General features: G+C 33.5%; 7 protein-coding genes and 3 pseudogenes across 9 annotated transcripts in view; 6 read left to right on the top strand and 4 right to left on the bottom strand.

The window, feature by feature from the left end:
- The window catches only part of LOC145576410 (uncharacterized), a 5505-nt gene extending 4829 nt beyond the window's left edge, over positions 1-676 (top strand). The window contains exons 9-11 of the mRNA XM_081634178.1: positions 1-82; positions 326-435; positions 550-676. The exon at positions 1-82 is cut by the window's left edge and continues 87 nt beyond it. Coding sequence (XP_081490304.1) covers positions 1-82; positions 326-435; positions 550-645 — 288 coding nt within the window. The 3' untranslated portion in view covers positions 646-676. The remainder of the gene's footprint in view (positions 83-325; positions 436-549) is intronic.
- Positions 677-5315: 4639 nt separating this feature from the next.
- Positions 5316-11157, top strand: LOC145574648 (UTP--glucose-1-phosphate uridylyltransferase-like). The gene is made up of 21 exons (XM_081632486.1): positions 5316-5492; positions 5609-5656; positions 5787-5878; positions 6011-6101; positions 6895-6955; positions 7036-7113; positions 7199-7249; positions 7356-7429; positions 7587-7659; positions 7787-7844; positions 8041-8087; positions 8164-8229; positions 8881-8913; positions 9100-9152; positions 9230-9305; positions 9383-9439; positions 9527-9610; positions 9699-9797; positions 9878-9982; positions 10639-10710; positions 10791-11157. Exons 1-21 carry the CDS (start codon positions 5407-5409, stop codon positions 10815-10817), a joined length of 1431 nt encoding a protein of 476 aa, XP_081488612.1. The 5' UTR covers positions 5316-5406; the 3' UTR covers positions 10818-11157.
- Positions 11158-42847: 31690 nt separating this feature from the next.
- On the bottom strand, positions 42848-45972 carry LOC145576411 (NAC domain-containing protein 54-like). The gene is made up of 3 exons (XM_081634180.1): positions 45591-45972; positions 43836-44113; positions 42848-43306 (listed from the first exon to the last, which is right to left on the bottom strand). Exons 1-3 carry the CDS (start codon positions 45745-45747, stop codon positions 43016-43018), a joined length of 726 nt encoding a protein of 241 aa, XP_081490306.1. The 5' UTR covers positions 45748-45972; the 3' UTR covers positions 42848-43015.
- Positions 45973-48083: 2111 nt separating this feature from the next.
- LOC145576412 (autophagy protein 5-like) lies at positions 48084-58120 on the bottom strand. Its single transcript, XM_081634181.1, has 8 exons — positions 57909-58120; positions 55696-55820; positions 54574-54640; positions 53917-54006; positions 52759-52846; positions 51190-51330; positions 49436-49567; positions 48084-48682 (listed from the first exon to the last, which is right to left on the bottom strand). The coding sequence occupies exons 1-8, from the start codon at positions 58020-58022 to the stop codon at positions 48357-48359; spliced, it is 1083 nt and encodes a 360-aa protein (XP_081490307.1). The 5' UTR covers positions 58023-58120; the 3' UTR covers positions 48084-48356.
- Positions 58121-75506: 17386 nt separating this feature from the next.
- LOC145574649 (eukaryotic translation initiation factor 3 subunit B-like) lies at positions 75507-80434 on the top strand. The gene is made up of 11 exons (XM_081632487.1): positions 75507-75733; positions 75830-76067; positions 76162-76308; positions 76996-77124; positions 77302-77430; positions 77519-77602; positions 77705-77829; positions 77911-78103; positions 78250-78782; positions 78903-79011; positions 79789-80434. Exons 1-11 carry the CDS (start codon positions 75627-75629, stop codon positions 80116-80118), a joined length of 2124 nt encoding a protein of 707 aa, XP_081488613.1. The 5' UTR covers positions 75507-75626; the 3' UTR covers positions 80119-80434.
- Positions 80435-121297: 40863 nt separating this feature from the next.
- On the top strand, positions 121298-122934 carry LOC145576413 (putative pentatricopeptide repeat-containing protein At1g03510 pseudogene; annotated as a pseudogene).
- An 832-nt stretch (positions 122935-123766) lies between these two features.
- LOC145576414 (protein ALTERED XYLOGLUCAN 9 pseudogene) lies at positions 123767-125741 on the top strand (annotated as a pseudogene).
- Positions 125742-130147: 4406 nt separating this feature from the next.
- LOC145574651 (uncharacterized) lies at positions 130148-132601 on the bottom strand. Of its 2 annotated transcripts, none has more exons than XM_081632488.1 (3): positions 132455-132601; positions 131258-131602; positions 130148-130516 (listed from the first exon to the last, which is right to left on the bottom strand). In XM_081632488.1, exons 2-3 carry the CDS (start codon positions 131474-131476, stop codon positions 130403-130405), a joined length of 333 nt encoding a protein of 110 aa, XP_081488614.1. In that variant the 5' UTR covers positions 131477-131602; positions 132455-132601; the 3' UTR covers positions 130148-130402. The 2 variants fall into 2 exon arrangements, with proteins under 2 accessions (XP_081488614.1, XP_081488615.1); XM_081632489.1 differs by having other exon boundaries at positions 131258-131554; positions 132455-132592.
- On the bottom strand, positions 132454-137342 carry LOC145574650 (uncharacterized; annotated as a pseudogene). Its single transcript, XR_014098118.1, has 8 exons — positions 137229-137342; positions 136578-136943; positions 136305-136391; positions 135714-135792; positions 135563-135622; positions 135073-135174; positions 134876-134947; positions 132454-134071 (listed from the first exon to the last, which is right to left on the bottom strand). The product of XR_014098118.1 is annotated as an uncharacterized LOC145574650 (transcript).
- Positions 137343-138053: 711 nt separating this feature from the next.
- LOC145576415 (expansin-A13-like) lies at positions 138054-143343 on the top strand. Its single transcript, XM_081634182.1, has 2 exons — positions 138054-138581; positions 142795-143343. Exons 1-2 carry the CDS (start codon positions 138097-138099, stop codon positions 143099-143101), a joined length of 792 nt encoding a protein of 263 aa, XP_081490308.1. The 5' UTR covers positions 138054-138096; the 3' UTR covers positions 143102-143343.
- The last annotated feature ends 836 nt before the right edge of the window (positions 143344-144179 follow it).

A 144179-nucleotide genomic window follows, 5' to 3' on the forward strand; every position in this document is an offset into this window, starting at 1 on the left:
GATAAATCTTGCTTTGCTTTCTTAACAAATGAGAGCGTTTGGAGATATGACAAGAGAATGCAAATGAATACCACTTCACTTGGTGAGCATGCATCACAATACATAATCTTCCTCAACCTTTAATCTTTACTACTACTTATTATAAAATAGAGTTGATCATGACTTAGGCCGTACTTTTGTGTCAAAGTTGTTAAAGATATGGTAAATCAAAATACTATCCGTTTCCTTCTATTTTTGTTTTCGTCGTAAATTTCAAATTAGTTAGTGGCTATATATGTATCAAAATTAATCTCTTGACATTCGTATTTTGTTTATTATTCTCAAGATTGGTACGACGGCGCTGTGTCTCAACCACAGCTAGTATTGGCGGACTTGATGGAAGCAATCTTTCCTACAGGAAACTACACAAGTACTTATTTTAGAAACCTTGCTAAGGTAATTTTTCTTGTAGTTAATTTTTCCTCTTTGTTTGAAATTAAAACAAAAATCTTAGTAATATTAACAATTATATTAATTATTTGAGTAATTTTCTTATTTGTAATTATACAGGGAGAGCAGATTATTGACATCACAACTTATGAGAAATGTAATAGTGATAGTGCTTTGGAACCAACAATCATACTTTGTAATAGTAAAATTTACTAGTATTATTGATATTACTATTATCAAGTTAAACTATGTTAAAGACTAAATAAAATATAATTTATTTCTGTAAAGTTTTAAGTATGAATTCAATTTTGATCCTGCCTAATATATGTCTCTTGTAATCTTGTTGCTTTAATCAGAGGCTTTAGTGCTTTACTATAGCCTATGCGTTTTAAACTTTTAAAACTTTACGGGATAATTTATCAAGAATAAGCCAACTTTTGCTCGGTTAGCTTAAAATAAGCCAATTTTTCGATTGACTCAGAATAAGTCGACTTTTATAATATATTTTCTCAAAATGAGTCAAAACCTGTTAGCTTATAAAGTAACCGGTTGTTAAGATGAACAACGATACGTGTCAATATGTGGTTGATTCTTTTATAAAAAATTAATTAAGATTATTTTTTGATTAATTATTAAAAGTAAAACTTTTTTTTTTAATTTACAATTAAATAATAAAATAAATAAATAAAAAAAAATCTCAGCCACCCACTGCCAGAGGCCGACGACTACCTCTCCCCAGGCGCTGGAGACCCCACCCCCTCCATTTCCCCATTCAGCCATTCCCCCTTCCCGTTCATCCCCCTCCCTGAATCCCTAATCACTCCTTCCTCCCCAATTCGACAACCCTAGTAGTCCCTATTCCCGTCATACCCTTCCCCTTCTCACCGTTTCGCAACCCTATCCGTCTGGTTCAGTCAAATTTCTCAGGTTTGTGGGCAGTCAAGTGGGTTTTGGGGGTTGTTATAGGGTAGGGATAAGGGTTTCAACGGTGGTGGATCTGGGGCTCACCATCCACAGTGAGGGTTTTCGAAACGGTTTTGGTGAGGTTTTCGTGTCAAGGCAGGGAAGCGACAATGGGGAAAAGGGAGGGGTAGGGTCGCCGATCTTCCTAGGTTATGAAGGAAACCCTAATACACGTGTCAGTCATGTATAGGGCAGCCGATCTTCCTAGGTTATGAAACCCTAGGAGCATGATCTCCCATTTTCCTATAAATACCCCATCATTTCATGATAGAGAGGGAGAACACACAATTCCCAAAGGCACAATGCCCAAAATATGCTCTCACTTCTCTCTACTTTCTCTCTCTAAAATTCCGTTTTCCGGTCACTAACTTGATCGTCGGAGGCGGATCTCCGGTAAACCGGAGATTCGTTGTTTTGCAAGTGTTCAAGCCGTACGAGTGTTGCATCCCAGATCTGTCTCCCGCGGGAATCCATAACCCCCTTTCGGTTTATCCAAAAAATCCTCGAAACAAATCTTATTTTCGTAATTAAATAAATTATGAAAATTATTTATTATAAGTTTACTTCGTTCTTCAGTTATTATAGTGAAAAATAAACATTAGCTTAAAAAGTTCAAAATATATTTTGGGTTACATACATAAAGTACTAAAATAGCTATAGGTTTTATGTATGATCGAGCAAATAAAAATAAATGAGATTAATTTTTTTATGGGAGATTATTGTTAAATATATATGTATGAAATTAAATATTAGATTTTCAAGTTAATGAATATGATTAACTCTTATTAAAATATTATTTTAGACATAAGATGTATTATTGTAGTAGTAGTTTCATTAAAACCTTTGAGTTTTAATATATATAAAGTAGATTAGATTAGTTGTTTATGGCACAAGACCTAAGCTAGTTTGTGATAATGACAAAACAAAATCGTTTTCACTTAAATCATTATCATCATTCTCTTACAAAAACATCATCCTCTTTTGTAACCTACAATTTAAGACCACCAAAATTGTAAGTAGCTTATTCCATACAAAAGTTCAATAGATAAAAACTTTATTTCATTTAAGAAAAAAATCTAACGTGAGAAAAACTCCCTCTATTTTTTTAAGTGCCACAATTTTCAAAAGCGACCATTTTATTTAAGTGCTCCATCTCTAAATTTAGAAGCCTCACTCACATTATATACTACATTATTTCTCTTTTTTTTTCGACTTCACTATTATTTTATAATATTTCTCTCTTTCGCATTACACTTAATGGTCCCCCATTTATATTTCTTAAATTTTCTTATTCAAAACCATATACAGTGGCGGATCCAGAATTTTTAATCAGGGGTAGCGCAATAGCGCATAATTGTTTAAGAATAGTTAGGATTAAATTAAAATCGAACTTTATTTTAGGGATTCAATTCATATTATAAAAATCCCCCAAAAACGATTAGCAAAATAACAAACTAAGTGATTTTTTTGATGCAATGCAATGTGTTAGTACATTGTTGTGCTCCTTATTAATTGTCAATTTGATTTTGGACATGCAATTCGTTAAACAAACAATTGTTGTAGGGAACGCAACTCATACATTTGACAGAGAACTTATTCAAAAAATTAAACAATACTAAGTTATATTATACATATCAAAATAATTACAATTAAAAAAAACTATATAATAGTATGAAGTACCAAGTTATTTTATTTTATTTTAATTAATACTAGTATTTTGTACTCCAATTCATATCTAAATTATCATTATGGTTAATAAATACTCCATACTCCGTAAATAATTTGTAAAATCGAAAAAAAAATCTTTATTATTAAGAGTAATGGAGAAATTTAAATTACTTTTAATCATATTAATGTTTTTCTAATATCTTGTACGTAGTAAAAAAATAAAGTGTAGGGGGTAATTTGATTTGGAACAAAGAGCAATGGTTAAAATACTTAAAAAGAAAAAACTCAATGAAAAAAAAGAATTTGGGATTCGAACCCCTGATGGCCGCACAACACAAAGTTTCACAAATTCCCCTTTTATCACTGAAACAAAGCTTGGCATTTAAAATATATGCAGTGTTAAATTTTTTATCTCAAAAATTGAGGGGTGCAAATCCAAGGTCCCGTTTGGTTTAATATAAAACCATTTTCGATGGAAAATTAGTTCTCATAAAAAAATATATCTTCAAGGAAAAGCACAATTGGAAATTAGTTTTCCTTTGTTTGGTTGCATACAAGAAAAATTCAAGAAAAATAAAAAAAATTGAAGTGGAAATGTAAGGATGAATGAGAAGGAAGTAAAAAAAAAAGGAGGTATGAAGGAGAGAGGAAAATGTGGCTTCCCTTGTTTTGTGAAGAAAAATGTATTCTATCATTAAAGATGAATTTTCCACCCCTTCACAAACCAAACAGAGGAAAATGAAAAGAAAAAAAAGGGAAAAATTGTCATTAATAATACAACCTTTGGCCCGTTTTTTTTAAATAATACAACCTTTGAATTATACCTGAATATTACAAACTTTAGGGGGTCTCAACTTTAAACAAGACAAAAACGGAAGCAACCTGATAAATAGGTTACCAATGCCACGTGTCGGTATATGATTGGCTTAAATAAATTTTTTATTTTTTTTCTTTTTCTCTCTCCTCCACTCAACCCCACCACTGCTCCACCCAACCCCATCACCACTGCACAACTCCGATCCCCATCCCCACCACTTAAACCTGCCCCTCCCTTTCCCGACCAACGTTGTCAACCCTCAGTCCTCCTCCACCAGTCCGAAACTCTCCACCGCACCATAATAGGCCCAATTCACGACCACCGTTGCCAACTCCCACCACCAAAAAACACCCACACTTCCCGAATCCTACCCTTTCGAACCAAAGAAGCCCCGAATCCTCACCTTCTAGACCACAACAGCCCCGATTCTTCCTTTTCCTGACCACGATAGCCTTGATTCCTCCCTTCCCGACCACCGATTCCTCTCCCTTTGTCCATTATCGAAACCCCTTCAAATTCTGCAAAATCCACAATCAATTGGGCGGGGAAGGTAATTTTAGCAGTTGCCAGTTGGGTGGGGATTGGGGAAGGGTAGAGTTGGGGTGATCGGAGGTTCAGGCCGTCGGGGATGTGCGTGAAGGTAGGCTTGGGGGTGGGGGAGGTGGGTGACCACTATGGCTGACGGGGGGAGGGAGTTGGGAAGGATTTTTTTTTTTTTTTTTTTTTTGTTTTGTTTTAAATAAATTGTTTATTTAAAAAATTAAAATTTAATATTTAGACAATTACACAATGACACATGTTATAGGTAACCGGTTTAAGAGGTTACAAGTTTTTGGTCTTGTTTAAAGTTAAGACCCCCCAAATTGTAATATTCGGGTATAATCCAAAGGTTGTATTATTTAAAAAAAACAGGGAAAAGGTTGTATTATTAATGACAATTTTTCCTTTAAAATGAAAAATTCATTTTCAATGAAAACATTTTACATCAAACCAAACAGGACCCAAGTCCAGCATTGTGAATTTGTAACCATATATAATTATTCGTAAAATTTTACTCTTTTTTATGAAACTACATGCACATCACACAATAAGACACTTAAATCAACGAAGAGAGTAGGCGCCAATTATTTTCTCCCCAAAATTAACTCGCACACCGGAATAAGACACTTAAATCAACGAAGAGAGTAGGCGCCAATTATTTTCTCCCCAAAATTAACTCGCACACCGGAATTATATTCGCCTGTATATTCTCTTTTCTTCTAGATATCTACCATATTTTCCCTTTTCATTCAAAAAAATTAAATTCAAAAATTAAAAAATGAAAAATAAATATCTGAAAATTACATAGTTTTGCGCACAAAAATCAGGTTCGGACAAAAAAAGCGCATTTGTCGGATCATTAATTTCATTTTAAAGCCTTCCTCCTCTCCCACCTCATCACCACTCTCCACTCTTTTCTCACTCTTCCTTCTCTCTTTCTCTCTTTCTCTCTCCTCTTTCTGTTTATCGAAGCTTCGTCACCTCCATTAATGGCGTCCGCTGCAACTCTCAGCTCTGTTGAAGCTCAGAAACTCGAGAACCTTCGTTCTGCTGTCTCTGGTCTCAACCAAATCAGGTTTCTCTCTCTTCGATTTCTTAATTTCGCATAATTTGATTAATTCTCGCTTCAATGTTATGTGATTTGGATCTAAGATCTTGATGTTTTTTGATGATTATGATTAATGATTGCAGTGAGAATGAGAAATCTGGATTCATCAGCCTTGTAGCTCGTTACCTAAGGTACGCAATTTTTTTCCAAAAATATGAAAATAAATTCGTGAATTACTGAATTATCTTCTAGATTTGGTTGATTTCGTTTTCGTGAGATTTGATAGTGTGAATTTATGCATGTAATTGGAAAATTTTGTAGTGGAGAAGCTCAGCATGTTGATTGGAGCAAAATCAAGACTCCTACTGATGACATTGTTGTTCCATACGACACCGTATCACCGCCACCTGAAGGTGAATACAATTTGATTGAAATTCTCTTGTTTTTGACGTTTTTATGTCAATCATTCAATGAAATGTGATCTGGATTTTATTATTTGTTGATTAATTTTTTTTATTTATTTTAAATTTTTGGATGAAATGTAGATGAGGCTAAAACTAAGGAGCTTTTGGACAAACTTGTGGTGTTGAAGCTCAATGGCGGTCTCGGAACAACCATGGGTTGTACTGGTCCTAAGTATGTTGTTTTAACGTAGATCATGAAATTTTGATTTTGCTACAATTTAGTTACATTTTGTGTTTTGATCGTTGATTATGATTTACTACGTAAAATTTTAAGATCTGATGCATTTACTTCGTTGGTTGGATCGTATGATTGAAGTGATTTTGTTTGTAGATTTCATGTGTGTTGTTATGTGTGATAAGCAAAGAATACATGATCTAAGTTTGATGTGATGGAAAAGTATCGATATCTTGTACATATTCAATATTAGAGAAGTATGATTTTCAAATAAGCTAGGAAGTTGATCCATAATTGATTATATTTTTACATATTGTAACAGCCAATCAACTTCTGATGTGAAATGTGATCATGATGCATTAACAATCTATATTATCTGACCCGATCTAAAGCTAACTTTAAGACTGATAGCACATTTGTTTTCACTAATATGGTAGTAAAGGAGGTCTGTTTTAAGGAAAAATGGACCAACTACGCAAAAATGTTCTTGATTACAAGATCCATAGCAAGCGTCAAATTTACAATATTAGATCTTGCGTGGCTGGAAGATTGATTTTCAAATTTACTATCATTTGGATCCAATCTTATTTATTGATGATGTTTTCTTCAGTTTATCAAACCACCTCTTTTTCTTAGTAAATGTTTGTATTTCAGAATTTGTAGAAGGAGGATACATTTGCTGGTATTGCTAGTAGATAATTCTGTCTCGGCCAGTAAATGTGGTCTTGAGCTTCTTAATGTGTGAGCATAACTTTGAATACTAAATTTTGTTTTCTTTTATGCGGTACAGGTCTGTCATTGAAGTCCGTAATGGCCTGACCTTCCTTGACCTTATAGTTAAGCAAATTGAGGTACTGCATTCTCTTTTCTTTGATATTTCTGTATATTATGATTCTTGTTGGCCTCTTACCCTCTTTTGGATGATACACAGAGCCTTAACAGCAAGTATGGATCCAAAGTGCCTTTGGTTCTGATGAACTCATTCAACACACATGATGATACACTTAAGGTACAGTACCCTTTTTTAGTGTTCTGTGCTGTTAGTCTTTATCTTGTGGAGTGTCTTTTCATGACTTTAAACTCATTGCATACAGATTGTTGAAAAATACACCAATTCAAATGTTGAGATTCACACATTTAATCAGGTTTGTTACTCTAGCCGAGTTAATGCCTCTTGCTTTAGGTACCACAGTGTGGTGATGTGTTTCCTTTCATCATATCTTTACTCACTGGATTTGACTTACAATTCAGAGTCAATACCCTCGTCTGGTTGTTGAAGATTTCTCGCCATTGCCATGCAAAGGTCAAACCGGCAAGGATGGATGGTATTATTCTACACTGACATTGGCCTCAAATATTTGCATGTTGTGTTTGTTGAATGTAGATGCATATATCTCATCTCTTATATGTTCTGTATTTGGTATAAATTTTGATCTGATGGAATATATATGTACTTCTTTTGATCATCTTGTGCTTATGAAGGTATCCTCCTGGTCATGGTGATGTGTTCCCATCCTTGATGAACAGTGGGAAACTTGACCTGTTTTTGTCACAGGTAAACATAACCTGCCATGTCACTTGAGCAGTTGTATACCTCTTTGACTCAGTGAAGTAATGATTTTTTTTAGGACATACTTGATACTATGACTTATCTGTATCATGATTTTCACTTGATCAAACAGGGCAAGGAGTACATCTTTGTTGCCAACTCTGACAATCTGGGGGCTATTGTGGATTTGAGTATCCTACTTCTGTCTTTTATTTATTTATTTATTTATTTTACAAAGGCTTCCAATAGACTCTATCTTATATGTTATGCGGATTAAGATGTGATTAATTCAGTAATTACTTTCTTTTAGACTTAATTCACATTTTATATTGCAATAGTTTCATCATTGTATTCCACACAATTGGTCCTCCTTAATTCACTACACAGAGATCTTAAATCACTTGGTCCAAAATAAGAACGAATACTGCATGGAGGTAAGCAGCCTAATCTTTGGAAGTTGCTTATGCCATTTCCTGCTTCCATATGTCTTATTTTTCTATCTTCATGTAGGTTACCCCCAAAACTTTGGCTGATGTTAAAGGTGGTACTCTTATTTCCTATGAAGGAAAGGTCCAGGTATGTGTTATGAAGCATTCATGGCTATCATGATTTTTAAATTGTAGCTCAACTTTGTAATTTTTCTATCCTGTACTGGAGATTTATAAGGTGGAAAGAATTAATATTTATCCACAATATTTTGGACTTGGATTTTAGAGTGCAAATTCCCGCATGTCTAATTGAATGCAATCTGATTGCTTATGCCTAAGTCTAAATCTAACGTACTTCAAACTGAATCAGAGTATTACATATGTCCAAAGATTAGGCCCTTTGTATGTAATTTGTTGGCATATCTGATGACTTGTACTCTACTACTTCTATTATGATATTGATGTTAATTTCTCAAGGGAATCTGGGGGCACCATTATTAAATTTTATGAAAGAGTAATTTAACTTTTGAACTTTGAAATTGAATCCTGATGTTGGAAATAGACCACGTTTGCTCAAATTAGAATCAGTAAAAAGCTCCCATCAATTGAATGTAAGTGTAGAGCTTAACCACATGTTAACTTGTGCATTTATTTTAACCAAGAGAAGCTTATTGGTATTTGGTGTACCCAATATCACGTTCTTGTCAAACCCTATGAAACGTGTTGTTTTACCATTGTGCTGGTCTTGTGCTATTTAACATGGTGCTGATAAAGGAAATTTGTCTATCTTGTGATGCAGCTTCTAGAAATTGCACAGGTTCCTGATGAACATGTGAGTTATGTTCATTCTTCTTTTCTTTTATTACATGTATTTACCATAAGAAAACTATATTTCTTTTGCCCGTAATGTCCTCCTTTACATGTCATATGTTACTTGTTTTGGTATCCGATGAAAAAGCTCTTTATACAATGTTGATGAGTTGAATTAATCACATGTGATTGTTCTTCTTCAAATCAGGTCAATGAATTCAAGTCGATTGAGAAGTTCAAAATTTTCAACACCAACAACCTGTAAGTTATATTGTTTACAAAGAGTTCAAACCATTGATGAATAGCGGAGTTACCTCATGGTGTAATTTGATTTTCAGGTGGGTTAATTTGTATGCAGTCAAAAGGCTTGTAGAAGCTGATGCACTTAAGATGGAAATTATTCCAAACCCCAAGGTATTCCACTAATTTTGAGGTTACAGAAGTTATTAAACCTATCATGGAGCCTTCGGCTAATTTGATCTTGTTTACAGGAAGTTGATGGAGTTAAGGTTCTTCAATTGGAAACAGCTGCTGGTGCTGCAATTAAGGTACTTATTTTCATTTAATTATCCAATTTAAAAGTGTCAGTACTAGAATGGTGATCTTAATATTAACTCTTCTTTTTTGTGTAACAGTTCTTCGATAATGCTATTGGTATGAATGTGCCTCGTTCACGATTCCTTCCAGTGAAGGCAACTTCAGATTTGCTCCTTGTCCAGGTATTTGACTGCAACAAGAAGTCAGAAGTGTTCCTGTTTTGTATTTTTATAGATGACATTTTTATTAACAGTATTTGGTTTACTGCAGTCGGATCTGTACACTGTTGTTGATGGCTTTGTGATAAGAAACCCAGCTAGAAACAACCCTGCTAACCCCACTATTGAGTTGGGCCCTGAGTTCAAAAAGGTTTTGTCTCGCTTTCGTGAAGTTCTTTGATTATTTATGGTGTTAGGTTCTTAGCTATTATTAAATGTTCTTATGAGCAGGTCAGCAACTTCTTAAGCCGGTTTAAGTCGATCCCCAGTATCATTGAGCTAGATAGCTTGAAGGTGGTAGGAGATGTGTGGTTTGGCGCTGGAATTGCTCTCAAGGTACTAAGATTCTTTCTTTTTTTATTTTTTTTTGGCTCTTTTGATAGTATATCCGAAACCCCATCCCTAGATTTTTGTTATGAGATTTTAGAAAGATAGCAAGAAGGGAAAGTCTCAAAGTTGTTCTCACTACATGTTAAATTGGTGTCTTGAGTTCTGGTAATTGTGCCTTGTGTTTATGAATGCTATATATGGGGCATGAGATGATTATGAACAATCCTGTGTGTCCAATCCAGTTGAGCTGATGTGCAATTTGGATGTTGCCTGATTGATTGCAATTTCCACTTGCAAAATATGTCACTTAACCAATATGCAGTTGTTTTTGGTGTTTTTTTTTTTTTTTTTTTTTTTGAGGCCATGTTTTTGGTGATATTTGAGTAATCACACAAATACTTTTCTAAGCAAATGTCAGGTTTTCTTTCAGTTTCAGCATCGATGTTCATAATTCAGATCAGCTGCTCTTTTCTGATAGTTTTTCTGCTTTCCAAAATCAAAACACAATGTTCATTCTCATAATCTCATCTATATATGAACTAAGTGTTTAATTTTTACATTATAAATAACCATCATGTGATGCATGAACGCAATTTTGCTGATATTTTCGACTTCCCTTACATTATTCTGTACTTAAGCTAAACCTGATTATACTGCAACAGGGAAAAGTGACCATCAGTGCCAAGTCTGGAGCAAAGCTGGAAATTCCAGATGGTGCAGTAATTGCCGACAAGGTTAGCACTTGGCACCGATAGTTAACTTATTGATAGATTACTCTGAGTGTTTATTTACAATAGCTTCCCTCCTTCCTCAGGAAATCAATGGTGCTGAGGATCTTTAAAGCATTGAGGATCGTTGGATGCGAAACATGATCACCTGACTGATCTGGTCTGTGTAGTAATTTCATGGTTTTGATATACGAGAAAACAGATTATAGAATTTTGAGTTTTGGAGATATAATTTTGTTGAATAATTTTTTAGCAAAACTGGTTCCAGAGCTTAAGAAGTTTGAATAATGTCTAGCTGTTTTTTTTTATGTTGGTGGCCTGTCTTTGTATGCCCATTTCGGGCATTTCCCTATACAGGGTGTTTTTTGGTAACTTCCTATACTGCTATAGTTCTCTGTTGGAAGCTTTTTATCATCTTTGCTGTAAATGCATCACTGCTTAAGTAGCTCTACACTTCTGGTTTGTTTAAGACTATTAAGGTCCCAGAATGCATCTTTTAAGCGCGTAATCAACCTCTGAAAAGCTGCAGAAATTCTGAAATTGTAACAATTTTAACTAGAATGAGTAGTATTATCCTTGAAAACAGTCACAATAAGCAATTGCTGGAAAATGATATCATCTAACTCAAACGTCAAAATCTAATGAATTTTTAAGATTTAAATCTTAATTTGTGAAGGTATATTATTTTATGCAAACTTAAAATGTCCAATATTATAAAAAAAAAAAAAAAAAAAATACATGTTAAAGTTTAAATCTAGATGAAAAAAAAATAAAAAAATAAAAAAAATTATAGACACTAAATTTTTTTTGTTCCTATTCCATGAGATCATTACTTGTTTTTTTCCCATGTATTCTTATTTGGATTTCATTTTTTTTATAAGGAGAAGTAATAATATCATTAAATAATAGTTATACACTTATACGACATCTACAATAATAAAATCACTAATTTAGAGAAAATAACATAACGTTTACAATCAAAATCATAATTAATTTGCATATTTAGCATAGCTCATACTCCACCGTTTCAAGCTTGATGCGAGCAATTTTTTATTGCCTAATTTTGTTTCCTAAGTTAATTAATTAAAAATTAATTATCAACATGTTGTTTGCACTTTTGCAGTTGTATAAATAAAAAATTACTGTAAAATTTTCAAACACTATTTTAATCATCAACATGTTATTTGCAAGGCATATACTACCTTCGGATTTTTTTTAGTCGCAACTAAAAAAAATCGGAGGTAATAATATCAATCAATCTAAATATATAATTATGCAGCATGCGATCCACGAGCAAATTAATAAACAAATAAAAACCTGATGATTGCTTTATTTCCGCACCAAATTCATCTCGACAAAAAATGATCATTCCCTCTTTTTAAATTCCTATGCTCCCGCCTCATCACCACTTTCCACCTTTCTCACTCTTCCTTCTTCCTCTATCTCTGTCATTTGAAGCTTCGTAACCTCCATTAATGGCGTCAACTGTTACACTCAACTCCATTGAAGCTCAGAAATTCGAGAACCTTCCTTCTGCTATCTCCGGCCTCAACCAAATCAGGTTTCTCTCCCTTCAAATTCCTTTTTAATTGCTCTTGATTTATTTATTTATTGGGATGATTATGATTCATAATTGCAGTGAGAATGAGAAATCAGAATTCATCAACCTTGTAGCTCGATACCTTAGGTACGGCAATTAATCCTTAGTAAAAAAATAATAATAATAATCGTGAATTATACTCTGAGTTTGATTAATTACGTTGTCGCGCGAGTTGATAGTTTTAATTTCGGAGAATAATTGGAAATTTTTGAAGTGGAGAAGCTGAGCAGGTTGACTGGAGCAAAATCAAGACTCCTACTGATGATATTGTTGTTCCGTATGACACTCTTATCACCGTTTTCGAAAGGTAGATACAGATTAATTTAAGTTGTATTGATTTCGAGACGTTTAATTGTGTGGATCAATCAATGAAATTGTGGTTGAATTGATTTGTAGATGAGGCAAAGACTAAGGAGCTTTTAGATAAACTTGTAGTGTTGAAGTTCAATGGAGGTCTAGCAACTACCATGGGTTGTGTAGGGGTCCAGCCCACTTTTGAGCATAAGTTTTATAAACTTGTGCTACTTTATTTTGGAAGAAGCCCAAAATTTTGTCTCATGTGTGTAGTCCATGTTGGACTTTATTTAGTGGCTTCCTTTGGAACCTTTACAAGGGTTTTTTTGGGTATTTTAAAGTCAACCAAAAGAGGTGTCTGGTACAGCAAGTGATACACAAGAAAATCAAAAAAAAAAAAAAAAAAAAAAAAGGAAAAGGAGAGGCAAGGGTTCAAAGAGTGCTTCAGGTTCGGTTTTTCAGGGACAGCTTTCAGAAAATTGTCTGTTGCCAGAGATTCAACCGTTGGATCGTGCTGAAATTTTGACACCTTGTTGAGGACACATAGGGCCTCTATTTGAACGGCTGGATCGTTGATTGAAGCTCTGGTTCGTCCAGAATTGCTGCTGGACAGAAACCTACGTTTTGGTGATATTACTCACTTTTGCTCTTCTTCTTGTTAATCTCTTATGGTATGATGTTCTTTGGTGGGTTGTAATTGTTGTGAACATAATTAAGTTCATTTTGCCCTCAATTTTATCATAATAAGAGAAGAAAGGGTGGATTCCTCACGTCCCGTGGTTTTTACTCTTCACATTAAAGGGGTTTTCCATGTAAAAATTATGTGCGTTATTTGCTTTACATTTCTGTTTTATTGCTGCCAATTTGCTGTCCATATGGTTATATGCTTGGTGAACTATTTTCTTGACTATTTGTGGTGAATTGGGATTGTTGATCTTGGTTGATAGTCTTTGAGTAGATCCTAGTGGGTGTTGTGTGTACTACTCGGGTCCTAAAGTTGGTATCAGAGCCGGAATTTAATTTGACACAGTATGGAGTCGATTAGTGGTAGTTCGATGGTTAAATTGACATCAACTAATTTTCAATTTGGAGACCTATGATGAAAGATTTGTTATATTGTAAAGACTTACATAAACCAATAGAAACAACCACAAAGACAAATGGTAGCATTGTTAAACCAACAAAACCTGAAAAGATGGATGATAATGATTGGGTAAAGTTGAAAAGGAAGACTTTAGGGACTATTAGACAATGGATTGATATTATCATATTCAACCATGTGTCACAGGAGTCCGACCCGTATGATTTGTGAACTTGAAGGTCTTTATGAAAGGAAGACCGCACATAACAAAGCTTCATTGATTAAGAAACTTGTTAATTTGAAATTGAAGGGTGGAAATACAATTCATCATTTTCTGACCATCTTAATGACTTTTAGGATATTATTAACAAGTTGACTACTATGAAGATTATTCTTGATGATGAATTGCAGGCTTTGTTCTTATTGAGTTCTTTGCCAGTTGGGAAACTTTGATTGTGACTATTAGTAACTCTACTCCGAAAGGAGTGATATCATTGGATGTGATCAAAGAGAGCATGTTCAATGAAGAAATCAGAAGAAAGGAGATGGGAGTTGATAATTCACAAGCTCTTGTTATTGAAAACAGAGGAAGAGGCAAGAGTAGGGGTCCCAAAGGCCATGATAACTCAAGGAGTAGGTCCAAATCCAGTGATGGAAGAAATGTGACTACATACAAATACTACAAGAAGCCTGGTCATATAAAGAAGTCTTATTTCTGTTTGAAAAAGGAACAGAGAAAGAGTGATGATAAAGTCACTTTGATTTGTGCAACCAGTGAGTACTTCTAAGAGTGATGATAAGGTCACTTTGATTTGTGCAACCAGTGAGTGTCATCATGTTGACAGTTCAGACATAGAGTGTCTTGTATTGTGTTCCCAGGAGAGAGTACTTCATGAACTACAAGTCTGGTGACTTTGGTAGTGTGAAGATGGGAAATCAAAGCTCAGCAAGCATTGTTGGGTTAGGTGATATTCGCGGGAAGACAAGTGTTGGGTGCGTGCTTACATTGAAGAATGTGCGCCATATTCCATATCTGTGCCTTAATTTGTTGTCTGCTAATGTTCTTGATTTAGAGGGCTTCCGACATACTTTTGGTGATGGTAAGTGGAAGTTGTCTAAGGGTTCGATGACAGTTGCTCAAGGCGAGTTGTGTTGCTCTTTGTATAAGACATACTTGACTGTATGTTCTGGTGAGTTGAATGCAGTTGAAGAGAAGAATTTTTCTAATCTGTGGCATCGAAGATTGGAACATATGAGTGACAAGAGATTGAAACTTTTAACAGATAAATCATTGATTCCTGTTGATAAAACTATTTCTCTTGACCCTTGTGATCATTGTTTGGCAGGAAAGTAGCATAGAGCTTCCTTTTCTAGGAAGTCTACTAGAAAGCAAACCAAGTTGGAGTTAGTACACTCCGATGTTTGTGGTTCCATTGAAGTTGAATCTCTTGGTGGCAATAGATATTTGTCACTTTCATTGATGATGCTATTCGAAGAACTTGGGTGTATATGTTGAAGACAAAAAGCCTAGTGTTCGAGGTCTTCCAGAATTTTCATGCCATGGTAGAAAGGGAGACAGAAAGAAAGCTTAAGTGTCTTCGAACTGATAATGGTGATGAGTATACTTCGAAAGAGTTCAAGTATTATTGCTCACAACATGGCATTAGACATGAGAAGACAGAGCCCGGTACACCTCAACACAATGGAGTTGTAGAAAGGATGAACATAACCATTGTGGAGAAAGTGAGATGTATGCTTAGAATGTCTGATCTTCCTAAGACATTCTAGGCTGAAGCAGTTCAATGTGCCGTATATTTGATCAACCGTTCTCCATCAATTCCTCTTGGACTTGACATTCATGATAGAGCATGGAAGGGGTGTGATCCTTCATATTCACATCTGAGAGTATTTGGATGCAAGACATTTATGCATGTTCCAAAAGATCATAAATCGAAGCTTGATTCCAAGACTAACCCATGTGTTTTTGTCGGCTATGGTGATGAAGAGTATGGTTTCAAACTATATGATCCTGAAAAGAAGAAGGTTGTGAGAAGCAGAGATGTAGTATTCTTTGAGCATGAGAAGGGTGCAGATCTTCTTAGTACAACGTATACTTCTAATTCAAAATTGTCTTTTGATACTACTGATGATGTCTCTTCTCGTATACCTCTTGTAAATCAATCAGCAGATGAGAATGTTGTGAAGAATCATGAAGATGTTGGTAAGGTACAACCTGATGGTGATGTACCAGTTCATGATGATGATGGTGTTGATCTTGATAAGTCTTCATCAGATAAGGAAGAAGTTCATGATGAAGAGATTCATGAGCAGGGAGAGCAACCTACCCCTCAAATTGAGGATACACAGGTTCGAAGGTCAACTAGAGAGCACAAACCTTCAACAAAGTATCCAAGCTCAGAGTTCATTCTACTCACTGAGAATGGAGAGCCAGAAAACTATCAAGAAGTGTTGTGTCTTGAAGAAAGATTTGTGGCTTGATGCAATGAAGGAAGGAATGGAATCCTTACAGAAGAATGAAACTTATGAGTTGGTGAAACCTCCCAAGAGCAAGAAAGTCTTGAAAAACAGGTGGGTTTTTAAGAACAAGAAAGATGGTGAGAATATAGTGAAGCGCATGCCAGACTAGTGGTAAAGGAATGCAACCAGAAAAAGGGCATTGGCTTTGATGAGATCTTCTCTCATGTTGTCAAAATGACTTCTATCAAAACTGTGCTAGGATTAGCTGCAAGTCTTGATCTTGAGTTGGAGCAGCTTGATGTTAAAAGAAGGATGATGAAGTTACCATCAGGGAAATTTCTGAAATACACACAAGGGTCAGCTGAAGTTTGTTTATAACCATTGCTTGTCACAAACGAATCGAATTTCTTGTACCATTTCCTTGGTGCCTGTTTAAGCTCATAAAGACTTTTTTCAGTTTGCAAACAAACTTTTCTTTCCCTTTCTCTTCAAATCCTTCAGGTTGTTCCATGTAAATTTCTTCATGCAAGTCACCATGAAAAAGGCAGTTTTAACATCAAGCTGCTCCAACTCAAGATCAAGACTTACAGCTGATTCTAACACAGTTCCGTTAGAAGTCATTATGACAGCAGGAGAGAAGATCTCATCAAAGTCAATGCTCTTTTTCTGGTTGCATCCCTTTACCACTAGTCTGGCTTTGCGCTTCACTATCTTCTCACCATATTTCTTGTTCTTGAAAACCCACCTGTTTTTCAAGACTTTCTTACCCTTGGGAGGCTTCACCAACTCATAAGTTTCATTCTTCTGTAAGGACTACATTTCTTCCTTCATTGCATTAAGCCACAGATCTTTCTCTTAAAGAGACAACACTTCTTGATAGTTTTTTGGCTCTCCATCCTCGGTGAGTAGAATGAACTCTAAGCTTGGATACTTTGTTGAAGGTTTACGCTCTCTGGTAACCTGTGTATCCTCAAGTTGAGGGGTAGGTTGCTCCCCCTGCTCATGAATCTCTTCATCATGAACTTCTTCCTCATATGATGAAGACTCATCAAGATTAGCACTATCATCATCATGAACTTCTTCCTCATATGATGAAGACTCATCAAGATCAACACTATCATCATCATGAACACCATCATCATCATGAACTAGTACATCACCATCAGGTTGTACCTTACCAACATCTTCATGATTCTCCTCAACATTCTCATCTGCTGGCTGATTCACAGGAGGTATATGAGAAGAGACATCATCAGTAGTATCAAAAGACAATTTTGAAGTAGAAGTATACCTTGTACTCAGAAGATCTGCACCCTTCTCATGCTCAAAGAATACTACATCTCTGCTTCTCAGAACCTTCTTCTTTTCAGGATCATATAGTCTGGAACCATACTCTTCATCACCATAGCCGACAAAAACACATGGGTTAGTCTTGGAATCAAGCTTCAATCTCTTATCTTTCGGTACATGCATAAATGCCTTGCATCCAAAGACTCTCAGATGTGAATATGAAAGATCACACCCCTTCCATGCTCTATCAGGAATGTCAAGTCCAAGAGAAACTGATGGAGAACGGTTGATCAAATACACGGCACACTGAACTGCTTCAGCGTAGAATGTCTTAGGAAGATCAGACATTCTAAGCATACATCTCACTTTCTCAACAATGGTTATGTTCATCCTTTCTACAACTCCATTGTGTTATGGTGTACCGGGCTCTGTCTTCTCATGTCTAATGCCATGCTGTGAGCAATAATAATTGAAATATTTCGAAGTATACACACTACCATTATCAATTGGAAGACGCTTTAGCTTTCTTTCTGTCTCCCTTTCTACCATGGCATGAAATTTCTGGAAGACCTCGAACACTTGGCTTTTTGTCTTCAACATATACACCCAAGTTCTTCGAATAGCATCATCAATGAAAGTGACAAATATCTATTGCCACCAAGAGATTCAACTTCAATGGGACCACAAACATCGGAGTGTACTAACTCCAACTTGGCTTGCTTTCTAGTAGACTTCCTAGAAAAGGAATCTTTATGCTGCTTTCCTGTCAAACAATGATCACAAGGGTCAAGAGAAACAGTTTTATCAACAGGAATCAATGATTTACCTGTTAAAAGTTTCAATCCCTTGTCACTCATATGTCTCAATCTTTGATGCCACAAGTTAGGAGAATTCTTCTCTTCAACTGCATTCAACTCACCAGAACATACAGTCAAGTATGTCTTATACAAAGAGCAACACAACTCACCTCGAGCAACTGTCATCGAACCCTTAGACAACTTCCACTTACCATCACCAGAAGTATGTCGGAAGCCCTCTAAATCAAGAACATTATCAGACAACAAATTAAGGCGTAGATCTAGAATATGGCGCACATTCTTCAATGTAAACACGCACCGAACACTTGTCTTCACACGAATATCACCTAACCCAACAATGCTTGCTGAGGTCTGATTTCCCATCTTCACACTACCAAAGTCACCAGACTTGTAGTTCATGAATTACTCCCTCTTGGGAACACAATGGTATGAAGCCCCTGTATCTACAAGCCACTCCGTGTCTGAACTGTCAACATGATGACCCTCACTGGTTGCACAAATCAAAGTGACCTCATCATCACTCTTAGAAGTTGTTGTTGCAATGTTTTTATCATCTCCCTCTTTCTGTGAATCATTCTTCTTTCTCTGTTCCTTTTTCAAACGGAAACAATACTTCATGATATGATCAGGCTTCTTGCAGTAGTTGCATGTAGTCACATTTCTTCCATCACTGGATTTGGACCTACTCCTTGAGTTATCATGGCCTTTGGGACCCCTACTCTTGCCTCTTCCTCTGTTCTCAATAACAAGAGCTTGTGAATTATCAACTCTCATCTCCTTTCTTCTGATTTCTTCATTGAACATGCTCCCTTTGATCACATCTAATGATATCTCACCTTTCAGAGTAGAGTTACTAATAGTCACAATCAAAGTTTCCCAACTGGCAAAGAACTCAATAAGAACAAAGCCTGCAATTCATCATCAAGAACAATCTTCATAGTAGTCAACTTGTTAATAATATCCTAAAAGTCATTAAGATGCTCAGAAAATGATGAATTGTATTTCCAACCTTCAATTTCAAATTAACAAGTTTCTTAATCAATGAAGCTTGGTTATGTACGGTCTTCCTTTCATAAAGACCTTCAAGTTTCTTCTACAAATCATATGGGTCGGACTCCTGTGACACATGTTTCAATATGCTAATATCAATCCATTGTCTAATAGTCCCTAAAGTCTTCTTTTTCAACTTTACCCAATCATTATCATCCATCTTTTCAGGTTTTGTTGGTTTAACAATGCTACCATTTGTCTTTGTGGTTGTTTCTATTGGTTCATGTAAGTCTTTACAATATAAGAAATCTTCCATCATAGGTCTCCAAATTGAATAATTAGTTGATGTCAATTTAACCATCGAACTACCACTAGTCGACTCTATACTGTGACAAATTAAATTCCGGCTCTGATACCGACTGTAGGACCCGAGTAGTGCAGGTTGTACTGGTCCTCCTATACATGATGCCCTCCTATACATGTCAAAGTAACTCATGTTTCTGGTCGAGAAGCTCATTTTAAAATGTTGATGACTGTAAATGCTTACATAAGATTCTTCCTTTACAAATCAGGTCAATGATTTCAAGTCGATTGAGAAGTTCAAAATTTCAACACCAACAACTTGTAAGTACGGAGTGATAATTTGGAAATTTGTTATAGGTCCTTTCTATAAGCTATTCTTGCTTTCAGTAAGTCGATGGAGTTCAGGTTCTTCAACTAGAAACAGCTACTGGTGCTGCAATTAAGGTACTAATTTTGCATTAAAGATCTTATTTGTGTGTATCAGTACCAGGAGAGTACATGTTAAAACAACCGCTTCTGTTTTTGCAACAGTTCTTTGGTAATGCTATTGGTATAAATGTGCCTCGCTCGATCATTATTTCTTCTAGTGAAGGCAACTTCAGATTTGCTCCTTGTCCAGGTTACTTAACCTACGATTAGAAATGTTACTAATTTGTATTCTAATAGATGACATGTTTTACAATGTTAGTTGGTTTACTGCAGTTGGATCTGTACACTGTTGTTAATGGCTTTGTGATAAAGAACCGGGCTAGAATCAACCCTGCTAACCCCACTTCAGGAAAGTTCTTTGATTTTTGATGGTTTTAGGTTCTTAGTTAAAATTAAATGTTCGTATGAGTAGGTTAGCAACTTCTTGAGCCAATTTAAGTTTAAACATGTATCATTGAGCTAGATTGATTTAAGGTGACAGGAGATGTATGGTTTGGTGCTGAAATTGCTCTCAAGGTACTAACCTTTTTTTTCGGATCTGTTGATACTTGCTAGTTTATTCAAATTAAATTGCTCTTAAGACACCTCATCCCCAGATTTTCATTGCTAGATTTTTGATGAAAAACATTAAGGAAAGTTGAAAGTTGTCTATCAGACTTTGCCTCTCTGGATCTCTATTGCCACCCTTCGGTGTAATAAGCTCCAGTAATTGTGCCATTTGCTTATGAATACTATACATTGGAAATGAGATGATTATGAACTATCTTGTGTGTCCAATCTAGTTGACTGATGTGCAATTTGTCTGCTGTCTGATCAAAAACAACTTCCATTTGCAAAATACTTCATATGTCATTAGCCTATTTGCAATTTTTATTTTGAGCAATCACATATTTCTTACTTAATTTAAGCAAATGTAGGGTTTTTTATGTATTGAAACACATCCACCTTATATTGGAACAGGGAAAAGTGACCAACAGAGCCAAGTCTGGAGTGAAACTGGAAATTCCAAATGGTGCAGTAATCGCAGAGAAGGTTAGCAATTTAGCACTCAACACCGATACATACATTATTGATTGATAATTCTCGAGTGTTTATTTAAAAGAGCTGCCTTCCTTTCTGCAGGAAATCAATGGAACTGAGGGATCTTTAAAGTGTTGAGTATCATTGGACCGAAACATACATGATCATCTGACTGCTCTGTCCTGTATAGCAATTTCATGGCTCAGATATAGGAATGAGGGAAAAGTTAATTGAATTTTAAGTTTTGGAGATGTATAGTTTGTTGAACAATTCTTTAGCAAAACTGACATCAAAACTTAAGGAGTTTGATTTATACACATTTGTTTTTCTGTTGGTGACAGGTGACACATCTTTTTCTTTGTCTCCTAAAGGGTAAGGCACCAAAACTTAAGGAGTTTACATAATTTAATACTTCATATATGCTTTTCTAGATACATAATATGAACCCATTGTATGAATTAATGACAACTTGGATACAAAGCACAGAATTTTAATTCAATGAAGTCTTGAATTAGAACCACAAAACCCCTATGAATCATCAAAGATAATCTGATACGCGCATTTTCATAAACTACTCTGAATCATTGAAGATAACTCCCCTTTGAATTTATGTGTGTACATGGTTACAACTATAAACCAATCGGTAATATATAGAGTAGCTTACAAAATTTATATGTTGATCATCCGACCTCTACCTCTTTATTGTGGCGTGGTACGAGCATTTCAACCCACATGTAAGAGTTATTCTCGTCTTAAAATAGAATATGAATTTTAAGTAAGTTTTTGTCCTTGGCCCCTATGGGCTGTCTTCAAAACAGGGGTGAGCAAGGATCAAGTATCCAATCCAAACTTTGGGATATCTAAATAAATTTTCAGATATCAGACCAATATCCAAAAGTTTTCAAATCGGATATATCGGGTATCTGATATCCTAAAGAATTTTAAATTTTTGAATATTTTTTTAGAAATTGTGAAATAATATCCAATTTTTGGAATTTTGGATTGGATATATCCGAAATCATGATATTTTGATGGAATATCTCTTATCCGAAATCATGACATTTGAATTGGATATTCGTTATTCGAAATATTTCGGATGTCGAATATCCAAAAATACTGATATCTTAATAGTTATCCAATATCCAAAATTTTCAATTTGGATATCCAATCCAAAATTTGTATCAAATCGAATATCCTAAAATATAGAATCAAATGCGGATGGAATCTTTGGATATTTGGATTGGATATCTCTTATCCAAAATCATGATATTTAGATTAGATATTCGTTATCCGAAATATTTTGGATATTTTTCGGACATCAACTGATACCTTAATAGGTATCCAATATCCGAAATTTCCAATCCAAAAAAGTATTGAATCAAATATTTAAAATTATCGAATCGGATGCGGATTGAATCTTCAAATATTTGGATCATTCGATAGTTTTGCTCAACCCTATCTTCAACCTGGCATTTTTGTGTTTTAAATAAAGGGAAAAATACATCTTATGTAAACAAATTTATACCAAATATTAAAGTAACAACCGCTGACATCATTCTATTCTAAAATTAGACACATGTCATGTTTTCATTAAAAAAATTTCCTCCAAAACTATAAATGATGTCATCATTTTTTTTAAAACAAATGATGTCATCATTTTGTGATTTTATTTTATTTTTTAAAATTCTGGCCAATTACATTATTATTATTATGATTAGGCTATTTTGTTTTTTACCACCTCACAAAAACACGAAAATCTCTTTTACCACCTCCCAAAAAAAGTATTTTACTTTACCACCTCATAAAAAACACGAATATAGGTTTTACCACCACTTAACTGATTCCGTTTAAGAATTCGTTAAGTGGGCCCATAAAGCCACGTGTCGTGCTATTATTGGCCAAAAAAAGAAAAAAATAAAAAAAAAAGAAAAAAAAATTAAAAAACTCTAAAGCTACCCAGCCACCGCCACAGCGCCACCACCACGCCACCACCTAACCCACAACTACCCCCCGAACCTACCACTGGCGGCGCAACTCCACCCCCTCCCTCTTCCAACCCACCTGAACGCCCCCTTCCATCTCCCGCAACCGCAATCGACCCAAAAACCACCAACCCACAACCCTCAATGACCACGAATCCCCCCAAAATAGCCACGATTTCGGCCACAAATGGCCGAAATCGGCCGGTTAAGGCCACTCAGCCTTAAAACCGGCCGATTTCGGCCATTTGTGGCCGAAATCGTGACCGTATTAGGGAAGGAGGGTTTTGGGTTTGGTGGTTTTTGGGGGTGTTACGGTTGCGGGAAAGGGAGGGGGAGGGTTTAGGTGGGTTGGGGCTGGTGGTGCGACGCAGGTGGTGGTTTCGGGGAGTGCTGTGGTGAGTTGGGGGGGAAGGCGGCGGTGGCGCGGGGGTGGTGCCGCGGTGGTGGCCGGAGTAGTTTTAGGTTTTTTTTTGTTTTTTTTTTTAATTTCTCTTTTTTTTTTAACAAATAAAATGCTGACACGTGTTACTGTGGGCCACACTTAACGGAATTTTTGGATGGAAACCGTTAAGTGGTGGTAAAACCTATATTCGTGTTTTTTATGAGGTGGTAAAGTAAAATACTTTTTTTGGGAGGTGGTAAAAGAGATTTTCGTGTTTTTGTGAGGTGGTAAAAAACAAAATTTCCTTATGATTATTATAAAATAAAGTCTGAAAAATGGTTTATTCTATTTAACAATAATAATTTAATTTTTCTTCCTTGGATACTCTTTTATCATTCAACTAAATGAAACTCGTGCGATGCATGATTTGTTAGTATTTTTTTAAAAAAATATTTTTCATATTTATGTGATTAAAATTGTTATTATATTAGTTTTAAAATATTAGATAAAATTCCTAATCTCAAAAGATAATATTTTGTATTAAATTAATTTAAACTTTAAAATCTTATTCGTCAATTTTGCTTACATGGCATTTGAATTATTTAATTGTAAAAGAAATTAATAATATCTTATTTAATTGGTTACAACTTAAATTTATAATCCTACATGGCGAGCTAAGAAAATTAAATCCTACGTGGTTCTCTAAAAACTCGGGGAAATATATATATATATATATATATATATATATATATATATATATATATATATATATATATATATATATATATATATATATATATATTATTTATTTAACATTTGATGTTTTATTTGTTTTGGGAATATTTTTATCTGATCAAATTGTGCATCACACGAGACTAATCTAGTAAAAATATAAAGCAAGCCCCCATTTCCTTTCAATGTGACAAATGTATGTAATTTGTGGGACATAAATGAATTCTTTTCAATGTGACAAATAATTGTTGTACACAATCTATATCTATATTATCATTAAAACTCAAAAGCATATGAGTGTCGCCATGTGTGTCTTTTTAATTTCAATTTACCACATCATTTTTCTTCAACTTATAAACTTGTCACATAAGCGATTATATGTTAATGATGTATCAAGTAATAATAAATAAATTTAAAAAAAAAAAGTATTTTGTCCCAATTCAAAATTTGTAACCGGCATTATTTATAATGGTTTTAATTACTGGTCTTATTTAAGAATTGAATAATTATATTATACTATTATTGAATAGCTTGAATTGGAACAGTTTGTAAAGATTGTAACCGATAATCAATTGTCAATCAGTTGGAATTCTACAACTGAATAATGAATGGGCGAGTAATTAATGAGTAATTAGTCAATAAATTCATCCCTATAAATAATTAAACGCAAAGTATAATTGCTGGAAATGACTCACTGACCCTCTTGGAAAAAGTTTTTTGGGTTCGTTTTTCATATTTCTTATTTGTCTATACAACCTTATTTGGCCTTGATATGCAATAGGTGAATTTTATCGTATTCATGTTTTTATACATATATATATATCAATGCAAATAAATTTTAGCTTATATTGGCCTGGTTTTACACTTCTTTTACAAACATCTTGGCTTTAATAATTGTGTGATAATATATATGAATTAGCTATGGAGTATATTTTGTAGGAGTTTATAGGTACTATAAAGTGGAAATCATGAATCATATTCATAAAGCACCTAATCCCAAGATTGCATGCATAACACACAAGACACATAATCATACCTTTGAAGCGTGAATTCCACGAAGCTATTCAACTGGCAAATTAGGGAGAGAATAGAGCCCCAAGCGTTGCTCCTCTACTTAGTCCACGACTTCGAACGAGCCGTCCACCAATACTAGATTAGTCGAGTGATTGAGGAAAACCGCGATTACCACCTTTAATGTACTGACCGACCACCACAAACCACCACCACCATGAACCACCTTGAGAGGCGCCGAGGGAGGAGAGAGAGCCGTGATAGAGAGAGGAGTTTGAGAGGGCTTAATCTCGTGTTTACTAATTAGGGTTTTGATCAAACTGATCACTGAAATTGCAATGCTGTAGACACCCATTTGTGTCTCCCCAAAACCAAACCCAGTGATGAATGCCTTGCACGTTGTGTTATTATCGAATTAGGTGAAAGTGGTTCGAAAGTCAAGTGTTGTGGTTTAGTTTTAATTAAATTCTTTTCTCTCTGTTTTTGAAAATGACCTTATTTATTTGAAAACGTCCAATTCAGTTTATTTTGGTCCATAATAAGGGTCCAATAATGGTGTAGATGGATGGGGCTCGAAAAGGCCTTTCCAACGATATATTATAAGCCCGATTCCGATGAATATTGAGGAAGTTATGGCCAAAATACTAAACTGGGCCCGGTTATTTATTTTAATACGACCCAATGATCTAGAGGAGGGCCCAATATTAATTGTTATTCCTAAAATTATTAGGATTAATTATAGTTTTCTAGAAGTTTCTAGAAAGTTCCTTTTAATTCTAATATTGTTAGATTTAATAATTAATTAATTATTTTTAAAAGATTTTTATTTGGAATAAAATATGGTTTTATCATCTTAAAAATATATTTTATCTTCTGTACGGATTCCGTAGATCAAGTTGATTAAAGATCGGATTCCGCGTGAAGAGAAACGCGCTAATACAGGCTGTCGCCAAACGACAAGTCTGTCGCGTCGCGACAGAGTTAATTCCTGGCGACAGCGTGGAGTTTTATTCCTTATCAAATTCTATGATTTTCCGGATTATTTTCATTATAAATAGCGTCCGAATCCCTGTTTTCTCAATGATCTACAAACATCATTCATCATTCATCAATTCTCTCTATTCCCTCTCAATTCTTCCTTAATTCTTTTCTTTCTCTCTCTTTCTAAACTAGCCTTTTTACAAACAATATTCCGCATTCACAAGACTTAGAGTCTCTTAGCCAAGTTCGAAGTTGCCTTCGCCCTAGACGTGAAAGGTTGATAATTTCTGAGGGTTTGGTCCAAAACTAGTCAAAACTTTATTTAATTTGATAATTCTTTAATTCTTTAATTATTCTTTATTATTTTCATTGAAGTTTACTAACTTGTGTATTTTGTTATTAGAAAGAGGTACGAGGCTTCAAAGTATGTAACCTTATTACTCTCTTTCGATATAGAAAGCATGCTTATTATTGTTTTATGATTCCTAGTATCATGTTAGGATGTTATTTTATGCTTTCTAGTATCATGTTTAGGGTGCCTTTATTCTTTCTAATATCATGTTAGTACCATATTAGGTTTAAAGCTTTGATCTTTATTGTTTAGTGACATGCTAGGGTTTGTTATTAATCTTGTTAGTATCATGCCTAAGATCTTGATATTATATTTAAGCTTTATTATATCATGCTATTATCATTGTTATTATTTAATATTGTTTATTATTATGTTGCTGGATATTATTTATTTTTTATTGTTATTGCTTGATCACGCCTTTTATGATTGTTAAAGGGAATTTGTATTTGAAATCACGGTTAATAAGATAATTAATAATTTGGTTTAGGCTAATGTGATTTTAACTCAAGTGATCGCCAATAATAGTATTATTTGTGCATTAATATTCAACCAACATAGATTAAGCAGGGTAGGTTTAATATAATGTTTGTATGTTATTCGAAAAGCGCACATGAATACGAGCAGAAAAAAGTAGAGGCCTATTTTATAGGGCGGGTCCTTTCTTTTGTAGATTGGATTCGTACCTTCATCCCCGGACCCTGTTTGGTTCAAGACCTTATGCAGTAGTTGACGGTCCTTTGGATTGTCTTTTGGGTTTACAAGTTCCTAAAACTTGTTGGCGACTCTTTTTGCTCTTTGTCTTTCCCTTTGGAACGCCACCATACTTTAGTGTATGATCACAGTGGGGTTCAAGTTTGGGGTTATCTTAATGCTTGAAATATTCCCTACAAATGCCTACAAACCCTAGGCACCTAGTCTATTTATAATCCTATTATAATCAAACTAGGGCACGAAGCCCAAAACCTCTCCTTATTCCTCCCTTTGGCCGGCCACCTAGAGTGATGAGGCCTATGATGGGCCTCGTCCTCTAATGCTCGATTTAGGCCCTTTGTGTGACCTTATAGGATTCGTCCAATTGGGCTTTGGCCTATTTTACTATTCCAAAGATTATTAGTACCTCTAGCTATGATAAAACGACGACCCAAATGTCCGAACTTAATTATCTCCATAATTTGATCTATTTATATATCTAGTAATTGCACACGATGAAGGCATAAATCCTTCAATCTCCCACTTGTCTAAGACAAGTGAGCAATATTCAAATTCCTTAAGTCAATATGTGTCGATTTGATAATATGATTGCATCACATGTCGAGATCATATTAATCTACAAATCGTTTCTTGAAATCTGAGTTAGAATTACAAAACCAAATGATTACTGAGTAATACATTTGAACGCGGCCACGTATTTTCTGAATTCTCCCTCTTCAAACGGCCATGACACATTTCCTAATTTAATAGGTAGACTCAATCCAATCTTGTGACAACAAGGCTTCCACTCAACTTTTGAAATAACCAGGACACACCCTTTATAATCTCCAGTTACGGGTAGACTTTTGAGTGCACCACAGTCAGAACATCCATTAAATGAAATCAATGTTCCACTCATGTCAAAGGAATCCATTAATATATCCGGAAGCTCTATACTTGAACTTCAAAGTAGGTCATTAGTTCGATCATGAATCATTCATGCATATCCAAGTGACTAACCGAGCATCACTATGCCCCTATAGCCCATGAAACTGCGCTATCCAATCAATCTTACCTGCTAGTCCATCTATTGAAATCATTTATGTCAACTTTAATGATTTCGAACTAGGAACTTAAATAATATATGAATTTTGTTCACCTGTGGGGTTTCATTCACTAGGTCATCAACGTAATGAGCCCATCAATTCACAATTATTTTGGACATTTTATTTAATTTCCAAAACCATAATTAAATAAGAGAAATAATAATTTTTGTTTATAAATATAATTCTGCAAATATATGCATTCCTTATGTAATATGTTTTCTCAAAACATACACAACCTGAATTAATATAATTTGCTACAATCCAAGACTTTAATATGACTCTCATATCTTAGTCTATGGAAGGGGTTTAGTGATTTCTCACTCATAATAAAACTTTGCAGATCACGACATCCCGCTTGTCATTGATCTCATAATGAGGTGATATCTCATATCTATTTTGTTTGGATTTGTTATGTGACCCTGGCTCCTTTGTTTTGGCAAAGGTGTCCTTTAAGTCACAGGACAATTTGATCCAAACTTCCTCCTTAACCACTTTTAATGTAGCTAAATACACATATCCTGACACTAAGTATGCAACAGTGTTCTGCTTTGAACTTTTCAAGCTTACTGTACCTCTCCATATAGACACAAAATATATCTAGATCAACATCTAAAGTCATCTTGCCTGTTTGGAAAACTTGCAACCGTATAACCTTTTGACAACTTGTTCACTTTTAACACCATAAACTAGAAACATTCCTTTAGTGCTTCTCAAGTACTCAAGGATTGATTCTTAGTAGCTTTTAGTATGCTTATTCTGAATTTACTTGAAACTAGCTACACATGCACAAGTCATATGTAACACCTTTTCTTTGTACATTTCATGGCACATATAATGGACCCTTTTGCAGAAGCATAAGGTACAATATCCATACGACTCAACTCTACTAGCTTTTGAAGACACTGAGTTTTACTGAGCATAATACCATGAGACATGGGAAGATATCATCGCTTAGAGTCTTGCATCTTGATCTTGTCAAGAACCTTATCAACATAGGTCTCTCGATGTTGTCCAATCATTCTTCAAGATTCACTTCGTGGATCTTGATTCCCAATATGTATTCAACATCTCCTAAGTCTTTCATATTGAAATAACTCTTTAACCATTGCTTGACTGATTTAAGCATTGATAAGTCATTTCATGTGAATTGTATGTCATCTACATACAAGACTAAGAAGACCAATTGCTCCTACTAAACTTCTTGTCTCTAAAAGATTCCTTTTCGCTCTTTGAGGAAATCAATTTGATTGCCTAATCGAAACGAATGTTCCAACTCCCTTATGCTTACTTCAATCCATAAATGAATTTTTGAAGTTTGCAAAAACTTTCTATGATTTCTGGATTTCAAAACTCTTATGTCGTATCATATACATATCCTCGATCAAGAATATTTCAAGAAGGTGATTTTGATATCCAATGCTAAACTTCGTAATCGAAATCAGCAATCACTAGAAGAATCCAGATAGGCTTACACAACTAATAGGTTTGACCCTATTTGTAAGACTATCATGGACTAACACATCTTTACAGACATGGAGTCCATTCTGGATTTCATGGCTTTAAGCCACTTCCTGAGTTGGCACTTACCCAAAGCTTTCTTGTAGGGTATGGGTTCTAACTATTCCAATAGGAAAATTTTAGAATCCACCTTTTCTCAGAATTTCAACAAACTGTTTGTTTTGATCCCAAGTAACCTACATAAGGTATAAGCAACAATAGAATTATTTTCTTTAACTCTTTGAAGCCTTTCATTCACGTGGGACGATAGAAGCCTCGCTCGTTGAATTAGCTTGCTTCGACATATGATTTATCAAATTAGCTTATTTCATACGCCCTTGTCTCTGATGTAGTGTTATCCACATCCATTTTTTGCTCGTCTCGAATCTCATCGAGATCTAATTTTACTCCTACTTAGCTTTGTAGGAAGAGATTTCTTTCTATAAAGACACTATCATGAGCAACAAACACTTTGCTATCTACGCGATTGTAGGAATAATACCTCTTAGTTTCCATGGGAAAACCCACGAAGAACTATTTACTTGATTTAGGGTTTATTATGCCATCTTTTTAGACATTTTACATTGATTTCATAACCCTTATTCTTGTTTAGAAAAGACAACTTTTGGAACATTTCCAAATCATAACTTTTATGACATCTCTTCAATTGCTTTGGTTGAGTTTCAATTTAGTATATTCACAATTGTTGTTCTAATGTATATCCTCAAAACGATATTTGTAAATCATTAAAGCTAATCTAGGATCGAACCATGGCAAGCAAAGTTTGATTCCTTCTTTTAACATACATTTTAGTTGTAGTGTTCCTGGATTGTGAATTAATTCAACAATTCCCTTTAGATGATCTTAATTTTGAGTTAAATATTTATCACAACAATCATATTGTGGTGTTAACTTGTTTATCTCAAATCGATTTTACATTTCATTTTGGAATTTTGAACTTTTTAATTATTCCAAACTTTACTTCATTAAGTAATTATCGATATAGTACTTAAATCGTTAGTAAAAGCAATGAAATAGTTAAATCTCTTCCTAATTCTTGAACTTATTTGAGTTAAATATTTATCACAACAATCATATTGTGGTGTTAAATTGTTTATCTCAAATCGATTTTACATTTCATTTTGGAATTTTGAACTTTTCAATGATTCCAAACTTTACTTCATCAAGTAATTATCGATACAGTTTCTTAAATCGTTAGTAAAAGCAATGAAATAGTTAAATCTCTTGCTAATTCTTGAACTTATTGGTTACACACATCATATGTATGAGTTCCAAAAAGGTCATTAGCTCTTTCTCCCTTTCAACTAAAAGGCAACTTGGTCATTTTACCTTATCAAGCATGACTTTTAATTCTCAAGTGATTCGTAATCAATTTAGAATAAGAGTCCATCCAATGTAACTTTGGATATGCAATTGGTTTATGTGACCTAACCTTACTTTGTCATAAGTAAGTTTATCTTGAATCATCTAATTTTTCTTTTGTGATCTACTTTTATCAATGTCATAAAACAAATTTTAACTCATATCTAGCAAAATGAAAACAATTTATTACCTTGGTCATGGATCAACACTTGTCCAAGCCAAGTAAACCAAATTAGTATTCAAAACAAAAACTGAAATATTGTCTCATCAAAACCGGAATTGTTCTAAAATCATGATAAATTAATCAGAAAATAAAACTATGAAGCTATCTCTGGTCACTCAAAACTTCTAGTGCACCTTCAAGCTCCATCTCCATGCTAGCTTCACTTGTTTGCAGTTCCTGCGCAACATTAATAATGTTAAGCACTGCAACTTGGTATCATATACCTAAGTGAAAGTTAAAATGTTTATAACATAGTACCTGAGGTTGATGCTCTATTCTTCTTGAGGAAGTTAAGGTATTTCTGGAAATTGCGCTTCCAATGCCCCTTCTTCTTGCAATAAAAGCATTCACTTTCACTTGCAGCCTTGGGTTTTGGAGTCGCCTTATGCTTTTCAGGAGCCTTGGAAACTGACTTGCCCTTGCTCTTAGCACTAGCCTTTTGCCCCTTCTTCTTGAACCCCTTTCCCTTTTGAATCATAAGAACTTCCTTCTTAGGTTCTTTAGGGATTTGCTTTTCAGCACTAACCAGCATTGCATGCAACTCATTCATGGTCTTTGCAGCATCAGTCATGTTAAAGTTCATGATAAACTGGTTGAAACTTTCTGGAAGTGAGTGGAGAATGATGTCTGTTTCCATCTTATCACTGTATGGGTACCGCAGTTTCTCCATATTTTGAATAAGGCCAATCATTTTGAAAACATGATCATGAACTGTGGTACCCTTCCATCTTACAATCCAGAATCTCACGATGGAGCTCGTGCCTTTCAACTCTTGCTTGTTTCTTAAACAAAGCTTTGAGTTCTTGCATGATTGTGTACGCATCCTGATCCTCAAAACGCTTTTGAAGACCAGGCTCCATGGTAGCAATCATTAAGCAAGTGATAGGCACAGCTCTCTCATGAGTTTCCTTATGCCTTTTGATCTCTACCATAAGAGAATAATATAGGTAACTTTAAAGCACTTTATTCAACATTAATTGATCCCAATTAAATTTTAAGTGATTCCAAGACCCTTTATTTGTGCAATAGTTGATCGGACTGAGGCCCTACCATCAACCATTACATTTTCATGGTGAGTAAACTCTTTACTGATTACAACTCTTGTAACTCTTGGTTGAATAATTAACCATCACATGTTTAATTATTACCCTTTGCTTCAAGGTTCTAAACGCTTTAGGTAACCTTATTGAGCATAACCAATTAAATATGTAGAACGTGATCTACCCCAAATTACCCAAGATAACAAGTGACACTCTGCTGAGGCCGACCCATCACTTACGATTGAAGGATTGTTGGATATCTAATTTGGAAAAGCAATCTCAATAGTACTGGGACCTAGATTTATTATGTTGTGATTATTTAGTGAACTCTAGCGCATCATCAATCAACATAAATAAAATCTAATCATGCATAATCTACTAATGCAATAAAACATGACATAGTATGGCCCCTTAGTCCTAAGAAAACTAGAAATGAAAAACTCCCACTTGAATCATCATGGATCTCCATCCACCTTACTCCTTTGGGCCTTCACTTCATGGGCTTCTTTGGACTAACACTATTTAAATAACTAATCTATTTACTTTAAATAAAAGTTACAAAAATACTTAACGATACGCAGACCGTATTTAGATTACAAAAATACATCATGATGCACAGATCGTATTTAGAATCTATGGGCCATACTAGTCTATATATATAGCAACATAATATCATATATTATATAAAATGCCATATAATAAATCACTCAACATGCTTGTCTAAACTACAACATCGAATGTTCATAATTAAGGCAACGCATTACCTAAAATATCTTATATTTTAAATCATAATTAGATAATATCGTATATTATTCATGACCAATCATAAAATATCATATATTTTAATTTAGGCATGAGATAGAATCAAATCTTATTTTAATCTAGAAAGATAAATCATATTTAATCTTCCATGATTATCCTAACAAACTTAGGAGATTCTATCCTAGTTATTAGCCAATCAAATAATTTTAAAATCAATTATATCCTAATCTAATTATGGGATAATCAGATTATTTAAATCAATTATTATCCTTTTGGAATATGCTCAGAACATCCTAATCAATCTTATCCAAAATTAACCACTTTAATTATGGATAATTATCAATTTAACAACTTTAAATATAGATAATACCAAATTTAACAACTTTTGAAAGACTTGATTTTATCCTAAACAAAAGATTTTTATCCAAAATAAAAGATCATATTTTCAAAATATCTTATTTTATCCCAAAATAAATCATATTTATCTTGAAATATTTTAAAATAAAATAATTAAAATAAATTTTTTTTTTTTTTTGAAAAACCGAAGCCACCACAACCTGCCACCGTGGTTGGCTAACCGAAGCTAGCCACGGTGGCTGGCTGGCCGTTACAGCAGCCACTGCCGCAAGGGCAACAACTTCTGCTGGGCTGCAGGCTACCGTGGTTGGCTAGCCACGGTGGCTGGCTGCTTTGCAGCAGCCACTGCCGCGCAAGGCAGCAGTAGCAGCCGTGGCAGCAGCTGTGCAACGCTTGCACACTGCTGCCCACGGCCACCGAACCTCTGCCCTCCCTCTTGGACCACCATCTGGTCGGCAGCCACCGTGGCTGCGCCACCTAGTCGTGGCTACCGGCCACCTAAATTTTTTTTTTAATTTTTTTTATTTTTTGATTTTTAATTTAATTAAAATAACATTTATCATAATAAAATTAAATCAATCCACAAAATTTAAAATTAAATCATCATTCAACTTTAAAATTAAGGTTCATCATAAAATTAATCCCAATTTAATTCTAACTCTTAAAATTAAATCGATGATCATACACAAAACATTTTTATGCATAAATCAATCCGATTAAAATTATGAAACATAAAACAATTCGAATTAAATCGAATATCAAGCATAAAATCATATTTTAGGGCTACTAATTTCGAAATAATTCGAAATTAGGGTTAGGGGTTTCGAAAAATTCGAATGCTTTAGGGCTTAATTTCGGTCCTATTCATGGCTATTTTGAGCATAATTAAATCATATTCAATCAATTTCAAAAGTTTAATCACATTAAAATAATAGTTGAACCATAATTAAATTAATCTCTCCCTCTTAATTGATTATAAAATTAACATGGACTTCAAATTAACGTATTATTATAATCTAGCGCGTTCATGCAAGAGGCTAACTAATACCACTGTAGGAGTTTATAGGTATTATAAAGCGAAAATCATGAATTATATTCATAAAGCACCTAATCCCAAGATCGCATGCATAACACACAAGACACATAATCATACCTTTGAAGCGTGAATTCCACGAAACTATTCAACTGGCAAATCAGGGAGAGAATAGAGCCCCAAGCGTTGCTCCTCTACTTAGTCCACGAGCTTCGAACGAGCCGTCCACCAATACTAGATTGGTCGAGTGATTGAGGAAAACCGCGATCACCACCTTTAATGGACTGACCGACCACCACAAACCACCTTGAGAGGCGCTGAGGGAGGAGAGAGAGCCGTGAGAGAAAGAGGAGTTTGAGAGGGCTTGGTCTCGTGTTTGCTAATTAGGGTTTTGATCAAACTAATCACTGAAATTGCAATGCCTACAAACCCTAGGCACCTAGTCTATTTATAATCCTATTATAATTAGACTAGGGCACGAAGCCCAAAACCCCTTCTTATTCCTCCCTTTGGTCGTCCACCTAGAGTGATGAGGCCCATGATGGGCCTCGTCCTCTAATGCTCGATCTAGGCCCTTTGTGTGACCTTATAGGATCCGTCCAATTGGGTTTTGGCCTATTTTACTAGTCCAAAGATCGTTAGTACCTCTAGCTATGATAAAACGACGACTCTAATGTCCGAACTTAATTATCTTAATAATTTGATCCATTTATATATCTAGTAATTACACACGACGAAGACATAAATCCTTCATATTTTAGTCTCGAATTCCATTGATTAGCTCAATATATAAGTAATTGGATGTAAAATATTCATATAAATCTCTCAAGGTTAGTGTATTAACTTCAATATATATTATATTATGTAGCTAAATGCTTATTATTATTATTATTATTATTATTATTATTATTATTATTATTATTATTATTATTATTATTGGTCTTATTTTGTGGGTATTATTAGTACATCAAATTAATTGACGGGAGGGTAGAGATAATCTAAAGCGTCAAATTACTAGTGTAAGTTGGAAAAATATAATATTATAGTACATCATTATGACTCACAGTAGTAAATGATTCAATAAATAATTGTTCAATCATGTACTACCTCCGATTTATTTTAGTTGCAACTTTGGGGTATTATTTGTGAGATATAAAATATTCCAAAGTTGCAACTCATAAAAATCGGAGGTAGTATTTCTATTCAAGTATTTATTTGTTAACTAAGATGATTTTTATACTCAAGAAAATTTAGCTCAACTGCCACCATTTTGTGTATAGCATTACATTATATGTTTTGATAAAATTAACAACTTTTGAATTACTACATATATGTAATGACCTGGAGCATCACCCGGATCATACACTAATTATATATAAATTGGGGGTCTGATAGAATTTGGGCGCACGCGAGAGTCAGCCCCGAACCTGAGCATAAGCGAGAGGTGCAACGGTCTGGGGCCCGGGCTGGTAGGGGCCCATAAACTCAACTTATAGAGTTTCTTATATGTATAAAAATTAACTCAATTCTTAAATGAAATTTAATTTAGCCTAACGGAATTTAGCGTGTAAGGAGCGCTACTTACCTTGAAGCAAAAGGTGCCAATGATCGATTCATATAACTAACCTTTTTTACTTTTTACACTTACAACTTTTCCTCACTTCCATGTGATTTTTGTTTAATTTTTTTGGTGACTTATATCACTATGTACATTTTTCTTTTTCTTTTTCTTTTTTGATATTTTTATATAAAAAAATAGTTTTGTGGGTATTTATTGAAAAACCGTCTCAATAAATTAATTTTTGTTTTCAATTGTTATAATTTATAATTATTGATAATTAAATTCATATTTTAGTAAAAGATTTGTTTTGGGATATGTATTTAAGAGAAATTGAGTATTTTTTAAATAAACGAACCACACTACCAATATTATTTAATAAGGACCCTTATTTTTTATTTTCCCTATGCCCATAAAATGCCAAGAACGGGCTTGGCAGAAGTTTAATGGGCCTGAAGGACATATAACAATTTTATGATTTCATAAATTTCATGCTAAATTATACAACAATATTTTTAGTGGAGAATTATACCTACACCACTCATATCTAATTTGTGAGAGCTCATGTCTCTCACTATCTTGGTGAATACTTCTCCCACCACATCAATGGGAGCTCTCTTAATTAACTTAATTCTAACCCATGTACATCGAACATATTTATAGTGGTCGTTCCTACCCTTTAGATTTTTCTACACATGTCTAATATTATATGTATCTAGATCTCTCTACATCAAATATCTTTAATATTTTTACACGATATTTCTAAATACAAACCTCTCTTGATTTTTTTTAAATTCATTCTAGAATTTTCTAAACTAATCTTAGGGTTTGTTGGCATCATTGTGGTTTTTATTTTTTTTATTTTTTATTTTTTTGTTTTTCAAAATCATATGATATAAGGCCCCGTTCTCTTCACCTTATTTTTGTTGAACTGAAATTATTTTTACCGAAACAAAATTATATTTGTTGAACTTAAATTATTTATACTAAACTTAAATTAATTTTACTGAAATGAATTATTTTTGCTGAACTAAAATTATTTTTACTGATTTTCTATTATATTTCTTCTTTAAGAAAACTGAATTTTACTGAACTGAAATTATTTTTACTTAATATTATTTTTTTAAGGTGAAGAGAACAGGACCTAAGTCATATATTGAATAAAAAATTAGTCAAATTTATAAAATTCATAATAATTTTTTGATAACATAAAAATGAAAACATCTTTTTTGGTTTCCTGTATTTTGGTTTTTTGTTTTAAAAAAAAAAAACTAAAAATTAAAAACAAAAAACAATGTCAAACTAATCCTTGAACATCTAGATTTTTCTAAATTAACTTCTAATATAGGTCGGTGAAGTCAAATTCTTTTGTTGTACAAAGTATTATTGCGTTTATTTGTAAGAAATTCTATGAGGAATTTTGTATAATACAGGACAAATTTTTCAAGCACTTGATAAATACTTTCTTATAATTACTTATTGACTTTCTAACGAAGCAATCGAGCTACTATCACAATAAAATTATTGGAATACAATGAAAAACAACCGATTTAGCTTTATTAAAAAAAATGGTAAAATGAGTTCCCTCTAGGTTTTCTCTTTGGAAGGGTTTTTTGGTTCCCTCTAGGGTTTCCCCTTGGAAGGGTTTTTCTAGCCTCAATTGCTAGTTTCTTTCTGCTTTTTTTTTTTTAAGATTTAGGGTTTCATCGTCTGTGAAAGTACCTAGAAGGCCATATGAGTTTTTTCACCCAAATAACTACCCATCTGTGGATCTCAAGCCGAATTAGTGTTAACTTACATATTGTATTGCTTCGGATGAAGATGAAGTTTTTAATTAAGGCGATCATTGATCGAATCTGCGATGTAACTAGTTCTAAGGTGATTTGTACTTGTATTGAAATTTTAGATTTTCTAGGAATTGTTTATAAGTGTCTTTTCGCTATCTTTCATTAATGAATCCTTTTTCTTCTCGATAAATAAATATATATAAAAAAAACAACTGATTTAGCTTGTTCATTCTAACGAAATCAATACATCAAAGTTAATGAGAAACATGTGTTTGTCTCCTAAGAAAATTACTGCAGATGTTTCTCCCAAGCAAGCAAGCAAGTGTGTATGTGTATTTTAGTATCTTTCTATTAAATGTATATAAACTCTTTTGTAGAATTTATATCCAGCAGATAAATTTATTTACAAAACATTTTGTTCAAAGTGCATTGGAAACCATCAAATTTGAACTCCGCTTGATTAGGCAACCATAAAAAAAAATCTTTTGATATATGTCAACACCCTTAGATCACCAGCCAGTCGTCAGACATGCAACATAATGACTAAACTTGCAAGGGAATTCTCCTCACTTAAAAAAAATATTGACTAATCTTGACTGTTGCTTGCTAAATTGGGTAACATCGTCCACTCAGACAAGATAGATCACAAATCAGTTGATTCTTGGCTTGCTAGTAAAGATGGCTCTGGGTCATGCTGGGTCGTACCTCGTGCCAGGCCCACGTGCTTTGGGTTAGTTAGGAACGGCCCATGGCTTGGCCCACGAGTTTCGTGTTGTGCTGTGTCGGGCCAAATAAAGTTTTCAAAAGGTTTGCCCGTGCACGGCCTAGGCACACGTGCCATCATGTCTGGTTGTACTGGGCTTGCGTACCTTAGTTGCATTGATTTTAGCGTGCTTTGTCGTAACGGGTCTGGCCATGTTGTGCCTTATCGTGCTTCTCCCAAATAAAGGCGGTCCAGGCCCGGCCCACGACCCACACGCATAGTGTCGTGTCGTGCCATGCTTTTTTCGTGCCCATGTCATGCAAATTTTTCCCTAGACCCAAGACTATGCATCACTCCTTACACCCCCCTTATACGACATCGTCCTTCATGCAGCTCCCTCTACACTCTAAAAATCCCCTTAATTAGCTATTTACTAATTTTGTTTTTAAATTTTTTTTTCCTTTTTTTGTTAACTTTCTTTACAAGCTAAGTATATATACATTATTTTACCTAATTTTTTTTCTTTCTTCATTTTAGTCAAATTTTATTTTCTCTCTCTTATATTTGATCATTTTGCATTTTCAATTCTCTCTCTTCTTTCACGTAATTCGCTGCTTTTTTCACGCTTTTCATGGACGATTCTAGCTTATTAGCTTTTGATCAAGATGTTGAATCTGTTTTTCCTGCTAGAATTGGACTACTTGCGTCATTGAAGGATCAATAAGAGTTTTACAGATTAGTTTATTTTGTTTTTTTAATGCACTATTTTATATTTTGATATTATTGATATTTATTTAGTTTTATTTTACATTTTTTGATATCAGATTCTTCTATTAGATTGGTTATTTGTGTATTTGTATTTTACGATTCGATTGCAATTTCGATAAAATTGATTAGCATTAGTTTTATTTTTTTTCTATTCGATTGAATTGTTATTTGTATCATTATTAGAAATGTAGGTTTATTTTGGTTTGATTTTGTTTCTATTTAAATATTAATACTCTAATTTTTTTATTGAAATTGTACTATAAATCATAAATTGATTGTACGTTCTATTTTAGTTATTCTTTAATTTTATTTTATTTTAGTATTCTATTTCTATTGCTAGATATGTGCATCTTATACGAACATTATTTATTTGTTATTCTATTTAATTATAATAATGTTCAGTTATGTAAATATAAATGTTCATTCATACATAAACTTGTTATTTTGAAATCATATGTTGTGCATGTTAATTTTAATACGAGTAATTATTAATGGGTTTTTTTTTATTGCTAATATACTTTTAAACTAGTGATTATTTTTTTTTATTATTTTTTATTTTATTTTTTTTATAATAATGTTCAGTTATGTCATTTATATTTTTACATATGGTAATTTAACAGTAATTGAGCAAATGCATTATTGCTACTGTATGTGTTCATTTGTTACATGTTTGATTATTGCAGTATTAAAAGAGGATGTTATTTTTGAAGAAGCAAGTCATTCTGATTATTGGAGGAAATAATTTTTTTTTTCTAAAGATGATGCTTATGAAATGTATAATGAATATGTCTCTATGATAGATTTTAGAATTAGATTTGAGAGGATTAAGAGGCGAAGGGATACTCAATTTCTATGATAAGATTTGTTTGTTCTAATAAGGGTTATAAAGATGGTAAGTGTAGATATAATAAGGTCTTATGAGAGACATGATACAAGAACTGAGTGTTTAGGTTTTCTACTGATCATTTAGGTGTGTTTATGAACATGTAGCGTCAAATATTCTAATATAGTTGAATGAAGGTTCAAAGTTGACAACTGTAAATGCTCAACCACAAATTCATGTTGGTGTGAATATTTAGTTTTATATTTATAAACATATTTTTGTTTTCCTAATATGAACATTATATATATGAGTCGTCAAAAAAAAAATGAACATTATATATAACTATCTAAACGTTTGCTTTTGAAGGATGTGATTTATTATACGCAGTAGTAATTAGGGAAAAAAGTTTATTCCCGATCCTTCTATAAAATCAAATAGAAATTGTATATCACCAAAAACTGATTGGATATTAAAATATACAACACAATTTCACACATATTATACACAATAAACTTCTCGATCCAAATCGAAAAATTCAAGCTCGTGCTATTGGTTCATGTTCTGTGAATTCATGTCTTCTTGATTTCCTTAATTTTTGTCGTCTTCCTTTTTTTTCCTTAATATTATGTGGTCTAACTCACTATATCCACGATTCTTTGTTCAACTAATAGACAAAAACAAATGAATTATTAGTTAGATTTGAGCAAGAATAAGTGTTAAAATGAACCAATTTTCATTTGAATATGAATAATATAACAATTGAAATGATCGATATGAAAATGATCATTTATCAGTATATATATATATATATATATGAACATATTTCTAATATGGAAATGTACATCTATTAATATATAAATGAACATGCATTAGTTTAAAAATGCCTATGAAAGATATCGATAAGTAAACATGAAATATATACGTGAATAACTCTTAAAGCTATCAATATGTGATTTACCACATATCCATATTAGAAAAGACATATATTAAAACTCAAAATTGAATCGAGCATGAAATATTGAAGAAGATGATATTTATATAAAAATTTATCAAAATCCTAATAATCGTATATCAATATGTGAAAACTTTATACTTTTATGTGATTGAACATCTACCAAAATAAAAATGAACATTCATCAAAATAATTTTTCACTCCAAATTATGAAAAAGAATGAACATAATTATAATGACTCATATGTAGTAATATATATATATATATATATATATATATATATATATATATATATATATATATATATATATATATATATATATATATATCAATCATCTATTAACATGCAAATGACAGTATACTTATATTAATATATAAATGAACATTCATTTAAAAAAAACAATTATTAATTAATGCTTTTTTTTTCTCCAGATTCTTTGATGTTTTTTTCTAAACCTGTTTCCTTCGTACTCAAAAAAAAAAAAAAAAAAAAAAAAAAAAAAAAAAAAAGCTCAATAATCAAAACGTACTTATTCAGATTACTAGTTTTTAAACAAAAATTAGTAAAAATTACTAAAATGCAATAGTTCATACTCTTTTTCCATGTTTTATATTTTGATGATGTTCTGTAACACAATTGCAACAAAAAATTATTAAAATTAGGGTTTATACTCTTTATCGAACTAAATATGAACAAAATCACTTACTCCTTTGAATTTTGACCTTGAGTTGTTGAATTTTGTAGTAATTGAACAATTTTTATTGATAATTTGTCACAAATTCGTTGAAATTTTCTAGTTTGAAAATGCAAAAAATGGGTGTAGTGAGCGAAAATGCACAAAATGGGCGAGGAGAGAGAAAGTGAAATGAGATTGATGGTTTTTTTTTTGCACTTTTTTTGTATATATGGGGGTAAAACAGTACGGTTATTGTGCAATTACTGTGAAAGTGAGTATTTGGTGGAAGGGGTGTTAAACGACGTGTTTAGGAAGGAGTGTAGGGTAAGATGCCTAGACTAGAGTCTAGCCATAAATAATTACCCATGTCGTGCCGTACTTTTTTCGTGCTAGGTCGTGCCGGGTTTTGGGCCTGCCCGACCCAAGGCCATCTTTATTTGCCAATGTAATTTTCTTTGTATAAGTTTAATCAATTCAATAATTGTACTAATCCTCCATATTTAATTTTAGGAAAAGGATATATGCAGCCCTCTGCATATAAGAAGCTAAAAGTGGAAAGAATTGACAATAAATAAATATTTATTACACCAATTACTCGTGAATTGTTGATAAATTCTCAACTTATCAACTCTTATTTTAATATAAACTTCATATTTGATCCATATGTTTCAATTTATAAACTATAAATGTTCAAACATTATGTATTAAATTAAAGTGAATGCATAATGTAATAAATTAAAAATAAAAAAATCTTTCAAACATTTTGAGACATCTATAACATACAACTGATACAAGTGTTGTGTAAAAAATGGGATAGAATAAATTTGTTAAATTACAATATATCCTTTTACCCCTTTTCCCAATCAAATGGCGAATTTAATTAGTTTTAGAAGTGTACATAACATACATAACGCATATATGTACAATGCTCCTGTTGAAAAACTATGGACCCATTTCACATCAAAGCAGTCCCCTCATGAGTCATGTGGAGGGGTTTCTAATGTTTTCCTTTTTCGTACCTTTAAAAAAAAAAAAAAAAAAAAAAAAAAAAAAAAATCATATCAAAGCACCTAGCTAGTAACCCAAGCCATTTTCAAGTGATAAAAAAAACCCAATAATTACTTGTATGATAATTAACTTCATGCATAATTTATCCAATATGAATAATAGCTAGCATGAAGAACATAATATATATGATAATAAAATGAATTAGCAGAATTCATCTTCATTCAAATATTGCATCCATTGCCCATCTCCTATATCACATAGTGATGAAGAAGATCCATGAGTAGCACTAGTTGAACATCTTTCGATAGGGATCGAATAATCGGAGCTCTCAAAATCGTCACATCTTCCCTCGGTGTACATGTCGATGCTCGACGATTGATCACTTGACATTTGAACTATGTTGGTGAATGAATGTTCTTGTGATGAAGATGCAATATTATTTGAGATATTTATCGCGGTTTTCTTGAATACTCGACATAGCGCATAGGCATCCTACGTTTGGACAAGAAAAAAATTTAGCATCATTATATACAAGGGAGGGTAATCGTTGGTGCAAAATAATAGTGTTGATTATTTTGCATGGACAGAGTCACAAAATGCAATGATGTGGATGAGATACGTTCACAAGTTTAAGAATCACCTGTAAGATTTGTTATCCATCTATGTTTGATTTTTTTAATGAAATTGTTTAAGAACCTAACCTTGTATTAGTATAAGAAAGAATTTTATGCATTTTTTTTATCATCACTCTTCAAAAATATTGAGTACTTACATAAAATTGACTTTTTAAAACTTTTTTACATGTTATTAATGCATGGACATGGTGAATATTGGAAGAGAAAAAAATTCACATTCCAAAGGTGTGATTTTATTGAGCAAATTTGAAAAATGTTAGTTTCTAATGTTCAATTTTTCACACTCTAAGTAGAATTACCAACTCATTTTGCTTGGTTGTACACTCTAAACCCAAAGATGAAACAATTACACTCTAAAATATAAGATATAAGAGTGTCCAAGTTACCTGTAAGCCAGAAGGAATTTCACACTCTCCCTCGTCGAGGCGGTATTCATGCATAACCCAATCACTTCTATGTCCATTAGGTGCTCTCCCTTGGTAGTACACCAATGTCTTCTTCATCCCTACTGCTCTCATTTGTGAGTTTACCTTTCGATCTTTGCCCGTCGATTTCCAATAGCCTGCCTTTGTTGCTCTATTTGTCCTTGATCCATTCGGGTACTTTCGATCTCTTGGACTAAAGAAATACCACTCCAAATCATTGCTTGGCAATAATGATTTACCTTCAAAAATGTATATTTATCATCAAATCATGTTTTATGTTAAGAGCTAGGTCAATAAATCTATATTACCATATTGTTAAAATACAAATAACAACTCTCAATTTTTTGTTCACACTTTTAAAAAATGAATGAGCATGATTTATTAAAATTAAATTACACATGACATTTTGTGATGGTCCCAATATAATTTAAATTTTGCTGTTTTAAGAGCCTTAAAATGCAATCAACATGGTTGAAATAACTGATTTTTGAGTTGATTAATGTAAAGTGATACATTAACAAATTCAGATCAAGTTGTATTATGTATGATGGCTTGAGTAAAATGAAAGTAACATATCCAAGGAAGAATTAAGAAGCCTCATTTAGGAAGAAAAGTATAGACAGCAAAAAAGCAAGTAATTCTATTTTGATGTTGACCATTTTGCTACTTAACTATAATATAAATTATGATTTTTATGATTTATGATAATGATTATGATTTGATCATGATGATCATGCAACAAAATTATTCAGATAATTAGCAAAGTTGCCAAAGTACATAGAGGGTTTATTCACAATAATGATCATGTTCTTTCATTATATATTATTTTTCTCTCTTCTTTGCAGTTTTGTTCATCTCTTTTAGACTCTCAGCTCGGTCGCCCTCCCTCTCCCTCATTCATCCATAAGCTGTATAGTATTATAGATTTTAGTTTCACTGAGTATCCAATTTAATAGTCACGATAATAGCATAATTTACTTAATAAAGCTGATATGTGACGACTAAATCTAGATAATGGGAGTATTTGAATTAAAAAAAGAAACCAACTAGATAATGTAGTACTAATTCTCTAGATGATCGAATTGTGTGTGCCAATTATGGTCAATTTTTTGTGTTAAGGAAAATGAATTTGGTAATGCATTGACCCTGTAATTAAGTACTACCTTTTAACTATTTAAATTACTTATGCTTTAAATTTTTCTGTATCAATACACTACACTTTAGTACTATTAAAGACTATAATTTTACCTTTATTTACGAAGAATGTTGTAGTAAGAAGCCACACACTACTTTGTGTACATGGATTTGCTAAACGTATAATTTATATGTCAAATAAAATTTATGAAAATACAGATTTTAAATAATGTGTAGACATGATAAAACTAACTCATACCTATTAATCATCTTATTTGACGAAACCAATTTTTAATAATCGGCAATTTTTGTTTTTTTTTTCCATAACGAATGGATACAAATTTACTTGAATTGACCCATACCCTATTATTAGGTACAACATCTTTCACAAACTGTGAACTTAAGACTTTAATAAATTAATGGACTACAAATATTCAAATAATCAGTTTGTGCACATCATTTCTTTTTACACTTGGTTATTAAAGCTTACTACATGATCAATTTTGTAAAATTTGTAAAATAAATCATGCAAACATGCCAAAAAAAAAAAAAGGATAAACTCCATGATTTATACATACGTACTTGGCAACTCCCAAGGCTCAAACTGATAAAGATCAATTTCAGGGATTATTTCCAAGTCAATCTTATGACCATTGATCTTCCTCTTGAGGTAGTAAGCCACCAACTCTTCATCCGTCGGGTGAAACCGAAAACCGGGTGGTAATGCAACGGGTGCCATTAATCACACAGCCACCCGTTAATACTTTATGTAGCGTATATATAGTATGGGTTCAGTGGGTTCAGCTAACTCTGTTTCAGTGTCTTCTTCACTTACATCTAGAAAACCGACGAAAAAAAGCTGAGAAAGGAGAGAGAGAGGAGGATATGAGTAGAGGAAGCAGGAAAGCTTATGTAAGGAAGATACATTGTGATATAAAACAAAAAGAAAGAGATGTAAAACAAAAAGAAACCTAAAGAAACAAAAAGAAAAGCAACTTCAATTCTTCCTATATATATATATATATATATATATATATATATATATACACACAAATATTAATAAAACAAAACCTCTTCTTTTGCTCTTTTTTCTCTATTGCTATATCTTATTAACTAGTTTTATTTTATTTCATGATAATACAGTATGATTCTTGTTATCGTTCACTAGAAGCTCTCTAACTTTCTCTCTCTAACTTTCTCTCTCTGAAAAAAAAACACATTGTTGATCCCATGCTTGAGTTATGTCCTTTGGTATTATTATGGAATCTACCAAAGATAAGACTTAGCTTAGCCACGTGGTTATGTTTGTATGTACTCGATCGTCGTCTTTCGCTCTCTGTGATCGAATTCAGATCTTTTATCCCTCAGATGATCTGCTAAAGAGTTCTTTTTGCATTCATTCACACAGATTTATATGACTAAATTGTACTCTTGATGATGTTAAAAGTAACATGAGTCTACGTAATTGTAAACATGAAAGACTGTTAACTTGCCTCTTTTTGTCCTGCTACACTCTTTCTTTTATCCAAAATATATCTTATGTTTGGTATCAGATTTTATATTAGATTGCCGACACTTTAGTATCATCATATCTAGGTGATAATTAAACATTCGTATAAGATAAAATATATGATATTAATTAGCTCGAATCGGGTTTGTTAATTAATCTCTTTTTGTCTGTAATAATCACGAGGAGCTAACATTGTTGTAAAGACATTACCTAGTTAGCCAAAGATAAGCGTAGGATACGGCGATATAAGCGTAGGATTGGCCTGGTTCATCTTTCATTTGTCTCAAATGTCTTGTATGAGTTGGTAACGTGATCTACTTAGCCTAATTATGGAATAACATCGTGTATGTCTAGGGTGATAGCGAGCCGAGCTTAAGTTTGGGGTTGATTATTTCCTAACATGTACATGATTCAGGATTTTGTTGCATTCAATTCAAATTGAACTCAAGTCGAGTTTTGGACCTTTCCGGATTGATTTCAAAGTTTAACTTGGTTAAAATTTTATTTTGGTTATATAAATCATGAACAATTTATTATTCTCACTTGTTTCTAATTCATGCAGGTGAGTGCATCTTATCGCATAGTCCCTATATGCATTTGTTGCATATAGGAGGGTAAAAGTGGAAAAATGCATTCAAAATGATACTTTTTATGGTGTCATTGGTACATTTTTATACTATTATACATGTATATTGTACAATTTATGTTTTAGTAGTACTATTATATCTCACAGTAGTATAATATTTTGATGTACCATTTACATACTTATTTGTACTATTAGCATAATATTTATACCACTATAACATTTAATGACACTATTTATCTATTACATGGTACTTTATACTCCCACTACAACTTCAACTTTATCACTACATTGTCATCCTATATGCAAACACTTTGCATATAGGAGCTATGTGCTAGACCTTAACCCTAGTTGCATATATATTGCCTGTGAAGTATGAAAAAAAAAAAAAAAAAAAAAAAAAAAAAAAAAAAAAGACAATAGTACGAAGTATATAACATTTGTATGATAAAGTATTTGGTAATTGTTTTTTGTAAGAGATCAGAATTGAGAAAGCACATTTGTTTAATTAACGTGAGTTTTTTTTTTCTTTTTTTTTTTGGGTAGAGGAGGGGGGGGGGGGGGGGGGGGAGGCCGGAGGAGAGCGGCAGGGAGCCAGAGAAGATATGAGAGGGTTGTATTGCCTGATGGTACAACCGTCGTATGAGATAATTTCCAGGAGAGGACGAGGGGAGAGTTATTGCTCATCTGTTTTAATTGCTTTCCCAAGCAAGCCGTTCGTAAGTGTTTCAATGCCTCTTTCAGCTTTATTAAAGAAACACCTTGAGATAATTCTTTTCCCTGTAATTTTTTTAGTAAGGGGTAGGACCATTTCACGCAGAGAATTTTAGTGGATGTAAATATCTTGAAAATCACACTGCGAAATAAACCCATGACTCTTAATGTATAACTATACAATACACAGCTTGTACAGTTAACTGGCTGTATTTAGCAAACATGTATACAAATCAGAGAGCTATACAAGGTCGGCTCGTATAGCACCTTCAGTCCTTAACCTTGTCATTTGATTCACCCCTCGTTTTCTCAAGTGCATCATGCAAACGATACATGGAAGAAAGGGGAGTCTTTAACGGGAAACCATCTAAGTAAAAGAAGGTTAGTTATGTACAGACTATTGTGCTTTACAGATTGCATACGTAAACAAAGAATGCAAGGGTGCGCAAACTAAATAAACCAACGTGGAAAACCACAAGGCCAGCTAAGTGACATACAGAAGTTAACCAGTCTATGTAAAGCAACGCTTGTATGGCGAAGGCTAGTGATGGATCAAATACACACATATGTGAAGGTAGTGATCTGGGTTTATTAGGTTGTTGACTACCCAAGAGAAAGGGATCTCGGGTCTTGGCTTGATACCTTGAATTCGAATGAGCTTGATCTCAGCACTTTCTGATGGTTGTTTGGCCTCAGTACGTTCACTGACTGATGTAATCACCTCTTCTGTAATTTTTGTGTCACCAGCATCTTCTGGATGCACGTCTTGAACCTCCTCTTCAATTGTTTTCTCACCGTTGAGTGTCCCTTCTCCAAAGTACTCTGGCAGGAGAGTCTTCATAGCATCAGTTAAAGTAAAGCATTTTCCTGCAGTGATTCACATTTTGAGTATTTCGTCTCCAGGAAAAAGGACATCTCAGTAGCCATTACATACACGCCTATAAATTATTCTACTGATATAAAAGATCAGAAAACCAAGCAAAGAACCATCAAAGAAAGTCTCTAAGCATCTCAGCAATGTATGATGGTAGTCAGTTTTCAGTTATACTCCCAAGTATATTGCATAGCAATTGGCGCCTATATAGTCAAATGCAGAACCTTGGTGAACAACCAAGTCAACAGTTCCCATTAAGTGCTTAATCAGACTTCGTCAAGAACTGGCGTGATTTCAGAATCAGCACAAATAAAATATTCAAAACCATTGTAACATTTTTATGTTCAGTAAAAATGCAAGAAAGCTCAAATGCTCTCTTCATAATTCAAAGGAGAATTCAACCTGATAGTATCAAATGAATGATATTGTCAATTTGTCATTTGCCGGTAATCAGAAGAAATTACAGAGTTGCCAAACATGACATGGGAAACAGAAACAGAAAATAAACATGATTAATGACTTCTGAGAGCATGCAGTACAACTTGTAGCATTAACAACAGTAGTTGGCATCTTTCACACAATGGATTTATTAGACAACCTAAATGACCACATCACCAGACAATTTGAGTTTTATCATCTTAAGAGAATAACAGGTATTTAAACTTAAAGGAAAGGGGCTGGTCAGGATTCAAGAATTTGATCTACTAGTAATGTCCTTAACTTAAAGACATGAAATTTATACTGACCTTCATCTTTATTGAGTCCAACAGGTCTGTTTATGTAAGAAATTTTCTCCCAGCTGTCAATCTCAGGAGCCTTTTCCAAGTCATCAAACATCTCGGTGAAAATCCTAACATACAACCGCACTGGAATCCTACCTGCCATAATTGGTCAAACATGGCTTTTGAAATTGTACCAGAGAGGTGAATAGTGACTAACAACAAAAAAATTCAGACAGAAGGAACAAAGAAAAGAGAAATTTATCCAAAAGGTACCATACATCTCAATTCATCCGTTTTCATACTATCTGGCACTAGAACAATTTATACTCAATATAGTATTTCATGTATATCAATGCAACATTTCCTGCAATTTATGCAATACTTTTGCCAGTTTTTAACATTAATGCAACAATTATCCACATAATACATGTGTGTAGCCTCTAAGACTCTTTTCAGGGAATGCAAAATGCAGAATTTGGTGAAAGGGAATTTACCCTGAAAAGAACAAATTTCAAATTACTCGAAGTTAGCATAACATATACCAATTGCCCAAACAAGAGCACAGAAATCTCAATGAAGATTTTGAAGCAGCCTTTAATGAAGAAAAGTACTTTAGTAAAACAGTTTCCTATGGAACATGAGTGTATTAGTCATTTCTCAATGCGTGCTATGATATTAAAGGGAGGGTCAACTTAGTTGCAGTATGATCTAGTGGCTTGGGTAATAACTTAATAAGCTTAAAGACGAGAGAATCATGATGAACGTTGATGAGAATTCTCGTTAATTTTAATTCGTAATTTGGAAGGATGAAAGTCTCTCGAATGCTTATGCTCATCGGTTATACGGTTACTTATTCACATTTTCAGATCATCAATCATAAGCACCGTCATTATGCATTAAATCAACATCACTAAATAGGTCAAATTATGTCAGTTCATAAACAAGTTGTGGGTCACTTTATGTGATCCCTCATTTGTAAACAGCAACAATTTCTTAATTAAACCTACTCAGAAACCACAGCCCGCGGGGGGGGGTAATACTTTCAAGTCTTGGATGGTTGTTAGCATGTATATTTGAACATGGGTCTAAGAAATTGTTCTCTTCACTTTATTTCAGGTTTTCCTCATCTGAAGTTTCTAAGCTCAGGTCTGATTTATATTTATGATCTAACTCATTATCCTAATTTTGTATAATCTCTCTGAAATTTTCTGATCTAGCCTGATCTAATCTGGTTTCAACAAGAATAAGTAATAAGAACAAGGTAAAGAGAATTGAGTCTTCATGGAAGTAACTATACAGCTAAATCTGGGCTGAAATATCTGTTCTGCCCATGTTAAAAGCATCCAGTTGCCTCCCAATATGCATCAATTACTGCCATTTTCTTGGATAATTACCAAAAAAAAAATTGATGTTTAGGACATTGCTCTGGACAGTAAGCGTGAAATTTTGGTAGAGAATCCTTGGTGAATATGATTTTTTGTTGATTTAATAATCATCTGTAGGCTCATGAATGACCATCATCATTTGTCTCCAAAGTTGTCAGTGATAACTATTTTTTTTCCTGGTGGAAAATATAAGAAAGGAGAATCCAACTTCCTTGACAAGTTTGTTTGGCTCTCTATTTAACTACAGAGGGTCAAAAGCAGATGTCATGAAGTAAGTTCAGGAAAGTTATATGATGCACTAGGAAAGAGGGATGATCCCTTATGGAGTCGTAAGAGTTTGTGTACAGATAATACAATTTGAAAATTTTAGGCAGGCTTGAAGTATAGAACTACCTGTTTTGGCAAGTCCGGGATTATCTGTATAATCAGTATCAGATGAGGATTTTAACGATGGATACAGTTTTGCTGTGTAATCATCTTCAATGGCTCCTAGCTTCAGCTTTAATGTCACCTTGAGGAAGGACTCCAAATTGCCTGATACAACCAGATAAGTAAACTATTGATGCACAAGCACAAATTCTGTAATGAATTAGAAGACGATAAGCTCAAAAGAGAAAAAAAAAAAAAAAAAAAGTAAAATCCAGAGATAAAAGCAATCAGAAGAAGGGCCTATTATAAAAATTGTTCGTTGATTGAGTTCTAAAAAACCTTTCAGGTATGAAATCTAATGAAAAACAGAGAGGAGGGGTCCCAATCATAGCCAAAAAGCCACAAGTCCCTTATACAGTCTGCATCTAGCATCAGCTCTTGAGACAGCATTCAAGTATGGTGTTTAAATTTTTGACATAAATTTCCATGCCCTGGGAGGAAGCAAGTGCATAAAAGCCACTTAAAGTAGCTTTCATCAGAGAAGAGAGATATAACTTCCAAGAAAATCCTAAAATGAGAAAAATTTAATCTAAATCCTAAAATTATCGCATTTGTTCACACTAGAATCCTAACCACATGATTACAATTACAAGTTTCACCAAATTTATTTCTAAATGAACCAATTAGATTTGCCTACAATTTTTAGACAAATATCCAGGCCAGCGGCAAAGATGCTGGAAAAGACATGGCGCAGAAACACATACAAATAAAAAAATCTAAAGACAGTAATAAAAATGACCCCATCCCCAATTCATGAGGATCGATAAGCCCAATTTAAACAATATGGTGAGCTTACCAGATCATAATTTTATAAAAAAAAAAAAAAAAAAAAAAAAAAAAAAGGTAGCTTTTAAGTCGAAATAACCCTAGATGATATTAGGCTTGGATCACCAGGACTGTTGCTTACCGGTAATGGTAAATGAGAAAGGGGACATATCCATGGGACCAATCACTCACCTATGTCTCAATTGTAATAGCTGCAGTAATAATATGAACATTGTGGCACAGCAGAAGAAGCCTAATCACTTGTAAATTTACACAGTAAACACCTAAAACTCAATCACCAGTCCATTTCTTTGTTAGAATTAGATTCATATGGGATTTTGGACTACAAAGGCCATGAAAAATCTACAGATCACTACGAGCCTGTGCAGGAAAGAACAATACTTTTTTCCACTTCAGGAAATTGAATGTTTTATTCTGCCACAAATGACAATGCTCTCACAGTGAAGAAGGCTAAAAGATATAAAAGTGGGTGGAAAAGTGCAAAAGTTGGTCTGGACAATGCTGGAGCATAGAACTAACACTTTAAGATGAGGTCCCTCTCTTCTACGTAAATGTGGAAGACTATAGGTAGCTAACTTGTTTTCATAAACAACAGCCTACAGTAAGCTTAGCTCACGATACTCATCTATTCTATATCACTGCTTCCACAATCTGACAACATCTTTTCTAATGTGCTCCCACAAAAGATTTAAATCCATATGCAGCTATATAGATGTTTGTCTAAATTTAATGAATAAGCAGTCTCACCATTTAAAACAGAGCGCCATAAATCCAACTGATCGGACTGTGACATGTTCATTACATTCTTGCAGTTTCCATTAATTATGTAGGCAGCCTGAAAAGACAGACAGACATCAATTATATGATGTACTTACAGCAATCAAGCTTAACTACAATGAAATTTCAACTGTAGAGGTAGAAATAGAAAACAGAAGGTGTTGCCAATCTAAAGTCTAAACCTAGAGAGTGAATTTACAATAAGTAGACAATACCTGTGAGCTTTTCAGTCAGTAAGATTAAAAATTTTAGGTTGGCATATTACAAATACCTTGACATTAATATTATTACACTTAAGCACCAATGAATCAAGGATTTCAATCAGATAGCTATTGCCTTGTCAAGTTGTCATGCAAGAGCCAGCTAGGGAAATACATAATAATTTCTTCATTCTTTTATAATTGCAATAATTAGAGTTTCACGCATACATGCACAACTTTAACAATTAAAATCTTAAGTAAATTAATAATTATAAAGATTTGATATTATGAAAATAAACATCAAGATTAATCTAACAAGACCCCACAAGATTGTATTTTCACTTACAAAGATATCACAATATAGTCATATGATTGTATGTGAATAGTGTCAAAATTCAATTGTTGTGATAATAAAAGAACAGGGAAGTATATTTTTGCCATATGCTAGGCTGCTGAACATCTCTCAATTCAGTGTACGAGAGGATACATGGTTCCTGCAGATTATTTCATACATTTGAAAAGAAATAAGATATGAATTGTAAATGGAAGAGACAATTCATGATCAGAGAAGGTTATGTTTGATATGCCTTTGTTCAATAATTTCAAAGGTATATATTGGACCAGATGAAACTTGTTGAACCACTAGGGTAACACATGCTAGAGGTCATCAAGCTTTATTGACTTGCATTGGTGACAGATACGAAGATCATGAGCACAACTAGTGGAACTGGAGAAGGGAGCACTAATAAGATAGCACAAGTACACTGCAAATGATACCAGGCTTACCAGCAGTGATAGTCAACATGCATTATTTCCAGTCAACAAACACAAGTGACAATAACAGAAGATGACCTTCACAAGGATACATGTACAGAGAATATACATGTCTTATAGCCGCAAAATGTAGTTTTTTGTCCATGCAATTTACCTCTTTCAGAGAATTGATGAAGCTCCACTTAACAGCATCTTCACCTTCACAAGGAGTTAGTGTATTACTCGGATAACCTCTAAAATGAACCTGTATATAGTACATAAAGTTAAATGCAAAGTAAAAAAGCGATTCACTACAATGCATAAAAGGTACACAACATTACTTAGTAGGCATTCCATTTGAACATACAAGTATACAGAAAATGACCTAATAAGGTAGAAAAACATGTGATTGATAAGAACTCTTAGTTAAAAAAGCTAAATTCAGGCCATAAGCAAAACTAATGTCATCAACATGCCATCATAAACTCATAAGTCATCATTTAACCTCTTTACAAAATTTCCCCTGAAGAATTTAGCCACAGACTAAACATTTCAATAAGTTACTGGAAGACAATAAATCCTTACAAAAAGTGCTTGAGATGACAGCAGACAAGTGTAGAATATGAACCATACAATTCATCAGTTAAAATATGACACAATACCGACCAAAATGCAACTTATGCTTCCCTAATTGAAAACATCACATATACATTCCTTGATTTCCAACTGATACACTTAAGCATTGTACATACTAAATACAGCCAAAATTAACAAATAACGCGACATGTTCAGTTGTATTCATAATTTTAAGAAGATCAACCAACACTTATACCGTAAGATTCCAAGGTCTCTCAGGCTCCGCACACAAAAGATCGAAAAGAACGCCCGTTGGTATATACCTGTAAAAGAAACAAACCATGGTGAAAAATCCAAATTTAATATAGAATTTCTGAATGCCCCCTATGTACAAATATAGGTCATAAATGCCCTAAAAACGTTTAGACTCCAGAAAATTCGATCAATGAATATAGTCACTGCAAAAACAAGGGGGACATTGTAGCCCGCAATTATATTCCAGTTGACTCGACATCTCATACTGATCTTGGTAGGGTGTACCTTATGTGAGTTATGTCATACATCACTGCAAATACAGGCTAGGGTGTCAGATATGCTAGTCTCATGGTATACTGATAGCAAAACATGGGAACATATACAGCAATGAAAAATTCCAAGGATATGAGAAAGCACATCACTTTTAGCATTAACAATTTGATAATTAAGGCGCACAAGGGAGAAGTCATGTTTCACACTTTCACAGACTCCCTAACTAATTAACACTCATTAGAAGCATTTAATATTGGATCCTCCAGTTTTTAGTAAAGTATTCGGTTATGCTTGAATGATGATATGCAGCTACAGTGAACTACCCTCAACCCATAACAGGTGTTTTATAAATGACTATACCTCATATCTTAAGATGCTACTGCATCTTTCATGTTTGGTAGCTTGATTACGATGAAATTCATGTGCTCACTCTTGAAATTTTTAAGCTGTGCAAGTGCTGTGTCAACATGATTGGGTAATTTATTTACTAACATACAAAAGACTTAATTAAAGTTGAGGTATGTTTATTTATTTGAGCCATAATGTAGAAAATTAATTAATAACTCGTGAGTTGTAGACTTGTAGAGACTAGAGATAGCTGAAACGCTTAAGCTGGTTGACAGTTCAAGAATTTAGATTTCATCCATTTCTTGCAGTTGTTTGAGTGGATTAGGGGTGCTTTTTTTTGCCAAGCATAACATTGTTTAAAACATCTCCTTCAAAAATAAAACAAAGAAGCAGGGTATAAGAAAACACGTAAAACAGATCCATCAGAGCTTGAATTCATGAGTATAATAATTATGCTATTCAATGTAAAAATCTAGCATTCACAGCAAGACCAGAACTTTACCATTTCAGGGGCAATCCTTTGTACTCAAACCAAATTGTATCATCCCCTGGAGGAAGTGAGCTGCTGAAAAGAGGTTTAATTTGAGATGCTAGCAGTGGAAGATAACCTATTCGTGGCGCTAACAACTGTAATACCAAAACAACCAGCATACATCAATAGTCCCTTCACTAAAAAAAAAAAGGAAATCTGCTGTTATGTGTAAAACAAAGAGAGCCCTGTTAAGGAAAATAAAAGAAATTTAAAAATTATATATATATATATATATACATATATATTAAAAAAAAATTAAAAAAAAAAAAAAAAAAAGAAATAGCTCTTGGAAGCTCACTCCGTAAGAAAAAGAAATTTACAAGGAATATAATTTGTGAATTTTGACACATCAAACATTCCCTTCACTACACATACTCTGACACTCACTCAGTCACTCTATCTCAATAGAGCCTCACTTTTAATTATTGTGGAATCTAATATATGGGAGATGGAAAAAGAAATATTTTCACTACAAAATAACAAGACATTGATCTTTGTATGGAAGAAGCAAATGGTGGGAATAAAACATACTTTATTCTCCATTGATCCTTTCCTTCCTTAAGTCCTCAAATTAAAATAAAATTCTAATTTCATAATAAGCTCCAGGAGACTGATCTTAATTTTCATTGCTTTCCCATTTCAAAATCTAAAGAATATTCTCCACGTGATACCTAAAGGTAACCATATCACATGCAAAAGGCATACTACATTCTCATCTTTTAGCAGTTGCAACATACCCTTACCTTAAATTAATTAAACAAATAAACATAGAGTCCTAGAATTTGATGATATTGAGTCATTGCTACTCTTCTTGTGATTATAATGATACCATTATCAGAATTTGACACACTCTCTTTTCCTGTCATTCATCACGTCCTCCATTCTCCATCACTCAATCTACGAGGAAAGTAACTGTTTTTCCAGAACATCCTTAAAAAGTAGATGTCGGCACTATTTCCATAAGAGTAAATATTCATTTTAATTATCTGTCATTGGACATTAACTTGAGGGAATTACATACACCAATAAATCTTCCTGCAAGGGTTGCAACCCCAAAGAACAGCCTCTCCTATAATCTCAGAGTGATCAACTAGCTTAGTTGGTTAAGTCTTGAGGGGTTGTACAAAAGACATGGTAACAAATCCAATCTACATCTTTGCCCTTATGGCTCTCTCAACACCAAAAAAAAAAAAAAAAAATCACTTGCTGGAGCTATTTCTAAGGTTGATCGCATATACTAAAAACTTTATTACTTCACACATGAAGCCTTAGTTACTTCAAAAAACAAGCATCAATGCTCTTGAGACCAAATTAACATCTTATTATAGAAGAGATCAAATTAAGATTAGTTGAACACCAAGTCACACCTAAGAATAACTTACAGCACAAACTAGCATTCAAAAACTTGATGGTTCAATGTCTGTCATTCATTCCATGGCAAAATTCACTTCTTCGCCAACAGAACTCCAACTCCTATGAGGTAGCACCAGCATCAATTTTCTACTTAGGCCATGAAGTATGAGAATTAAGAACAAGGAGGCAGCATAAATCAATTAAAAACTAATATAGGTGGTCAACGGGCAAAGGTGGAGCAAGTAGTGGTGTCATGCTCAGAGTGTGGTTAGCAGCAAATGGAGGAATTTAATGCCCTATTTGGGAGTACATTACTGCTCGATCACTAGATAAGAAAACCTATTAAACCCTTTCGGATATAATCGACATAGTAGTTTGCCTCCTAAAGTAGCGCCACAATTGTAAATTATGATTACCCCCTAAATGATTATCCTCACTCCAAGCATTGCCTTATACAAAGTAAGAAACAGTTTAAGTCTTTATTCGAGTCGACACCACAACATACAATCACCAACTGAAAATGCCCAGCCAACCATAATTGGCAACAACTTACTAACATCGATTTGTTTTGCACAAATTAGTATCAACAATCCTAGCATAGACCCAACAAGACAAAACAAGCAACAAATTGCATTAATAAGTTTTACAACGAAACCAAGATTCAAATGATAATCAAACTAGAATTATAATCAACCCAACAAGAACATAACTTGAAATTAATGCAATCATATTAATGAAATTACAACAAGAAAATCTAAATTGAAACTAAAACGATAAAACCCAGAACAAATTGGAAGTGAAAAATGAAAGAAATGAAGAAGAATGCAAACCAGAACTGGGGGAGGAGGAGGAAGAGTGGCGACTTCAGAATCATGGAGATGAATTTGAAGGGGTATTGCTCCTTTCCAAACGTATTTCAGTGCTTCTGTTCCTTCGTTACCCATCTCTCTGTTTGACTCAATTTCGGAATTTCTCAATTGCCCCAATTATACCGCAAACACGGCAAGATTGCGATTTGAGAAAATGAAAATTATACTCTTTTTAATGACGGTTCAATTAACCATGTGTGTGCAGTCTATTTGAGTTTAACGAGTAACGGGTCAAATTCAATTCAGATTTTATGTCAAATAAAAAAATTTCATAACTCAAAATTTGATAAATGGGTCAAATCGGGTTGAGTTTGGGTTGGGTTGAATTCTCTCAGTAACCATGTAAGGTTTGGGTCGAGTTAGGTTAAGAATTGTCAACTCTAACTTGTTTACAATATGTGTGTGTCTCACTATTTGAAATAACATAAGTGAAGTATTAAGAACATTTTATTTGGTCTGAATGAATCATAATCAATACTATTATTTTAAAATAAGAAGTTGGAGGGACACTTGTCATCCTCCTATTTTTCATGTTTTATCATAATTTTTTTTGTTGCAAAAAAAAAAAAAAAAAAAAAAAAAAAAAAAAAAACCACCACTCTTCCCGCCCATCCCTTAACACATGTCTATTCAAGAAAAAAATTCAAGGCGAAAAAAATAATTAAAATTAAATTAGAGATGAACAGACACAAATGAATAGGATAATTTTTAGGGGATTAAAAACATTTGTGAGGGTTTTCTTAATTTCTTTTTTAAAAAAAAAATCAATAAAACATCTCTTATGACCGAATTTATTTATTTACTAATCATGTTTGTTCTAAATACATTTTTAGGATTATTATTAAATTTTTATTGTATCTTAAAACAAAAAAAAAAAAAAAAAAAAAAAAAAAAAAAAAAACATCAATACTATTATTTTAAAACGGGAAGTTGGAAGGACACTTGTCCCACATCATATTTTTCCTATTTAAAAATAACTTTTTTAATTTAAAAAAAAAAACATACATCTCTTTTATTGAAAATAATTTTTTAAAAAAAAAAAAATCATACATCTCTTCCATCCTAATCCCCTAATCATGCTTATTCAAAAAAATAATTTTTTTTTAAAAAAAAAAAAAAAAATCATTCATCTTCTCCATTTCAATCCCCTAATCATGCCTATTCAAATTGTAATTTTTTTCATCAAAAAATTAATTATTAAAACAAATTTAGTGTTTTATGTCAAAGGAAGTTAATTGTTCATAAACCCATCACTAAAAGTAGTAAATTCCTTTCTAATTTCAATTCACTATGCATTCATATTTAAAGTTTCACTTATGTATGATCAGAATTTTTTTTCCACATTTAAAAGAATTGTTATGTTTGATTTGCAGAAAGGTCATTGTGGACCAAATGACTAATAGTGACTGAAGTTCAATTTGGGCTACAAATTCACTTTTGGTAAGCATGTTTCTTCTATTTTATGTACGAAGTATATTGCAGAACAATGAATTAGAAAAATAAATTTGTAGCCCTTATATGTATATATATATATATATAAATTGTCGAACAACATTTATAAATTGTAACTATAAAAGATGACAAATTGTTTAAATTTGACAGACTTTAAAGTGTATTGTACATTAAAAATGCTAACATAACACTATTGTTATAATATTACCTATTATTACTGGTATAAGATTATTCGATAGTAATGTTTATATATTAAAATATAATATATATATATATATATATGAGAGTCGATATTATTTTATTGATGTTTATGTTTACAAATAGAAAGAGATTTAAACCTATGACATATTGTATATTCGTATACAGGCTCGTAGTCTTAAGCACTAGCAAATTACAAATGGGAGTGAGAGAATTTGAATGTGACCTATTAGTCTTAACAACTAGTAAATTACAAATGGGAGGTGAGGGGATCTTAACATGTGACCTCGATCTTAACCACTAACAAATTACAAATGCGGGGGGGGGGGGGGGGGGGGGTGAGGGGATTTGAATATGTAATTTATCGTACATAGACCTTCAATCTTAACCACTAAAGCAAGACCTTAATGGTAAAGTATTAACAACATGAATTAAATAGCACACTCCCGTCTTATTTACCGATATTGGCCTAGTTTGGCAATTGTCTGTTGGTTGTCGACTGGTTTGACTGGCTGTTTGTATTGGCTTTTTTGTTGGCTGTTTAACTTTTTATTAGTCTAAAACACATGTTTGGTAAAATTGGTTGTTGGATGTTATTAGTAACTTAGGTAGCCAAAAGCCAAAAGCTACTCCAAGTAGTGACAGGCTAAAGTCGTATCACCTAATCAAAAGTAATTACCTAAGTCCTCTAACTAAAGTAGATAGGGAAGTAGGGTCGAATCCACAGGGAAACTGGTCTTCCTATTCCTAATTAATTATTATAATCCAAATTATTAAAGTAACCAATATTTGTTGTGATTATAAACTATACTACGAAGATTATGAGTAAAGAGAATAATTAAGGAAGAAATCAATAATAATAAAGCCTAGGGCATAGGTTCACTAATAAACAATATTCCAGGGTAAAACACAATAATCAATCATCAATGCATTAATTAATCAGATCATAAAGGGCTTTCGCTACGTATTACAATTACAGAATTAATTTACCGGTATTAAATCTCATCTCTCGAATCTCGACCTAACCATTTATAAATTAATCTGCCTATCGAAACTAAGCCTAAACATCAATTCTCATCTCTCGAATCTCGAATCAATATTGCTAAACTCATACAATTAAACCTGGCCAAATCTAATTGCATAGCAAATAAACAATCAATAGGAAATCAATTAAACATTAATGATCAACAATCATAAAATTACCCTTTCATATTATTTATTAGATCCCCAAAAACCCTAGAAGGAAAACTACTCAGACATAATTAAAATTAAGCAAAACATAATAATTAAACAAAACATGAAAGAAAAATAGAATGAATAAAATACTGAGATTAATTAAGAGAGAAATCGTACCAAGACGGCGGAATTACAATAGAGTTGAGGAACAAGAAAGAGAATAAAAGTCTAGAGAGAGAAAGTTGAGTAGAGAGAAGGAAGAGAATAAAAACTAGAGTAAGAGAATTATCAAGAAGTCCCCAATTTTGTCTCCTAAAATTGCATTAATACTAAGCAAGAAGATTTCCGCTAAAACAAAAGTAAAACGAAAAACTAAACTCCCTAAAGAAAACACGCGCCCGGTCGGGCAGTGGATCGCCCGACCGGGCCCGCCTCTTCCTCTTCAAATGTCTTCTCGCGCCCGGCCGGGCAGTGGCTCGCCCGACCGGGCCCGCCTCCCTTGCCTTAGATATCTTCTCGCGCCCGGTCGGGCGCGTGATCCGGGCGCGGGTCCCTTCAAGGTATTGCTCCGCCCCGCCCGGCCGGGCGCGCCATCGGGCGGAGCTCTAGTGGTCCGGGCGAGGCTTCTTGGGCCTCGAGGCTCTTCCTTGGGCTCCCCAACTTGGCCCAAACGCCTCATATTTCCAAAACTGAGCCCTTAGTCACCGATTTGCTACCTCCAATCGGTCTTGGGCTATCGAACGTGGTCGCGGTCTTTCAATACTTGTAGATGCTCCTCGAAAAACCCGGGAAAATGCTCCAAGTACGCAAATTCCTACAAAACTCAAGCAAAACTACCAAAGTACTGGAAAACACAAATTAGTAATAAAAGTGGCTCGTAGGAGCCAAAAACACTACTAATTACGACCAAAGGACGGGGATAAATATATATATAAAATGAACACATCAAACTCCCCCAAGCCAAACCTTTGCTTGTCCCTAAGCAAAGAGCTCCTCAATGGACAATAAAACATGCCTCACCCCAATATAAAAATCAAGCACAAACGATTCAAGGCAAATCAAGTGAGCATGCTTCAAAACCAACCAATCCTATCCATCTAATCGCCCTTCCTCCCCAACAATTGTCAAATAGAGCAAACCACAAGAGCATATAGAATTCAAGACTAGTGCTCACACACTCAACTCTCATTTATGTGGCGAGTAAAAGATGTACTCGATCGCTCTCCATCCCAACCCCTTTAATGTGAACAGTGCCCTCCCAAACTCACAACACTCGTGTGTTTGAAAAGACATACACTCAACCCTATAGTCGACTCGGAATATGTCAAATCATAACTTGCATTGATAAACAACACTTTCACATTTACACAACTCTATGCACAAGGTCGGAAGGTCTTTAAAGCTTGTAATGTAAGGCTAGGGTAAAGGGTAAGATAAATTTGGGAATATGTGAGAGAAAAGCCTTGCTAAAAGGGAGCCATATCCTAATAAACCCATGACCAAATATAATGATCATACACATCTCCAACAAAACTAACTCCAACACAAATCCACCAAATATACTCCAATCATAAAAACCAAACTCAATACTTACAAAATTCACTCATAAAAATATGATAATATAAACTAGAGCGAATAAACAAAATCAAACTCAAATATTTACAATGAAACTCAATTTTTTCTTTCTTCTCTTTTGATAAACCTTCACTTAGATAATTTGAACATGAAACATTTTTTTCTTCTCTTTTGCTCTTTTTTTCATTTTTTTTCAGAAGTTCACTTTCTCATTTTTTTCTTGAACTTCTTTTTTTTCTTTTTTTTCCTTTTCATCACACTTTTATTTTTCAAATATATACACAATAAAACTCATCAAAATAAAAATATGATCAAGAACAAATAACTTCTCAAACCCACCCAAATTGTGCAAATAATGTGCACACTACAAACTCCCTCACCTCACTCACTAATAGCTCCCCCAAGCCAAGCTTGGGACTAGTAACCAATGGGGCAGACATGACTTGTAATGTGGCTAAAAACAATAAAAAGTCAAGGCAACAACATGGGTAGCAAGAAGGGAACAAATGTATCTAAATAAATCTGAAGGCTACCTAAAAGAACGAATGCCTTCGTCCTCCACATGCGCATAATAGTGAGTTATGAAACACTACTCATCGTTGCAAACCAATACTCAAATTCATTGACATACCAGGAACTAATCACACATTCCTAACCAAATCAACTAGTCAAGCACTATATTCACAAGTAGTTGGACAAAATTGACGCATGTTTAGGAATCCAAGTAACTAAACTTCAAATCATGATCAACTAATCCATAATGCTCAAAATCAAATACCAAGAATCAAAACAATTTTTTTCAAGTATGGGGCACAGGGAAGCATGATTTACAGTTCATTGGTTCGTATTTTTTTTATTTTTTTTTATTTTTTCAATTTTTTTTGTATTTTTCATATAAGGAAAGCAATAAACTAATCTACAAAGCAAAAAAATCTAAACTAACAAAACACACCAAAAATAAACAAAAATAAAGAAAAAGGAAGAAGAAAAAAAAAATATACCAAATCCAAAAATCTCCCCCAAGCCAAGATCGGACAATGTCCTCATTGGCTCGAAAGTAGCCCAGCTGGCTACTCATCCTCATCCTGGTCCATCCGAGAGGACCCACCTGCTCCACCACTGGAACTTGCGCCATCTGCACCAAAAGAGCTACCACCAAAATAGTTAGCTTGAAAAGTCCCCCCCGGCGGTCCCCCAAAAGGAATGTCCTGGCCGTACCCATGGAACGAGGAATAGTCTGTGTAAATACCATGGGCAGTGGGATCCCTATCGTATCCCTGAGGTGGGGGCTAGAACCAGTCTGGGTAAACAGCATCGTCGGGAATGTTGCCCCGACGAGCATAATCATCATAAATGGGGTAGAGTCCCCTACCCTGGTTCCTCTCTAGGTAGCCTAGCCTCTGGTCGACAGAACCAATCATCTGTCTGAACTCGGTCTGGGTCTGCTCTATGCGACCTATGGCCTAGCCAATACTCTGCAAGTCCCAAACTGGGTCAGAGTCACCGTGAGGGACGGAATGGGACTGTCGGGGTGGTGATGGTGGCTGTGGAATGGGTTGAACTACAAGCTGTGGTTGGGCCTGGGCCTGCTGTGGATCCTCACCCCTAGCATGGGCAACTAACAGGGCATAAGTGTAGGACTCTTGCCCTGGGGGAAAGGCGGTCAGGTCTGGGTTGGGCAAAGGAAAAATGGGCAAGGGTTGTTCAGTCCCTGTCCTAATGCACCAATGGGTGACCTGGTTCTCGTCTACCCGCAACCACCCAAGCTCCTCAAGGTACCTAGAGGTCATGTAGGTGTCGGGTCCCATGTTAGTCATCCGGTGGGGTCCACTCTCTACAAAACCAGCCTTCTTGATGGCTATCCTAGTGATAAGGCCACCAAGACGGATGGGGGTAGTGTGGTGGTTGCTGGCCGTAGCATGCCTACCTAGGTGGTGGATGATATACCGGGCTATGTTCAATTTCTCATACCCAAACATGTAATGGCCAATTACAGCTAGTTCATTGGTCTGACAGTTATGGGGTTCATTCCTACCTAGGAAACATACACCGGCAAATCTTTGCCACATTTTAGGGACGGGGTGGTGGATAGGCCTAGCACTAGCATGTTGTGCAAAAACATGAGGAATACCAGTCAAAGCTAAATACACATCCTCCATTTTAAACTCAGCATGCCATTGTCTGTTTAATTCCGGTTCCAGTTCAAACAATTTACAAAATTCCGCAAAAGAAAGAGTGATGTTTTTATTGTTAAGCCTAAAAATTAATTTTGGACCACTTTTATGGTTTTGAATAACAAGAGATGACAAGAATTCACAGGTTAATTCACGGTATGTCGAATAATGCATATCCACAAATTTGCGCATACCAATATCATTCAAAAATCTCTTAACAAAGCCATAAATACCTAAAGCCTCTAAAGTGGGACGGTGTAACCACCGTGAGGGAATTACCTCTCGTCCGTAGAGCACCTCCAATTTCTCCCGTTGCTCCGCCGTCGCGATCTTGATCGTCGGCCACTGAACGAGTTGAAGAGCCGGGTCATATTGTTGGGATGACCCGCTTGAGCTTCCCCCGAGAAAATTCCTCGCCCTTTTAGCCGCTATTATGAGTGGTCAAAAATTAAATTTTGTGGAGTTTGAAATTTTTTGATGTAGGAGTGTAGAGGATGAAGAGAGGAGTAAAAATATGTGAAAAGTTTTGGATTTGGGTAAGAGATGAAGGAGAAATCTTAGAGAGAAGTCAGAGAAAAATAAGAGTTTTAGAGAGAGAAAGTGAAGGAAAAGAAAGAAAATGAAGGAAAGAAGAAGAAGAAAGGAGAAGAATAAAGAAAAGAAAGACGGTGAGATTGTCGCGCCCGGTCGGGCGGACGTTCGCCCGGTCGGGCGATCTGTTTTTTCCAATCGCGCCCGGTCGGGCGCCAATACCGCCCGGTCGGGCAATCAATTCTTCTCCAAAGTTTCTTCTCGCGCCCGGTCGGGAGATTATTAAACAAATTCGAAGCCAACTCTCGCGCCCGGTCGGGCGAAGCTCCGCCCGTCCGGGCCAAATAAATGCCCGTATACGTCAACTCTCGCGCCCGGTCGGGCGAAACTCCGCCCGGCCGGGCCCGAGAGTAAGGTTTGACGATTCTACTTTCTTCAAATTTGGCTAACTCTTTTCCTGTAAACTGTACCAAAAAACTCGTAAAACTCATTAAATTCCCTCCTCTCTCCTCTCATAAGAAAAAGAAGAAAAACAAAAATAAAAACAAATAAAATACGGGTTGCCTCCCGCAAAGCGCTGGTTTATCTAGGTCCCGCACGACCTACTTACCATAGTTTTCTCAAGGTGAACTGGAACTAGTTAGGTGTAGTAGTTCAACTGCACCAATTGTAGCCCCTTCGTGATATATCTTAAGCCTCTGACCATTTACCTTGAACTCGTTACCATGCTCGTCAAACAACTCTACAAAACCGAACTTGTTGGCCCTTTTCACTGTGAAAGGACCCGACCACCTTGACTTCAACTTTCCTGGGAAAAGTTTAAGCCTGGAGTTGAACAACAACACCTTGTCACCCTCTTTGAATTCTCTCGGAAAGATCATCTTGTCGTGCCATCTCCTAGTCTTCTCCTTGTAGACTCGCGCACTATCATAGGCCATCAACCTAAACTCATCAAGCTGGTTAAGTTGTAGAAGCCTCTTTTCTCCCGCTAGCTTAGCGTCCAAATTGAGCTCTTTAATAGCCCAATATGCCTTGTACTCTAACTCCACCGGAAGATGACATGCTTTACCATACACAAGTCTATAGGGAGTGGTACCTATAGGGGTCTTAAATGCGGTTCTATATGCCCAAAGGGTGTCATCCAACTTATCGCTCCAATCTTTCCTAGATTTTGCTACCACCTTTTCTAAGATGACCTTAATCTCGCGATTAGACACTTCGACTTGGCCACTAGTTTGGGGATGGTAGGCTAGCCCTGTCCTATGGTAAACACCATACTTCTTTAGGAGGGTATCTAACTTCCGCTCATGAAAGTGGGATCCTCCGTCACTAATTATGGCTCTAGGCACTCCAAATCTAGGAAAAATAGTTTTCTTGAAAAGCCTATGGACCACCTTGGCATCATTGGTAGGAGTGGCAATGGCTTCTACCCACTTGGATACATAATCTACGGCGACTAGTATATAACGGTTCCCTCTAGAGGAAGGGAACGGTCCCATGTAATCAACACCCCAAACATCAAAAATTTCTACTTCCAAAATCCCAGTTTGAGGCATCTCGTGCCGCCGCGAAATGTTGCCGGTCCTCTGGCAAGAGTCACAAGCCTGCACAAAAATGTTAGCATCCTTGAACATGGTGGGCCAATAGAATCCTGACTCGTTTATCTTGGCCACTGTTTTAGAGGGACCATGATGTCCTCCATAAGGTGAAGTGTGGCAGCTAGTGAGAATACCATGTACCTCCCATTCTGGGACACACCTGCGAAATAATCCATCTGCACACTCGCGAAACAAAAAGGGATCATCCCAAAAATAATGTTTGACATCATACAGGAATTTCTTTTTTTGTTGGTAGGACAAGTCAAGAGGTAGAGTACCACCCACTAAATAATTTGCAAAATCGGCGTACCAGGGGTGTTGCTCTACAACTGCATACAGGTTGTCATCAGGGAATGAATCATCTATAGGGAGAAAATCCTTACCCTCATCATACCTGATTCGTGACAAGTGATCTGCCACAGCGTTCTCTGCACCCTTTTTATCCCTTATTTCAATGTTGAAGTCCTGGAGCAAGAGAACCCACCGGAGTAGCCTAGGTTTTGATTCAGCTTTGGCTATCAGGTACTTTAAAGCTGCATGGTCAGTAAAAACAATAACTTTAGAACCAACTAGATATGATCTAAATTTTTCTAAAGCATAAATGACAGCTAAAAACTCCTTCTCCGTAGTGGCATAGTTGACTTGAGCCTCATCCAAAGTTTTACTAGCATAGTAGATAGCATGTAAAACTTTGTCCTTCCTCTGTCCAAGCACGGCTCCTAGAGCAAAATCGCTTGCATCACACATGATCTCGAAAGGAAGATTCCAATCGGGAGCACATATGATGGGTGCCGATATCAAAGCCTGCTTAATCCTGTTGAAAGACTCAAGACACTCATCAGTAAAAATAAAAGGGGCATCCTTAAGTAAAAGCTGAGTCAGTGGTTTGGCAATTTTAGAAAAATCTTTGATAAAACGGCGATAAAACCCCGCATGACCCAAGAAACTCCTAACTCCCTTAACATTAATTGGGGGAGGTAATTGCTCAATCACTGAAATTTTAGCTTTATCTACCTGTATGCCCTTATCAGATACAATATGACCTAGGACTACTCCCTCCGTCACCATAAAGTGACACTTCTCCCAATTTAAAACCAAGTTGCATTCTTCACATCTTTTAAGGATTTTAGCTAAATTTATTAGACATGAATCAAATGAAGAACCATAGACACTAAAATCATCCATAAAGACTTCCATGATAGACTCTATGAAATCAGAAAAAATGCTCATCATGCAACGTTGAAAAGTAGCAGGTGCATTACACAAACCAAAAGGCATTCTACGATATGCAAAAGTGCCATAAGGGCATGTAAATGTTGTCTTTTCCTGATCTTCAGGGTGGATCGGAATTTGGAAAAATCCTGAATACCCATCCAGATAGCAAAAGAACTTATGGTTAGCTAACCTCTCAAGCATTTGATCAATAAAGGGGAGAGGGAAATGGTCCTTTTTAGTGGCGACATTTAATCTACGATAATCAATGCACATACGCCACCCTGTAACAGTTCTAGTGGGAATTAATTCATTTTTATCATTTTTAATAACGGTCATCCCACCCTTCTTAGGAACCACTTGTACAAGACTTACCCATTTGGAGTCAGAAATAGGATAGATAATACCTGCATCAAGTAATTTCATAACCTCTTTCTTGACCACCTCTTGCATATTAGGATTCAACCTCCTCTGGGGTTGAATGCAGGGCTTGTAGTTGTCCTCTAGGTGTATCCTGTGCATACAAAAATCTGGGCTTATACCCTTGAGATCATCAATACTGTACCCTATTGCCCTTTTGTGGGTTCGGAGAACCTCTAGAAGTTGGGAAGTTTGTGGGTCATCAAGTGCAGTACTAATGATCACAGGGTGCATTTCCTGCTTATCAAGAAAAACATATTTTAAATGAGAAGGGAGAGGTTTTAGTTCAGGTTTCTTTACCTCTACAGGTTTCGATTCCTGAACTAATTTTACTACCTTCTTATTTTCTTTGTCATCAAGTTCTTCCATGGCAAGTGCTTTCTCAATAATATCCACTTCCTTGCTCCAGATGCTCGCATCATCTGCAGACAAATGACCGCAAAGTATTTCTTCCAAGGGATCCCTTGCAAGAATCTGTGTCAAGCTATCATCACAAATATCATCCATTATATCTATAACATCAATCAAACAACAGTTTTCCTCAAGCATAGGACCTTTTAAAACCTTCCCTAAATTAAAAGTAATATTATCATCACCAACAGATAGGGTTAGTTTACCATTTTTAACATCTATAATGGCTCCTGCAGTATGGAGAAAAGGCCTACCTAATATAATGGGTATTTGTGTGTCCTCAGCCATGTCCAATACAACAAAATCAACAGGGATGAAAAATTTACCAACTCTAACAGGGACGTCCTCTAAAATACCTAGGGGATATTTAACAGAACGGTCTGCCATTTGCAAAGTGATATTAGTAATTTTTAAATCACCCATATTTAATTTAGCACAAACAGACGATGGCATTACACTAACAGAAGCACCCAAATCACATAATGCTTTATCTATGAAGACATTACCAATATGACAAGGGATAGAAAAACTACCAGGATCCTTTAATTTAGGAGGAGATTTATTTTGTAACAATGCACTACACTCCTCAGTAAAAGCTACAGTTTCTACCTCATTAAAGGCCCTCTTCCTAGTCAAAATATCTTTCATAAATTTAGCATATGCAGGAACCTGTGTAATAAGTTCAGTAAAAGGAACCGTTACCTGCAAATTTTTAACAACCTCCAGAAACTTACCAAACTGCTTGTCCAACTTAGTCTTTAGTTGGCGATTAGGGAATGGTAATTTGATAACTGGTGGTGCTTCCCTACTCTTCCCCTGGGGTACATCCTTCCCTGGGGTTGTACCCTGCAATGAATCATCAAAAATATTAGCATCAGGAATTTTACCCTGCAGCCCTGCAGGGGAAATTGGTACAACGGAATCAGGATTAGCAATATTAGATAATTCAGGTTCATCCTCTTTGGGCATCTGGGGCCCATCGTAGTGTGAACCACTCCTTAGGGTGATTGCATTTGCATGATCCGTAGGTTGAATTCCCTGCGCTGGTAGAGCTCCCTGCTGACGAGATTGAAGGGTAGAGGACAATTGTGCTATTTGGGTGTCCATGACTTTATTATGGGCTATAATAGAGTCAATCTGTTGGTCTCTACTCTCCATATGTTTTTGCATGTTGGTCAGCATTGCCCTAATTTCTGATAAAGCAGGGTCAGAAGATGTAGTAGGGGGCTGTGATGGGGGTTTCTGATTAGCATGAGGATGGTAATATTTCTGCTGTGGAGGGGGTGCTTGTTGTGGTTGTTGTGGAGGTGGAGGATTTTGAACATTGGTGCTACGGTAAGATAGGTAGGGATGGTTCCGGTAGCCAGGATTGTAGGAATTGGAGTATGGGTTATTTTGCTTGTAAGTTTGGAAAGCATTAACTTGCTCCATTGAACTCCTACAATATTGTTCAAAATGACCTACACTTCCACAATTTTCACAGAAAACATCATTAGCATTATTAGAAACAGCAGAAACATTAGCAACAGAATTAGGATTGTTAGTAGTAAGATTATCTAGTTTCTGACAAATAGAAGTAAGCTGGGCTTGCAATAAAGTGACTGAATCAACATGATGCTTGCCCTTGTTAGCAAAACCTCTAGCATTCCCATATTGGGAATTATGGATTGCCATATCTTCAATAACCTGACCTGCATCATCAACATTTAAATTCATAAATCTACTGCTAGCTGCGGAATCTAAAATTGTCCTAGATGCATTTCCTAAACCATTGTAAAAAGCTTGAATCAACTGCCACTTCGCCAAATTGTGGTGGGGACACTCCCTTTGCAGATCCTTGAATCTTTCCCAAGCTTCATATAATGCTTCATCTGCCTCTTGGGCAAAATTCTGGATAGCGCTTCTCAATAAGGCTGTTTTCTCTGCAGGGTAATATTTATTATAAAAATTCAACGCAAGAGTCTCCCAATTAGTAATACCAAGTGCAGCTCTATTCAAACCATTAAACCATAATTTAGCTTTTCCACATAAAGAAAAGGGAAAAAGAATCTCCCTGATTCGATCCTGCGTTACCCCATTCTGCCTAATAGTATTGCAGTATTGACAGAAATCTGCAATGTGAAGATTAGGATCTTCACCCTTTGCTCCACTGAATTGCTTTCTTTCTATCATCGTTATGAACTGGGGCTTGATCTCGAACTGGACTCCCTCGAGGTCGGGCGTAGGAGAAAGATGTGGAAAATCCGTCAGCGATGGTTGCGAATAATCGCTAAGCTTGCGAGGTGGAGGTGGTGGTGGTGTACCCATCTCTAGTTCTGAATCAGAAGAATGCTCTGAATCACTAGAAGTAGGTAATGGATTTCTAGGAATATTATTACTCCCAGAGTCTGCTGAGATCTGCCTGTAGAAATTCTTCTGTCTATGAAACGAGCGTTCGATCTCAGGATCGAATGGAATGTAACCTGATCTGGAACACCTGGGCATAAACAAAGAACTAAAAAGACAGATATTAGAAGTACCTCAAGGAACTAATGTCCTTTGAGGCAAAAGGGAAAAATAATCTAAACTACAAAAACAATTAGAAATAAAAATAAAACCGTTTCCCCGGCAACGGCGCCAAATTTTGACAAGCTAAAGTCGTATCACCTAATCAAAAGTAATTACCTAAGTCCTCTAACTAAAGTAGATAGGGAAGTAGGGTCGAATCCACAGGGAAACTGGTCTTTCTATTCCTAATTAATTATTATAATCCAAATTATTAAAGTAACCAATATTTGTTGTGATTATAAACTATACTACGAAGATTATGAGTAAAGAGAATAATTAAGGAAGAAATCAATAATAATAAAGCCTAGGGCATAGGTTCACTAATAAACAATATTCCAGGGTAAAACACAATAATCAATCATCAATGCATTAATTAATCAGATCATAAAGGGCTTTCGCTACGTATTACAATTACAGAATTAATTTACCGGTATTAAATCTCATCTCTCGAATCTCGACCTAACCATTTATAAATTAATCTGCCTATCGAAACTAAGCCTAAACATCAATTCTCATCTCTCGAATCTCGAATCAATATTGCTAAACTCATACAATTAAACCTGGCCAAATCTAATTGCATAGCAAATAAACAATCAATAGGAAATCAATTAAACATTAATGATCAACAATCATAAAATTACCCTTTCATATTATTTATTAGATCCCCAAAAACCCTAGAAGGAAAACTACTCAGACATAATTAAAATTAAGCAAAACATAATAATTAAACAAAACATGAAAGAAAAATAGAATGAATAAAATACTGAGATTAATTAAGAGAGAAATCGTACCAAGACGGCGGAATTACAATAGAGTTGAGGAACAAGAAAGAGAATAAAAGTCTAGAGAGAGAAAGTTGAGTAGAGAGAAGGAAGAGAATAAAAACTAGAGTAAGAGAATTATCAAGAAGTCCCCAATTTTGTCTCCTAAAATTGCATTAATACTAAGCAAGAAGATTTCCGCTAAAACAAAAGTAAAACGGAAAACTAAACTCCCTAAAGAAAACACGCGCCCTGCTCTAGTGGTCCGGGCGAGGCTTCTTGGGCCTCGAGGCTCTTCCTTGGGCTCCCCAACTTGGCCCAAACGCCTCATATTTCCAAAACTGAGCCCTTAGTCACCGATTTGCTACCTCCAATCGGTCTTGGGCTATCGAACGTGGTCGCGGTCTTTCAATACTTGTAGATGCTCCTCGAAAAACCCGGGAAAATGCTCCAAGTACGCAAATTCCTACAAAACTCAAGCAAAACTACCAAAATACTGGAAAACACAAATTAGTAATAAAAGTGGCTCGTAGGAGCCAAAAACACTACTAATTACGACCAAAGGACGGGGATAAATATATATATAAAATGAACACATCAAGTAGCTTTTTCATTTTGGCTTAAAAGCCAGCTTTTCAGTTGGTTGAAAAGGCCATTTACCAAACACAAATTTTGGATGTTTGACCAAATGAAAAAGCCAAAAGGCAATTAAAATGCCAATGAAAAGCCATTTACCAAACAAGCCCATTGTAGAAGTTGTTGGAAATTCAAGGAATGTATCTAGAGAATTTGGTCAATGCTCGATTGGTAAGCATACTTTATAAATCGGACATAGCCATGTTGTCTTTGGAGCATTTCATGCACCTCCGAACGATTTCCAACTTTTTTTTATTGATAAGTAAGAGATGTGAGGGAGATTTTTTTTTTTTTAAAGACAATAGGTTTAAAATTTTATTGGAAAAAAAGATATGTGAGAGGGCTAAAAATAATACCCAAGTACAAAAAAAAGTAGTATGATTAAAGCCTATTCATTTCACCTTATTTTTTTCAAAATTGAAATTATTTTTAGACTCAAATTAATTTTTCTTTGAATTTTTTTTTTTTACTAATTCTCTATTATATTTCTTTTTAAAATTACTGATTTTTACTGAACTGAAATTGCTTATATTGAATTGATCTTATTTTTACTAAACTAACATTCTTTTTAGTGAATACTCCATATTGTTATTTTTAACGTGAGCATGACCGAGCCTAAGTGAGGAGCATGAGATCAGAGAAAGAGATATAACATTAAAGTAGACTAGTTTGCCAAAATTGAAAGTACAACACTTAAAAAAAAACACAAATGTTTAAAATAATCGAATGTATATTAAACATTGTACATCCGCTAAGCTGTCTTAAAATGATCAAAGATTAGGGCCTGTTCATATTTACTTAATTTCAGTTCAGTTCAGTTCAGTTCAGCTCCAATCAGTTCAGTTCAGTTCAGTTCCAATCAGTTCAGTTCAGTTCAGTTCCAATCAGTTCAGTTCAGTTCAGTTCAGCTCTTAATTTCCCTCTCACATAAAATATTCATTTCAGCTTAATTCAGTTCAGTTCAGTTTAGTTCAGTTCCAATCAGTTCAGTTCAGTTCAGTTCAGTTCCAATCAGTTCAGTTCAGTTCAGTTCAGCTCCAATCAGTTCAGTTCAGTTCAGTTCAGCTCAGTTCAGTAAATATGAACAGGCCCTTAACCCAAAAGAAATAAAAGTTACCTTGATATAAATAAAAATTATGCTTGTATATGCTTTATTGACATAGTTCATTTATGTAAGTGAGAAAAATAATTAAAATTTCATACAGTGATAGTGAATAAATTACTTTTATAAAACTTATCACATTGCCCTTTTTCATTAAAACAATCAAGTTAAACCAAGTTTATTTCACCTTATTTGAGCACATTATTACTTATTTCAAATCAGAAAAAATAAGTTTAAAACAAATCATATCAGAAAAAAAAATGAATTCTAAGGGTCTATTATGATTTACTGAACTGAGCTGAAGTGATTAGAGCTGAACTAAACTGATTGTAGGCTTTGTAGCTGAACTGAATAGAGCTGAAATGAATTGTTTATGAGAGAAGGAAATTAGGAGTTGAACTGAATTGAAATTAAGCTGAAGAGAACAGACCCTTAATATACTTTATCGTTTGATGAGCGATTTTTTTATCGCTAAGTATAAATTTCGTAATGAAAAAATTATAAAAATTATATTTCAATAAAATGGACATTGTTAAAAATTTAACAAAACCAAATTTGACGTGTCTTCTTTAGATTAGCACAGGTCAAAATTTGATCAAATAAGAGAATTAGATCAGATAAAAAAATACGCAAATTTTCATATGTGGATGACCATACTGTGTGGTCAGGGTTACTGTAGTGGTGATCATTGGGCGAGTCAGGCCGGGTCAAGGTATAAAAATATGTCCACTTTTCGACCCGAGTCGGGTCAAAAACTATGTGCCCAAACCCGCCCAAACTAGCCTGGTCGTGCGGGTTTTTCGGGCCATTTTCACGCCGGAAAAAAAACACTAAAATTGTATAAAATTACTTTTTTAAACCCACTCAAAAAATTTTAAAATCCGGCCCGACCCGATTTTGATCAGTTCTAGGTTACTTATTAAAGGGTTACTTATTCTGGGAATACTCGGTCTGGGGTTATTCGGTCGATCGGGGTTACTCTCACAAAAAAACTCGTTAACCGACTAAGTAACCTTAGAATAAGTAACCCTAGCCATATGGTGTGACCAGCTACATAGAAAAACAAAAATAAGATACAAGTTCAAATCAGATTAGATAACTAAAATAGGATGAACTTAATAGAGCCTGAATAATTAATTTATTCCAAATTGATTCCTAATTCAATAAAAACACAAGTACTGTAGTATTCTAGTATACAAGTATTAGACGCTCTTCAATGGTGAAACTCAAGTAAGTATTTTTAGGAGATAGAGAGAGAATATTTTTTGCAATGTATACCAATAAGTTGGTATCTAAAATTAGCAGCTCCAAAAGAAAGTTGCTAAGTTTAGATACTCAATTTTGAGTCTCATTTGACAAAAAGTATAGGGTCATTGTCAATATTCTTATATATTTTGTAATTTATTTAAGTTTTACTCTTTTTTTTTAATCTTATATTGATTTAAAAAAGAAATGGATTTGGTGGGCTATAAATTGAAAGTGACATTTGTATATTTTTAGAGAGTCTTACCATTGGGAAATTAGACTTTACATGGGTTGTTAAATTGAGAAGTGGATATGGTATCACCATTAAAGGTAAAAAACAACTCATTTTGTATTTCAATACTCAAACTTGTGTCTCACAATTAGAGATGGTCTTATTGTAAACCGATTGTATATAAAACTCATACGGGGTATCCGATTCTAGATCAAAGTTGAACCGACTCATACTCTCATAGAGGCCTAAGCCCAATAAAACTCTAATTCCATCCAATCCCAATTTACTCTCCTGCTCTACTCCGCACACCAAAACCCTAATTTTACCAGACCAACAAACAGAAGCAGAACAATAAAGGAAAGAGAAAAAGGGCGAATTCGAAGAAGAACAACAACTGCACTCAGCCACCATGACGGTGGAAATTGATGCAATGGCAGCTCGCCTCAACGTCGATCTCTCCCAAATCGACTGGGACAATGTTCGTCTTCCTCCCGGCGAAGATTTCGGCATCATAAGGTTGTTTAATTTCTTCTTTTTGGGTGTAAAGGTTCTTCCTTTAATCAGTTTTTTGAATTCGATTTCAATAATTTTTGAGTTTTGAATTTGGAGCAGTGATGATGAAGATCTTAGAGAAGAAGAAAACTCAGATTTCGACATTGGGTTTTCGAATATTATTGTGGTTGATCATCTTCCGCAAGTTCCGAAGGAGAAATTCGATAAATTGGAAAGTGTTATTCGTAAAATTTACAGTCAAATTGGTGTGATTAAGGATGATGGGTTTTGGATGCCGGTTGATCCTTCAACTGGGAAAACCCTAGGTTACTGCTTCATTGAGTTTAACACACCTCAGGTTAATATTTTTAATTTAATTTTTTCTGTTCAATTTGGTTGAATTTTGATGAAATTTGTTTGATGATGTTGTTATTTGGGATTCTCCATGATAGGAAGCTGAACTTGCGAAGGAGAAAACTCATGGGTATAAATTGGATAAGTCTCATATCTTTGCAGTCAATTTGTTTGATGAAATTGAGAAGTTTATGAATGTTCCTGATGAGTGGGCTCCCCCCGAAACGAAGCCGTATACTCCTACGGTAAATTTGATTACTTTTGAAATTGATTTCGCGTGTTTGTATGTTTGTAGGGTAATTTAGTTCTCTAAACTATTAGTGATTGCTTTGCTAGTGAAATTTTGGTAGTAAATTATAAATGAATATGGTGGACGATTACATATCAACTGTGTTCGAATTCAACTATGTTCGAATATGAGGGATGTGTTACTGTTTACTCATGAGGAGTTTAGATGGCTCTTTGAAAGATGTGACAAGCAAAATTTCAGTTGCTGTTTTTGCTTAATTTAGAATGAGTTGTTTAATGCTTAATTCCGCATTACATGTATGAAATAAAAGGATTGTTGTTTTTGGAGGATTGGGGTGAAAAGTTTGAAGAATGACTCATAAATTATTTCAGATATTCTTGTATCATACAAGTTGTATGTAGCCATTAATTTGTTGCCTACTTTTTGAAATGTTGTTTTTCTTCCATTTTTTTTTTCTTCTCTGTTTGTGTTTTCATGCTAGACAGCTTTCGGTTCTCTCTCTTTTATTGTACCTTGGGTATTCATCTAGGGCACTCTTTAGTCTTTACACTGCTTCCTTAGAATGCCAAACTTCTAATAAGTTGTTGTGATGCATTCTGGTGGCTCAGACTCATAATTTGGAATGAAGTGAGTTGCTTTTGTAATCCACTTTTATGCTTACTCTGCTTCCATGACCTTGCAGGAAAACCTACATCATTGGCTCACTGATTCGAAAGCTCGTGATCAATTTGTTATTCGTGCTGGCCAAGATACTGAGGTCTTATGGAATGATGCTAGACACATGAAGCCTGATCCCGTTTATAAGCGACCTGTATGTTTTATTAAACTTTTTCTTCCTGTTCCTCTATACAAATTGTATTTTCTTCCCTCTAGTTGTTATGAAGCTAAAGTTTTTATCTTGACTTTCTTTCACTGACATATACATGTATGAGCTTTGTTTTGATTTGTTTATTGAACATATTTGAAATTTCTTTTGTAATATATGCAGTGTTGGACCGAAGGTTTTGTTCAATGGTCACCTTTGGGAACTTATTTGGCTACTGTCCACCGTCAAGGAGCTGCTGTCTGGGGTGGGGCCTCATCTTTTAATCGCATACAACGTTATGCTCATAATATGGTTTGCTTCTAACCTATAGCTGTATCGTGCTTGAGGTTTAATAAATTGATTATTTTCCTAAGGATTTTAATTTTTGATTCCACTGTAGGTTAAGTTTATTGACTTTTCTCCTGGAGAAAACTACCTCGTTACTTACAGCAGCCAGGAACCAAGCAACCCACGTGACACACATGTAGGTGTTTTTGCATTTCACCAAACCCTATATTTGCTTTACTATTAAGCTTTAATATGTTGAAACATGGATGTTACTGACCTAACTTTGTGCATGTGTCAGAGGGTTGTAATCAATATCTTTGATGTAAGAACGGGAAAGGTGAGGAGAGACTTCAAAGGAAGTGCTGATGAGTTTGCAGTTGGTGGAACTGGTGGTTTGACTGGGGTCAATTGGCCTATATTCAAGTAATGACCTTTGACTTCAACTTGAATCCAGTGTACATCATTATATATTTTCTTATATGGATGTTTCTTTTGGGTGTTCAGATGGGCTGGTGGCAGGGATGACAAATATTTTGCCAGAATTGGGAAGAATGTTGTGTCTGTGTATGAAACTGAGACGTTTAGTCTAATAGACAAGAAGTCCATTAAAGTAGAAAATGTTATGGACTTCAGTTGGTCTCCTACAGATCCGATTTTGGCACTTTTTGTTCCAGAGCTTGGAAACCAACCAGCTAAGGTAAGTCCCATGTTTTTATCTGCTTCCGTTGCCTGTATAAATTGGTGTCCGTGTGAAGGGGTTTAGGCAGTATTGGGTAGCTTAAGATGTATCATTAGTTTGTTGTTTAGGCAGTTGTCATCTACTAATGTTTCTGTTTTCTGCAGGTGTGTTTGTATCAGATACCTAGCAAAGTGGAAATCAGACAGAAGAATCTTTTTAGTGTCAGTGATTGCAAAATGTATTGGCAAAGCAATGGAGAGTACCTTGCTGTTAAAGTTGACCGGTATACAAAAACCAAGAAAAGCACATATACAGGCTTTGAGCTTTTCCGGATCAAGGAACGGGACATACCTATTGAAGTCCTGGAGCTTGAAAATAAGAATGATAAAATCATTGCATTTGCATGGGAGCCCAAAGGCCATAGATTTGCTGTAATTCACGGTGATAATCCTAGACCCGATGTAAGTTTTTACTCAATGAAGACCGCTCACCACACAAGCCGAGTTTCTAAGCTGACAACTCTTAAAAGCAAGCAAGCAAATGCTCTTTACTGGTCACCTAGTGGTCGATATATCATATTAGCAGGGTTGAAGGGGTTCAATGGGCAGCTTGAATTTTTCAATGTTGATGAGCTTGAAACTATGGCAACAACTGAGCATTTCATGTGTACTGACGTTGAGTGGGATCCTACTGGAAGGTAAAAATTGTTTATTTGAGTTTTTTCACTAGCAATAATAATACAATATCTTGCATTTCTTTACTTTTATCTGAGGCTTTGTTCCATGCATTATTTAAATTTTTCTTAAATTTTTGCTAGGTATGTTGCAACTGTTGTTACATCAGTTCATGAGATGGAGAATGGCTTTCATATATGGTCGTTCAATGGTAAACTGCTTTACCGAATACTAAAGGACCATTTCTTCCAGGTAAGATAACTACTGAATATTACAAAGCTTGAGTAACTTGCTTCAGATGACAGATTGACTTCTGAAATTTAGACAGTTGGGAAAATTAGGATGCCTTGTCTATAGGCTGTGAATACTTGGTTAATACTTTTGAATTGATTTAGTGATATTTGGTAGTGAATTGTGATGTGTTCATGATAGACGTGTGAGTTGTTTGGTTTTCTCCTGTCTTCTGTGACATTGTCAACTTGGCTTATTATTAACTAGGTTTTCCAAAATTAAGATGCTCTGTTATTTGCTTCGTAGGTTGTGTACGTCAATGTTGCATGGTTATATTGCTTTTGTCTCTTTGGCCCCAAATATGATTTGGAAGTTTTGTTATTATTGCAAGTGCTGTCTTGATGCTCCTTTGAATCGAATATATGCTTTTGGTCTTGTAGTTTTGACTGGTTTGTAGAAATTCGAGTATAGTCAGATTACTACTACAAGTCTAGCCTACAGTGTCAATGTCTAGATTACTACTATAAGTCTAGCCTATAGGTCGCAACCATTGTTGCAAATTCTCTATGTGATTGTTATAAATCTGCTCTCTGGAAAAAAATTGCTACCGTTTTTTAATTATTAATATTAATTATGTTTAAATCTTTGAACATACTATCAATTTAATAGAGGGCTTGGTAGTGGATGAAAAATAAGACTTCTATGAAGTTTATTTCAGTGATAAGATGTACTAGTATATTCTTAATTATGAGATATTGGGACTATTTAGTTTTATTTCTAATTAATTTTCTTTCTCAGTTTATATGGCGCCCCAGACCACCGTCCTTGTTGACTCCAGAAAAGGAGGAGGAAATTTCAAAGAACCTGAAGAAGTACAGCAAGAAATATGAAGCAGAAGACCAAGATGTGTCCATGCTGTTGAGTGAACAAGATCGTGAGAAGAGGAGGTTGTTGAAGGAAGAATGGGAATCATGGGTTAACAAATGGAAGAAATACCATGAAGAAGAGAAATTGGCGAGAGAAAAGCTTAGAGACGGTGAAGTCAGTGATGATGAAGAAGAGGAATACGAAGCTAAGGAAGTTGAATATGAAGAGGTTGTGGGTGTTGAAGAAGAAATCGTTGATTAATTGCAGGGTGTACGACCACATCAATTTTTTCATCTGCTTCACCATAACTTGAAGGCGCAACTTGCTTACTGCTGAGAGGACAACTTTTGGCAGATAGTTTTGTTTTGTTTTTTTTTTTTTTTTTTTTTTTTGCTTAATTAATTGAAATGTTCGTTGTATGGATCAGTAGAGTAGGCCTTTATTTGGCATTTTTTTGTCAAATATGTCAATCTTATTTATGTGCAAGAGTTTTAAGATTTATTGAGATAATTTTACTCCTTGTAATGCTTATTACTGAAACACAACATTTTGGGGTTTTTAGTGCTAATCTTTCTGATTTTGTCATGCGTTGCTAAAGTTTCGTTGGAAAATTAATTGTTTTCCATGGTGTTTGAATGATTTTGGGCTAGGGTTGGTTATAGTATGTCTGGCTTCAGAATTGATAAATGTTGGAGAGCTCCTAAAATACTTCTGCTGTCTTACAATAATTATGGTAAAGAAATCACCATGATTGATATGTATTACTCTATTATAGTAAGTCTGTTGTGCAAGGTATCAAGTCTATCCATTCATGCATTTTCGTTTTTCTTTATTCGACTATTTGCTTGAGAATAAGCAAACGTCTAAGCTAGGGGGAGTCGGATAAGTGATTGTTATTATTATTATTTTTTGACAGAAAGAACTTCATAAATAAAGAACAAAGACATATTACAACTAAATAGCTAAGTAAAAACAAACTAAAATCAAACTAAACATAGAAACAACAAAGAAACATCCTGTGGAGGAAGAACAAAGCATATGATAAAACCAGAAAAGTCTTGCACCATACCATTTACTTAGGGACAACCATAAGAACCAACCAAAACCTTATTGTGGACTCAAAGTTGCCAAATGGACCGAAAACCTCAAGATGGACATTGAGCGCTGTAGGCATCTTTCAAAGCGCACCTACCTAAGTATGTTGTGAATATGCTTGACAATCATATGAAGTGGGAATTGATATTATACGATTAGGGACAAGAAAAGTAGGGAGCCACCAAGAAGTTTTTAAGGAACTTAAAAACCGTTCACGAATCATTTAAGACAACTACGAATAAGGGACAACAATTGATCTGTGAATGTTACACCTTATTCATAATCCATGAGTTTACTAACTCCATATGGTTTGGAACCACGAAAGGAGGATCAGAGATGATGGTATGAAATGAGTCAAGGAGTCACATCCGCCCGAATTGGCCTCTACTCGATTCTTATAGTGAAAAGTAATTCCTGCAATTTCAAAGGCACATAATACAAAGATTCAATTTTCTCCAAACTAGATTAGACTATAAATTGGTTGAATATTACTCACATTTCATGCTTCTTTAAATTGCTACATCATGAATAGAATGTTAGTAACTTCTAGGAAAATCAATAATAAAATGAAAATTAATTCAAATGAAAGTAAAGTTGAATTAGGGCCAAACCCTAAAACAGTTCTACCTTTCATGCCTTGGTTTAAGTGTAGAACTCCGGGTAAAGTACGGACTCCAGGGAGTGCTTCAAGGAGGAATTGTGAGAGATGGAAAGGCAAGTACTTAGGCTAAAGTACAAGAGAGAAATAGAGAATTATTTGGTGCCCTGAGTTTGTGAAATCAGCCTCGTATTTATAGAGGAAATGTGAGGGGTGAGGTCTGGAGCCCTGGAAACGAGGCGCCGCTGCAGAATAAACTGTTGTGGCACATTATAGTTTGCCGTGGCATGACAGATGTGACGCAACACGACAATACATTTTATTACTTTAAAAAGTCAAAACGTGTAAAAAGATAAAACCAAGTCTAAGAAATTGTTGTGACACAGCACTGTTTGCTATGGCACTACAATGTCTACCTACACAGAGTGCAAGAAAATAGAGGACTTTGCTTACCCTAAACATTAAAGATGGGAGCCTCCTTTAAGATTTAGATTTATAGCGATGACTGACTCTGGCATCACCAACATCAACAATGGGATGATGGTAACTGAATGAATACTCAAATCATCCCTCAACCTAAAAGCAATAGGTAAAGCAAACAAACCTCTTCCCTCAAACCACTCTCATCTTGCAAACTCCAAATGCAAGCTAAACCCTTTATCTGCATAATTAACTCTACCCTCAGGAAAACAAAACACAGAATACCACGCACCCAAACTACCGAGGGAAAATACACATCCAATCCTAAAGCTCCCCTTCACTTCTAATTCCTAGGGAAACATAGTCCAATCCCAAAAAGGCAACTAATAGGACCACCAACTCAACAAGCCAGGCATTGCCTAAACTTACATCCCTTAAACCCAAGAGGAACCCTATCCAGCCAAACTCAAAGAACAACACCACTTTGAAAGCTTCCATAACTAGAACTACCCTATGAAACTCCAACTCATGAACAAGCTAAGCAGAGCAAGAGTATTATTGAAATACACAAATCCAATTTATGATGTAGCTTACTGGTTCTCTTTGCTTCTTCGGGACTCATGAATGGTTGTGTGCGTATTTGTTGGTTTATCAATCAGGAGCATTTTAGATAGGAATTCAATACATAAATTCATTCTAGGTTGCATTGAAGAGCATACGTGCATACTTTTCTCTTCTTGTGATGGCTTCCTTTGTTTTTGTTATATAGAGGAACTTTTCCTCCATATGTAGATTTGATGCTATAATATAAGGATTCATGCGATGGAGAAAAGATGGAAAATTATACTACCTCCGTTAAAGGTTATGTGCAACTTTAGGGTATTATTTGTGAGATATAAAATATTCCAAAGTTGCACATAACATTTAACGGAGATAGTAGATTATATATAAGATTAGAGGCGGAGGTTGGATAGAGCTTAAAGTGAATTACTCCACCGTCATTGTCACCTATCATTAAGCTTCATTCCATGAGAGGAAGAAATGAAAAAGTAAAGAGAAAGAAGAGAAGAGATAAGGGGCCAGGATGAAGGAAGGCACAAGCATCCTAAGCTCCCTTGCAATCTCAATGGGCCATCTTGGGAGTTTAATTAGCTTTTAGAGGATAAACAAAGAAGATGTCATGCACCAATACAACCGTTTGAAGGTCCATATTAAGAAGACTAAGCAAAATTTCTAATATGAACAACCATATTCAGTGAAGATAGAGGTTATTTGGCCTAATGCAAATCAGAGATCTAAATTTACTGTTAGCCTAGGGCTACCCAATTAGGTCACTAAAAATTTGAAGAACAGAAAGGGCATTTATCTCTTGAATGTTCGTTAGTTTTTGTAACACTGATCTCTACGATGACTAGCTACTTCAAAATTTCGAGATTATTTTCTTCCGATCCCCTATAAAGACTTCCTTTGTACCCTAGGGTTACTCAATGCTTGGTTCCTACATGCGCCTGTACAATGCGCATCGTACAGACGTTTTATTAAAAAAAAAAAGTGGAAAGAACATATTATAGAAATGTAATGAACATATAGCTATAGTGGAAAGAACATACTATTAAAATATAATGAACATATACCACGAGTAAAAATAACATATTTGCACAAAAAACGAGCGAAAAGAACATATGCTCATGTTCTTTAATTGTTAATGTAATGTACTTTTATTTGTGACATAATGTTCATTGCTTATTGTTAAATGTTCTTTGAATTTTGTCTTTAGATTATGGTATGTATATATAAATAATGTTCATTACATAATATTATCATGCTTTATTAATATTACAGATGTTCTTTAGATATACAAAATAACATAAAGTTAAATGTTTTACAATATAGTTATATGTTATTTACGAAACAATTGTATTTTTTTTTTGAAGAAATATACAAAACAATTGTATATTCTTTACAAAAATAGCTATAGGTTTTTCTACAATTTTTATTTTTTATTTTTTATTTTTTAATTTTTTTTTTTTGTACTAAGCTTAGGCCCTGTTCTTTTGAGGTTCTGGGCAGAGCAGAATAGGGGTCAGCAGAGCAGATTAAATTTCAGTAGAGCAGAGCAGATTTCAAGATAGCAGAGCAAAGCTGAGCCGAGCAGAGCATATTTTCAACATTATTATTAATACTACTATTAATGTTATTATTATTATTAATGTTGTTGTTGTTATTATTATTATTATTATTATTATTATTATTATTATTATTATTATTATTATTATTAAGTGCATACACCGTTGATTTAGGTGAGTGAAAACATAAATAAATGTGTACCATATATAACATATGTTAATAGTAGAAAGATAAAAGACAACAGTTTACTTATATTCATTTCACAAAAATTTTAAAATAAAATGATTTAATGAGTAAAAATGATTTTACTTATAAATATGTCTTAATCATATATTTTTAACCCTCAAAATAATAATATACAAAGTACTACTTGAAAACAACCTCTTTTTTTTTTTTTTTTTTTTTTTTTTTTTTTTTTTTAATTCTTAAATTGTATGGAAAGATTTGAAAAATAATTCAACTCAATGAACTAACAATCAATACCTACATTAAATGTTTCTATACATTGTGATTCTAATATCAAATGTTTATAAAAAGAAATTGTTATTAATTGTTATTATTATTATTTATTTTTTTTAAAAGAATTGTTATAATTATTAGAAATTATTAATTAATAATATTATTAAATATTAATTCTTAATAGTTTGAATTATTAAATATTAATTCTTAATAGTTTGAATTAACTCAAAGGCCACTAAATCTCATTCATAGAAATATCAAATTCCACAAGAGGGACAACAGTGGTAGGGAAATTATTAATATTAATAATTATTTTTTGTTATAAAATTAAAGAGAAAGAGGAGAAATTAGGGAGAATTGATCAGTCTATATTATTCCATAGAGTGGGGATATATATACATACAATATAACTAGGGTTTGCTTAGATAACAATAAACCCTAGTTCTAGAACATTCCGAAATGATAAAGGAGGATAATGGATATCCATACAATATTTCATAACACTCCCCCTTGGATGTCCATTATCGAAAAGTGTGCCTCGTTAAAACCTTATTAGAAAAAACCCTATGGGATAAAAACCTAATGAAGGAAAAAGAGTACAACATTCTTCGTAATACGCTCGAGATGCTGCCTCATTAAAAACCTTACCAGGAAAACCCAATGTGGGACAAAACCATGGTCAAGGGAAAAAGAGTGCAGCGCGTATGTTCTCCCCCTGATAAATACATAGCTTGAGATCTTTTAGTGTCGCAGCAATGAATCCAATATGTTAGATATCTTCTCATATGTAGTAAAATATCACTCGTTGATCTTCGATACTCCTAAACTGAAATTGCATCTTCAAGTCTTCAGATGAACATGTGAAGTGTCTTCATTTCACCATACATGTATTTATCTCTAATATCATTATTTTAAATATCTGTTTAATAGTTGATTCAAAGGGTAAACTTATACGGTTATGACTTCTTCTGGAAGTCGTTAATAATAAATATTGATGATCATTATTTGATCAAACATTCATTAATACGAGTAATAATTTGATGACAAAACTTGATATTATTAATATCATTCTTCTCATATGAATTATAATATAACACATGTAATTATATACGCTGATCATGGTTCTTCTAGACCATAAGAAAACATTGTCATGCATAAGTGATCCATTGATATTCTTTAGACGTTTCATAATTGACACGATAGCTCTCTTGCAAATACAAATAGTAAATCTCATTAACTCTCATATGCTCAAACTTCAGGTTGAGATGTCAATAATGTTGTTACGTACATAGATTTTCAAGAGTTTAATAATAATTGCAAATTCAAGATATAAACTTTGTAGGGCTGGATATTATAATAGGTCATATATAAGTTCTTCAGGAACTCTTCTTAATTCATAATGTGCAATTAAATCGGTGTCATCAATAATTTCATCACAATTATAAGCCCATTGGAATATTAATATCTCTTTCTAATTTTTCATCAAAGTTGTAAACATATCTTACTATACTTTGAATGAACATTTACATACACCACAGTTATTGTAAGAAATTAATGCATGCAATATGAGATATAGAAAGTATGATAACATATTAACAAATATACAATGAGTAATGCATCTAACAACTTCCTATATATGCAATAAATATCCATTAACTTATGACTCACACATGCACATGAACATAAAACTCAAAATGATGCAAGACACTGTACAGTGTGAATTTAAAAATCCATATTTCATTGGACTTCTGGTCCATAATAAACTTTTGATCATTATCATTATGTCGACAACAAAATGGACATATTTCAGATCCCTTATTCACTAGTCCATTCTATCATGCATATGCATATTATTCATCGGTTCCATTGTGTACCGGTATCATAACATTCCTATAACGTATATTTCGCATGCTATTTTACTATGATATCTGAATGCATTTCTCATTGGTACCATCATAACTTTTCTTACATAATAGGCCATCTATTATAATAATTCAGATATCTATACCACATATTAAAGGTATTTCTCGCACTATATGGTATTAATATAATATTATTATACTTTAAAAGTATCAACTGCACTATCTTGCCATATATCGCATATTTATATTGGAACCGATCATACAAACTACACTTCAGGTGCAGTGATTTAAAGTAAATTGGCAAGATCTATCTTAATGTATGCACATAATATCATTATCACCATAATCAAAATATATCTCTTTATTCCTCTAGATGGGTCATAACGGTATATAAATCAAATCATAGATGTGCAACATATGTTGATACAAAAGTTGGCATGTAACTTTACAAAGTATCATTAGAGGGATCAACTATTTATAGTATTATAGTTTTGCCAACTTACTTCAATTCTTCCCCCTAAGTTGGTAAAATATCTCAAATGTTGGGGCAATTCTTCACCAACTTAGAATATAATTTCATGTGCATCAAATTTCATCTCGTAGGATAATCATATATATTCAACAAAATTCTATCTCTTCTGGAGAATAATGAAATTTTGTTCTCTTATAGAGATCAATATTAATATGGGGTAATAAATTGTACAGTTGCTAATTTCTTATTCTATTCCTTATGTGCTGACATACAATAGACCCAATCAAGAGAATTGTTATACAAATATAAACTTTCTTGTAATTTCACTAAGTGGTGATCTTCGGGATCACCAGAAACATTGATAGTAATACTAATTACTTAAAATTTTCACATATAACTTGTACGTGGTGAGCTTCTGGTCACCTAATATTTGTCAACATATAAATTATTCTAGTGAACTTCTGGTCACCAATTATTCAGAAAACCAATATATTATCTCTTGAACTTTTCTTTTTACACAAACTATTAAAAATCACAATCTAAATATAGCTCAATCTCAATGTTATGTCTTGCCATTCAATTTATTTCATATATTTAACATGAGAGAGCGTCAGCACATTATTTAGGTTTTCATAACGAGAATTTATTAAATCCCGGATGACCTAATTATTAATTATCACATCCAATCACTTTTCCTTTAGTATTTAAATTATGGTCAGTTTTATAATATTGGTGATCACCTTATTAGAGATACTTTATGCATGGCCATGAATATGATGTGATATAAGTACACCAATGTGTTTCTTTCTACAATTGGCAAGACAATTAACTAATACTCATACTCCACTAGAGCATTGATTGTAATCTTGATACATGCTAACCTTGTTGGATAACATTTTATACTTTTCTGGAGTACTTTATATAATCATATCACATTTAATGTATTAGAAATGATCTCTTCAGGAGATACATAAAATGTGTCACTTTCTCAAATTTGTCATTGTCAATTAGTGCTTCTTTCCTCTTCCAAGGATTCTTATCGTTGTAACCTTTTGCATTACCACACTTCAGGTGTGCTAGTTCAATAGCAACTGATCTTGTTCAACTAGGACATCAACTTAATATGTACATTTATAGCTAGTATATAGGTAATGACATTTATTCATATCCATCTTTAGGATGGTATCTTTCTAAATATTTGATTATCATGTGGCCACCTCTATTAAATAAATTATTGATATTTAGGCTAGTGTATGTACCAAACTGACCATTAACATATTTAATTATTCATGTGCAAGGATTACATAAAAACAATGGAATAAACACTATCTCCCCCTAATCCTTGCATATGGGGGTATAAAACTAGTCCAACAATCTTTAAATCCATTCTCTTCTCAAGCCATAAATTCTTTTAGCAATGCATGTATCAAAAATAATAAAATTACTCTTATAAACCCTTACTCGTAACTCTTGCCCAATTTTATTAATCTTTATATTGAAAATTCTTAACACTATGGGCATAATAAATACATTTTTCAAGCAAGTTTTCCACAATGTCATCCATCTCTTGCTCAAATATATATTGTGCAATCATGTTTAATACGTAGATCGTATAACTTTTGCTTGAATTATATTTATCACGAAAACATGCATATATCATCTCAATCATACAATTATTTCTCATTCATTTTCGGGTATAAGAATCTAGTTGTCTATGAATTATTAATACTCACCCAAAGTGTGATATCTATAATTAACACCAAATTAAAAGACATTATGTCAATTTTCTAAACTTTTGTATAATCATTCTCATGACTTCTTGTTTATAAAATCACATTAGTATTGTGAATTGTAGATTATTTAAGCAACATATTCTAGAAACTAATAGAAGTTTCTAAGTCATATATGCATCTTCATATTATTTTGAGGATTTTTGAGCCTTCATAAATTTAACGAACTTCAGGTCCATCTGTATGAGTATATTATGTTCAATCGATTCATTATTCCTATAATTCAACTTAATGTAGGCATATAATATCATATATAATCTATTTTAATCACACATCAATAACTTTTTCAATATAAAAATCATGTTAGTACATTTCATGATAATATCAACTTATAAGGTTGCTAACATACATGCCATGTCAGCGAAATGAAGAAAAACATACTTAGATATTTCACATAATTCAATATATCAAGGTCATATATAAACTTTTGTAGTGCATAATTCAGTGTACACATCAATCATAGTTTTAGAACTTCTATGCATTATGCTCTTCATAGTTAAAAGAACCCTATGCATCACAATATGTATATGCCATGTGAATAAGAAAATCATAACTAACATCTTGGATAAATAACATATATTATGTATAAATCACTAAAACAGATTTACTACCCCATATAAATAATCACAAGTATTCAAGAAATAGAGGTTCAAACTTCCTTTTTTTTTTTTTTTAATCACATGTGGATTACAAATTAACCTTTGTATAACCTTGCTTTTTGGTATTTTATTGAACCGTGCTTTTCACTTCTGCTATCAAACATAGAGGTATAATAGGTGCTATCTATATCAAGAAAAATAAATGTTACACCTCTAACAAGTATATACATTTCAAGTTTAATAAAAGGCTAAGTTCACCAATAATAACTAATCACCCTTATAAACTAATATGGAAATAAATAAGATAAAACTTAGATCATACTCCAAATATTAGAATAATATCCCTAATATGTACTATGAAGGATAATACATATAACAAAGTCCATAATAAAACACAATGAATCGATGGGATAACAAATTAGCCGAAGTAATAAAACATGCAACTCTACCATTCAACTAGCACATAAACTTAGAAAACAATGAGTCGTGAAAGTTTTCCACCTCAAAACACTCACTAGTTCACAAAATCTAACTCACCCAGCCCACATAGAACATATAGCAGGACAAAATTTCGTAATAACAAATTATTATGCAAAGTAGAGGGGCACATAATAATAATTACACTATATTAGGTAGACAATTAACTAGACAAGTTAGAATTAAAACCAAACATAACTCTGAGTGGAGTACTTCCCTGATTTTGAGCATGTTTAACACAGCATTGTACCTTCTCAATTGATGTAGGGCGCCTATAACAAGGATTTTGACGAGTTTGATGACACAATGTCCACCAAAAATCAGCGAGCTAACAAAAGCTTCGGCCGCGAGAATATTACACGCTAGTTGTTGTACAATACAAGTAGGAAATACATATTTTCCTCCATAATTGGTGACAGAATCAATATTCAATTGTGACACTACTTCATTGAGATAAATGCAGTCACCATGTTCTTTATTCAAATAAATAAATAAATAAAAATTTCTCAATCCTTAAGATAAATAAATATGAATCCCGCCAAAAACAATATCAAAGCAAGTGCGCTTCTTTAATTAATGATTAGCTGACAAAACTAGGGTTTATGGTTGACACTTGGCACCATCAAAGATAGATCAATGATGATGCAAATTCTAAAAGCTTTTCAAGATTGTATTAATTGCATAATATGCCGATTTATGTAAACGAGCCCCCATTAGCACGAGATCAAGCCCATCGAGGCTTCGTCAATCATGTGGCCAAAGAAAAAAAAATTCTTTAGATTGGATTCTAATTTAATCAATGGTTTAGAGATTTGATACTGATAACGTGTTATAAAATTAAAGAGAAAGAGGAGAAATTAAGGAGAATCGATCAGTCTATATTATTCCATAGAGTGGGGATATATATATACATACAATATAACTAGGGTTTGCTTAGATAACAATAAACCCTTGTTCTAGAACATTCCGAAATGATAAAGGAGGATAATGGATATCCATACAATATTTCATAACATTTTTAATATTAATAATTATTATAATTATTTAAAATCATTAATACAATATTAATTATTATTATTGAATATTAATTATTATTGTTATTATTAATTATTATTTGAAAATAGAACAGAGCAGAGCACATTTCTTTTGAACAGAACAGAGCAGAATAGGGCTTAGCATAGCAGAGCGGGGCCTTAGTATAAACACCTGTACCATAAAAATTATAAAGGTTACTAGTCTACTTTTATTCCACTTTTACTTCTTCCTTTAAAATTCATAGGAAAAATAGAAAGAAAAATCCAACCTTTACACTTTTTTTTTTTCTAAAAATCCAACCTTCATTTTATTCCTCAAAAATCCAACCTAAATACCCCCACTTTCTCCAAGAAATCCACTACAATTTGATAACCAGTTTTTTTAAGTTACATGCCATGTGGCAACTATTAATGGGTTAATTTTTTTTGTTAATTATTAAAAAACAAAAATATTTTAAGAAAAAATTTAAAAAAAAAAAAACAAAAAAAAATCAGAAAACCCAGCCCCACCCTCCTCCTCTGACCACCCTATCCCCACCGCCCACCGACCAACCCACACTGCACCTCCCCTTTTCCAATCACGCCAGCCACCCAACTCACCCACCTTCGAATCCCCTAACCCCCGAAAACCTCCCTACCTGAAACTTAACTCCTAACAACCTCCCCGACCTGCCCCGAAACACAGCCCGAAAAACCGCCATTTCCCGACCGGCTACTACTTGCCCATCCCACCCTTCGCAAGCCTTGACTCCCCTAGTCCTCCACGAACCCAGATGCCTACCCCAACTTCCACCATTAGGGAATTTGCATTGATTGGAATTGGAATCTGATTGTTTGGATTTGTGGGTGTGTTTGTTTTCGATTTCCGAAATTCGATTGACATGGAATTAATTTGATATAGTTTTGGGTTTGCTGACACAATCTGATTGTTTGGATTTGTGGGTGTGTTTGTTTTCAATTATTTGTAGGTGCGGTTGATTTCTGATTTCTTGGTTTTTTGGGTTTGAGTTAGATTAGTTTTGGGTATAAGCGATTGTGTTTGTTCCCATTGTGTTGATTGGGATTGGATTGTTAATCGTTGTTGAGCTTTTTGTCATCTTTAGCATTGTTTTAGGTTGCTGCTTTAGACGACAATCGAATGCAATCACTAGGTGTTTTGGGACTGTTTGTGGTTGGGCGTTGGTTTGGGAGGAGAGAGAGTGGAGGAGGAGGAAGAGGGTTTCGGCTCTGGGTTTGGGTAGGGTGGGGTAAGTGGTGGCAGAGGTGGTGGTGGCAGCAGAGGTACGGGCTGCTCTGTTTCAGTTTTTGAGGAGATAGGAGAGAGAAAGAGGAGGAGTGAGAAGTGAAAGTGAGAGAATTAAAAAGAAAAAAAAAAATAACTGTTAAACAGGTTAAAGGTCAAATGGACTGTTGGAGAAGGTGGGGTATAAAGGTTGGATTTTTGTGGAATAAAATAAAGGTTGAATTTTTATATGAGAAAAAAGTGAAAGGTTGAATTTTTAATTTTCATTTTTTCAAATTCATAAGGTTGACTTTAGTCTCCTCTTAAATTAGTTTTAAAACTACTTTTATTGCTTTTCTAAGCTAGTTTACACTTCTTTCAATTCTTTTTAGTTGTCTCATTCAATTTAGGCACAAATATTAAGAAGAGAAGAGAGAATGATAAAGCAAGTAGGACAACTAATAAATGTTAAGTAAAAAAACTTACCCCAAAAAAAAAACTTGTCAACTAAAAAAAACTTTCTAAAAAGGAATACGTGTCAACTAAAAAAAATGAATGTAAGTATTTAATTTTTCTATGTTAATTTTCAACTTTCAAAATTTGGTATTTCTTGGTTTTCAAAAAAAAAAAAATTTGGTATTTCTATTAACATTTCTACTCAAGAAGCTGATGGTACACGTATACCACCTTTTCCTTATTTTAAGTTATGTTGCTCATTTTTAGTGCTTAATGTTGAGTTGTTTAACTTATTTAGGCCTTGTAAATTTCACATTATTTTTGTTGAATTGAGATTATTTTAGGATTTTTTTTAATTTTACCACAAAAAGAAAATCACAAAATTGTTTTTCAGCATCAAAACTTCTCAAAATTTTATTTTACCACCAAAAAATATTCTATAAATTGTTTTACACCACCTGTCGTCAAAAAAATCATTAAACTTAATGAAAATTCAAAAATTCTTCAATTTTTGTGCTGAAGACATGTTCTTTAATGGTTTTAAGGGTCATTTTAGTTTTTGGATCTGATTTGAGGTCAAAATTGGCAAAAAAGTATCACAAATAATGCCTTGTTTTGCCTACTAAAAAATATATTAATTTGCGTGAAATATGTAAGACGAGGCACTTGCAGTCATTTTTTGTCAATTCTAACCTCAAATCAGATCCAATGGGCTAAAATGACCCCCAAATCTCTAAAGAGTATGTTTTTGGCATGTAAATCGAATACATTTTTTTTAAAAAAAAACCGTTAGCTTTAACGATTCTCTTGACGACAAGCGGTAAAAAACAATTTTAAGATCTTTTTTTTTGGTGATAAAATAAAACTTTAAGATGTTTTGGTGATAAAAAAACAATTTCATTTTTTTTTTATGGTGGTAAAAATTAAAAAAAAAAAATCCTTATTTTTAATAAACTGAAACCAATTAATCAAAGTCTTAATCCCATAAATGAGTTCATGCAGCTCACCCCATTTATGGATTAAGACTTTGTTTGGTTGATTATATTAATTTTATTGATTTGAAATTATTTTTTTACTAATTTTTAATGAATTGAAATTATTTTTAACGAGATAAACTTAATTTACATTATTTTTACCGAATTAAAATTGTTTTTATAGAAAATTATTTTTTGTAAGGTGAAATGAATAGAACCGTAGTATATATTTCATCTTCTTGCTGTATTACCCAAAATATATAGTAAAATTTATCTCCATGCTCTGTGTTCACCTTAGCTATGTGAGAGTAGTTCTTTGATCGATATAGGGGTGGATGACCCCTAGAAATTTGTAAGATGATGAAGTTCCATGTGTTGGAATCATGTTAAGGCTTGTTACTTGCTATGTTTGAGTTGTGTTTCCCACCTCTTTTATAGTCTGTACATTATTGTTTCTTGTTTGATCTATGCTTCAATTTGGAGAGTCTTACGAGAGATATCCTTTGGATGAAGTGCTAGGATAAGGCCCCATTCTTTAGAGCTGCTCTGCTCCGCTGAGCCCTGCTATGCTCAGATCAAATCTGCTCTGCTCTGCTCTGCTCTATTTTCAAATAATAATTAATAATAACAATAATAATACTTAATATTCAATAATAATAATAATAATTAATATTGTATTGATAATAATAATGTATTTGTTTAAAAAAATAATTATAATAATTAATAATTGTTAATTAATAATAATAATAATTAATATTTATTATTCATAATAATAATTAATAATAATATTATCAATAATAATAATTAATAATTCAAAATATTAAGAATTAATATTTAATAATAATCTTAATTAATAATTTCTAATAATAATAACAATTCTTTCAAAATAATAATAATAATAATAATAATAACAATTTCTTTTCCTTTTTTTTTTGAAAGAAAAATAATAACAATTTCTAATATATACCGAGCATAATAATAACACTTAATAATTTTTTTAGGGAATAGTAATACTTAATATTTTTTTTTGAAAGCAATACTTATTATTTAATAATAATAATACTAAATACATAATTTTACAGGAGTAGCAGATTCAACTATGTATGCACAATGGTGCAAATATAGTATGGCCAAAGTGCGACATCGTATAGCACTCCGAATTTGGAGGGCTAATCGATCGGAAAGTGACAATGAAGGTGATAACAACAAAGATCAAAGCAACAATGAAGATGATGAAAATGACGATCATATGGAAGTAAATGGTTAATTCACCATGATGTTAAACTCTTATCTAATTATATATGTTCCTGTTTTGATATGCAGTTGTAATAATTTGAAGATGTTAAACTATTGTCTTTTATCTTTGGAAACATTACAATCATTGACACCAACTATGTAAAGTATTGCAATTATTGTCACCAACTTATATCTATTGCTAAATTGACACAAACTTGCTATAAAAATTACAAAATTGGCATAAATGACACTAAACAACTAATTTTATGTAACTTTTAACCCTTAAAACAAGTATAAAATTCCTTTTCAATAATCATTTGCTTCAAAAAGTTCTTGATGTATTAGAAAGATAAGATTATATAAATGTCACATGTAGAGCATTATTGAATGTTTTGTGCCTTTAATGTCAATTTTATTCTTTTTTAGGCAAGTTGGTGTCAATCTAACAAGTAACACAAGTTCGTGTCAATATTTGCAACATATTCTTAACTTGGTGTCAATGAGTGCAATTTTGCTTTTATCTTTCTACTATTAACATATGTTAAATATGGTACAAATTTATTTATGTTTTCACTCACCTAAATCAATGGTATGCACTTAATAATAATAATAATAATAATAATAATAATAATAATAATAATAATAATAATAATAATAATAATAATAATAATAATAATAATAATAATAATAATAATAATAATAATAATAACAACTTTTCCACTCTGTTGAAATCTAATCTGCTCTGCTCTGCTCTGTTCTGCTGACCCCTACTCTGTCCAAAAACTCAAAAGAACAGGGCCTAAGTTAATGGCTTACGTCGCCTATTGTAGAGGGGGTTGTCTTGCATAGGACTATAAGTCTATAAGAAGGCTCCCTAGCTAGTTGTCTTAATTTTACTCTTTAAGACTATTTCTTATACCACCTCAAACATTGCAAGAGTTAAGTTTGCCGTAGATCAAACACCGAAAATAGATGAGTTTGATTAGAGAAGCCTTGACATTGGAGTGAGAAAACCAGGTACCCGGTCAATATTTTAGGATCCGAACTTGAAATTGGTTGGGACCAAGTCCTAAAATTTGTAATTGGAATTGGAAGTGGTTCAACCTGATCTTAAAATTTAATAATTGGAATTGAATCGTCGAGTACCGGTTCCAGTACTGGGTACCCACTTATGTATATAATTGCTAGAATCTAAAACAAATTAAATCAATAAAATTATATAATTCCTATTTTGATCTATTTTCATTTTTAGCGATTAATACTTACATTTATGTATGCATTAGCTAATTTATTTATGTAAGACATTTATAATATATATTTTTTATTTTATTAACTAGATACATTCAAGATATTTTTTTATTTTTTTAAAAATATATTAAGTTAAATATATGATGGGTAACTAGATACCCAAATGGTTCCGAATTCAAATAATTGAGAATTTAATACCCGGAACTGGAATCACCGGGTCCAATTCCGATTTTAGACCCGTCGGTTCCTAACCGATTCCTGTTCTAATTCTAGAAACCCAAAATTTTTGCTAACCCTACTTGACACCCTCTTCGAAGTCGTCGCCGGCGAGAGTAAGGAGGAATTAGAAAAAGCATATACGACCACCATAAGTCCATTAGTGCTTAGCTTTCCCTGTATGTTTGTAGTGTTGGAATGAATTCTTGCTATGATCTATCTTATGGTACTTTTGAGCCTCTAGTCATCCTAAGATACTATAGTTTAGATTGGATCTGTTACTACTCTTTATGTCTCATAATATAGTGCTATTATCATTTTATGGCCAGATTTTAAAACCAAACTAGTAAGTAGCTCGGGCATTGCCCTGATTGCGACTGTTATAAAAGTTCAACCAAGAAATTTTATTAAAGGCTTTTTAAAACTAAAATCATCGTTGTCAAACCAAAATTGAGTTATTATATGATTGTCTTTTTTTTTTTTAAAAAAAAAATCGAATCTCGTGGTTTGCATTTATATAAAAGTTTTTACATATTAATAACATAGTTGATATGAGCTTAGATGGTTAAGTAGTCACCTTTGATATATAAGGTTAAGGGTTCGAATCTTCTTATCCTTATTGGGTGATGTGGCATCATGAGATGTTGAAAAGGTGACGTGGCGCAATTCTTGGGTGATGTGGCATCATGAGACCTTGAAAAGGTAACGTGGCGCAATAAAAAAGGGAATTACGTGGTACATCGACGTTTTTAAAAACGCCTTTTAATATATTAGTATAGATAGATATAATCATTAATATATACAAATTTTTCATCATAGATTCGTCTCAAATTGTTTAAAAATATCAACTTTTAATAATTTTTACAAATTCATAATTAAAGTGATGCTCAAAGTTTAGAATTGAAAATCGTGATAATATACACTACATTATGAGACAGAGGAAGTACAATTCTCACCCCCTATTTGATTATGACAAAATTCATCAAAATTAATTTACGTTCAATACATGTTTAGGTGATAGAACAAAGCATGATGTAAATTTTTTGTATTTCTCAATTTTTTTTTTCTTCTGTGTAATTCAATTTTAAAATAGTGTATTTGCATAGACGATATGTATATCCTTAAGAACCTTTTTTTTTTTTTTTTTTTTTTTTTGAAAAGCTCCAAGAATATATATTAGAAAAAGAAATCAGCCTACATCCAATCCAGCAAGGGAAACAACACCTTGCGGAAAGCTATCAACATACAAATGTTCAAAACCATCAGGTGGGAGTTGCCTCGCCATAAGGTGAGCAACACAATTTCCCACTCTCTTGATATGAAAACAAGCAAAACTTTCAAAATCCAAACTCATAGAACGAATATCATCAACGATGAGGTCCACAGGTGCTTTGCCATCCTTCAATGATCTGATCAGATTGGTCACAGTGAGGGCATCCGATTCCAACTCCACTCTTCTATGCCCAAGCTCACGAGCAAGTTGCACACCCATTCTTGCTGCCATTGCTTCAAGCATTTTCACAGATGGTTTCCCCATAATTCGTTTCACTTTTGCAGCCACAATGACCCCTTGATCGTTCCTTAAAACCGCACCAATACTCGAGGTAGTCTCAGACAGGACTACAGCAACTGAGTTTACTCTAACCAAGCCAACAACAGGAACCTTCCACACAGATCTAGACACAGCAGTAGGGGTGTGGACATTGATAGCCTTGTCATAACCCGCATAATCCTTCACCAAACGGAGGAAACCTAATACAACAACATCCCTACACTGCTAAGGGTTAGCAAACAACAGCAACTCACTCTTCCCAACTTTCCCCTTCATCCACGAATACAAATCAATAAAGCTTTCACATGGAACATCACGAAGTAAATTAGCAAAAGGGGAAAACCCCCACACTTGATTCACATTCGAACAAAAGAAGATTGCATGCACAATACACTCTTGCTCCCTATGACACAAATTGCATAGTCCATCATCCCTCACATGTCGTTGCTGCCACCTCCCAAAAGTTGCCAAAGACCCCGCACAAACTCTCCATAAGAACTGACAGAGCTTCAGTGATCCACCAATATTCTAAATTGAGTTCCAAGTCTCTGCCCTATCCCCACCAAAACGTTCAGTCTAGCCATGCACATGTCCTATCCTAGCCAGCCAATAGCCCGATTTAGTGGAATAAATTCCATCCGTAGCAGGCCACCAATACAAAGAGTCCGTAGCATGGTTGACACAGGAATCCCCTGGACAAGAGCAGCATCGTCGGCCACCAAGTGTTGATGTAAAGCCTTAGTATTCCATTGGTGTCTTTCGTGATCAATAAGGTTTGCAACACGAAGGTCAGCAGGACTCTCCATGTTCAACGTGGGGATTTTATATGCACTGTTGTAGATTGCCTTTGTCCAAGTTGTGCTCCTTTGTGTGTAGTAGGTTTGTTTTCAATTTGGTAGAGTTAAGTTTGAGGTTTCGTACGCTTGGTGTTTTCCTTGTTTTTTTTAATTTGGTTCTCTGTCGAAAGTTTGATAAGTATCATGCCTGTCAATGCTCTAGTTTTTGTTCTGTTTGGTTTGATCCTGTATCTTAATGTGGTTTTACACGATTTTAGGTGAGCTAGGAGGGTGTGTTAGCCTCCTCTTGCAGTGTCTTAGTGTTCGGGTTCGGGTATATATGGGGATGATCCTTTATTGTGGTCTATTTAGGTTCTTAGAATTGATCTTGGCTTGTTTGTGTGTTGTTACATCTTTTGATTTCTCTAATCAAAAGATTATTAGAAGGTTATCTCTTGGCGACCTTCTTTCCGCTTAGCAATGGATTGTCAATCTATTGCTTTGAAAAACCTTTATCTTAACCCTTCTCTCCAACATGATATGGGGGCTCCCTTAAGGTTCTTTTGGGAGTTTTTAGTATGGTAATGATCATTTCCTTCGAGAAAAGGCCAAAGGTACCCACAGTTAAGGGTACCGAGTCATTTTTTAAAGTGACTCATTGTGTGTTTGTGGTACCTGGTTTTTAGTGGACAAAAATTGGTCTATAAAGGTTCCACTTAAGTATCTGATAAGACTTAAAATTACAAACTTAGAGTCGCCACCTTAATTTTTTATCCGAATAAGGATGGGTTTTAAAACAGTCAATTTTAAGAAATAAAAACTAAAAGTCAACTGCTAACTCCATAAAAGAAAATATGGCACGGGGTTCGGGGTTTAGGTTAAGAGAATCGAACGTCTGTAACTCGTCTTCCCTTCCGTTCTAAGGAACGGACTCTTACTATTGCGTTGTTAAAAGTCAAGTTTTAAGACATGTTAATCACATAAAAAAGATATAATAATTAATATAAGGTAGGTTTGAGCACCAAAGTTGCACTACGTACCGATCATAGTGAGATTTTGAATTCACTCACGGATCAAAACCTTCGTAGTTCGGACTGGTGCCAAGTTTTAAGTAACCAATTCCATTGGGTTTTTAATTTGGGTAGTTGACATAAACGTCATTTTTGTAGGTGGGATTTTAGCGATCTTTGACAGATTCACTCATAAAAGTAAAATGAACCACCTTGGTTGAGGAAAATCACCCCGATTAGTGATTATCACAAATGTCTTTTGAACAAGACAATTCAACAAATGCGTCTCAATTGACGACTTTTAGTGGGTCAAGGTATTTTTTGGAGTGAAACTGTAAGGATTCACTATGTAATCTCACTTTAAGTTTAAAATCACTCAAAGGTAATTTTTGTAAGGTTTTAAGGGTTATGTGTTTAGGCTTAATGGAATTGGCAAAATAAAACGCGAAACCTGTCAAGGCCTTACTTCCAAATAAAAGGGAACAATAAACTATTTAATCATATCCGATTGTCAATTAATCCATCAGGTAATTTTAATGGGATCCGGGCTTATTTTTATGGAGATGGATAATTGTTACAACCTTATACAACTAAATAATTAATCTTAGCCTCGTGTTTGGAAATGAGGCCATAACCTCATATTAACTATCATTAATTACTAAAAATAAATTATTTGAGCAAAGTTATGAGTCATTCTTGTGTTACAAAAGGGTTTGAAATAAGTAGGTTCACAAAATTATAAAAGATTTTATTTCCAAAATCGTTTTAAAGTAAAGAAAATAAAGTTTGTTAAAACTTTTATTTCTGAAGTCGTCTTGAAATAAAATTAAAATCCTTAAAACATCATTTATTTCGAAAGTCATCTTTAAAATAAAATTAAAGATTTTTAAAACATCTTTTAGAATTAAAGTTTGTTAAAAATTCTTATTTCTAAAGTCATCTTTAGAATAAGATTAAGGTTTCTTAAAACAACATTTAGAATTAAAGCTTGTTAGAACTCTTATTTCTAAAGTCATCTCTAGATAAAATTAAAGTTACTTAAAACTCTTAATAATTAAAGTTCCATAAATGAAAAATACATAATATAATGTAATATAGGCTCCATGACACCATTAGTTTCTTAAAAATAAATTAATACAATTTTAAAAAACAATTAAGAGAAAAAAACATGTCTTTTTCATCTCTTTGATAGTTTGAACTAAAAAAATCATAGAAAAATCGGAAAAATTATTGTGAGATATGGTTGGAAAGCTCTTGAAAAATTCTATCACTTGATCTAAATAAAAGGAACTGTTTCTGGACGTAAGGGTTGTTTCATAGGCCATCTTTGGGACGTGGTAAATTACTCTTTACTCTTGAACATCCTTTACATAAACTCTTAATTCCTTAAGTCTTTAAGCTCACTTTAAGAAGGAAATTATTCTTAAAAATATATCATAGACAAACACATGAATGTATTAACCTTTCATATTTTAAATGCATTAGAAAGAGATGCAATGTAAAATGCAATTAACCCCTCTCTTTTATAACCTATCACCTCACCAATAGGCTTGCCTTTCTAATATGGAGTAATGAAAGATTTAGGGCTAATTTAGCACCTAATACCGTCATTAACCCTATTGGTAACATCACATGGAAACAAACACATTAGTTAGCATAATAATAATAATAATTAAGGAAATTAAGAAAGGATAAAGATAATACCTTGAGCTAGATGTAGCAATTTTTTGGATAACCCTTTCGTTATCAAGGATTAAAAGATGATAACTCCTTAATTAAAATGAAATAAAAGAGATTAAGTGATATTTTTTTTGGAATTTTGAGATATTAAAAGAAATTAGTGCAAAATAAAGCTAATGAACTTTTTTGATTTTTGATTAAAGAAAATAAAATTGAAAAATAAAACAAAATCTTGAGAAACAAACCTTTTACTTTTGGTTTTAATATAGAATAGGAATACTTAAACAATTAAACTAATTTTTTTAACAAAGATGAAAATAACAACAATACTTGAACTTGTGGTACCTGGTTTTTAGTGGACAAAGATTAGTCTATAAAAGGTTCCACTTAAGTGTCTGATAAGACTTCTAATTAAAGAATTAGAGTCGCCACCTTATTTTTATCCGAATAAGGACGGATTTTAAAACAGTCAATTTAAATAAAAAAAAACTGCTAAATCCATAAAAAGAAATAAGGCACAGGGTTCGGGGTTTAGGTTAAGAGAATCGAACGTTTGGAACTCGTCTTCCCTTCCATTCTAAAGAACGGGCTCTTACTATTGCGTTGTTAAAAATCAAGTTTAAGGCATTTAAACCACATAAAAAAAATATAAGGGTAGGTTTGAGCACCAAAGTTGCACTACGTATCGATCATAGTGAGATTTTGAATTCACTCACGGATCAAAACCTTCGCAGTTTGGACATATGCAATGTTTTAAATAACCAATTTCATTGGGTTTTTGACTTGGGTTGTTGACATAAATGTCATTTTTGTAAGTGGGATTTTAGTGATCTTTGACGGTATCACTCATAAAAGTAAAATGAACCACCTTGGTTGAGGAAAATCACCCCGATTAGTGATTACCAAAAATGTCTTTTGAATAAGACAATTCAACAAATGCGTCCCAATTGACGACTTTTAGTGGATTAAGGTATTTTTGGGAGTGAAACTGTAAGGGTTCACTATATAATCTCACTTTGGATTTTAAATTCACTCGAAGGTAATTTTTGTAAGGTTTTAAGGGTTATGTGTTTAGGCTTAATGGAATTGACCAAATAAAACACGACACCTGTCAAGGCCTTACTTCCAAATAAAAGGGAACAATAAACTATTTAATTATATTCGATTGTCAATTAATCCACCGGGTAATTATAATGGGATATATGCTTATTTTTATAGAGATGGATAATTGTTACAACCTTATACAACTAAATAATTAATCTTAACCTCATGTTTGGAAATGACGCCATAACCTTATATTAACTATCATTAATTATTATGAATAAATAAGCAAAGTTATGATTCATTCTTGTGTCACAAAAGGGTTTGAAATAAAAAGGTTCACAAAATTATAAAAGAAAACAATGTTTGTTAAAACTTTTATTTCTGAAGTCATCTTGAAATAAAATTAAAGTCCTTAAGACATCATTTAATAAGATTAAAGATTTTTAAAACAACGACATTTAGAATTAAAGGCTCTTATTTCTGAAGTCTTCTTTAAAATAAGATTAAAGTTTCTTAAAATAATACTTAGAATTAAAGCTTGTTAAAACCCTTATTTCTAAAGTCATTTTTAAAATAAGATTAAAGACATTTTAATTAAAACTCCATAAGTTAAGAAGTATATATATAATATAGTGTAATATAGGTTTCATACCACCATTAGTTCCTTAAAATAAATTAATACAATTTTAAAAAGCAATTAAGAGAAAAACGTGCACATTTCATCTCTTTGATAGCTTGAACTAAAAAAATCATTAAAAATCATAAAAAAAATCGAAAAAATTATTGTGAGATATGGTTGGAAAGCTCTTGAAAATTTCTATCACTTGAGCTAAAGAAATGGAACTGGCTCTAGTCGTAAGGGTTGTTTCACTGGCCATCTTTGGGTCGTGGTAAGTAATTCTTTACTCTTGAACAACCTTTGCTTAAACTCTTAATTCCTTAGGTCTTTAAGCTCACTTTAAGAAATAAATCATTCTTTAAAATATAAATTAGGCTGTCACATGAATGTATTAATCTTTCATATTTAAAATGCATTAAAAAAAAGATGCAATGCAAAATGCAATTAACCCCCCTCTTTGTAACCTATCACCTCACCAATAGGCTTGGCTTTCTAATGTGGAGTGATGAAAGATTTAGGGCTAATTTAACACCTAATATCATCATTACCCCTATGGGTAACATCACATGAAAACAAACACGTTAGTTAGCATAATAATAATAATTAAGGAAATTAAGAAAGGAATAAAGATAATACCTTGAACTAGATGTAACAATTTTTTGGATAACCCTTCTTACTTATCAAGGATGAAAAGATGATCACTCCTTAATTAAAGTGCAATAAAAGAGACTAAGTGATTTTTTTTTTTTTTTGAGTTTTGAGATATTAAAGGAAATTAATGCAAAAATAAAGCTAAAGAACTTTTTTTGATTTTTGATTAGAGAAAATAAACTTGAAAAATAAAGCTAAATCTTGAGAAACAAACCTTTTTTTTTGGTTTTTAATATAGATTAGGAATACTTAAGCAATTAAACTAATATTTTTTAACAAGGATAATAAAGAAAAATAATGCTTGAACTTGAATTTTTTTTTTTTAATATAGGAATTAAAGATGATAACAACACTTAAATAAAAATAACAATATCAACTTAATTATAAGATGCTTTTAATAAGCTAATAATTTAAGAATAAAGCTAAATTAGAGAGATTTTAACTAAAGCAAAGATTAGAGGAGAAAAAAAAATTAGAGAGAATTTTTAGAGAGAAAATTTGTAGGAATTTTTTGGTGTCTAAAACTTGAGAATTAAGGGGGTATTTATAGGAAAATAAAGGGGTTAATTTGTAAATAAAAAAAAGTAAATAAATTAAAAATCAAGGATTATTTTGGTAAATATCAAGATTTTGGTAATAATGAGAATCTTGATATTAAATTCTTTCGTTTTATATGTAACAAACTTACTTAATCTGTTTTGTAACACTTAAACTGATAAAATAAAGAAAACCGTAATAAAATCAACTCTAATAATCACATAAAAAGGTTCTAAAATGCCATGGTATTACAAAAAAAGAAAATATATGATCAAGTTATGTCACAACTCAGTAATACTCACATGGTATACGATAGCAGAGTGCCTAAATTTATTTAGTGACTATTATACTTACCAAGGTATTAAAACAACACTTATAAAATAAATAGCAGCTCTGAGATGTCAGTTCTGAAAGTTACACAAAGGCATTAGGTTACAATACTAATAGGATTGGACAAAATATTTCAGAGCTCATATAAAAAAAGTAAAACAATAACCCCTGCCCTTATTAGACAGTACATATAAATTTACCCTAGAACATCTAAACATACGACAAAACCTTAAAAGTACGAGCATTACAAAAAATAACCCTTACTAAAAGTATAAAGTAAGGTAAATCATATAAAATCATATGTCAAAGTGAAAATACACCATGTAAAATCATACAATATTAAGTCATACGACATAAATTTCAGATAGTCAAGAGTAAACTATATTCCCTTGACCGAATGACCTTAAAAAAAAGTTGAACCCTTATCTTACTTTACTCTACTAAAACACAAATTTATATTTATCATAGTCGTAAAAACAACAGGAAAACAAATAAAACAGAAGACCAAATTCACGTCGGCAACGTAAATTAACGTAATGGAAATTACTATTTGGAATAGTGTCAAATAGTGTTTTGAATAGTGAAATGCAATACATGACACGTCTGAAATCCAGCTGCCCCACTTAGCGTCAGATAAATATTGATGCAATTGGTCCAAATTGAAATTTATTGGATACAATATTAACCGCGGGGGATAAAAAAAAAGGTGACGTTATTTCACTATTGACAATTGCTTATCAAAACTGACGAAAGAACACAAACTAGACTGAGTAAACAAACCATAAAAAAAAAAAAGATAAAGAACAAAAAAAAAAAAAAAGGTGAATGTCATAACACATTTTTTTTTTTTTGGTGAAATGAATGTCAGAACTCATAAGTGACAAGAATTCTCAGAAAAGCAAAATATCATTGAAATGATATGAAGCACAATCCTATTTTTTAGGAACAAACACTATTCATCTATACGTACAATCATACATTTCCATCCATACGTATCCCTCTTTTATTCTAATCCATACAATACTCAATTATCCTTAGATAAATATCGATGGGTTTGGTCCGAACTTATATTTATCGGATCAAGTATTAACTACGGAACAAAAAGACAAGGACATTATAACAAGCGTACATAAAAGGAGGTCCCTTTAGCACTACAACATATAGTACCCATTTAGGTGTAGGGATGTTTGTCATTTCCTATATTGGTTGGACATGAGTCTTTAGAGTAGTGGACTTTATAGCTTAGGTAAACTGGTCATATAATAGAGTAGTGCACAAATCGCAAAAATCACTAGATAAAATAAAAAGAATAAAACTTACTCTAACAGTCTAAGTGAACATACGATATACTTATTATACTCTAAAGGAGTAAACAATGCTTGTTTATAAAGAAAATGACATATTCCCCTGGCGAGATAAAAAATATTGTACTTTATACTACACGATTATTATACATATACGTATAAAAATACGGTCTAAAATACTTACTTTTTACTATAAAAAGAAATTACCCTTATCCAAAATCTCCACTCACCACTTAATTCTTATCTTCTTCCATCTTCCTCCTTACCCGAAAAAACCAAACAAAAAAAAAACCACCATTAAAACTCGGCCACCATGTTTCGAGAAAACCAGGAAGATCAGCCTGTCTTCACCTTTGAGGAAGACATGAGGATGATAAGGGTGTACTTCATGTACATTGTGGGGCTAGTGGTCCTCCTAATGTTTGTATTAATTTACTTGTTAATCCACAAGTAAAGCCCGAAAATTACTTCGGTGGAGTAGGGTAAAAATACATGCAGTGTTAGCTGTACTTCTATATTTTGTAATTTAGTAGTTTAGAAGTACAAATTGTAACATGTATTTTGGAAATTATAAATAAAAATCATTATTATTACTAGTTTTCTTCGTTTTAAATAATACAATAAACGTCATTAAGTTTATAAAATATATTTAGCAAAATAATAATAATTATTTGCAAAAAACGATAACTATAATAATAAAAGATCATTAATAGTGATAATTACAAAATTAAGATCAAAATTTGGTGTCTACAGAACTTGAAATATTTTTTTGTGTTTTTTTATAGGAATTAAAGATAATAACAATACTTAAATAAAATATAAATGACAACTTAATTATATGATGCTTTTTATAAGCTAATATTTTAAAAATAAAGCTAAATTAGAGAGATTTTAACTAAAGCAAAAGATTGGAGGAGAATTTTTTTTAGAGAGAATTTTTAGAGAGAGAATTAGTAGGAAATTTTGGTGTGTTAAAATGAGAAAATTAGGGGGATATTTATAGGAAGATAAAGGGGTTAATTTATCAATTAAAAAAGTAAATAAATTATGATTCAAGGATTTAAATGGTAAATATCAAGATTTTTGGTAATAATGAGAATCTTGATATTAAATTCTTTCGTTTTATACGTAACAAACTATTTAATCTGTTTTGCAACACTTAAACTGATAAAATAAAGAAAACCGTAATTAAATCAGACTCTAATATTCATATAATAAAAAGGTTCTAAAATGTCATGGTATTACAAAAAAGAAAATATATAACCAAGTCATGTCACAACTCAAAAATACTCACGTGGTATACGTATGACAGAGTGCCTAAATTTATTTAGTGACTATTATACTCACCAAGGTACTAAAACAAGACTTATTAAATAAATATCTCCCTAAGATGTCAACTCTGAAAGTTACACAAAGACATTAGGTTACAATACTAGTAGGGTTGGACAAAATATTTTCAGAGCCTATAAAAAAAAATAACCCTTGCCCTTATTAGACAGTACATATAAATTTACACAAGAACATTTAACCATACAACAAAATCTTATACATACGAGCATTACAAACAATGACCCTTACTAAAAGTATAAAGTAAAATAAATCATATAAAGTCATAAGATTGACATGGTCAAAGTGAAAATATACCGTGTAAAATCATACAATGTTAAGTCATACGACATAAATTTAAGGTAGTAAAGAGTAAAATATATTCCCTCAACTGACTGACCTTTTAAAAAAAAAGTGGACTCTTATCTTGCCTTACTCTACTAAAACACAAATTTATATCTATCATAGTCATAAGAAAAAAAAAAAAAAGATACAAAACTAGATCAAAACAACAGGAAAACGAATAAAACAGAAGCCCAAATTCACGTCGGCAACATAAATAAACGTAACGGAAAATACTGTTTGAGTAGTGTCAAATAGTGTTTTGAATAGTGCCAAATAGTGTTTGAATAGTGTCAAATAGTGTTTGAATAGTGTCATGGAATATATGACGCGTATGAAATCCAGCTGTCCCAATTAGCGTCAGATAAATATTGATACAATTGATCCAAATTGAAATTTATTAGATACAATATTAACCGGGGGGGGGGGAAGTAACATTATTTCACTATTAATAATTGTTTATCAAAATTGACGAAAGAATACACAAACTAGATCGAATAAGCAAAACAGAATGATTGGAAAAGAAAGAAGAAAAAAAAAGGTAAAATAAAAGAACATAAAACAAGAATGGCAGAGCCATTATCTTGTTGTGAATGAAACAGGGGGAAGCAACCAAAAAAAGTAAAGATAAGATGAAACATTATTGCAAACAATAACTGAAACTCAAGTGTAAGGCACAAGATCCAATTTTTACGCCGATTTCACTATTCACATATACTTATTACTATTCTTCTACGCGTTGTATTCATACATTCCACAAGTATTTTCCTTTCACTCTCTTCCATACAATACTCAATCATCCTTAGATAAATATCGATAGGTTTAGTCCGAACTTATATTTATCAGATCAAGTATTAACTGCAGAACAAAAAGACAAAGATACTTTGGTCTGCGGTAAAAGGAGGTCCCTTCAGTACTATGACATGTAGTACCTTTTTAGGTGTGACAAACTTTATTGCAGGAAAATGAATGTTTGTCATTCCCCTGCCTCGATTGGGCATGGGTCTTTGGAGTAATAAGCTGGCCAAATAATGGAGTATTGCACAAATTGTAAAAATCACTAGATAAAATAAAAAGGTACTCTAACAGTCTAAGTGAACATACCAATATACTTACTATACTCTTAAAGGGTTAAACAATACTTGTTTATAAAGAAAATGACAAATTTCCCTGGCGAGACAAAAAAAAAGTACTTTATATTATACGATTATTATACATATACGTTTAAAAATACGGTATAAAATACCTACTTTTTACTATAAAAAGAAAATTACCCTTATCCAAATCTCCACTCACCACTTATTTCTTATCTTCTTCTATCTCCCTCCTTACCCGAAAAAACAAACAAAAACCACCATTAATTTCGGCCACCATGTTTCAAGATAACCAGGAAGATCAGCCTGTCTTCACCTTTGAAGAAGACATGAGAATGATACGGGTGTACTTCATGTACATTGTGGGGCTAGTGGTCCTCCTAATGGCTGCATTAATTTACTTGCTAATCCACGAAGTAAAGCGCGAAAATTACTTCGGTGGAGCAGGATAAAAATACGTGTGGTGTTAGCGGTACTTCAGTATTTTGTAATTTAGTAGCTTAGAAGTACAAACTGTAACATGTATTTTGGAAATTATGAATAAAAATCATTATTATTACTCGTTTTCTTCGTTTTAAATAATAATAATAAAAAAAACGTCATTAAGTTTATAAAAATATTTAGCAAAATAATAGTAATTATTTGCAAAAACAATAACTATAATAATAAAAGATAATAATAGTGATAATTACAAAAGTAGGATCAAAATTTAGTGTCTACAGTATCGTCAAGCGTTGGTTGTCGGTTTTTCCTACCCCGATTGCCTAACGTTCAGGACTAGTGGTGTCCTTTTGAACTCGTGGTTTTGTTAGCCAATAAATGTGTGTTCTGTGCTCTTCCTTCCATTCTCCAAGTTCAATGGCATATGGGATACAAAGCCAACAATGGTAAGCTAAGTTTGGGTATCCCTTGATGAAGCACGTTCGACAACAACTCCTTTATTTATCAAACCGGTTGTTTGTTGCAAGGAAGATGTTATGTAGTTTATGTATAATGTTTGTATTATAGGGGATAGTAAGGCTTCTTTGAGTAGTTTACCGAACTTACTCCATAGTCTATAATTTTTAATTCCGTTAATTAAGCATATGTCAAAAATAAATAAATAAATAAATAAAAATAAAAAACCTTAACTTCTTAACATTTATGTTGTGTTCCTCACTTATGTCCTTTGTTCATTTCTTATCTTCCTATATACTTGTGTTTTACACAGTCTTTAATGTTTAACTTCGATCAATAATACTCTATTTCATATGATAAATTTATGAAAAATTGATGTTATGTAAAAAGAAATTGCAACAAATTTAATCAAATAATATCCCGCATTAATTTTTTTTTTGTTTTTCAGATATAGTAATTACAAATACGCCCAATGTTTTATAAGTTTGACTACTTGAAATTTATATGGGAAGACAAAAAATAATGGAGGGAGTAATATGTATTGAACTTAAACTATTTGTGTTGCATTTATTTATTTATTTTTATTAAAAATAAAATATTTTGTCTTAGAGTTTAATTATGTGTATATATATATATATATATATATATATATATATATATATATATATATATATATATATATATATATATATATATATATATATATATATATATATATATATATATATATTTGGTGAAAACTTGTCTTACAGTTTAATTGATTTTTAGTTTTTTTTTTTTTTTTTTTTTACAGATTAAAGCTTTAAGCTAATAGAAAGTCAAAAACTTCACAAGTTTGGTCATGTTTGAACATGATAATAAATCTTTCCTAATCCATGCACTATGCCAATAATTAAACGGAAAATAATTATCACATTATATTAATAAATCTTGCATGATATGGTATAAAATCACACTTGATATTTGTGTCACTTCATATATTATCACACTTGTTTTTTTTTGTGTCATTTCATATAATATCACACTTGATGTCATTTGATATGGAGTACTAGCTATTGAGGTAATAATCATTATACATAGGTATTAATTGCAAAATCAAATAAATCTTTCTTTTATAGTAACAAATAAAAATCTATCAAATTGTGTGGAAATAATCAGAGATGATCACAATGCCCACAAGGATCATATTTTGACTAAACACGTACCACTAACATGAAATGACCAGATTCAATAACTACATTTAACTTCACTTTATTGTAATTATTTGAAAAATAAGTAAGAAAAAAAAGACACTCTTTACTCTTAAGAGAAAAGGAACAAATGAAAGAAAAATAAACTTACAATTAACTTGATACAAAGGTAAACTTTAATTTTTCCTTCAAAAAAAAAGGGGGTAAACTTTAATTTTATTGAAACAAACTATATGAATCAATAAACATCTAATGGTACATAATATATCTCACTAATTAATAACACTAGTTTAATTTGCTATTTATTTAAATAATTTTGAAATAGGGGTCAACTAAATAATTTCTAAATTTTTTTAATCAATTTAAATTTTATTAGAAGTTAAAATAGGTTTAAAATAGTTGAAAAATGTAATTTTTCTAGTTTTGTTAATGAAAAAACTCCCAACAATGGGTGAAGGGTGAGACATATATATGACTTAATACGAAGTATAAAATACAAGTCCGGGTGCATTTAACTTTATCTAGATGGCATAATTTTTCATTTTATGCTATAACTATTTTCTTATGGTAATTATATAATCAACTTTGTTATATTTAACATTTTACCAAAATGTCCTTCGTTTCTTCTATATATATATGTGTGTGTGTGTGTGTGTGTGTGTGTGTGTGTGTGTGTGTGTGTGTGTGTGTGTGTGTGTGTATGTGTGTGTGTGTATATCATCTAGCTTCTTCATTCCCCATAATTCTTTTTCTCTTTTCTATTCACCATTTTTTCTCCTCGTTTGTAAACATCATTCTCTACAAAAATTATGGCAAACCCCAATCAAAATTCGCCTCCAGTTGGATTTACTGAACCGGTATGAAATTTCAATTCTCTTTTTCAATCACATATTTGTATAACATTTTTTGCTCATTCTTTATACTTGTTTGAATCGAATTGTGGTTTAATTTGGTGTAATAGTGTAAATGGTTGATTTTATATCTACATGATTTATTTACTATTGATTTTAAATTGTATTTCAGAGTTGATTTGTTCTAGTTGGTGATGTGCACTTGAAAAGCATAGAGGGTTTGGGGCTTTAATCTATATTATGCATGTTTCTTCTTGTTAATTACACTAATTTTATTTAGGTCAGTATTTATGTACTCTCTTATAGCGATAGTTCAATGGATTAAGTCAATTTGTTTTTCTATCAACTTCATTTGTAATATTTATATCATTATTTTGGGATATCACATAATAAACTAATCAAAATTTAAATTCTTCTAGTGATAGTTCAATGAAATAATTCAATGTTTTTCTATCAATTTTTATGTAACGTTTTGTGTCACGATTTATCTGCTATCACATGTTAAATAAATCAATCAAATTTTATTTTCTTCAAGTGATTGATTAACAAATCGATCTGATTATTTTTTACCAACAAATTGATCTAATTATTTTTTACCAAATTTTTTCATGGCATGATGAAAGATCTATGTGCTATTGTGTATGTGTTAAATCAATCAATTTTTAATTTCTTCTAGAGATAAATCAATGAATCAACCCAATTTTTTTTCTATCAACTCTATTTGTAACGTTTTATATATGTCACGATATTCTATCGCTTGTTGGACTAACTAAATTTTAATTCTGGTGACATCTCGATAAACCAATCCAACTATTTTATGACCTATCGCTTCCGTATTTTAGACATACATGCTGGTTCAATAAAAAAACACTTTTACTTTTATAGTTTAAAATATATCCTCTAAGTTAATTGAAAATCATGGACCAACACTTAATTATATTTTCATCATCGTATCTTATTTTCATAAACTCATATGGTTAAAATTATAATTATTCTTGTATATCTTTCAAAACAATTAAATTAACCATTAACTAACTAATACATAGTCGTATAGTTGTAATAACCCAATGCTCAATTATAAATATAGTGTCAAATTAAAACTTTAGTGGTCATTCATTTATATCAGTTTGATAATTTCATATATTAAAATCCATTTATGTTAATGTATGGTTACCTTAAAATATTTAAAAAAATATATATATCAATTAAATCAACAAACTTAACGAACACATGGAGTCAATCCATTTAAAATTAATCTTACACAAATTTAGTAAATCTCATTAAAATTATAGTCGTTCATCTACGTCCTTCAAACGACACTAATTGTTATCTACTTATGATCATTTTTAACTTTCTTTATAATTGATATTACAAGTTCAAGCTTAGATGACTCTTTAATGTGTGATTCTATTATTTTTGTTACTTAGGTTGTCATGAAAGTATATATCTTTGATTTGTTTCTAAACTTTGTTGTGTATTTATTATCTGTTTATACATGCATTTACATAAAATATATATCGTATATATATTGTTCATATTGTTACATTTACTTTAATTATTGTTGTTTTAAGTGATAACTTTATTTAAATTTTCACAAAAAAAATATAGGACCCGTCATCAGATGAATATACAAGATATTTTTTGAATCTTTCACCCTATGCTACTTCACCTGATAGAGGTGTAAATGTAAATGAGGTAATTACTTACGCATATAAATAATTAATTTGATTTTATATTGATTCTAAAATACAAAAGTCATGTTCTTTTCACGTTATTTTCATGAACTAATATTTTGTAAATAATTTTTAATAACTTTGAATAAAATGAAAAACCTATTACGGGATACCATCGACCAAACAAATGGTGATTCCCTAAATACAATACTTATGGCGTTCGAGTCCGCAATGAATAAACAAATTGTTCAATCATCTATGACACCTATTGAATTTGCTACTAATGTTGCCACAACTAAAGTGGTAATACTTCTAATGTTAAGTTGTTTAGATTAATTACAAACTATGATTACAAAATTTTAATAACTTTAATTTGTTTTGAAAAAATATTATTGTAGAATGATGAAGATGATGCCTTAACTGCGACACTTATGGAAATGAGGGCCACAAAGGCGAATAATGTTGAATCATCTATTGGAACAATTGAAGTTGCTACTAATGTCTCTGCAGCAGCAATGGTAATACTTTTATCGTTGAATTGTGTAGGTCATGCACCAAAAAATGAAGTAAATATTCTCACAAATAATACTCTAAAGTTGTACATAATAATTAACAAAGGTGGTATAAAAAAAATTATTGTAGGATATCGTCGCTCAAATAGATACTGAGGCCCTAACTATGGCACTTGTGGTGATTGGGACGATAATGCACCAAGATGGTATACAACCTCAAGTTACTACTAATGTTGCAAGAACTGAAGTGGTAATGCATAATTATAGCTTTACATCACAAGCCTTATTTCAATTAATTAGTTACTAAAGAGTATATTAGTTTAGGTCATTTTGAGTAATACTATTTATTTATTACAGGAGATGATAAATGGTTTGACTGAAGTTAATAATTATTTGAGAAATCTTGTTGATGAGCCTAGAACACTAGATATGTTGGCTACTGCTGCTCAAAACTCCGCCGTGGATAATGAGGTAAAATGTTGATAGATTATATAAATTAATCATTGTCAAGTTATTGTGTAAATGTCTGTACCTTGTTCGTTAATAAATTATCAAGGTCTAAATATCTTACTTTTAATGAAGTGAATGGATGAGTAAATTAAAATACCCAAATTTCATTAAAGTAAATCGTAAAAAAAATTAGGTTACTATATAGAACGTAATACTAATGGAATAATAAACCTAATAATTTGAAACAAGGAAATCTACGTCTATATTAGTATTTGACTAATTAAGCTTAATTTTGCATACTATAAATATAGTATTTTAATCCAATATCTCGAAATAATATACGTTTTTCGTGAGATCCAAAACTTGATTTTTACTTAAGAAAAAATAATTACATGTATCTTATTATCTATCTCTCAACTTTTGATATTAGGGTAAAAATATAATAGTAGCACTATATGGAGTAAAACATTACTACTTGGGCATTTTTAGGGGATTTTTTTTTATATTTATTTTATTTTTTTGAAAGATGGGCATTTGTTGTATAACTACATATTTTATGAATTTGAGTGGACTTCACGATATACTTCGTATTAAACTCATGATAGGATACATCAAAAGTTATATTGGTAAAACCAAATAAGAGGTTTAAGGGAGTTATGGTAAATCATTAGATTAGTGTATTTTGCATGCACATAGTAAGAATAAAAATTTATCATACAATTTTAGCTATGTTTCAGAGTATATATATATGTATGTGATGACACAACTTTAAACTATGCATGTAAAAGAGACATAGTACCAAAATTATTACCTAGTCCATTTTTGTTTATTTCATTATTGAGGAAAGATTTTGATAAGAGTATTTATAATCAAATCAATTTTTAATTAATTCATGTTGAAATACACTTGATTTATTATATTATGGCAAGTAAAAAAAAGATTAAGTTATTGTAATATGTAAGTGTTATTTCTTGAAAATCCATGCATTACTCTTCTTCTTCTTCTTCTTCTTCTTTTTTCATTTCAAATTGTTTAATTTTTTTGTGATATACTATGCATGCGTCTATGTGCATTGATTTTTAATGATATTAAAGGATGTTTATTATGATTTAATTCATTTTCAAATAAATGATGAACATTTTGCAGACTGTTATGGTTTTTTACGTTAAGCAAAGAAGAATGTCAAGGCTTACCCTAGATGAACGCCTACAAAATTGGCTAATAATAATGTCTGTTAGAAATGACAGTATAAGGATCGATAAGGTATGAAAAAAATTCTTACTTTGTTTTTAAGAGATATACATGTTATAGTTTATACCCCGTTTATATTAATAAGTTGTACCTTGCTTTACAGTTCTATACTCATCTATGGTCTAGCCAACAATTTAGGTCTCTAAATGAAGTTGATGACTTCATTCGCCTTGGCTACCTCCCAAAGAGGCCTGTGAAGGAGGCACAACAAGCTAATAATGTACGCTTATCTTAGTATGATTATTTCTATTAATTAAGTTTTTACATGTTTTTTTTTTATTTTTTTTTTATTTTTTTTTTTTTTTTGTATGATTGGTATTATTCTTAATTTTTGTACTATTTTCTTATGTAGTCTGCGGAAGCAAGCACTTTAAGGGGGAAACACTCAACAAGAAAGAAGCTGAACTGGGAGTTCAGATTTACAGGAAAAATCTCTAATGGTGAAAATTTTATCTATGATATCCATTTTCTAGATTCTAGATCCAACCAAGATCCAAACAGTGTAAGTGCTTTTTTTTTCTGTAAAATATATATCAATGTTGCTTACTTGGTCATCTTAATAATTTCTAAAATGCAAATACAAGGTTAAAAATTTGTAGTCTTATATAATACGGAGTATACATATTATAATTTCTATTTTTTTTAAAGTCACGAGGCTTTAGGGTAAATGAAGAAATATTTTTCTCAAGTGGAGGAAAGACAAATGATTCTGAAAAACACCGTCATAAGAGAAGGAAGACGATAGAGCTCACTCTAAAGGAAAGGGTAGAATCCTTTTTAAAATATGCATATCAGAATCTACTCAATAAGGGAAACAAGAATGAGGACCAGGATGACAAAGGAAAATGCAGCAAGGATAAAGGCAAGAGGAAAATGTATGAAGATTAAAGATGGCTTGAGAAGTACACCAGGGATCCGTCATTAATTAGAACCAATTGAACTTATATAATAATAAGAATTTATGATAACCTTTTGAAGGAGGGACTTTTTAAAGGTTTACTTTGTTGTATTTTGAGACTGATTTCTTGTTATTTTGAGCTATTTTTCTTAAAGTTTATTTATTTATACTAATTGACGCTTATTTAAACATCACAATTTTGGTAGTATTTAAACATGATAATACATCATTCATGATCCAGTTTTCCAATAATTAAATACCAAATAATTATCACAATATATTCAAAAATCTTACTTTATATATATGTTATGAAATCATGCTTGATTTTTAATTTTGTGTCATTTCATGTAATATGCTTTTGAGGTAACAAATCAACACAGGTATTGTCATATTAAGTCTTAATTGCATGAAATCAGATTGATTTTTCTTTCATATAGTAATAAGAAATCAACCATATTATATCTTTATAAAATGTATCAAATTGTGTGAAAATAATCTAAAATGATCACAACATCTGCTAGGACCATATTTTGATTAAATATGCACTAATGAAATGAGGATTCAATAATTACATTTAAACTTCACATTACTGCAATTTTTTTTTACAAAAATAAAAAGTAAGAATTAAGCACTCTTAAAACAATTAATTAAAAGAAATAACGTACAAAAGGATTTTCTTAAAATAATTAATTAACTTGATGTATGTATAGATTATTATGTTTAATGAAACTTTCACAACTTCAATTTTATTGTATCAAACTATACGAATCAATAAATATCTAATGGTACAAATAAACTCACTATTTAACAACACTAGTGTAATTTTCTATATATATAAATAACTTATAAATAGAGGTCAATTAAAATAATTTCCAGAATTTTTTAATTTCACCAAGGCAGTATTACCATTTTATGCTATAATTTTTTCATGGTCACCCAATCAAATTTATTATATTTATCATTTTACCAAAATGTCATTATAGCCCAAACTTCTTCTATATAAATCACCTTCTACCTCATATGTCTTTTCAATCCACCTTTTTCATTCCTCTTGTTCTTATACAATATCTCCAATCTACATCTTTAACTTATGGCGAACCCTAATAATAATTTGTGCACCAATTTGAAAACCTTCAATATTTGCATCTTGGTGAATCGGTGTGAAATAATTTGCATCTTGGTGAATTAGTGTGAAAATTTAATTCTCCTTTTCAATTACCTAATTTTTTGCTTGAGTGATGCCTTAGATTGTTGATTGAGTTTTAGGATAAACTTTTAGAAAATTCTCTTTGGTAACATCTAGATTTTATTATTTTTATCTTTGGTGAATTGGAAAATAAGTTATTATCTTTAGTAATCCTGTATTAATTGATTACCAAAGATAAGTATTGTATTAAAAACATTAACCATGGTTAGTTTTTTTTAACTAGGTGGTTCAGGAACATCCTATTCCTGGTTGCAGGGAAAAAGTTGCTATCTACGTCATGCCGTAGGTCAATAACCTCGGACACGACGCTGCTAAACTGTAATCCCCCATATTTATAGAATAAATTATTAAATATTTATTTATTATTTAAATAAATATTATTTTTTTCATTTTCATTAAATAAATTATTTTATACAAAAATTTATTTGAACTTTATTAAATTAATAAGCACCAATCTAATTGAAATTCTTTTTTTTCTATACACCAACATAATTTATCAATGGTGTTAGTAGCCCAATTTTAAGTGAATTAAGCTTATTTCAATCTAACCCAACATATTGTGGCCCAAAAACAATTCAAAACCTTACTAGGATTAGAATAAGGGCTTAAACACTTAAGCTCGTACACTTATTAAAACCCCAAAACCCACAAACTCCCCTCCTCACTCACCTACTCCCTCACTCTTTGCTACTCACGAACCAAAAAAAAAATGTCGTACAGCCGCCCCGCAGCCACCCTCGACCACTGTAGTTTGTCCTCCTTCTCTCTTTCTCCTTCTTCTTTCTTTTTCTCTTTTGTTACTTAATTCAAGTTTCAATCTTTGTCAAATTTTGTTATTAAATTGTTATTATTATGGTTTGATTATGTATATAAATTATAAAAGACTATAAATTTATGATTTTTATCATGCTTAAATTATGAAATAAAATTTCAGATTTATTTAGTTAAGAAAATAAGGGTTTAAAACTTGATTTTCATGATTTTAGGGCTTAAAACGTGTTAGTCAAGTTACTTAAGTATATAGTGTTTATAATATGATAAAATTATATTTTTGGTGATTAACACTAATTTTTAGATTATTAAAAATGTAGATTTGGGAATTTAAAGCATTCTAAATCATATGATTAATTTATGTTAATAGCTTATTAAAGTATCAAGCTTAAAGTTTAAATTTATTTTTCAGATTTTTGTAATCTGAATTTTATTGTTTTGGTATAAAAAATAATAGGTTTTAATGTTTCTACATATATATTTAAGATATTATTCCATTATTACAAGTATGGGTTGTTAAATTTGTAAAGGATGTGTATAAACTAAATTTTCAAATTTGGTTAGTAGCTTAAACATGCTGTAATTTCATATATAAAGATGTATTTTAAGATTTTTATGAAGAAAACTTAAAGAACTATATTTAAGCTTTTGATTTTAATTAAAGGGAAGGTTTTAAAGTGTTGGTTGGATTTTTGAAGGTTTAAAAGTAAGTTAATATTGCTGTAAATTTAGTTGTTTGGGTATTGATTGAATTAGTAATTTGGTTTAGGAGAGGACTTTGTAGAGGGCTATTTCTAGTTTATAAAGTGGCTAACCAATTCGTTTACTCAAGGTACGTACAAGGATACGAAAAACCTTGACTTTAGGAGCATGTTTAAATACTTGGAGAATTTAGAATCATGTTAAGAAACTTGTGGATTGGTTGAAATTGTATGGTAGTAAGTGTGATTAGTGATAAATGTGATGGTTGGTTTTGATTCATGTATGAGAAATGCGTATTGATTTATCTTGTAAGTGTTATTTATGCATTAACTTGCAAGATGAGCTAAGAGACAAAGGTACGTAAATATGTGAAATGAACTATCTTATTACTTGTTCATGTTTGTTGAAATGGAATGAGTAAATGGAGAATTAAAGTCTTATAAGATGAGGTTGAGGATTTGAGGTGCCTTATGCACTTAAGGTGTTTATACACCAAGGTAGTTAAAGGATTCAATAATAAGTATTGTTTGTCACTAATAAATCAAGAATTGAATTGGAAATTTGAATTTGCTTGAATGATTACTGTTTGATTGGTTCTATTGTTTTGCATTTGAGTCATCACCAAGATTAAACTTGTAAATCGCGTAAAGTACAAGATGGATGAGCAATAAAACTCTGAATTTGTGTACATCTAGAGTATTGACAAACAGGGGTTGGGGTTCACACGTTATTAGCCGTGTGCTTTTTAGAGGTCGTCTGATCTATGAGTCTCTTGTTTTCAAGTACTTTTTAAAACTATAAGGAGTTAGATGAAATCTCATACTAGCTATGGCCACGGAGTCGCGCCCGTTTTCCATTAGATGTTTATTGATGTTTCTGAAAAGAGGCATAGGGTTTTTCTTTTATTGATGTTCTAAAGTGGAGCATGGGGAGACAACCTTGTCTATTGCTTAATCCAATGAATAAAGTGAAATGAAATGATCAGTATTAATTAGTGAAGTCTTAATAATGTTAACAGTTGAGTCATGTGTTTGAGTCAATAATTAAATTGCTGTGTGTTGATTAATAATTAGTAGCATGCTAGGAATTCTTTGTTATGTTTTGTAGCTTGTATGTACTTAGTGTTGTTGATTGCGTGCTTTTGTGTGTCTTGTTCATGGTCATGGCCTTTACCTTTCAATGACCCTGTGATGATCCACTTTTTACACTTGTAATATTGGGGAGCAGATTAATCACAGGTATTTGCGTAGTGGGACTTGCATCAAGTGCTGGGGTTTTGAGTGGAGTATTGGTTATCGTTCACAGTTTATTTTATTTTTAAAATTTGAATTTATTTATACTCTGGTTGATTTATTTACCACTTCTATTGGGTTTTGAATAAGGGCCTTAATGGTTCCAAGTTGTAAGATTTATTTTGGTTTTGTTTGTTGGTTTTGAAACTTATTTATAACCGAGTTAGTTTTTCCGCTGCTAAATTCTGAATTAGCCTTAACGTTTGAACACGTGACGGTAGCACGTCAGTAATTCTCTTGGATTTTATTAAAGGTATTTACAGGTTTAAGGAGAGAATTACTGGGGTGTTACATAATTGTGCCAGATAGACTAAGAGACTTTCGGTCTCCTATAGCTTGATGATGCCGATCAGCTCGACAGTTGTCTTTTCTTAGCAGTTGTTCGCAACGAACTTTGCCTTAAATTTCAATATGAGATCATCGCATCCTGTTACTATACTGTTCCATTCCCGAGGCCTTTGGAAAACCAGGCCTGAGCCAACCTTATTAGGTTTGTCGAGAAATACTTGCACCATGTTACCTTGGAATACTGGAATAAGTACATATATCCCTCGAATGCCGAGATATGATCCTTTGAATCTGTCGTGCCACCGAACTTGATGTACAAAGGCAGTTTGACCTTCACTGCTTGGTCTTCCAAAAATCCATGGGGCAAAAGGCGATCTCTCGGGAGTCATGATCGCTTTTCCCTTTCCTTTGCCCAGCCAAGAGTTCTCGCATGTCTCTTCCATTGAGGCGATTGTTCTTGTTTTGTTTGAAGGTGGTGTTGTGAATGCGTCGATCGGCATGTCCCTCGAACGTGTCAACCTACTGTGGATGCTTAGCTGCCTCTCTCCTAGGCCTTCGTGAACACTCCTACACGGTGGTGTCGGCGTAGGCTGCTCGGTTTCTAGAGTTTCATTTCCTTTTCCTTTTCCTTTAGACATGTATCATGCTTTGAGCACATGGGGCCCTCAGGACACATGTCACGCTCTGAGCACATGTAATCCTTTGGTGAACTTTTTTATGGCCTTTTGCGTGCAATCGTGCATAGAATATGACTTGAGGCTATTGGGCTTGGTGCCCCGGTTGATAAGTTATGGGCTAAATCAAGAATCCGTTTTGGCACCCAAACTACTAATTGCTTTTTACCAAAACTTGTTTGTTAATTTGAGTACCGTCCTCACAAAAAACATTCATAAACGTATTAACTCATTTTCACCTTAGTTCTAAAAACATTGCATTTGCAAGCAAACACGGAACCTCGAAAACAAATGGCGAAATTGCAGAAGCCATGAATTACTCCAACTCAAACTTCTTACGCTTGCTTTCCTACACGAAGCAGCTAACCTCCCACGTTAATCAAGGCCGCCATAACCAAGCACTCTCTCTCTTCCACCACATTCACTCTGCACTCGCTCTTCCTCTTGACCCTTATGTCTTCCCGCTCACTCTCAAATCCTGCTCAGCCCTCCATTGCCCACTTCTTGGGACCTCCATTCATGCCCACTTAACCAAATCTTCTCTACTATCAAACCCATTTGTAGCTTCTGCTCTTGTTGATTTTTATGGGAAATGTGTTTCCTTGGTTTCTGCACGCCAACTGTTCGACGAAATTCCCCTGAGAAATGATGTTGTATGGAATGTAATGATTTCACTTTATGCACATTCTAATAATGTTTCTCTGGCTTTAGGGTTGTTTGAATCTATGGATGTTGCTCCTAGTATTTCGACGTTTAATTCGATTATCGATGGTTTGTCGAGGTTAGATGATGGGTGTTACAGGGCTGTTGCGTTTTACAGAAGAATGCAGGATTTTGGGTTGAGGGCGAATTTTATTACTGCATTGGCTTTGCTTTCTGCTTGTGCTGGAGTTGGGGCTCTGAAGTTGATTAGAGAGATTCATGGGTATAGTATGCGGAACAATATTGATCCGAATCCACAGCTTAGGAGTTGTCTTGTTGAAGCGTATGGGCGATGTGGATGCGTTGATAATGCTTATTTCATATTCTATAGTATGAAGGAGAGAGAGCGAGACGTAGTGGCATGGAGTAGCTTGATCTCAGCTTATGCATTGCACGGCGAGGCAAGAAAAGCGCTGGACATATTTCATGAAATGGAAGTCGCAAAAGTGAAGCCTGATGGGATTACTTTGTTGGGTGTACTGAAAGCTTGTAGTCATGCAGGATTGGCTGATGAAGCGAAGGGTTACATTGCATGGATGCAAGAGGTTTATGGTGTGGAAATAACCAGTGATCATTATTCTTGTTTGGTGGATGTACTAAGTAGGGCAGGGAAATTATATGAAGCTTACGACGTCTTGACTAAAATGCCAGTTAAGGCTACTGCAAAAGCTTGGGGCGCGCTTTTAGGGGCTTGCAGAACTTATGGGGAGGTAGACCTTGCAGAGGTTGCTGGAAGAGCATTGTTTGATATAGAACCTAATAATGCTGCTAATTATGTGCTGTTAGCTAGAATTTATGCAAACGCGGGAAGATATGAAGAAGCTAATAACTTGAGAAATGAAATGAAAGAAAGACGAGTGAAGATAGCACCAGGTAGCAGTTGGGTGTAGTTGGACAGGAATTTTTTTGTCCCTTAAGTAGGACACACAATGGAAATTCAATGGATTCCCAGTTTGCCTGCCAGTGGTAGACTGGTAGTGTCTAATGTGATTCTAGTATAATTTTTCCTGTGTACCAATGTTGGGCTGTCCTTGAGAACTGAGCAGCAAGGCCAGCAACCCGGACCTCAGATGTAAATCATGGTATATGGCGGCTTATCTGTCCTGAATTTGATCTGTTGAACTGTATTTTCGGGTTTGATAATACGAAAATATATAGTGAATTAATTGCTTAACTGTGATTATTCACTATTTATACATGAGCCAAATTTGATGTTGGACACCTCTTTGTTTTGCTTTTCACATCACTATTCATTGCTCGTTTTGTACAGACTTCATAAAATAGATTGATGGATATGATTGGTGGAAGAGATGAGAAAATGAGCGTGACACGAAAGGAAAGAGAAGAAAATGGATGTATGATGTGTATCCCAGTGAAGTGATAAATAGATATTTTGGATTGATAAATTACTCCTCTCAATCTTAGTATCTCAAAATTATTTAAAATAAGTTATGATTAGGGGTTTAAAGTGACAATAACAAAATCATAGATTTCCAACCTACCATGGCAAAGTATTAATTTATCCTGACTTTTTTTTTTGGGTGTGCAAATGAGACGCCATTACATATTACAAATGCATGCGAGAGGGGGGGTTTTGAACTTGTATACAAGGTCAATACCTCATCGATTACTGTATACAAATTCTAATCACATGATTTTTACTCATCTAAACTTACATGAATTTATCTAAACTTAACAAAAATTTGAATAACCCCTTATTAGAACCTTTTTTTTTATGAACTTATGAGGCTTGAAATAAGTAAAAATAACTTAAATAAAATAGGGCATAAGTGAAAGGGAAGAATTATCTCAACTACTAAATTGATATGGATCTCAATGAATAATCTATCAAATCCTTGAATATGACATTAATGTAAAAATCGAATCAATGTTAAAAGATCTGTACTTACTAAACATGACATGACTTTTTCTTGACTAATCACCGAATTTGAGTGTAAGATATCTCACTCAATACATGACCTTCCACGTCCCAACCCGTGCTCAACTCTTGTTTCACCTCTAACTTGGTAAAACCAGACATCTCTTTAACCTTTCATTAGAGGAATAAAACACCTAATTAAAAGTACAATCAATTACTGTGTGTTTTAACAACTATTGAACCGCAGTTGATTCAGACTGACGACGCCCCGATTGCCAAGAACCATCATCAATCATCATCCATGGTCGACATATGACCTCTCAACTTCCCTCCTTTCTTTCTCGATTCTTCACAATTCTCAATCGTCGTTTGTTGCTTCACCTTTTCCTGACTTTGACATCTTCCCCTTTCTCTCTCCTCCCTTGTCGTTACCCCATTCCCATCACCCAGTTTCCGCCATTGCAGCACCTTCAGCTTTCAGGTAATCTCTCAATTGTTCAATACCCAGATCAAAATCATTCACTTTTCCCCAAATACTTAATGGGTTTTTGTTAAATTACGAATTAATCGATTTAACAGCTGAAAATAACTAAATCCCAGAAAAATTATTGAATACCCAGATCATAATTTGTGAGAATTTCCCCTTTTTTGAGGGATTAATTGTTGGATTTAATGGAAACTTGTTAGTTTATATGATGTTAGGTGCCGTCCAATTAGGTGTATTGGCGGCTTGTATAGTAGTTCTTGTTCCAATGGCGTTAGCAGGGTGGCATTTGAGCCGCAATAAAGTGTTGTTTTTTAGTGGTGCTCTTTTCATTTCACTTGCTGTTGCTGTTCATCTTTCTCCTTACTTTCCTTCTCTTACCGACTTTTTCCCTGATGTTTCATCATCATCTTCGTCTTCGACGTTAGTTGTTCTTGAGAATCGCGAGTCTTGTATTTCTTTTCTTCATCGGATCCAGTGGAAAAATCACCCTAGAAATATGAATGTGTCTTCTAGTTGGAAATGGATGTTGTCAGATGAGAATGTGTTAGCTTGTGATTTTCAGAAGTTGGGTAGGAAGGATGTTGGGGATCTGCTTAATGGGTCTTGGGTGATGGTTGCTGGGGATTCACAAGCGCGGTTATTCGTGCTTTCATTGTTGAATTTGGTGTTGGTTGAGGAAGAAATGGTGGCGGTTCGAGGGGAGTTGTTTAAGAGGCATAGTGATTATCATTTGGTGGTTGATAGAGTAGGGTTGAAGTTGGATTTTGTATGGGCTCCTTATGTTAATAATTTGACTCACTTGGCATTGGAGCTATATAGGAATCATAGCTGCCCTGATGTTCTGGTCATGGGTTCCGGTCTTTGGCATATGCTTCATGTGAATAATGCGACTCATTATGATGCTTCGTTGCAGCTTCTGAGTCGTTCTGTGATGCCATTGTTGGTGGGTAAATCTCAACCTCATTTGTTTTGGTTGGGGATCCCAACATTGATACACTCAATGCTGAATACTGAAGAGAAGAGAGAGAGAATGACTAGCGCGACACAATTTGCTTATGGTTTAGGAGTTCGTGGTGCTAAGCTTTTACGGCCTAGTGGCCCGTTTGTGTTGTTGGATATTCAGTCTTTGAGTGGGAATTGTGGGGAAAGATGTACAGAGGATGGAATGCATTATGATGGGGTTGTATATGAAGCCGCTGTTCATATCATGCTTAATGCTCTACTTATCCAGTCTCAACAAAAATTGTAGTGATGGTTTTGTTATTTAGCTGGCCGTTCTCTGACATTGATCACAGATAGCATCTTTGATGGAGCGTAAGCTTTTGGTACTTTGTAAGAGATTGCTTCATCCATGTATCTTTGATGTATCTTGGGTGATTCCTGATGTATACTTCTCTACGTTTTGGATTAACTTTTAGCATGAGTTTTCTGATTTTCTCGTAGTGGAGAGATCAATTGCTTGATTTTTCTTATAGCTTAGTCAAACATGTATTAGTATGGTATACTTACAAAACTTGTATGCTATAGGCAAAGGGGGAACCCTTAATGTTTTTCATTCATTCTAGTTAGAAGCTGTATAAGTATGTGGTTGCACTGATGGAATAACAATCAAGAGATTTTTTTTAACCTTTTTTCACTTCTTGGAGATCTCCCTATTCTGGCGTTCTTTGGTACTGTATGACTGTCACTAGCATTGCAGGCCTGCTTGATATTGCTACAATAATTTTAGTCTTGGATGATGCAACAGAAATATTTTGCTATCCGTTGAACTTGCTGGAATCTTTCGTTTGTAATTGTGACTTGGAACTAAGCATTATATCTTCTCTGGTTGCAATATAAGGATGGTGTGGCATCAAGGCGATCAATCACATCAGCCATTCTGGTATGTTGTATTTTTAATTTTTGCTCAACTTTAATGGTGCCAGTTTAGTAACGGAGGTTATGCATGTCATTAAAATGTTAGATATTTCATGAAACGGTTGTTGAGTACACTGAAATTATATGATTAATTGATTATACTAGAATTTTGGTAATCAAGAGCTCCATTGACTCAGAATTGTGTGACAGTGCATCCACATGATGCATCTGTAGAATGTTCTAATATTTTCTACTGGAATTCAAGTGCAGAGAGAATTTTTTTCGTCCTTCTTTCAATTAGCATAGGATGATTAATCATTTACTTCCAATCTGAATTCACTATTTCCTGCACCAATCCATCCAAAAGTTAGAACAAAGTTTCAATGATCTAGTAATGACAGATAAATTGGGCTAATTCTATAAGTTAGCAGTAAAAGTATAGCCCTTAGTATCTAATTGGAAGTCATGCAGTTTGTGACACCCTAATTTTTGCTTTAATGTCACATTCATTTCCCACATTTATGACAAGTGTAGATATAATTAATTCTCAAACCTTCAATCAAAAATTGAATCTCTCCTTACTTTATGTATTTGGTCCTGTCCTAAATATGGTTAATAAGGGCAAATATATTTACAACAGATGGTGAAGGACACCTTCCTTCATGAATGAAATCTACAAGGGTTAGGAGGAGGAGCATTGCCTAGGAGGAGAGTGGATTTTTTTTTTTTTTTACTGTGTGTGTAATTTTTTATGCATCCCTAATGTGAATTACGAAATTTTATGATTATTTGTGGAGGACCTCCTGAGCTTGGGATATTTTGCATAGTATTTATCCTTGTATATTTATCGTAAATGTTCATCCACATATCTTGCCTCTTGACATATAAACAGAACATCACATACGTAGCTAGCATTCTATCATTGCAATGGATAACTATTTTTTCTCTTTTTTTTTTTAACAGAAATGTCTATGAACATATTCCAGAAAAAACAGATTTAAACTCATCATGAGTTGTGTTATTGCTGAACTTGACATTTTTTTTTCAGTCAAAATAAAGGCAAATGAGACTGACCTATTGGCCAATTTCTTGATCAGAGCCAAAATATTAGTGACCCCGTTTTAATGAGTTGCTGAAAAAGAGTATAAAGATACTGCCTACCTTGTTTATGGTATGGTGTTAATTGTTGTTGGTTTTTTGCCTATACCAGGCCAGAGGGGCAGACCTTAAACTCGATTCTGCATCTTCTAAAAAACTCCTTTGTTGGTGGATAAACAAACATTTTAGCTTTTCATGTGTATGTTATTTACAATATGAAATGTACTGTATAATTTAGTTTGGAAAAGATAATATATATGGTCAAGTTCCAGGAACCCTTCTTCAAAAGAAAAAAAAAGTTCCAGGAACCCTCTTACTGGAAATGTTTTGTTGAAAGAAGCCTACTAATGGCATGTTGAATTGCATCTTTGAATGTCTTTGTTAAAGCAGCTTTGCTTGGAAGCTTGACCTTGGTGATCGTGTTTTTCTTAGAGGCATGATTGGAGATGAGATCAATAGCAATATGATTCTGGAGACCTCTATCCTCATATTGCACTTTTATTGCTATGCTGAGTACCAATGAGGATGTTGATGATAGCTTTCGATGAGGGTAAATTTAACTGTGTGAAATTTTTATCTTTCTCTTGATGGTGATGGTAGTTTAAAACAGTGAGACTGTTACATCACACTTTTGGGGCATGCTTGGATTGGGGGTGACACATTAAGGGGGTAATAAAAGTCAAACTTGAAAAAACAAAAGTCAAACTTGAAAAAACAAAAGTAATTAGAGGTGTTGTTGTAAAAGACATGGTATTTACATATGAAATAAGGTAGTTGTGCCATGACGAAAAGAGAGAGATGGAGGAATTATTACTCTTATAATGAGGGTAATAGTTACCCACCCTCCCCCTAGTGTAACTATTACCCCCCAAAATGAGGGTATTGATTCCTCTTTCTTCACCTCACACCATACCATCACTAAATAATTTTTCTTACAATTACACCATCACTATCTCCTTCTTCCTTATTTTCACATTCATTTTGCTTAGTTTGACTTTTATTACTCTAGTAATACATCTCCTCCAATCCAAGCATGCCCCAGACATAATTGCAGGCCCTCAAGGTTGAATATGTCTTCTTTCATATGGATATTCAAAAGCATGAACTATCCAAGCACACTAATATAATTCTTTCAGAAGCCTTCTTTTCTCTGTCAGTCTTAAAAAGTATTTTTTTTTTTTTAAAAGATCCTTTTACAGTGTGTTTGGATGAATGGATTTCATAGTAAGAAAAGGTAGGGAAAGTAATGGATCCAATTTTAATTGTTTGGATCTGAAATGGCAAAGTGAAGGCCAGATGATTGGGGTATCGTATACCCTTCCCTTTCAAATATTTCCGGAGTTGAAAAGATGCGGAAGGAAAACACAAGTCCATTTCTCCTTTTCCTTTTCCCTTTCTCTTTCTTGTTTCTTTTCGTGTGCTTAGAGGTGACACATTGAAGGTTGGGTGGAAGAAATTGATGTGTAACAATCCTGCACCACCAAAATGTTCGTTTATCACCTGGTTAGCCATTCTTGGCAGATTAACAACCTGTGATAACATGCTGAAAATTGGTTTTTCTTGTGCTCAGTCTGGAATACAATTATTTTGTGTGCGAAAGAGTTGAAAACTCGTGATCATCTCTTTTTCAAATGTGATGTTTCTGGTAATGTTGCTACGTAGCTCTTTCTCCTACTGTATGAGAAGCAGTTCTGAAGTCGTTACATATTAGCAAAGCTCCTGAAACATGGACCTCTGAGTTGATGTTTGGGCAGAGTACGCTTTCTTGTATTTTTCTTACAGATGTGATAAGTTTAACTTCCGTGATTCTTTTATTCAAACAGCTTCTAAATCACAGGCATGATATCAGAAGCTGCTGATTCTAGACAGCTAGCAGGTAAGCTAATGTTGCAGCTGAAATCAAACGTGTCAATTTGCATAATGCAGTGAATGAGCAGATTTTAAGATTGTCAATACACTAATACCTTAACTCTCTTCAAATGCTATGCGAATTATTTTTACCAGCATTTACTTTTTGTCTCTCCAAGGAGAAAGAGGGTGAGGAATGAGTGACTTAAGAAATGAACAATCGCCTAATTCTAACTAAAATAAAAGGTTTGATATGTAGTAATGCCGAATCCTTTTGGGACCAAGTCTTTTTATTCTTTTTTTCCGTAAAATTTACGTTCCTCTATTAATATCTGAAGGACGAAGTGCAGTTAACTTCCATTGGGTGAAGTTATGCTAATGAAAGAGCCTGTTCATAGTCCTTCATACTCATCATGAATTGACCGATGAATTTTCAGAGCTGTAATAAAACGGAGCGTAATAAAACTTTATTCTGAAATTCAGTTGATCCATTCCGCATTTACGTCGTATTTTGCTCAGAATGTGAATACTTATTGTTGTTTCACAGAGTAGAGCGTACAGGTTATGCTTCTGCTGAAGGAGTAGAATCCCTTTGGGAAGTCCCTTCTTCAGTCATTTCACTCATTTGTGCGCCAGGAGAGGTTCACTAGACAGGTTTTTTAAACAGCTGCACCTTTTTGGCTCTTTTTGGTGATGTGGTAGCAGTTAAGGCTAGCCATATGTGCATAATTTCTCGGGGATATTGAGTTTGGAATCAGCACCAACACAGCTGTTCTCAATCATTTTTCAACTAAATGACTGGTGCAAAGGCTCAGAATTACCAACATAAAAAATTACTAACAGACAAGCAAGACCATCATTGTCGCATGTGTTTACAGGTTGCATTAAGCAGAGATTTATTTGAATAGATATACTTTTGACTCAAATACTCAATTTTTGTACAGATCATATTTGTAATGCCTTGGATAAGGGCTATCCAATATCTATTCACGGTAGAATTTTAAGTTTGATAAGGTCGAACAAGTTCTCGAGCCAGTGAATCCCTTCATCACTGAAAAAAGCCAAATAGTCTCCAGAGGACTATCAGACTAATTTCAGTCACTCAGTACAGATCATCAAAATCTAACCGTTCTGTTCTGACTTCTTGTACTACCTGACTCATATTTGGAATTGAATATTATAGAGTTAAATATGAAACTTCAAAAGCGATTAATTTCAATAAAACTGCTTTGACTAACTTTGCTCAAGCATAGCTTCCCTCATACATTGTTTTGTACAATTACATTACCACTACCCTCAAACAAGGGTTCAGTTCAAGTGGTTGAAAACGGACATGAGCCACAGTCAAACAGCTAAGCCAGTATTCAGTTTGTCAACATTGCTCTAGGTTCAATAGGTGTACAGTGTAGTCTGCTTATTATGAAGACAGTGAAAAATGAATGGAAAGGGTGCATAATATATGCAAGTGTCAAGACTGATAAACCTCAGGAAGCTGAAGCCCTACACTGGCAGCTGATTTTCCGAGTATCCTTTTCATCTCATCTGATCTGTCCACAGCAATGTTGTAGGAGAATAGGAGCTCCTAAAAGAAAAATGAGAAGATCATGTTAAATTAGAAGATCAGTGCACCAATTGGTGTAGATTTTGTAGCAGAGAAGCAAAAGAGGGGGGAAAAAAAAAAGCAATAATTTATCTAGTATGGATAATGTGTAAAGGGACATGAGCAGTCATAGGTCCTAGAACAATATGAGCTGAACATATTCACCAATATTAATAAGATTTCAGATGAGATGCATAACCAATGTCACAAACTTCGTAGATACTGTTCTTCGATCAGTCATCTAACATCAAATCGGTCTGTAGATATCACTTCCTTTCCCCCATACCACAGCAACATTGAATCAGGACAACAGTTCATTTATGCATACTTTTATTTTAACTACGCATTATTCAGAAAGAACAATTTACTGGGCTCCTAAGTCATTAACACCCCCCCCCCCCCCCCCCCAACACACACATTTGTCTAGATGGCCAGATGGGATTTTAAGCATAAATAGATAGCTTACAAATAGCATCAGAAAAAGGTCTACTCAATTTGTATGCAGGTTACCTGATATAAAAACCCAACCCTGTAACTAAGATTTTAAGGAACCAGCAAAATGAAAACATCCCACGATATAGAGAAGAGAGAAGAATATTCACAGGTATAAAGATATACTACAAACTAACACGGAAGAAACAAGTGATAGCTTCTTCTATGAACGTCTAATTGTTTATAAATGAAATTCGACTTCACATAATGCAAGGCTCTAGAATTGTATACCTTGTGATGATGGACACTATCAAGCAAGAAAGTATAATCATTTGCCAGCTTCAATTTATTCTGTATAGATGATGGATCAGACAATTGACGGTTCTTCTTAAACTCTTCCATTATATAATCACTAAAGTGCCTTTTGTAGTCTTCCTGTCCAATGTGCTTCTTCACAGATTTGAGAAGTTGCCTACAAACTTTCACAGCATGAAGACCTTCTGAGCCCATTTCTTTTCCTTTCCTTCTTGGTGTTAATTATCTTCTTGCTCCCCTCCTTTCTAGCACAATTATACCGAATGAACAAGCCTGTTTTAGAAAAAGCAGCTACCACTGTCAGAAGAACAGAATTTATTCCTGAAGAAGTTATCATTAACAGTTAACACGACAGGAATAAGATCAGCAGATATAAATGATAATCGGGAGAGGAGTTCCAGCTAGTCAAATTCACTTCTTCAAAGCATCTTGATCCCTAAATTCAGTGTACATCTCTCTCAAAAGAAAGCACATAGATGATAACCAATTTACAATGCAGCTATTCATTATCATGAATTCATGATACTTCGAATGTATCAAGATCAAACACTAATATGGGAATCGTTCGTCTAAAATGCTCAAGTTTTTAATTCTTTGTATTCTGCACTCAAGCATTCTAAACTATCAAGAAGATGTAAACTTGTAAATGATAATCGAACATGACACGACCTACAAATCATCAATAACAAACATACCCTAAATAATCACATTGACCCAATCCCTCAAAATTAAGGATTCACGACCATTTCATCAATATTCCATTTCTAAGGTCACAATTTCATAGTTTGATCCTAACATTGAACGATTAGGAACCAAATTCGACTCGGTTTATCAAAAAAGGCTTATAAAATTACAAAAAGTTCTCTCGCTTAATAGTATCGATGTAAATCGCTGGTTATAATCATTCATAACTAGAGTACTTATAACAATATTAACAAGTAGTTCAAAAATCCACCTTAGAAGAACCCTAAATTGACTAATTAATAATCTAACAATTACTAAGCCATTGAACAAGCAAACATTAAGTGAACACCGATTAACAATCAAAGCCTGTTAATCCTAATTCGCCCCAAATAAACAACTAATGCCATAATTGTTAACCCATAAAGCAATTAGACCAAGCTGAAACTGATATACAATGATGAAAAATAAATTAAAAAATCATCGTCTTACCTTAGGAGCTGCTTTAATGGAGGAGAGAAAGCTCAGAAGCCACTTCAATGAAGAAGAGAACTCAGAGTACGCTTCAGCGTATGAGAGAGAGAAGGCTTTCAAAGCAGGGAATTAGGAACCTTACAACTACGGGTTATTGGGGTGTTAATGAGCATAGCTAGTTCGTGTATGGTTCGAGTTCGGCTCGAAATTTTTGAGACGGATGAACCAACAAAACTTGGCTCAATAAGCTCATGCTCAAATTTTTACATAGTTGTAACATAATTGAGAAGTTAGAAATGTAGCACAAACATAGTTGTAACATAAAATTAAATTATAATTTTCGAAATAAAGTTGAGTGTTATATTAAGTTGAGATTTTAAATTTAAAACTTGACAAAACTTGTAACTTTGTTAAAGTTTGAATGAAAGTATGACAAGCTAATATTGTTCACTGATGCCTCACTCGATTGTCCATCACTCCATTTTATCTGGGGCTATTTGGGAGTTTTGGGATAGAGATTAGACTTCGTTTACTTTGTGAAATTTAATGGTCAGCTTATTTTCAGATTTTATCCAAACCCAAAATCATGCATTTTGGCGGATTGTTTATTAGACCTAGAAAGAAACTAGTCAACTTAGAAGTGATCAAATGTCGAGTTGCTAAAAGTAAGCTCATTTAGTGCTCATTTGTACCACAATGATAGAGTTCTTTGAGCTTAAAATAAACCATCAAATCATTCTACAAATGAGTATCTTATGGTATAACCCAACCTTTTCGGATCATGGCTACTAACAGAGTTTTTGTTGTTTAGTTTTAGAATAAACTTGATTCACCTTTTTTTCTAGAAATAAAAGTTTAAGGAGCTTCTGTTTGATGTTGTTCACATACAACTTCTGTTTGATGTTGTTCTTAGTTGCTATTTTATAGAATTTTCAGTACACATCTTCAAACATCAATATCACTAATAACATATATTTAAATTTATTTAAGTTTACTTGTATTATTTTGAAACTACAAGTGGTAGTGAATTTTACAAGACCTTGCACAAACTCAAAGTGTGTTTTCTTATACATAAATAAAAACAATAAGAATGCAAAATTGATTTTGTTACTTGTTGATATTTATGTGGCTTGTCAATCTCATATATGAAATTTCTGCTGAAGGGCATCCTAAAAAAACCATTAGACACTGTTCATTTCACATCTTGGATGATACTGCAATCAACTTTATGCAAAAAGAAATTTAAAATTCTGCATAACGTCAGTCTCTGACTGATGTACAATGCTTCACCATTGTAGAAAGCATGTTGAATGACATATAAGCTTCTCATTCTACTTTGATCCACAATGTCACAGCATGCTTGAAGTGGTGTCTGGTGTCATGGAAATATCCGCTCCAATATTGGCATGGGCTCCAAATGCAAGGCGACATTTGCTTTGGCTTTTCAGAAATATCTCAATAAATGACTTACAGAGGCATACCTTCATACATCATAACAAACTGTTACCATACGCTCCTCCAAGATAGGCTTGTCATATCTTGTGCACACTATAACCAGGATCTTCTACGGTCAAGCTTTCCTTCCAATTCTCGAATTCAGATCCACCAAAGACAACTTGTTTTATGCCAACAAAACTTCCCATATGGAACACCAAGCACAAGAGTTAATCTAACAGTTGATGTAAATCCTCTAGTATATATTAAGGAGAATAGGTGATGCACAATGTAGTGCAATTCCTTCAAGCTATGTTACTCAGATACTGGTTTGAGTATTAGGTGTGGGTAAATATCAAAATAGGTGTTACACAAGAATGTAAAAATCAGACACGATCCACTATCAGCTAGAATTGGACATGGTTGCAAGGACACGAGTCGCACGACATATACAGTACACGTTCATGTTTAGAAGACTGTGTGTGAGTTAAAGCATACAAATACATGCACACATCTTAAGCTGACTTGATTTTTAATTTTTGTTGAAACACTTATATGAAACCTACTTGTGATTTGTGAACACGTATCGCACTTATTCTTATCTTCCTTCTATGTTTACATTTTTTTTTCTACGATTATGAAGTTCAAGAAAATTGAAGTGTAAGAGTGAGCATGAAGTGTTGTGTAAGAATCATTACCCTTGTCAGAATGTCGATTGTTCGACATGGGTAGAAAGACAAGCTGAAGAGCCAAACATAGGCTTTAAGTTGTCAGAAAAAGAATAGCAATCCTACATGTGTACATATAACCTCTAGACTCCTTTCCATTATATATATCTTATATATTCCACTTCCATCATCAGATTTTCATTTTGCAGTAGTAAGATTACATAATTTGATAAATAAATTCATCTAATCCCTCATATATACATTAACAAGGTCCATGATATGACTGAGACTTTAACAATAAGATAGATAGGGAACTGGGGAAGGTATAAAGCCTTACTCAGAGCTTATCTGTGTCAATGCCTTCAATAGAACATCAAGAAGCAGCGATTCACTTGTCCCAATATCAACCCTGGCAGCATATTAAGCAAAAATAAGTAATTACACCACAAATTCTATAGAACCTTGCAGTCTGTTACAAGTAAATAAGATTCAAGCTCAAGCATAATCACTTTCAATTTGAATTAAACTCCGTACCATATTCGTGCCACATTGTCTTGAATCTCAAGATCCCCTATATTATAGAAGGTGGTCGGATCAACATTCGCTTAGTCTTTTGTCTAATGGAGATTGTGATAACTGCATCAGAGACAGAAAGCTTTTGAATTAGAAAGTACTGTAATTGTAACCTACTGACAAGTAAATTTGAAGGGCATAATTTTTCCTCTCTATGTATCTAGTAATTGCATTAAGTTGATAAAAACTAAAAAGAGAGGTGGCCTTTGATGCACGAAACAAAACTTTGTTATCAGGATGTTCATGAACCAAAGAATTCATAGAATCATCAGGAGCATGAATATTTGATAATTCATGCAACCAAATAATAAACAAAGCTAGTTTGTATATACATCAATGCTGCATCCAAGAACAATTGAACTAAGAAATTGCAGAAGTATCATCAACTTTTGGCAAGAGTACATATCTCCAACATCACACTAAATATCATGCTCCTGAAGAAAAGCATTACCTGCATATTCAGTGAATTGCAACCACCAAGACGTCCAATGATGTGCCACGACCGAATAACCTATAAGCAAACATAATTATATGAAACTTCTTCCATTAAACTAGATTCATTTAGCATCATATACCCTGTCTTTTGAAGAACAGTGACTTACATTGCAAATCAAAGAAACGTCTTTTTGTAGTGGAGAATTGTAAAATTCAAACCATATATATGAATTTGTGAAATCAAATCTGCCAACCACCAAAAAGATTAAAATGAATAAACAGACTTAATTCAGGGTTATACAAAACAAGATAGCATTGCAAAGAATATTACAGGTATGTAAAGAAGTTCGATTGCTGTTTGAGACATTAGACTGTTAGCTTTACCAAGAAAATCAAAAGCAAAATGGGACTAATACAGCACAAGAAACTAACATGTTACCACTTAACAGATAATCATCTAATCCAGGTTAAATACAAGCTAACTCAAAAGTTATTCAATATTGTCCGTTACAAGTAACCCGGGTTAAGTAAAAGCCAACAGATTTTGGACTACAACGGACTAAGCAGACTGGAAGTTTGGACTTGCAACTCAAATACAATATTGCCATAGTGTGTAATGAATTTGCACAAATAACACATTAGACACTCCCCTTACTTAACTACAAATCTGTGATTAAACAAAGCTTGAAACATAATCAACAAATGGTCACTATAAAGAAGCTGTGAATATAATTTCAAAGACGATGGCCCAAACTTACTTGTTGAATGTAACTTTCATGGGTGAACCAGAAACCAGTTTTAACCTGTAATATCTTGTTCTTTTTTTTCCTCAACCTTTCCTCCATCTGAAACATCATTCAGACCACTAAGAGCTCGAAATCACATAAAAAAAAAACCTGACACTACTTCTTATCCATCACTCAATGTAACAGTAATTAATCAACTATATTCACCAAATAAAGTATACATACTGAAATACACTACAAGATATAACCATGAACTTCATAGAATCATAGGAAATTCAATATTACTTTGGACTGAGCAGTATCCGGATCATCAAGGCAGTTACCAAGAATTTCAGCAAATTCCGGGTCCCGGTCATAGTCTTTCTCTTCTCCTCTCTCCCTAAACCTCTTCTGAGGTCCATCAAGCTCCTCCTCATCATCCAACACCTCGAATTCGCTCTCCGAATTTCGGTTTATCAGCTGTTTCCTACACCCTTTCTCCAAGAACAAGAAACCCCAATTTTGAGTCTTATAATTTCTGGGTTTTAAACATTTCCAACTTGAATATCCAAATTTTGGAAAAAGGGTAAAATTATTATGTTGAAAGGAAGCTAAGCAGCCTGCAGTCTTGGTTAATTCTAGAGGGTTTCCTCCATGACACATATGCAACATCTTCAAAGTTCATGCCGAAAAAAAATTACTTAATTAGAAATTGTAAACATTTATAAACTAATCAACAACTAAAAAAAAAAAAACAGTTCTAATCGATTTAGGGAAGTATGGAAAGTTAAAGAAAAGTGCACAACATCAAAAACACTGATAATCATTAAATAAAACAATTGTACAAAACCCCAAAGTGCAAAATGGAAAGTTTAGTTTAGAGCAAGATATAGAAAATTAGAGATATTAAGAGCATAATTGAATACAGTGTGAAGAAATGTGCAGGGATGAAGTTACCTTTGAGGAGTGAGAGGGGAGAAGAGAGCACGCTGAATGGGATGAGTTTATAGCTTCGTAAATAGGAGTACAGGATTATGGTTTTTATTTTATTTTTTATTTTATGGGAAAGGTTGGTTTTATCATAAATAGCACTATGATGAGTTAAGGCAAAATATTGTCCTAAACTTTGGTATTTGTGTGCTTTTAATCCCTCGACTTTAAAGTGGGATAAAATGGTCCCTCGGTCATCCAAAATTTGTACTTTTCAGCAATAATAATAGGCTAATAGCTAAGCATTAATGAGTCAACAAAATTTAGAAAAAGAGAGCATTTCTTAGCTTCTAATAACTTGAGTCATTAATGACTTAGTTAGCAAAGTTAAGGGATTAAAGTTGATGGACTAAAAGCACACAAATACTAAAGTTGGGGAATTGTATTTGACTTTAACTCTAAATATGATGGTGGGGGTGTATGTATAAGGGTAATTGTACAAATGTAAAAATTAATTCCAACAAACGTGAAGACCAATGAACATAACAATTATATTCATTAGAGCTAGTTTTCATGTTCTTTAAAGAATGTGAAAATTAATTATAATAAACGTGAAGTTATAACTTATAATAATAAATGTTGGAATTATATTTAAACAAACAAATCAAAAGTATATTTACAAGGTATCAATTCTAAAACTTTGATCTTTATACAAAGTGCTCCTAAAGTAGAAACCATCTACCACTCACTCTCATTCTCTCATGTTTGTTTTCTCATTCAAAAAGCTACAAAAAGACAAACACACTTGACACATTCAAACCCCACTAAAACAAACAACTAAACCTTCATTCTTTCCCATTCTCCCTTTCCCTTTCTCTCACACTCCCTTCAAATCATGCCATTACATTCACACTCCCTCTTCCCACTCATTCCAACATTCCTTCTTCTCCTCCACCCCTCCATTGCACACTACAACCCACCACCCTCCTCCTCCCCCCTCCTCTCCCAATGGGAGTCAGCGCGTGCAACATACTATGCCGCGGCAGACCCCCGCGACATCGTCGGTGGTGCATGTGGTTACGGCAACCTCGAAAAAGCCGGCTACGGTAAAGCTACTGTCGGCTTGAGCACTGCTTTGTTTCACAAGGGTCAGATCTGTGGCGCTTGTTTTGAAGTTAGGTGTGTTGAGGATCTTCGGAATTGTATTCCGGGTACTTCTATTCTTGTTACTGCTACTAATTTTTGTGCTCCCAATTTTGGCTTTACTGCTGATGCTGGTGGTCGCTGTAATCCTCCCAATAAGCATTTCGTTCTTCCTATTGAAGCTTTTGAGAAGATCGCTCTTTGGAAAGCTGGCAATATGGCTGTTCAATATCGAAGGTATATATTTATTCTTTGGGTATTTTGGTTGTTTAAATGTAGACGGGATTTGATCCCAGGTATTGGGTATGAGTAGTTTCGCGAGACTTTAACCGACTAAGCTAGTTGACATACGGGATATTTATATTCATTTGCTTATTGTTTTGGTATTTTGGTTGTTTAAATGTAGACGGGATTTGATCCGAGGTATTGGGTATGAGTAGTTCTGCAAGACTTTAACCAACTAAGCTAGTTGACGGTATTTGTGGGTTTGTTTTGTTTAGTTGATGTAGCTTGATTGGAATTAATTTAGGTGCTGGAGTTTGATGATTTTAAATAGGTGGTGCAATTGAAAAAGGGGTTTTGTGATTATGGTTGTTGGGAATTTATGAGATGTTATAGCCATCAAATGCATGTGTTATATTGTAATTGTCTTGATAAAGATGCTAATTGTTGGTAGGTTAGTTGCATGTTTTTCGACCAGGGTTCGAAACTTCTTAGGCTATGTTCTATCACTTAACCTCCTTATTTAGACTTATTGTGAATTGATACTATTGATCTTACCTTATTTTAGCTGATTATGAAGTACAAAAAGTAGGGAGATTAATACTTGGCTAGTCCTTGATCGAAATATCAATTTCAAGGACTAATTGTAGACTATGTTCTTTACATGTTGGTTTTTCTTAGCCCCCTATTGCTTGTGAAATACAGGAATTTGTGTAAATTTGGGTGTGGTTATGGTAATTTGGATTGGCTACGGGTCAATTTTGCAAAGTTTAGGTAGATTTTCATACTTGAAGAAGGGTGATGCTTTGTCTATAATGACGAGCTTGCTTCAAAGATTTTAGATTAAATTTTGCCATTTGAGAAGAATTTTCTTTGCCTTCAAAAGCTTAGTGCTCACTCATGTTTAAAAAATCTTTAATTGTATATGCTAAGCATGTGAAAAATTTCATGCTCCTTGTAAACCTTGATAGGGGAATACAAGTATAATGATCTTTGTAGTGTTTCCTAAATGCTTATAACTTCTTAAAATAGGAGTAGATCATGATTTGATCTCCCGAGAAACTGAGATATCCTCTTTTTAGCCGACATTGTCTTAAATCCTAAATCGTGAGGGATTGGGACAAGTGCTATTTACTTATGGATGGAGTATGCTGTACCACACAGCCAATGAGCTAAGTTTGATACTGCTTGATACAAATTTACTTTTCTATTCAGATACTTTCATCCGTATTCTATATTTACTATGTGATGGATTGCACATTGTGGTGCTTTTACAGAGCCTTCATAGAACTATAGAAGAGTTGTAGTCATAGTACTCATAAAGCATTATGGGTTAAAATGTTATGAGCATATGATCACATTTCATCCTAAATCAATGGTCCAAACTTCTGTATGATTCTTCATACCTTTTCTTCTTTCTTCGTTCATGTTTGGTACAATAGTTCATCCAGTAAAACAAAGAGATATAAGTCGGATAACATCCTTGCATTCAGTTGATTTGATGCTCACGTAATCTATTTAGGCACTTCATGAGTTCATGATCTCCATACAAGGTTCACAGAAGTTTTAAGAATATATATCTTAGCAATATTCCCTAATTTCTCAATGCAGTCTGATAATAATTCTAAATTCTTCCTGCATGTAAGCTTTGTAGTAGCTTTTCTTATAGACTATGTTTGGATAGGATTATTTGGAGAGAAAGTGAGGGATATAATTTCCCTTATTTGATAAAGGGCAAGGTTCCCTTTTCCATAAACAAAATCCCTCCATTTTTGGACAGATTTGGAAGGAAATCGGAAGGTCACTCTTTCCCTCCCCTCACCTCTCTTTCTCTTCCCTCCATTTCCTTCCCCTCCCTTTCTCTTCACTATTGTTATCAAACATAGTGTAAGACCATGTCTTAACTTATCTGTCTTTTTATAGGGAATAGAAAAACTTGTCTTAGGGACAATCTCTATTTGATCCACCTCCTCTTTGTACTCCGTAGCCCGTTTGTAAGAGCTAAGTGTGATCTCTGTAACATATGCTATGCATTTTCAAATTTTAGAGTTTACAGACTATTATTAATGGCATTCCCTTTGGAAATTTCATGAGAAATACCCCTTGCAATGGATTTTAGCCGTCAAATGGCTAATGATATTCTATTATTGAAATTCATTAGGTGGCTTATTTGATACCCTTCCTTAATGCTTAAACTCCTTTTGTGGATTATCTTCATAGTTTTACTGGGAGGAGGAAAAGTTATAAACAATGTCCAAGCAACTAATTTCACGTGGCCTTGTAAAACCAACAGAAATGGAGATAAGTTGTTTTATTTTTTGAGAAGATTGATTGGGGATAGTAGCCTAGTGGGAGGATTTACCAATCGTTGATGGAAGCACAACTTCCACTATTATGTCTTCTTTCATGAATTTCTGAAGAAATAAGTTAAAATGGAACTTGGAGTGGGAGGATTTACCAATCGTTGATGGAAGCACAACTTCCGCAATTATGTCTTCTTTCATGAATTTCTGAAGAAATAAGTTAAAATGGAACTTGGAGTGGCTAGGAGATGATTTTAAACTCTTACAGATGAGGTAACCTTGGAAGGATGAAATTGCTCTCACATTATCAGCTATGAGGCTGAATTCTCTTGTGTTTCTTTAACATTTTTGGTATACAGCAGAGGGAAAGAGTCTGGCATCTGGCGAATGGAAGTTTGATTTTTGACAATCTGGTGTTCTCTGAATGTGCTAAATTTAGAGTTTAAGACCCCTGAATTAAAAATCTTGGGTGGACTAAAATTGCCTTTAAGTTCAAAATTTATCAAGCGATTAGTAAAAATATATGGCTAGTATGTTCTAGCTGGCATTTGTTCTGCCCAAATGTGCCCAAATGCCAAGATACACCTGCAAGTCCAAATAACCTGCAAGCAAAGCCTAGGCCCATGTTAAGAAAATCTATCTTAGCCATACACTATCCATGCCCATTTCATATTAAGTTGAGCAGCTATATTGTTGAGGGTGCTAATGCAGATATTGGGCATGAAGAAATTGGGTTTGGAAGAGTTTGTTTGAGGGGATCATGGTTGGCGAGTACAAGATGTAGCCGAGCCCATATTTGAGATTTAAGGCTTCAATTGTCGGTTGTTTGTTTATCAACTTTGAGGAAGAATGCTTGTGTCTCTTCAACATTATTGGTGAAGAGTTGTAAAGCCAAGGGGAGTGATGGAAGTTTGATTCAGGGTAATCTGGTGTTCTGTGTAGATGCTAAAGTAAGACGTACTTTCAGAATTATAGATCTTGGTTTGACTAATATTGTCATTTAATAGAAAATTTATCATGTGATTAGAAGATATATGGCCATTATGATCTAGCTTCCATTTGTTCTGCCCAAATGTCAAGATACACCCTGCTAGCCCAAGTGACCTGCAAGCTAAGCTATGGCCCATATTAAGATATGGTCAATATTAACTATTCTTTTAAGGAACATTGCCTTTTTGCTTTCCAGACTACTCCACTAAAGATTATTAAGAGTGGCAGCAGTGACCATTAGATCTTTTTTTTTTTTTTTTGTTATCCGTCTACTGGGACATCAATGCAGTAGAAAAAAAACAAAAGAAGAACAATTTATCAACTATGTAATGTACGCGGTATAACATCTTCGGTTATGAAAGTACTCCACAATTTTGGTAAAATCTTTAGCTGTCTATGTATTGTATCCTTGATCTGTTTTGATATGGAGTCATGCATGCTTAATATAGCTGGATGACCATGTTATCTCGTCTCTTTTTATGTTCTTACAAACTGAGTTACATGTGTGCATGGAACCTGCTGGTGGTCTGCTTGTATTCTTTCAGAACTCTTTAAGAATGTCTTTTACCTCAAAACCACATCAGTTTGTTGTGTTTCCATTAGTATATCTTTTTCACTCTGCAGCATATTAATTCACATATAACAGCTAGCAATTCCATATTATTGCTTCAGATGTTCAGCATGTACTGGAGTCCCATACCCATTCATTATCAATTGCCTTCAAACATAGAAATAAATTTTTCCCTGTTTTTACAATTGAATTACTTTGATATTTCGATGTAGAGAATTGCAATTAGATGCAGTTAGTTTAAACCAGTAGATACCAATAAAATCAGTTTTTCTCCATTTTATACATTTAAATTTCTGAAAGATCTATGCAGCAAACTTCTTTTTCCGACTGCCTGTTTAAGTGTTTGTCCTTCAATTATGAGCAGGATCCGATGCAGAAAGGAAGGAGGGATTCGGTTTACCATCGATGCATCTGGAGTATTTATGTCCGTTCTCATCAGCAATGTTGCAGGAGCAGGTGATGTTACCGCTGTTAAAGTTAAGGGGTCACAAACTGGATGGCTTCCAATGTCAAGGAATTGGGGACAGAACTGGATACTCAATGCTAATTTGGAAAAGCAGCCTCTTTCATTCGAGGTCACTACAAGTGATGGGGCTATTCTCAAATCATATAATGTAGCTCCAAGGAGTTGGAAAACTGGCCAAACATTTGAAGGCAAACAATTTGATTAGAGAGCTACAATTCGTGATCTTATACTACGAATTTATTGGATTAGAGTTCAGTTGTATAAGCTATTCTTGCACCACCTTCATTAGTTAGGTTAAACTAAAGAATGAGCCAAAGGCTTAGGATAAATTCTAGATCTCTGTATCATTTTATGTGGATGTATACTATTCCCCATTTTTGAGATAAATGGAATTTATGGCTGGTAGGCCATTGCCATCTTCTTTACTCATTTACCTTTAATACAGTACTTTGCATTACAACCTGGAAACCGAGCTCGACACTAAGCATTACAACCTGGACGTCGATCTCAGTACTTTGCAATACAAACTGGAACTCGAGCTTAATAGTTTGCATCAAGTTTACAATCTGGTAATAGACCTTAGTAGTTTGCATTACTAGTTTACAACCTGGAAATCGAGCTACATAACATAGCTTCCTCCGCTGAAGCTGAATGTGAAGCATGCAGCATGCTTCAGGGCCTTGAAATACATCAGGGGTTATGATTCTGCTGAGCACAGCACCCTTGCTCAAACACGAAACCACGGCATTGTTAAGACTACCAAGAGGATAAGCACAGGAGACCTGAAGTAGAAGCAGCAGTCATCTATATAATGTAATGTACTACGATCAATCGATCAAAGCCTTAATCCCATAAGAGGGGATCAAAGCCTTAATCCCATAAGAGGGGAATGTTATGTAACTACAGTTTGCCAAAATTCTTATCAACAGTCACAAACTGATTTTAATCCTGAGCGCTCAATACAATGCCTCTCATCTCTCATGGATTTGACTAAGCACATTTACGATTTAGCCTTCAACCTCAATTGTAATTACAATATTTTCTCTAGACTTTGTAAAAGTTTATGTTTGTTAAAAATCCCAAAAATATATACTCCCTTTGTTTTTTTTTTTTTTTTTTTTTTTTTTTGTTAAATGCATCAGTTTGAACAGCACATTTGTGAAAACACAACTTTGACCATTTTTTTTTTTAAGAATGACCATTAATATCTTTAATTGTCTATTAGTAAAAATTGTACTCACTCAGTTCCTTATTTACATTCCTGCTTTCCTTTTTGGGTATTT

Source organism: Chenopodium album, chromosome 13, assembly GCF_948465745.1.
Source record: "Chenopodium album chromosome 13, dcCheAlbu1.1, whole genome shotgun sequence".
Taxonomy (NCBI): domain Eukaryota; kingdom Viridiplantae; phylum Streptophyta; class Magnoliopsida; order Caryophyllales; family Amaranthaceae; genus Chenopodium; species Chenopodium album.

What these genes read in the sequence shown, in the direction of transcription:
- LOC145574648 (XM_081632486.1), top strand. Translation starts at nt 5,407, where the DNA reads ATGGCGTCCGCTGCAACTCTCAGCTCTGTTGAAGCTCAGAAACTCGAG. An exon ending in AAATTATTCCAAACCCCAAG is followed by an intron (nt 9,306 to 9,382) that starts GTATTCCACTAA and finishes TCTTGTTTACAG; the next exon opens with GAAGTTGATGGAGTTAAGGT. An exon ending in TGGGCCCTGAGTTCAAAAAG is followed by an intron (nt 9,798 to 9,877) that starts GTTTTGTCTCGC and finishes TCTTATGAGCAG; the next exon opens with GTCAGCAACTTCTTAAGCCG.
- LOC145576411 (XM_081634180.1), bottom strand. Translation starts at nt 45,747, where the DNA reads ATGGCACCCGTTGCATTACCACCCGGTTTTCGGTTTCACCCGACGGAT. An exon ending in TGAGCCTTGGGAGTTGCCAA is followed by an intron (nt 44,114 to 45,590) that starts GTACGTATGTAT and finishes ACATTTTTGAAG; the next exon opens with GTAAATCATTATTGCCAAGC. An exon ending in AAATTCCTTCTGGCTTACAG is followed by an intron (nt 43,307 to 43,835) that starts GTAACTTGGACA and finishes GTCCAAACGTAG; the next exon opens with GATGCCTATGCGCTATGTCG.
- LOC145576412 (XM_081634181.1), bottom strand. Translation starts at nt 58,022, where the DNA reads ATGGGTAACGAAGGAACAGAAGCACTGAAATACGTTTGGAAAGGAGCA. An exon ending in TCATCAATTCTCTGAAAGAG is followed by an intron (nt 52,847 to 53,916) that starts GTAAATTGCATG and finishes CTGTCTTTTCAG; the next exon opens with GCTGCCTACATAATTAATGG. An exon ending in TCCCGGACTTGCCAAAACAG is followed by an intron (nt 49,568 to 51,189) that starts GTAGTTCTATAC and finishes CAATTATGGCAG; the next exon opens with GTAGGATTCCAGTGCGGTTG.
- LOC145574649 (XM_081632487.1), top strand. Translation starts at nt 75,627, where the DNA reads ATGACGGTGGAAATTGATGCAATGGCAGCTCGCCTCAACGTCGATCTC. An exon ending in GAAGATTTCGGCATCATAAG is followed by an intron (nt 75,734 to 75,829) that starts GTTGTTTAATTT and finishes AATTTGGAGCAG; the next exon opens with TGATGATGAAGATCTTAGAG. An exon ending in TTGGAAACCAACCAGCTAAG is followed by an intron (nt 78,104 to 78,249) that starts GTAAGTCCCATG and finishes TGTTTTCTGCAG; the next exon opens with GTGTGTTTGTATCAGATACC.
- LOC145574651 (XM_081632488.1), bottom strand. Translation starts at nt 131,476, where the DNA reads ATGGGCTCAGAAGGTCTTCATGCTGTGAAAGTTTGTAGGCAACTTCTC. An exon ending in ATAGTGTCCATCATCACAAG is followed by an intron (nt 130,517 to 131,257) that starts GTATACAATTCT and finishes TTTTTCTTTTAG; the next exon opens with GAGCTCCTATTCTCCTACAA.
- LOC145576415 (XM_081634182.1), top strand. Translation starts at nt 138,097, where the DNA reads ATGCCATTACATTCACACTCCCTCTTCCCACTCATTCCAACATTCCTT. An exon ending in ATGGCTGTTCAATATCGAAG is followed by an intron (nt 138,582 to 142,794) that starts GTATATATTTAT and finishes AATTATGAGCAG; the next exon opens with GATCCGATGCAGAAAGGAAG.